The 106,331-nt window shown below is 40.3% G+C and overlaps 3 protein-coding genes across 20 annotated transcripts; 2 read left to right on the top strand and 1 right to left on the bottom strand.

The window, feature by feature from the left end:
• The first annotated feature begins 3,669 nt into the window (after positions 1-3,669).
• LOC307264931 (sesquipedalian-1-like) lies at positions 3,670-8,614 on the top strand. The gene is made up of 3 exons (XM_080046484.1): positions 3,670-3,782; positions 4,290-4,406; positions 5,704-8,614. Exon 3 carries the CDS (start codon positions 5,728-5,730, stop codon positions 6,580-6,582), a length of 855 nt encoding a protein of 284 aa, XP_079902610.1. The 5' UTR covers positions 3,670-3,782; positions 4,290-4,406; positions 5,704-5,727; the 3' UTR covers positions 6,583-8,614.
• Positions 8,615-10,156: 1,542 nt separating this feature from the next.
• sh2b3 (SH2B adaptor protein 3) lies at positions 10,157-73,800 on the top strand. 3 transcript variants are annotated; one of them, XM_080044689.1, is made up of 8 exons: positions 10,157-10,444; positions 24,140-25,309; positions 61,088-61,189; positions 62,737-62,825; positions 66,133-66,224; positions 67,006-67,220; positions 68,908-69,085; positions 70,117-73,800. In XM_080044689.1, the coding sequence occupies exons 2-8, from the start codon at positions 24,167-24,169 to the stop codon at positions 70,458-70,460; spliced, it is 2,163 nt and encodes a 720-aa protein (XP_079900815.1). In that variant the 5' UTR covers positions 10,157-10,444; positions 24,140-24,166; the 3' UTR covers positions 70,461-73,800. The 3 variants fall into 3 exon arrangements, with proteins under 3 accessions (XP_079900815.1, XP_079900816.1, XP_079900817.1); XM_080044690.1 differs by having other exon boundaries at positions 24,137-25,309; XM_080044691.1 differs by having other exon boundaries at positions 10,157-10,448.
• Positions 73,801-74,782: 982 nt separating this feature from the next.
• Positions 74,783-105,684, bottom strand: atxn2 (ataxin 2). Of its 16 annotated transcripts, none has more exons than XM_080038458.1 (26): positions 105,214-105,684; positions 103,697-103,727; positions 101,078-101,137; positions 100,602-100,673; positions 97,594-97,735; positions 94,381-94,395; positions 90,837-90,964; positions 90,503-90,594; positions 90,066-90,254; positions 89,189-89,361; positions 88,069-88,332; positions 86,843-87,028; positions 86,377-86,556; positions 86,089-86,196; positions 85,819-85,889; positions 85,358-85,710; positions 84,809-84,872; positions 84,549-84,695; positions 83,809-83,826; positions 83,103-83,175; positions 80,793-80,986; positions 78,506-78,629; positions 78,181-78,378; positions 77,641-77,852; positions 76,238-76,415; positions 74,783-75,584 (listed from the first exon to the last, which is right to left on the bottom strand). In XM_080038458.1, the coding sequence occupies exons 1-26, from the start codon at positions 105,321-105,323 to the stop codon at positions 75,556-75,558; spliced, it is 3,411 nt and encodes a 1,136-aa protein (XP_079894584.1). In that variant the 5' UTR covers positions 105,324-105,684; the 3' UTR covers positions 74,783-75,555. The 16 variants fall into 16 exon arrangements, with proteins under 16 accessions (XP_079894584.1, XP_079894586.1, XP_079894576.1 ...); XM_080038460.1 differs by having other exon boundaries at positions 90,837-90,961; XM_080038450.1 differs by lacking the exon at positions 94,381-94,395 and having other exon boundaries at positions 97,579-97,735.
• Positions 105,685-106,331: the final 647 nt, after the last annotated feature.

Below are 106,331 nucleotides of genomic sequence, written 5' to 3'. Positions count from 1 at the left end.
AGCGAGGAAAGTACAACTAATACTTCACACACCTCCTTGTGAGTGAAAGCTGAAGTCCACCTGAGAGCAATTGTTCAATTTAGGAGACATTACCAGGAAAAAATTAAAAGAAATTTTACAGAATTTGATAACTAGTTCAACAATTTTGTATGTAATGACTCAAGCAATGAAATGAAGACTATTAGTTTTATTGGGAACGGCTATTCAGCATCCATAAGTATAGTTCATTTTGACTGACATGACATAAGCAAATAACAATGTTATAAAACAGCAGAGAATTGTATGAAAGCAACTGATACATGTCCAAAAGCATTTGCAATTTGTTCAGAGGAAGGAGAAATTGCTACTATGATGTGCTCAAATGACTAAATGTTGCGGAGGTTGAACTAATAGTTATGAGAATTTCCATTCTGATCTGAGAAAAGCACCAAAGCAACTGAGAAAAACTGTAATACACAACTTAGGCCCTGTAAACTCGTATGTAAACAAATGGAATGTTAATAAAGGGGGCCCAGCATATCTAGCACAGACCCTAGGCTGTGTATAAACCCTGGATATTTTTTTAACGCAGAGACAGGACAGACAGGTACGGGAACTTGAGTAAATGTACACTGGTTTTGACAAAAAGTTATTTGACAACAAGCATTCTCCAGAATAACTGACCTCAACTTTAAGCAAGGCACCCAAAATCAGAACAGATTGTAGTGAAAAAAAAACACTTTACCACTGGTGGCATTATCATTAGAACTACTGTGAAAAACAGTATAAACTGACACTTAAGCCTTTATTTGTATTATGTTTTAGTCACACAGCATTAATATTCTGAAAGAAACACCACTGATAAAATAAAGACCACATACACACATACAAACACATCACTTGAATGCAATGCAAAGGTCTTACCTTACAGTAACTCAAAAGTTCTGTTGCTGATTGGAACTATTTTATTCATGCTGGACATAAAGAAGAAAGAAAGGGCATGTACTGTCATGGTCTGTCTTTGTCCTGTCTTGTTTTGGTGTTTCCTGTTTTATTTTGGTATGTCTGTCTTGTTCCTCCCCATGTCCTGTCAAGTTTCCCTCCTGTTTGATTACTGCTCCCTTCCCTAATGTGTTTCACCTGTCCCTCGTTGTCTACCCGGTCTTGTGTGTGTGTTTATATAACTCCCAGTGTTTCTTTGTTCCCTGTCTGAGCATTGTACCTGTTGGTGAGTCTGTCCCTGTATGTTCCCTGTGTTCCTTGTGTTCCTTGTGCTCCCTGTGCTCCCTGTGCCATGCCTTTTTGTGCCTTTTTGGACTTACATGTTTGGACAATACATTTCCCTCACTTGTAACTGTCTGCATCTGGGTCCTACTTGCCTGCCTGTCTGCCACTTACTGTAACATGTACATCATCCTCTTTAAGCTTCCTGGCAGACTAACAATACACTCCTAAGATATTTACCACTGCATATCACAAATGATAAAAAGCAGGAGTTAAAGAGCTATAGTATTCTGTTATCAAACATCCAAATTGATTTAGTAAGCACAGATAGATAGATAAGATGGATGGATGGATAGATAAGATAGATGGATGGATGTTCTGGAAGACCTGACGAACCCGCTGTGGGTTTTTAGTAAATAGTCATCTTGTAGGCCGCTCTAGCTTTCTTGATGCCTCTCTTCAGGTTGGCTCTAGCACCATTGCATATGGGGCTCTTGTCACTGGACATGAAGGCAGTGATATGGTCCTTGAGGAGGGATTTGACCTTCTTGTCTACACAGTTCTGTGCGTAGTAGAACTGTGAGCGGAGTAGTCCTCTAGATCCTCAAAAGTGTCCCATTTGGTTCTTTCAAAGCAGTCCTGCAGCTGCGAGGAAGCTCCTTCAGGCCATGTCTAAACAATCTTTATGGTGGGTTGAGCTTTAGTCCTGAGGTGGGTGATGAGAGGAAGGAGGTGATCTAACTCGCCTTAGGGTGCAAGTGGTGTGGACCTAAAGTGTTCTTGATGTTTGAATAAACCTTATCTGGTATATTCCAGGACATGCTTCATTACAACATCTACGATTTCAAACAATACATTTGTGTGATTCTATATTTGCCCAAGGCCTCATTTTTGTTAATTTGGGGAATTTGGACTGTAACTCAAGTAGGCCCACCGTTTTGAAGTAATTTCCACTAATATCTTCATTTTCTAAAAAGAAATTAAAATAGCTAGTATCATGAATATGAAAATTGTGATCAATAAATAAAATATGATCCATTGTTACAGATTAAACTACTCAGCAGTATTAAATAGTTTTCACTTGCTTTCTGTCGACCAGCTATTGAAATGCTGCGTGCTTGCATCATAAATCAATAATAATACAACGGCTACAGTGGTATAGTCTAACTGCACTTGTTTTATGAATTTCATGATACATTTCACCTGGCTGCAAGACAAATTCTCCCTTGGGGAAAATAAAGTTGATTTTGAAAGTTGCAGTACTATACTGTTACACTGAGAGGGGAAATGCTGCTGTCTCATAGTAAGGCAAGGCAATTTATTTGTATGGCACAATTCATACACAGATGCAAGTCTAAGCGCTTCACAGAGTAAAAACGGAACGGTCATTGCAAAAACATACAGACACCAAATACAATTTTAATACAAGTAAAAATATATTAAAGTAAGACAATACATATTGCTGCTATAATTTCTGTAAGGTGAGTACAATTATGAAAGCAGGACTTGTTGAGTATTTGTACATTGAGGTATTGTTAGTTTTCAGGGCTGCAACCAATGTAAATGTTCATCTCATCTCATAGTCTACCGCTTGTCAGGTAGCAGGGGCAGCAGTTCCAGCAGATGACCTCTCCCGGTATATTGCATTTATTTTGACTTGTGCATTTGTGTTGATCATTTTCCATTCAATAATTTTAGGGCTACTACTAAAATGGAATTTACACCATGAAAGGTGGTTTTTAGCACATTTCCTATCAAGAATATTAGTGTGGTGGTGGCGGCCAATATATTTTCATGGGGCCCAAAATCCCACACGGTGCCCCTAACTGTGGCATGTAGTTTACCATCCTCATGTACATAAAGTAATCCATGACATGACCCATTTAATATCTATTTATTTGCACAATTAATTGGTAACAATTTACAGAAACACTTGACTTGTAAAGGCTATAGACATTGAATATTGTAGGTCATTGTTGCTACATTGCTATACATAATAGTTCTATAGCCTATACTTCTGTAGATGTATTGTACAATGAGAGCAACTCAAAACTGGAGTCAAATATCTTTATATCTTTCCAATACTTACTTAATTAATAAATTAATTGTATCATTCCAATGGTTGTTTTTCTATGGACAAAATCATTTTCACATTATCAATAATATTATATTAAAACTGTTATTAATAACAAATATATTGTCCGCATAGACTTTGTCAGAGGAAGCATCATCCACGGTGCAGACGTGCAGATGTAGTGCGCAGCAGCTGGACCGACTGCCACCTTTCCAAGGGCAAAGACGGGGTGCGCATGTTTTATGTTTTCGCTTACCCCTGTTATTGACGAGCGTTTCACCGAGGCAACGACGGGAGAGTCATAACGGTGACCCCGCCCACGGAAACTGGTCGCGTACTACACTACACGCGCACTCCCTTCTGGTCACGTGATAGGAGAAGGGAAAAAATAAGAAAAAATAAAAGAAAGAAAGGAAGGAAGGAAGGAAAATAAATTAAGGAATAGATCAATAAACAGAGGGGTGATTATCTGGCCGATAGAAGGAAGAGGCGTCTTTATCTACAGGTAATAAAGATAAACACTTCACACAACACTGTCATGAATAATGACTTTAATTTACTGATAGAGAACAACTGTAGCTAACTAGCGCACAGCCTTACTGTTAGGTGAAGCAAAACGTTTCTATTTCTATACACCAAAGTGACAAATGCATGAAGAAGACGGTTGCTGCAGAGATACTTCCATTTTGATTTTAATAATGTGTGGTTGTGTCTCTGTCTTAAAACTGGACCTGTTAGCACGGGATGAATTTTCCGTAAACTGCTGATGTGTCAAAAGCTTGTGACAAACCTCGCCAACCCGAAATACAGACAGTCAGACAGGGAGCACCGCAAGAGACTGAATCATTCTTCCACACACTATTTAAAAAAAAAAAAAAAAAAAAAAAGTTTAACATGTAGCCTAAGCATCTCGTGTCTGACCAAACAATTGGACGTCTGACTTGACTTCAAACTAGCTGCACTACAGTCTCGTTATGGATGTAACTGTTTTTTGTTTTGTTTTGTTTTTCAGGCTTCATTTAGAGAGAGAAAGAAAGGACCAAAAGAAGATGGAAGACATGTTAAGTTCATAGCTCCAGATGTGGTGGAGTGGACAGCGGCGGGAGTCAGCTAGATATGAGATAAACAGGTGAGTAAAAAAAAAAAAAAAAGTAGGCCTACTTTAAATGTGTAGTAGGCTATATTGGTAGCAGGTAAAGGCTGCAACACGAACACAAACGCAAACAAATGAGTTACAAGCTGAATAAGGTAATCAAGCCCCACTTTAACTTAAATGTTCCCTTTTTAACAGATTAAAAATGGATTAATTGTTGTTGACAAAGAGGGACGGTCGAGGTTTACAGTTGAACATGTGATTACAGTAGGCACACAGTGTTGAACAAAACAATTAGGCCTACTCCCTTTTGTTGGCTCGTAAGCTTTGACGTTGGCCTACATTTGCAGTGGGGAAAATCTAGGCAGTGTTTCCTCTTATGTTTTTGGTTTTACCTAGTTTGGCTCCATTCTGTCTGAGTGTGTGGCTGCACACCTGTAGTGTGATGGATAACATACAATTGATAGAACAGTGTTTGCACAGCCATGACGACTGGCAGGTTGGCTCAGTGGGGGGAAGGGGACGAGACGGTGTAAAGCTGATGTCCCTCTAAATGGCCAAGTCAATAAAAGTAGACAGTCATGTGGCACTGTGACAGCAAAGAGTCTGCAACCTTTTTTCTTTCAGCAAACAGAAATTGGCAACGCTTAAAGCAGAGGGACAGGGACAGGGTTCCCACGGCCATGAAATTCCTTGAAAAGTTATGAAATTAAGAAAACGGAAACAAAACGTTTTCCAAGCTTGGAAATTAATTGGAGTTAACTGAATGTTTTTGAAAAGTTTTGAATTAATACTTTATTTCGCTAGTGTTTAAAACATGTTCATAGAAATCATAAAATGTCTAACGTTATGCAAAATATTTCCTTAAATTGCTATTGTTTAAAATGTAGTGCTGCACCTTTTGTGATTGTATAAACTTCACTTGTATCACGTGATTCACATTGGAATGCAGCTAGTTGGCAGTTTTTCTGAAACCGTGAGTAAAGTTAGCAAAATAACAGTCAGCAGTTTCCTTATACCCAAGAGTGCCTATGAGGTGCGTGTTCAGTATTTTATGGCTTAGGAATGACAAATATAACACAAGGCTCAAGAGAGAATCTCATTATTGAGCCATATGAAACGGGCTTACCTACTTTAAGCTTCTTATATAAGGTTATGGAAATTGGATAAAACGTCATGGAAAAGTTTGGAATATTCATTGGTAAAAATGTGTGGGAACCCTGGAGAGAGCAAGTTATAATAAAAAAATACTGTGGTTTACTGGAAGGAAGAGCTGTAGACTCTAATACTATATCCTTGGAATATCTATGGACTAATCCACAATGTTCTTTAGGTAAATAAAAAGCCTACTGCAGAGATGAAGCTGAACGAACGCAGCGTGGCGCACTACGCCACCTGCGACACACCGCCGGACAAGACGGGCTTCCTGTTTAAAAAGGGCGAGCGCAACACGGCCTATCACCGGCGCTGGTTCGTCCTGAAGGGCAACATGCTCTTCTACTTCGAGGAGCGCGACAGCCGCGAGCCCATCGGCGTCATCGTGCTGGAGGGGTGCACCGTGGAGCTGTGCGAGTCGGCCGAGGAGTTCGCCTTCGCCGTCAAGTTTGACTGTGCCAAAGCCCGGACGTACAAGATGGCCTCCGAGAACCAGGCCGCCATGGAGTCGTGGGTGAAGGCTTTGTCCAGGGCCAGCTTCGACTACATGAGGCTGGTGGTGAGGGAGCTGGAGAGGCAGCTGGAGGAGATCCAGGAGGCTGCGGGAGGTGTCGGGGCTGGGGTCGGAGGTCTGCAGGTCAGGCCCAGGTCCTCCAAGCGAAACCAGGTAGCACGCTCAAGAGCCGGAGCATCCTCTTCTTCATCATCTTCAGTATCATCTACCTCCTCATCAGGTGGTGGCCCTCCAGTGCCCTTCTCTGCCCAGAGGAGCCTGCAGGATGAGGCGCAGGAGAACGGAGTGGCGTGGAGTAAACCTGCAGGTGGCTTGGCTAACGGCTGTGTGGAGTCAGCCTCTTCCTGCGTGGCCTGGGAAGGCTGCGTAGACTCTGGGGCTAACACTCTGATGGGTTCAGGAGCTCCCCCAGTACCACCCAGGAGAAGAGGAGCTTCTCTGGAAAGCCCCGTCTCCCCCGGCACAGGCTGCTTCTCTAAGCTCCATGACTGGTACGGCAGCGAGGTGGAGGAACTTAGAGTGCAGTGGCTAGAGAGCCAGTAGTCTCATAGAATGGGGATAATTTATTTTCTTTTTTTCACAGTTTTAGCATTCCTCCATTCACCTTTCTGAACCAGAACTTATTTGCAACAAAATGCAGTCTTAATCGGCAATCAGAAGACACCAATACCAATTTAGGATTGAAGCCAAATCTTGTCTGGCACAGGGGAATCAATCTGTCATAAACACTCACACTATCACTTTGTACAATCCAATACATTTTAATACAGTTTTGCAGAATGTCATTTGCCAAGGACAAATGTATTTAAAATAGGTATAATTTATTTAACAGCCTCAGATTTTAAGATGAGCCTAGATTGGCTGAATAGAAGATGGAATTATTCTATTATTTTTCCAATGTTCAAGGTTGTTTCTTCTCTTTTTAGCTTCTGGAAAAATTGTGTAATTGTCTTGCAATCAGTTTTCTTTGAAGCTGTAGTAACCTTGATCTAAAATCCAGATTGTATTATACGTATACATGCAAACAACTGTGTTGTTAAGCATGTGAGAAATGTAAAAAAAAAAAAAAAGAATATGCTAAAATCCCCACAGTTTAGTCCTATTCCTGGTTTTCTTTTTAAAAGATGTTCATAAATAATCTAAAGATATTGCACAAAACAAATCCACATGGATCAGGTTGCTATAGTGACACTTGCACTGTGCATAGTATTGATTGATGTCCAATCTTTCATCTCTTCGGGGCAGAGCGTTTTAGGCAGAAATATAAAGGTGATAAATTAAAGAGGGAAGACACTTTTTTTTTATTTTAACCACTTTAAAGTTTTAAAAAGAAAATCAACTTGTTACATTTTCCGGGGCACATCTCTCTCCCCAGAGGCATTGTAGTTGCTAAGGTCACAGCATCCTGTCGACAGTCACTGGGGAGCGTAGTGGGAGCTGGATGTCTCTCTCTGAGCAACACCACGGTATTTTTAGCCCTTGATAGCCATCGGCCAGATGATGCTGTGTCATAACAATGCTTGTCACTTAGTTCTCTCTTTTTTTTTTTTTTTTTAATTAGACTTTTTGCTTATCTTGACCTTACAGAATGTAACACTTGTTGTAATTCTCTCTGATCATTTCATATACTACAATGGGATCATCTTCGTTTGGATCATACTGTTGTTATTTTTTGTTACGGCTGATGAATATTAATGTTACTGAGTGCAACTGTTTAATACCTATACAGTATGTGAACATCTAACCTCATGATTTCTATATAGAAATGTACTATTCCATTTGGGAAATGAACACCAGCAGTCTGCAAAGCTTGACGAAATGATTGCTTATGCTGTATTTCTTATATTTCTTAATCCAATCACTTTGCCTTTTAAATATTTGTTTAATGTGCCTTGTTTTATCTTTATAACTCCGCTATTTCTCTTGGCACCAATATTATGGGACCACAGTGATGGGAGGGTTTGACTGTTCCCTCTCTTTTTTTCTCTTCTTGACCGGCCTGCTGTTATTCTTTCTTGCAAACGCTCATCTAGGTGCAATCTCTTTTTGACAACGGCTCAATTCCTTCAGTCCATGCACAGCACTATCATTACTTTGATACTTTTGGCTCGTACAAAAACGACAGCTTGAGAAGGAGGGGTAACGTGTTGATTGTGTTTCCAGACAGAATGCTTTTGACACGTTTCATCTCAAATTATTATTGAAGTGCCAATTATATTAACTCCAGAAGAGCATTACTCTAATGACACTTTTTTTTTGTAGATTTCTTTTGTTTTACAATGAATTAAAGTAATTTGTGAATGTGTCAAATTAACCACATAAATGATACTGATATCTATCTTTATCCAGGAGTGCCATATGAAAACTGAAACCTAAATGCACAATAATCCAATTTGTTTTAGAATTTACCTCCACAATTGTAGTTAAAAATGTTTTCAATGTTATAATGCACAATATGAGCATTATTTTAAACATCAAATGATATTTTACACATTGTCCTGATATGGTACTCTTAATTATGATTGTAAACTAATCATTGCTGTAAACCACTCTGCAATAAACTGTTAATATCGTATGTTGGTCTGAGTATTTGAAGTAAAGTTTTCTTTATAATTTGACTTTTCTTCTAACTATGGCCTCTCTAGGCATGACATGTTTTCACATTTCATAAGTTCTTTAGGAACAAGTACAGTATGATGGATCCACTGAATTCCTGGATTGGCCTTGTGAAACCACACACACATTCCTTGTGCTATTCACCCTCTCTCTCAGCAGGTGTCGCTGTGCAACAACTTTACATTCAGTAATATCACCCCTTCACTGCTGGGGGACTACTTTATACCTGGCGGGTCAGTTGAACGAAGTGTTAGGAATCAGCAGGACTTTTGAAACTCCGGGGAATCATAATAATACATAGACCTACATTTCCTTATATCTAAGAAGATTAAAGTGAGACTCTAGGGCCTAGGCTTTAAATTAGGCTACACCGGGCAAACAATGTAGCATATGAAACTGTAGAATTAACTGTTAAACTGCGACCATAAAGACAAAATATATGAAATGTGCTGTATCTGATCGAGTTTGGACTGTTTCTGCAGCGTGTAGCCTACACACCGTACTTGACCATGGACCTGCTAGCTGCAGTGCAGACATAAATTAAGATTATAATGGAGGCTTCTTCCTGTCTAATTTCAACATAAAAGTTTATAATTAATGGGCGAAAATAGAGTGAAAAGTACTCAGTATTTTAATAAGTAGCCTAGTAGGCCTAAATTGTTTGGAACATACCTGCAAGGAACACCTGACAGTAGCGTAGCCTACTATGCAACACATCTGTCTTAAACAGTTTCAACACAAACTGAGCATTCAAGGTGTTTTTTAAAATTGTATTTCAGGATTGTTGTATTAGACTGCATTTGTGATATGTGAAATCAAAGACATCATGTTCTGCGCAGACTTATCAGCCTATAGGGCAGGCCCTACAGTAATAGGCTAAATAAAGTTAAAGAAGTTGTGGAATAAGTACTCAGACAGATCTTCTACTTGAAAAGGAGTGTAGCAGTACCACATTGTATCTTTGTAACAAGTAAAAGTATTGCATTTGAAATCTTAGAGTAAAAGAACATGACTGTTGAAAACAAACAAAAAAACAAGTGTCTTTGAGTCTGTTTACAGAAATGAGTAAATTAGTATTCTTAAAACAGTACAATGAGTCAAATGACTTAAGTGTCAGTGCACAGGGCAGCTGGCGTACAATATGCAGACTGACAAAGATAACCGGATTATATGTAGTGTTTGTTTCCATTCTTGGCATGAACAACCTGTTCTGGCCTTGATGTGATGAACAGGGGAGCAGAGAGATTCATCTGTCTGCAACCGTGTACTATCCAAGGAATTAGAAGTTAGCTATACAACAACTACAGCTCAACAAGTGTCAGTGTGCTTTTTGCCAATGGCTCCCCCTAGCGGGTAAATCCAAAATTGATTACTGCTTGGTGCCATTTCGCGCGAGCAGATATGCGTCTTTTATTTTGAAAAACTACACACGGAAGCAATGTTTTGAGTTTCCGCGGGCTTGACGCTGCTGGACCGCGGCACATTTTTTTGACAGCGGAAATGAGGAGTCGCCACTTTTTTTCCGCGTCAAGTTCGTGGCTGAAAGTTTTTCTTTTCCTCTTTTTTTTCTCTCTCTCGCGGAGGAACCGCCGCGGAGAATCACAATGAGAGAGAAAGCGACGGGCTTTTCATCACGCGGCTCTCCATCTGAAGTCCACTTTGTGTTGCTCCTCGCCGACCTCCTTTTGAGTTACTTTAGATGCTTCTCGACACATTTCCGTTATGCGAAGTCCAACTTGTTGGTTAGTCGTCGTGCTGCGGTGGGTGCCCATCCGAGATAACGGAGAACGTGAGTATGTTGTGAGCTCCTCTCAGCTTTTATAACCTTCTTTTCTTAAAGTGCCTCAAACATCCCTAAACTATTAATTTGGTCACGTGACGGGATAATCCCAAAATGACGAACTGCAGCAGCAATGGGGACACAACTTCCCTCCGAAAATTACATTTTCTTCACTACAAATCGTCGAAAATGTGCTCGTGTGAGGTTTAAAGGGCTCTGCCTCTCTCCGGCTCTTGGCTGGTGTCTTTCGCGCAGACTTTTTTCTTCAACAATTTTCCTTTTTGAAAAAGGAGTTGTTTGTATTTTAGCTGCTTGGCGCCACATCAACAACCATAGCGGGCACAAAGGATGAACATTACACGTGCGTTGAGTAACTAAGTGATATATCAAGTGTGCATTTCTGTGGCCCTTTTAAGTCTGCTATTGTTTGGCTCAAATCTGTGACCATGGTGATTTTGAAATATGAAACAAATTTTGACAAGTACATGATTATAACCCAAACCTGCAGCCTGACTTTTTAAAAGTCACTTAGCTTTGCAGCATCTTCCCCAATTGTGTTCTGGAAATACGATCATCGTGTTGTTGTTTGTGGCAGGCAGATGATGTTGTGAGTGTGCGCGTGCTCACGTCAGTGGTCACCCCTCATGACTTTCTGGATGGAGAACAGGAACAAGTGGGGAGCAGCCACTTAGTTTCACAAAGATTCAGGCGTGTGTGTGTGTGTGCACGCGCGCCCTCATCAACAGAAATATAAGGACTCTATGAACAGTTAGTAGGAGTGGTTGATATACTGTAGATATAATCCTGTAAACTGTGAAAAGTAACTAAATGCATAATTTTTGTTGTTAATTTCACTATGAAATATTGTACTTTTTACTTCACTACGTTTATTTAACTGTAGACAATTGCACATAGCTGGTATCACAGTATTCATACACAAAGTCTTCCAAAGGCCAAACAATTGAAAAGGATTCCTACAATCCTACAAGAGCGTTGGCAATTTATGAGCCAACTGGGTAAAATTGCCTTTAATAAATACAATGTTAGTTGATTGACTAAGATGGCTGACTGATTGATGACAAGCCAGCTTAGTGCAACAACTATTGGCTGGCGTAAACATAATGTTATATTGTTTATTGGACTATCACACCTGGCTGCCTTATGTTTGAATTAGAAAGAGTGGATGTTAAATGTGCACACGTGTACATGTGCGTCTCCTTTATGGAAGGTTTGAGAATTTTGGAGCCAACTGAATGTGTGAACCGCTGCTATTTTTTATCAATAGACAAACTGGTAATAATTAGTGAAACACCTGTATTGGGGCTGATTCAGCAAGTTAAAAATCTGAGGAATCATAATAGAACCATAAAGGAGTTGTGCAATGTTCACTTCCTAAAAGGGCTTAAACACCTAGAGATAATACAGGAACAGCTGCTACTGTATACATTGTATGGCAGAATGTGTGATGGTTGACAGATATTTTCCCTTTGCAGATAGCAGCTGTGTGGTATTGCCAGGCCTTCTTTAAAAGTTCTTTAATGTTCACCCCCTGTGGTAATCCCAGCAAAAGGCTTGGGTTGGCATTCTTTGTTGGCTCAGTCATTTTAGATCCGACAGTTGTAACACCTTGACTCATGGTGATGCCTCCGGGGTGGGGAAGTAACGCTGGCTAAACAGTAGACAACATTTTCCATTACAGACAGACATGTTAAATTCCAGACAAAAGGTTGACTATGGTATATTGAAGGTTCAGTGCAGTACCAGCTCCTTAATTGGCCTGTATGGTCGCAAAATGTTAATGATGGATTTTAGTAAGTGTTTACTCCCCTACAGACTTCCTTGGTTTCTGAGGGTTTGGAAACTGTGTTACTGTCTTCACTTCTCTTTTGCTGAGTGTGATGTGATATGGACAAGAAAATGTGTGTTCTGCCTTTATAAATGCCCCATTCACAGTCACAGTAAACAAGAGCAAATACAAATAAAAGATAATCATATACAAATGAAACACACTTATACATTAAGTCAATACACACGTATCCGTATATCAGTGATTCTTGAGAAGTGGGACAAAACATTTTGCAATGTTGAAAAAATACAAACCCTATGTTTAGGCATATTAAATTACATGTGTATCCAACATATACTAAGCTACTGAGCTAAGCTTTGACACAACCTCCCAGCTTTTGTCCTTTTTATCAAAATGGGCTTTTTACATTGCCATTCCTTATCAAAATGGGCTTTTTAGCTTGCCATTCCTTATTTTGTGTCAGCACCGCCAGACACCAAAAACACAAATTAATTTTCCCTCAATTTATGCTAGAGCCATGATGAGATGTACTGATCACAAATATTCACCAAGACTGACAGAAAATATTTTCAAAATGTATATGAATATACATTTTGTTGACATCTGACGGTGTTGACATATTTACCGTTTCTTAAACAGAACAAATTTAGTTTTTCTTGTAGCCATTTGGTTTTTCTGTTGATGATAGGTGCTAGTATGAACTACTTCAGGAAAATAAAATGATCAAAAGATTTCTAATAACTTCTTCAGAAATTGTAAGTCGGTGTTGACATATCATGGTTGTGACGCAGGACTTTCAAGATTTGGAATGTAAAATATTCTAAAACTACAACACTTATCAGAGCCTGTCTGACTCTAATGTACTCTGCAGAGGTAGAATGTGACAAGAGGTCCAGAAAAAAATGGAAGAAAAAAAGGAAAGCTAATTTCCCACATCAGTAGTAGGGACCTTATACAACTTAATAGACGTAATGTGACTCACACAGCATTTGGCCACCCAAACAGCTAAGCCCGAAAATCTCAGACTTAACTGTCGATTCTCACCAACAACAAACAAACAAACACACACACACACACACACACAGTAGGGTTATATTGTTGCATTCGTGTGCACACGCCTGTGCAGGCTTTTGGGGGCTACAGACATGCGTGCCTGTATGTTTGTTCCAAAGCAGCAATAATTAGAGACTGTGTGTGTGTGTGTGTGTGTGTGTGTGTGTGTGTGTGTGTGTGTGTGTGTGTGTGTGTGTGTGTGTGTGTGTGTGTGTGTGTGTGTGTGTGTGTGTGTGTGTGTGTGTGTGTGTGTGTGTGTGTGTGTGTGTGTGTGTGTGTGTGTGTGTGTGTGTGTGTGTGTGTGTGTGTGTGTGTGTGTGTGTGTGTGTGTACCCACAAGCACCCCTGCTCTTGTTGTTGAAAGAATGTTGATTATAGGCCCAATTTGGCTGCAGCAGTATGAGGATGTTGCTTGAAACGTGTGCTTGAAGGGTCTGCAGTTTACATTACATTTATTTAGTTGAAACTCGTATCCAAAAAGACTTGCAATGAGAGAGTGCATTGTACCATGAATACATAAGCATAAGAATGCAATACATTCATGGATTTGTGTGTGTTTGTACTCTGTGAGGATGTAGGATGGGGTCAAGAAGAGTTTAGTTTTTTTTTTCTCCAGTTTGCCAAGTCAACCTACAAAACGACCTCACAGTTTCTCCAGGTTTTCACGAGTGTGCACACATATTGAACTGTGATGATTATCACTTATTGGATTAGTATTTTAATAGTATATTGTTTGTGACAAACAATAAAATAATTTCATATCTATGTGTTTTTCTTCAATAGTTTATATGGCTTGTTTCTCCAAATTATTCCATAAAATTGTTTTAGGCAGGACATATGACAGCTGTTTACAGAGCAAAAAAAATAAAATCAGATTTAGCTTCTCAAAGTGCACCAGTTTGATGCATTTAGCTTAAAAAAGGTAAAGGTTTTCTTCCGCAGGGGCATGCCCCAAGACCCCACTAGAAGGTCCATTCTCCCCCAGCAGTCTCAAAAAATCCTGAGGGAAACACAAAATGTACAAACGTACCGAATGTGAAGGCATAACCCTATGCCCTGATTTGTAGCGGGCTGTCAAAAGAGGCTCATCCATAATACAGTTAGTTTTGGTCAATTTCTACTACAAATTTGGTACGCACGCCGCGCGCATACTCTTTATCAGCTTTTACCACCGGGCCTAAGAACAATTCTAGGGGAAACACTGGTTTGTCAATTCGTTTTAAAGCAGAAGTGCCAAATTTTCTCTGGTTTTTCAGCTTCTCAATTGCAACGATTTGTTGCTACTCTTCGTCACCTGTGACAGTCAATCACACATCTTAAATAATTAGCGGATGAATCGATAATAATCTTTAAATACAGCCCTAAATACACACATTATTATCAAAGTGTTTCTGTTTGTTCCGCTTTGCATTTGCAGAAATGGGAGTCATGTCTAAGTTCAAGTGAAAATAGGAACACATTGATTCTCATGCAAAAACATACAAACTGCATCTCAGCAAGTACAAAGCAAGTGTTACGTTTTTTTCTACACACACATTCACAGCCAATCGGAGCGACCAACGGAGTCAATTGCCACCCACCCAACAACGCCCCTCTGAACATACCCCATTCACACACATTACATTATATAATATCTTTCATCTTAAATACTATCATGCGTCTTCACTATTTGCAATGATTCAGAAAGACATCACGAGTAGGGGGTGACTCATTCATGAAGTCCTTTGTGGATTTCAGACAGCGATCTCTGTCGTGCTCTCCCTGGCTGGAACATTTGAGTCTGGAAAGCTTGAATTGGCTGAATTGTACTGATTTGACTGAACAGAGTTTGTGAATGATGGATTGTTGTTTTCAGCTTTCCAGAAACTGAGCCTGTGTTTAAGGGTTCCAGTAATACAGTTGAGATCAGCTTTTGGTGGCTTTGCAGCTAAGAGACCTACTTTAACTGTTAGTTATTCAGTGTATACATATTTAATGTCCTGTAATATGCACAGTCAGTCAGTATTTATTTTGCCAGGGCTAAAAGTGTGTGTGTGCCCCGGGAAAATGTTAGGGTTCATGCATGTGTTAATTTATTCTTCATTTTAACAGTTTACATAATACATTGAAGAATACTATTTGTGCAAATGTCCACACAATGTCAGCTCTTTGTTACTATCTAATATTGCGTTAACTATTCTAGTTAACGTATGTGAAGTATGAATACATTTGTTTAAGAAAGCATGGGCTACTTTACTTAAGAATAAAATACCAATTGTATATGTAAAGGCAGAAAAGCGAACACATAAAATGAGTGTGTTTGGAGTTAAAAATATACTTGAACTGATCACTAGAAAAATGAATCAGCAATGATTTTGATGGTCCATTAATCCCTTTCCAAACAAAAATACTGAACAATCTCTGGTGCCAGCTTCTGTAATGTGAGGATTTGCCTCTTTTCTCTCTTTATTGTAGAATATCTTTGGTGGTTTGCACTGTTGGTCTTTATGTAATTGTGTTATGAAAACATTTTGAGATATTTGTGGTTTATATTTTCATAGCTGTTTTTCATAGATGAATAATACGTTTGGTTACTGATCTTGAAAAAACATATTCATTTTAAGTTAAAACACAAGCAAACTATTTCATCAAATGAAAGCATTAGTTTGACTTTTTACAATGTAATTCTGAATACTTCCATATGATTATTGTATGCTAATAACTATAGCAATGGATTTTGTCCAAAATCGCCTCTTCGAAATGGCATTTGGCGTAATGAATGGAGAAAACCAAGTAAGGAAAAAAGGAAATAAATGACCGTTTCTTTGTGATGCCTGACTGTCTTCTTTCTCTTAGTTTCAGACACACATCATATCTATCCCTACAGCCAAAGCCAAAACATTCTATTTTGCCTGTTATTATGTCTGTAGGAGCCCTGTATTTTAGTATTTCCTTGACATGCCAGGGTCTGTCTTTGAGGGATAATGATAGACTGCAGGCTGTGTAGATACTTTTCTATTAGTCATTGGTTTGATGCCGGACAGCTGGAAGGATGCTTATTGGTGAGAATTTTACTCCGTTAAGTATTCATCATATGTTTACTGTTTTTCTTTTAAGGTTCAGCGTAAGATTTGTTTTCCACAGCAGTATTGATGGGGAAAGTGGTATTCATACTCCAGCAATACAGTTGGCTTCCGACTCCTAGTCCTTGCTCGTGCTGTGCGATTTCCTTCCTAGCATACAGTAGATGCATCGCTCCGTTCCCAAACCTGCCTCCCTCTCTCCGTTCCCAGACCACAGGAAATGACCAGAGAGCGGCCAGGCTTTATTTCTGTGTGTCTTAAGAATAGCAGCATTGTGTTATGTTGGAGCCTGCATTGTTGTGGGAATGTAGGACCGAGCTAAAGACTACTCTAACCAAAACAAAAAAGCTATGTGCCCAATCGTATTTTGTCTACTCTTCAGAATAAAAAAAATGGCATATGCAAAGATAAGTCTTCACTAGTTCACAGCTGTTACTGCCTTATCAAACATTTTAGTTTTTCACTGTGTATAAGAGCATCAGTAAACAGCAAAAGCCTAATGTTGGAGAGTAAAGGTCCTTCTCACCCCAGATATAGAATTGTATAATGTAGTGGTGTATTGAGAATATCAGAAACACGTTTACATACAATGTAACACAAAACATATTTCTACTGATTGTTCTCATGCATTCTGCAACATGTTCTCTACACGAATAAACGCATCCACCAATCAAATATTTCCTCCTTTACCGGTGGTTATTATTTAATAGACTCCAGATCTGCTCAAGTCGCTCTTGTTTCACCCCGGATCAGCTGATGCTTTCCTCAGACTATGGGAAGTTACGGCCGAGGGTTATCTCATGTTTCAGTGTACTTCCTCCTTTACAATTTGTTCTTCAATTATGTAAGCTCCGCTCTGTTCATTATCAAAGCTCTCTCACATCTCATTTCAACCAAACAGGAACACTGAGCCTCAGCCAATCGCGGCCGACCCTTTTCATGTAGGCGGCTTCTTTTATGTAGTGGATCAATCAGATCTTTTAAATGCATGTAGCTGTTGTCAGGTTATTTGCCAGTTTTGCTTGATGCATAGCAACTTGTTGGTCTCCAGAAAAAAAGTTTGCATGGTGTCAGCTTGTGTTAACTGGTGTATAGGCTTTCAGTGAAACAGGCTGTTTCATAACAATATGGAATGGTAAGTGTAATGGTTGGAATTAGAGGCCTTTTTCTTCTGCTAACAGGTGGCTTGCGGCTTTGCGCTCATGGATGTTATTTTGTATTAAGCTGACATTTAGTTTGTATCCATGTTGGTTGTGCTTTAGGGAATTGTGGAACTATATGGAACAAATGATTGATTGTGAAAGTAAACTGCTTTAGTTGCGGCGCCACTATATACAGCTAGTCTTGCTTTTCCACACAGTTTTTAGTCTTTATGCTAACCTAACCTGCAAAGAGAGGGTTTCTGTTGCGTGAAATGCGCAAGTAAAAGACGTGTCTGAGACACGTCTTTTCATGTCTGAGAAGTTGGGTGGTAAGCTAGCAGGTGACCACGCAAATTTGTCGTTGTTGAAAAGTGCGACAGCTGCCTTTTTACAAAGTTAGCAAACTGTCTTACCTCTGTTTGTGACTTTGCCGTCCAAACTTCTACACACTGCTTCTCAAATATTTTGGTTTTGTGACTGAAACTCAGGACGACACTGCTAGCTGTTGTCAATTTTCCTAGAAAAGCAACAGATTAAGATCAGCTTAGTTTACTGAAATATGAATAAGTCAATGTTTTGGAAACATTTTAGAGCACCCTCTGTTGGCTTTTAAAGAAAAGACTGTGGCCAAAAATTCAAGCAGGTCATTACAGCTCGAGTCAAATATGACCCCCCCCCACCCCAAATGTTTCGAAAGAATATTTTAATTTGGAATGTAAAGTGACAGCCCTCACTTATACAGTTATATCCCAGATGACACCTTTTAATATCATTCCATAGCACCGCTTGTCTCCTCCCTGTGTGCACTCTCACCCACCTCCATAAGTTGCATTATTTAAGGTAACAGCTATTGTAATTTGATTTTAAAGTAATGTTTCCACACCTGATTTAAGAGTGCATTTTGGTATTCTGTGTGTGTGTGTGTGTGTGTTCACATTGTCTTTGCATGTGTGCACTGCTCGCTACTTGCCATGGCTGGGCAGGGCTTCCTGTTGCTGTGATAGCTGCCCAGGCAGAGCAGAACATAGATCCTTTGGTCTTTGTTCCTCTTTGGCTTTGCCACCTGGACCTTCATCCACATACCTGGCGTCATCTCCTCCCACTTCGCCTTTCTTGTGCTCTGTTTTTCTCACTTCCTGCCCGCCTTCTCATTATCCCGTCATCTCTCTCTCTGTCTATCCCTGGGACTCTTCTCTGTCTCCCACTCTTTTCTCATGTATAATTCTCCTCTGTCTGTCTGTCTGTCTGTCTCTCTCTCTATCTCTCTCTCTCTTTCTGTCTCTCTCTCTTTCTCTCCCTGTTGTAAATGTGTCCGTAGCTCTGTGATTGGTTCAGTGATTCAGTTAATGAAAATTCAAAGGTGGTAACAAAATCTGTTTTTCATCCCAGACCTTGTGATGCACATGTTGCCGTGTATTTTTTTCAGACTTATTTATTTTTTCCACTCCAGATTTAACAGGAAGAGCTGGAGTGTTTGATGTCTCAGAGCCTTGATGCCACGCAGACTAATTGAGTCGTAAGTAATAGATTGGATCCGGCTGATTTCGGTAATAAGGCCAGGGCTATATACAGGTCAGGAGGATGTGGCTCGCTGTAAATTGCATTTTATGAAATGAGAAAGACGATGAGGAGCACATGCTATTTCTGTAGTAATGAGCAACCAAACGGCACACGGAGGTGTTCATGTGAACACATTCTCGGGTTGCTTATATACACACCTGTCATGTGTTTGTGAATTTTAATACACAAGCGAAATCTATGACTTAGGGTAAAATTAGTGTTTCAGTAATGGACTTGACTTATATGGTAAAATGGACTTCACTTATATAGCGCTTTTTAGCCGATTGTCTCAGCCCCAAAGCGCTTTACATTTCTTACCACATTCACCCATTCATACACACACTCATACACTGATGGCAGTAGCTGCCATGCAAGGCGCCTTCTAGCAAAGCAAAGTAAAGTCTGTCCGGTCGCATAGAAGACTTGAGGTGGATTAACCCAGTGTTTCCCACGCATAGACTACTTGGGCGATCCGCCCAGGTAGATTGAGTACCCGCCCAGTTAGATTAAACCTGGATCCCCCCCACCCCCACAAAAAAATCAACGTATACTAAATGTGAAAGAGAAAATAGCAGCTACGTCTCATTTATGAATTTAACCAATGCTTTTAGCTGAAAAGATTACTTAAACAATGAATTAATTACAGAAAAAGTTGTTCATTGTGAGATCATTTCAGCTATAGACAGTCGTGGCTAACACTCACACTCGCAGGACTTGTGGTAAACGTAAATTAATACTTTTCAAAATTAAAAGGAGGGACATTACCAAAAATTTTGATATAAGTACATTTCGTAAAATGGTCTTTTAATGTATTTTCTGTTGATTTCTTTTGTGAGTCTTTCTATACAATTAGTTGACGCACAGTGTCTTTTATGCACTGATCTTAGAATGCAACCATGGCAGCTGCCTGCCGCTATGAATACATGACCTGAAAGATCAGAGACCTCTTTTGCGTGTGTGGGTGTGTGTGGGTGGGTGTGTCCATTGCATCAAACAAGAGCAGCTCCCAACTGGGGACAACAGGGAGCACACAGTGGTGTGTGAGAGCTGATACCAAGCTCTTGTGATATAAATAGAACCTCCCTGCAACAGGGCTTCCACCAGCCGCACTGATAACTCTCTGCATGTTGTATAAGCCTCTGCTTGGGATGTATACGTTTTTGGGTTTGCACAAAAATGAATGTCATCTCTCTTTAAATGTAAAAGTTTTTGTGGTAATTTTTTTTGTTAGCATTTCATTTTTGGATTTGGCTGTGCAGTGTGTGTATTTCAAAGACAAAGCTGATTTAAAGGAAATAGTTTTTTGGCTCCTCTCCCAATAGGCCTTAACCAGGACACTTCTTACTGGCCACTATATAGCATATACTGGCATATACTGCTTGCACTTCCATTTTCGCTTCTGTGCATTTAGCGGTAATTACATACCACAGCATCACACGTTCATCCCACAGTTAACGACTTCAAATTGCTTGTTTCAGACAAACATGATGAAGATATATAACTAATAATAAGAGTTGACATGGAAAAGAAAGAAGCATAGAATGTTTGTAATTTGCTTGATTTTAACTATTAATTGATTATCCGAATAGTCACTGATTTAATTATCTATTTATTGACTGCTCAACTATTTTTTAATGTTCACTTCTGTTAGACCTCATGTCAGAGGTTCAGATAAAGGGATGGTATTACATTTCTCTCAATGTGTGTCGGGCACAAGATTCTTTCCGGGAAAGCCATTTTTATTTTGAGTATCTGTGTATGTATGTGTCTCACACTGAAGAATGTAGGCTTTGACAAGGAGGAGGACGAAAAGGAGGGAGTGATGAGTTAAGGAGAGGAAGACAGAAAGGAAGGGAATGCAGGACTTTTGACTCTATTGTGCAGGAATGTTTTCCATTTGCAGCTCAGTGTGTTTGAATTGGCCTATTTCTTCTGTCATCCCCTGCTGAATGCTGTCTAGCAAAACAATAATAAGATAACAAGGCACCAAGTTAAGGTTGAAGGTCTTGGATAAGAACAGAGAAGGGAGCCAACATATTGTTTTAGCCTTTTATTGTTTTTCTACAGAACCTGAATGTGGCCCTGTTAGGCCCTCAGTCAAGGTGAAAGTAAAGGAAGCATAAATCCAAACACATCTGGAGATCCTCATTCCAGAGGACAGAGAGGATGAAAAGAAAGGGAAAACCATGGGAACAGAGACGTCCAAGAACCCCAGAGAGAATTGGTGGCAGGAAATGTGTCTGCATAGTGAATTCAGAAATTATGAAATCCCTTTACTCTTTGCACACTTTATTTTGTTGTAGATGTTATTTTAATAAATACATGTGCCATCTGTTAAATCACGAAGCAAAAGATTCTCTGGACTCTAATGTGAGAAAAAGTATTTTTGCCTTGAGTGGCCCAGATTTAAACCCCATGGGAGATCTGTGGAGAGACCTGAAGATTGCAGGTCAAAGATGCTTCCCATCCAATTGGATAGAGCTTGCCAGGATCTGCCAGGTATTACTTATGTAAACAAGAGATTTCAGTTTTTGATTTGTTTAATTTGCAAACATTTCTAAATACATGTTTTCACTTTGTTACTATGGGTTATTGAGTGTGGAATTGATGAGCAAAATGGAATATTTATCCATCTAAAATTACATCTACTACAACACAATAAAGTGTGCAAAAAGGGAAGGGGTCTGAATATTTTTTTGAAGCCTGTGTGTGTGTGTGTGTGTGTGTGTGTGTGTGTGTGTGTGTGTGTGTGTGTGTGTGTGTGTGTGTGTGTGTGTGTGTGTGTGTGTGTGTGTGTGTGTGTGTGTGTGTGTGTGTGTGTGTGTGTGTGTGTGTGTGTGTGTGTGTGTGTGTGTGTGTGTGTGTGTGTGTGTGTGTGTGTGTGTGTGTGTGTGTGTGTGTGTGTGTGTGTGTGTGTGTGTGTGTATATGTTCTGCAGTCAGTCATTGCTGAGTCATCTCTGGGCTGGCCAAGAAGATAGAAACAACCTTCAGGGGGGGCCAGCTGGAGGGGCGTAAGGGGGCGTGCTCTGAGCATGCTCCGAAATGTACAGGAAGTGAATTAGTTGTTGTGACCGGTCCTATCCAGGAGTCTTAGTGACGCAGTATTTCTAGATGCCAATTTTTGACTCCCTCATTGACGTACGTGTCCCATGGTACGTTTGATGATACTAATGAGTGAATTGCAGACTTGTTGCATGACAGGTTCTCAAGGATTCACATTTTTGTGCACCAAAAGTCGTGGTTCGGGATACAGACAGAGCGGGAGGTAAATGTTACCCCAGAGATAACGAGACATGTTGCTCCATGTTTGGCCCAACCACAACGACCCCCACCCCCTTTCTATTTCTTGTGGTTTTCTGTGATCTGTTGGACCACAATATAGGACTCCTCCCCCCCCCCACGCCACCCCACACACACTCAAACTTCCTGTATTTAGAAAGGACCCCTCTCTGCTTCACTGGAAGAAGATGGTATGTACTGTACGCACATGCAATTTGAGAATGAAAAAACCCTTGTTAATACTGCTGATATCTCTCTCTTCAATAGTTCATTTAGAGGTAGTTGTATTGAAATGAGTTAGTTTTATATAATGCATGTTGGAATCTTTTAAGACCTATTCAGTATTTTCCTGTCATTAAGTGTCTCATGGTGAGATATTCTACCTAAAAAGTTATTTCCCGAAACCTCTTGATACAGCTTAATTCATGTAAATAAAAAAGACATTGTTTTGCTACATCAGTGTGAGTCTAGCAAGTCTGCGGCTGATGATACAACATTGTATCATCCATGGGCTGTCTCCATAAACCAAGAAGCGCCACTCTTGCATCAGCTCAGGCCCGTTGTGGTTCGTTGAAAACGCGTCCTTCCTCATACTTATCATATATAACTATGGGTTAGAGTTCCTGGTGTCGACATTGCTATACACACATGAGGACCCAGCAAGAGGGTGTTTTATTAGATGAGGGACATGTGTAGGGCTCTCATTACGTACTTAGGAATGCATCCTGTTTCTGTGGAACTAAATGGTTCACTCTGAAATGACGCTGTAATTTCTTTATAATTAGAAAGGCAGTTACACAGTAAAGGAACTTGACTGATTTTTTTTTATATGCAGAATGATGACAGCAAAGTAAACACTGCTGATGATTATGAGTTTTAGTGACCAATGAATGAATGAAGGACAATCCTCCAACAAAACCCTAGAAGTGTACTTGGTTTAACACCTTCAGTATACCATCCCATCAGCCCTATTCTATGTCCAAGATGCTGGGAACTTTGTTGCATGTCATCCCCATTCCTCTCGCTTCATTTTCTGTCACTTCTTTACCATCCCTTTTCTGATTAAGGCCAAAACATTGGTTCCATGTAAAGGCTCTGACATAATGAAGGCTTCATATTGGGGAAAGAAAACAAAAAGCAGAAGGAATATTGAAACAAGTCACATGTAAACATGCAGATGGCCAAGCAGGCAGTGCGGTTGATTGAGAAATTTTCGAACCGTACTTCCTCAGTCAGAGGCTCATTCAGTGTCTGTCCCAATGACTTATTGCTGTTTTCATTCATTTTAAATACCTCGGTGTCAATCGACTGTTTTTCCACAAATGTAATGGTTGCCCATTATCCTTTGAGTGAACGGTGACGGCCCTTATCTATTAAGATACTCTGTGACTGGTTGATTGCCAGAGATTCTTTGCAGGCCCATATAATCCAATAAGGGCTGTTTATGATTGAATACAGATTCAGACTTACAGACTTCTGGTGGTCCTTTCTCAAAGTTTGCACTGTTTCAGTGTAATTCAAATATATGCTTTGACTGTTTTGCCAGTTCCATGTTTAGTGCTCCAGTTTTTGTACAATACTACACATTGTCTTGATCTGCCTCTAATTACATTTCCATATCTCTCCTTTGTTTGTCCCCCAATCATCTTTTTTTTAAATTTCTTTTCCTAACTGTTTCCCCCTCCTGGTTTGTGTCCAAATCAACCTCTTCACCCCCCACCTCCTCTCCAACCATCTATTTCTCTTTTCCTTTTTCTCTTTCTTTCTATTTTTCAACCTGATTTTTGTTGTCTCAGCAGTGATTCTCAGCCGGTCTGGTTACTGCAATGAATGGTAACACTATCCATCCAGCCAACACCACCACAACAGCAGGAGGAGGCCCAGGTGTGGCAGCGCCCCCGAGAGGCTGGAGGGAATTCTGCGAGCTGCACGCCATCGCCACAGCCCGGCAGCTGGCCGGACACTACCGGAGCTTTGCCAGAGAGCGGTCGCAGCATGACGTGCTCCCCCCAGAGACCTTCTCCAAGCAGTTCACTGACCTCTTCCAGCAGCACTTCAGTTGCGAAGTCGACAAAGATGGCACTCCTACAAGCAGTGCTATCTCCACCACTCCAGTGGCCATTCCCATTCCTTCACAGGCTGTGATTGGTCGCTTGAGGATAACAACTTTGTCTGGGGTGCAGGACTATCGGGAGGCAGGCCGGCCGAGTGGAGGAGCTGGTCAATTTACTGTTACACCAAAAGTAGAGCCGGTGGTGGTGAGTCGAGAACAGGAGCAGCCGCTGCGATGTCCTGCTGGAAACTCTTTATCAGGAACCCCGGTGGTGCTCAGGGGGTCTACCCGTAGTATCGGCAGCGGGTCACTGGTGATTCGTAGCCGTAGCAATGAGGAGATAACCGGCACCGATCGTCGTCAGGTATCCCAACGGTACTCCTCCGACTCCTCAACCTCCAACACTGGACATGCTGACGTCACGCATTTCTCGGTCAGTCAAATCCAGCAGACCGTTAAACGGCTTTTCAGGAAACGGCCGGTCCCCATCCCCCCCTCATCCCAGGACCTGTCTCCTAGCAACCCCTCCACCAACATCAACAATTCCCCGAGTAATGGTGACAGGGCGGGCGGGATTTCCTCCATAAATGAGGAAGTGTCATCCTCCTCCTCATCTTCCCACTCGTCCTCTGAAGCCACGCCCCCAGCCTCTTCGCATATGTCCGTGGCCAGTTTAGCCTTGCACTTCCGGGATAATTTCCGTTGGTTACGCGGTGGAAGCATGAGGCAGAGGAGGTCAGAGGTGAGCGGTTGCTGTAAAGAGGGCCAACTGAGGTACTTGCTGGTGGACGACACTATGTCAGACTCTCTGCCCCGCTGGCAACGCTGCCGCCTGCTGGTCAGGAGGATCAGGGACGCGCAAGGTGGAGGAGGAAGAGGGGAGAGGTACCAGTTGGAGCTCTATGATCCTCCAAAGGTAGATACATTTGCTCATGCTTACATTTATACACACATTTTTATCAACCAAGCAATTATTGGATATATGTACATACTGTGGACTTAATTGTGTCATGCATTATATGTCCATTATATCTATAATTTACCACACTCTTAAATATACACTACACACCATTCATTGCCAAGCTGGATTTCCATAGTGTCATCTAGCTAGTCCTATATGATAACTTATCAATATGTGGGGGTATCCCTGTGGCTAACCGGGTTCGACTTCAGGCGGGCAATTAACTGCACGTCTTCCCTAGGGCTGCAACAACGAATCGATAAAATCGATTAAAATCGATTACTAAAAGCGTTGGCAACGAATTTGGTCATCGATTCGTTGAGTCGCGCGATTAATAAGTCACTTGCAGGCGCGGCACTGTTTACATCCAGCTGCCGACAGGTTCATGCACGCCCACAGTGAGCCTTCCGCACGTGAAGGCTCGCTTCACGTGCGGGAAAGCTATAGTGTGAGCGGCCACAGTTTGTATTTTGGTCATATCTAACACTGGACTGCAGGCCTATAAAAGTGTTGTACCTTTGCTTTCTTTGGGTAAAAAAAAAACTCCTTCAACTCAGTATCCGTCTAGTCCAAAAAAAACTCTGTCAGCTGCTGCTGCTGCAGACGGTGTGCAGACGTGCTCGGAGAGTCGGCATCGGCGCATCAACAGTCATTCAAAGCAGCGGCAGTAATCGCACAACCGAACGGTGTAGAAAGTCCCGTCAGTTAAAAATAGTGATCCAGATTTTAAATCCATGTTAAAATCGGAAGGATAAAGAGCTAGTTAGCTTAAAAAAAGTAGCAAACATAGCCTATCAACTGTGATGTGTTCAGGCCGGCTCAGTAATATGATTGATGTGTTCAAATGCAACACAAAAAAAAAGAAATTTGAGATTTTGGCGAAACTTGTTTTCCCAGCAATATAAAATAGATGGTAAAGATGGAATTATGACCTGTTTAATGTCCTATCTTGAGCTATGATCATATCAGCAATTAAAGCAATAATACAAGTTCTATTTCAACAAAATAATAGAAAATTATCAATTGTGATATCAATAAAGACTTGGATCGTTAAGGAGTCTTGAAAATTGTATCAATATCAATACAAATTAACGATCTCCTGTCATCTGAGAGAAATTAAGATGATTTAATTTTTTTAACCGTTGGTATTTACCGGTTAAAATATTATCGGTTGACTGGTTTACCATGGACATCCCTTATACTGTATAAATGTATATCATACATTGTATGTTTTTTTTTGTGTTATCCCAGTTAAGTTTATTATTAATTTTTTATCATTTAATATTACTTTTAATAGTTCCGGGACGTTGGAGTAATAACCTGGTGTTTTGACACTTCAGTCTGCACTGTGAATTTGAAGTAATGTTCAGTTTTTGAATAAAGATGCGGCATTTACAAATGTTTCTTTTTTTTTATCCGATTCATCGAAAAAATAATCGACCGATTAATCGATTATTGAAATAATCGTTAGTTGCAGCCCTAGTCTTCCCCCACTCTTCCAACATTGTTCTTAACTGTCAATAAAAGGTGAAAAACACAACAACAAAAATATCTTCAAAAAACAACAACTTATCAATAGTGTATTATAGGGCTTGACAGGATATTGTTACCCCTGAAAGAGAGAGGAAGTATGTATTAGAAGTTCATATTATATTTACAACATTTAAAGATTTTTATCTTATCATTGGCATTTATTTTAGCTGTCACAAACATTCTACAACATTTCACGTATCAATCAATCAATCAATCAACCAATCAACCAATCTTTAAGCTGTAACAAACATTCTACAACATTTCACATATGTAACATATTCTCAATGGCTGACACTTTCCCCGTTACCGTTTTCTTTAGTACAGTAGATGCATGCTTTCATAGGATGTTGTCCTGTGTTTCAGAGAGTTCTGTGTCTGCATTTCTTGAAAATGTTTGTTTAGCTTCTTCTTAGAACTCTGCACAGCACTGAAGCATTTAACAGCTGGCAGCTCCCTTAGCTTGTTTCATATCTCTGCAAGATAGACGATTCTGTAGTTTGTGTTCACCAATAAGATGGAAACCCGCAGAAGCCTTTTAAGAGTACCTAATGTCAGTTTGCCAGGCTGTATCACAAAACGTCTTGAAATTTTAAATAAACACACACACACACACACACAAAGTCATTTCCTGTTTCCAGATGTTTTAGTCGCAGGGGTTTTCCCCCCCTCCTTTTTCAAATAATCCCTTTTCTCTGTGTTTGTTTTGTTTTCATAAATGAGGCTACAGTATGTCGCATCTAAGAGGCTCCTTTTGGTGAACAGTTTGCCACATGACAAAACAAGACCCAAGCTGTGATGACATGTAGCTTCATCTCAGAACTGTGCGTTGCATTGTTTGTTTTTATCACATCTTTACTTCCAGTGATTGATTTGTTTTATTAAACTGCAGTGCGCTCTATTGTTAAGCAGGCATTGGTTTGATGTGATCCGTCAAATTGAGTGACGTTGATTCTACCTACAGCTTTGGTAGTAAGATGTAATTTCAGGAGCGTGCCTTGGACCTCATCTATTGTCTATTTCCAAACCGAACAGGGTTGACTGTATGACTTTGTGCTCGTAGTCGCTTTTTTACCAAGTTTCTGTTTCTCAGGACCTGTAGTTTAACTGTCTTCTTATTTCATTGTGTGTTAAAAACCTAACAACTTCCCATGTTTAGCTAAAAAGACAAAGCGTGATAGTATTAGTACTGTAGTTTAGTCAGAGAGCTTATACTAATGAAAACTAATCGCAGCATGTAAGGAATAGTGTCACTGTTAAAATTCCATAATTTGTTTCACACTTATAACCTTTTTCAGATTGGGTAACAGATGGTTTGTTTTTTAACCTAGTTAAAGAAGGTTAAGGAAATGGAGTTACTGTTTAAGTAAAGATTTATTTGCTTGTGCCTTACTGATTACTGTCACACATTAGTTTATAATACAGTCATTTTCATGCATTAATGTAGCACAACATTTACCCAGCGAGACATTTTCTGTGCTCAACTGCCTCAAAGAATCTGCAACATTCATGTCTTCTTTTACTCTTTGGTGAGTTTTGCCTCCTACACTATTTCCTGTTTGTTTAGTGTTTGCTTCAGCCAGTCATAACTTTTCTAGGTACAACCACATTTTTAATACATTAACTCTACTATCTGAAAATATGAAATTGTCAAATTTTAACAATACTATTTGAGTAACTTGCATTTAAAAGTTAAAAGAAAGGTAACAAGAAAGATCAGTGTGCCGTACGTTGACCTTGCTTGTGCTAACAGCACAGTAGGATGTATTTTTTCCCCCTTTCTGTAATATGTATGCTTGCCATGAAACCCATGGCATAAAAGCCTGCAATATGTCCAGATGGGGCCAGCTGCTTGCACACCCAGTCCCCGAAGATCCCCAAACCAGCAATCAGAGTGGCTAAGTTGACTGCTGTCCTAGGCGACGCCATCTATAAGGTCACTAGAAGTAATGTTCAGCCTCCTCAGGGTGTGTGCAAGTGTGTATTCTGGCCATAACAGCTCAAGGAAAAAGACGATGCATGCATGCGTGTGTATGTGTGCTTTTAGTGTTTTATATTTAGCAACCCTCAACTCTTCAGCCAGCTGCAGTCCTAACCATGTGCGTGAGTTAATTTAGTTGATGATAGAGCCAGAGAGAGTGTGTGTGTGTGTGTGTGTGTGTGTGTGTGTGTGTGTGTGTGTGTGTGTGTGTGTGTGTGTGTGTGTGTGTGTGTGTGTGTGTGTGTGTGTGTGTGTGTGTGTGTGTGTGTGTGTGTGTGTGTGTGTGTGTGTGTGTGTGTGTGTGTGTGTGTTTCTGCGCGCGCGAATCGCATATATCAGAATGGGAAGGCATTGGCAAGATTTTCCTATCTGATTGCAAGGCTGCTTTAGTTAGCCAACTGCATTGCTGCTCCGAGTGCTCCCCTCTTGTGTGTGTCCATGTGTGTAATCTTGGCATGGCAGAGAGTTAAGGCCCTGAGAATTGCCTTAAAAGGAAGGAGAGCTCTGGACTTGCAGGCACACACATAACATACAGAAGAAGAAAAAACATCATTCACACCTTCAAAGCAAGTAATTGAAACACACAAATTAATATGTTGTAGTTACCATGTTATAAATTGGGTTGGTACACTTCACATGCACCCTTGATGCATACTACATATCTTGGGTGCACATAAAATAATAAACCATGGTCTCTTTCTGTGAGAAACAGCGGTAATATCAGTGAGCTGATTTAGCACAAAATAGGAAGCTGCATGGAAACTGATAATGTTCGCGTGAGAAAGCTGCAGCCAAGGCTCAGGGGCTGCTGTCAGGGCAGAAGTTCAGCCAGAGATTATGTTGGTCTGAACGAAGCTGAACATATGCAAGGGGCCTTTTCAGAATGCACCACAGAAGAATTGAATTGAAAATACACATTCTACACATGATTACACAACGAAAAGCTGAATTCATCACATCCGAGTAATGTGGTTTGTTTGTATGACTAGTAGAATCGGTACCATACAACTGCAAAGCTGCACAACAGTAGTGGTTCGAACTGAAAACGGACTGTAGTACAAAATCAAATGTTGTTGAAAGCTAGGGATCTCATTTTTTTCGAGGACACTATCACTTTCATTGCTTCAATATAAGCTGTGTAAATATTAGTTTACAGCTACCTGTGATACTTTATAGTGTTGATAATGGCAATAGCAAAAAAGGCCCAAGTTATAAAATAGTAGATTGGAGAATTCCAGCGTTCATGTCAAACATGTTTTTCAATTAGAAATAAATTCTTCACCAACAATAATTTGAATATTATAGTCATCCCAACTGAATTTGTTACTAATCGGACGATTAATGATAATAATTAATTGATTTCTTATTGTTCATAAATGCTTCCTAAACTGGCTATATAAACTGTTATATAAGCACGCTTCAGGTCTGTGTTTTCTTATTCTGCTTTGTGGATGGAATGACACAATAGCCAAGCCAAGGCCATGTAACACTTGTTCTATTGCAGAAGTGAATCTTGTTCTGTCAGCTGAAAAGAGAAGATGTCTCCATAGTGTCCTCTGTGTTATTCGAGACTTTAACCTTAAACTCTTAATCTTGTATCGGTCTCAAGTAACTCATTGAGGACAAAATTACATTTACAAGTAACATTCCCGTCTTGTTGAATTTTAGATCATTTTGTCTACACCACTATAAAGCTGAGTAGAAAGCATTGTGTGACACTGGTTCAGGTATATCGTTTTCTTTTCAGGAACACAATGTGCACTTTTCCCCAAGTTATCTAATAACCTTCCTCAGCTTTGACTTCTTCTTAAGCCGAGGTATTTGCTTCTATCACATCAAGCCCCATTTTTCCTTTGATCCGACAAATGGTAGTCAAGGTTACAGACAAGGTTAGCGTCTTGCCAGGAAAATCGTGGTATTCTGTCTTCCAGAGTCAGTTCCCACCGACTTCAGCAGTCTGATATGTTTCCTCGGACCTCCTGTAGACTTCATCTTAATCACACCCCTCTCATCTCATCTCTTGTGTGTGTGTGTGTGTGTGTGTGTGTGTGTGTGTGTGTGTGTGTGTGTGTGTGTGTGTGTGTGTGTGTGTGTGTGTGTGTGTGTGTGTGTGTGTGTGTGTGTGTGTGTGTGTGTGTGTGTGTGTGTGTGTGTGTGTGTGTGTGTGTGTGTGTGTGTGTGTGTGTGTGTGTGTGTGTGTGTGTGTGTGTGTGCCTGTGCTTGTTCCAGCTCCTTTAGCCTTAATCTTTCCCACATGGTTTCATTTCATGCTATGTACGTGTGCCTACACTGTGTATCATGTTGTTCTCAGAGTTTATCCTTTCCTATCTGAATGCATTTGTGCTCTCGCTCACATATTTTTATGTATGTTGGCTTTTGTGGTTTAGGCTTTGTCTTTGACTGCCCATCCCATTACGGTCCTTTGATATCCTATCTGAAGCCTTCATTAGGAAGATATGTTAAAGATTTCCAGTAATATGCCTCATTAGAAAGCCAAATGTTGAGTTATACTTCAGAACACAATTGTCACAAAGTCCTAATTCCTTGACCTATATGTGCTTAGGCATTTTTGTTTTGCTATATCTTTTTTCTCTGCATTTATCCTGTGTTTTTCTTTCTCTTCACGTTTTTGTCCCTCTCTCTCTCTCTCTCTCTCTCTCTCTCTCTCACTCACTTGATAGTAAGAGAGGAGTTTGCAACATCAGTGGAAAATACTTTTCCAACAACCATACTCTGGTGTCCATCTGTTCTGTGTTACTTGTTGTACTTCGGTCTCTCATATGGCAACATGCAGCGTTAATTTGGCTCTCGTTGCATACCACAACTGAAGCTCTGCACACATGGGCCCCAGTCAGCTGAACCAGAAACGGAATGAAACCAACCAAGAGAGACACAGGAAACACAACAGCAGGAGACTTTAGAAAGACAGACTGAATTGTTAGATACACAAGCAAGCAAAGAGGATGAACAGACCTAAATCAAGTGTTCGATACTATTCGTTTTTTAATTTGAGGCCTGCAGAGAGTTCTGATAAGTAATTTATCCTTGTGAGAAGACCTGACTGTGTATCAAGTGCCCAAAACACTTTTGACATTTAAGAAAGTACAGTGGTGGTGATCTCTTCCTAAAACTTAGCTAGTTTTTTATAATCATTCATCAAGAAGAACAAAAAAGTTTCGTCTCGATCAAGTATTTTTTCTTCACAAAGACCAGTAAGCTTTTTTGGTTGTTTTTTTGGAAAGTTGGTCTGAACTTTAGGGTCAGCTAACAAAAATCAATTGTTGCTGTTAATACAAAGTGATCTTGGTGAATCAAATTTCCTCTGTGCTGCTTAATAGCCGAACTAATAACTAATATTTTACAAAATAATATTTTGGTCTATAACAATGCGTATTTGGCTAAAACTAGGTGGATAACTACTAGTCATCCTAGAATTAGGGACCCATTGTGGAATTGTGCAGAAAAGGCCATTCCGCCTCTGCCAATTCAAGTTTTTAGAGCAGAGATTATCTATTCAGAGAGAGACCAAACTTGAGTTTCATCTTGTATCATAACAGTCTTGTATCTCACCCACAAAGTCAAAACCTTTACTCTTTCCAGGGATTGGGTTTCATGAAATTATACCTTGAAGTGAGTGACTGAGTCATGTAATGGATATGTGCATGAGTGCACAATCATGCATGCTTGCATGTGTGTTCACCACATGTACATCAGCTGTGAATATCATGTTACAAATCAATTGGCTCTAACCAGAGAGGCTGTGAAATGTTGTGATAAATAGTATAGTGTCAGAGTATATGTTCTTATGTTTGTCCTCTTTGGTTCATTAAACTAGATTTCTTAAACTTGTGTGGCTTTTGTTCCCACAAAGGTTCTGCTTTTTAGTTTCTTACAGCTGACCTGCCTGAACTTGTCCCCCTTTCCTTCTTAGTTTGCATCACTAGATCTTTATCTTGCACAGCCCACAGAGATCTAAGGGTAATCAGGAAAACAAAACCTCTTTTAAATCCCCAGGCAGTCATCCAGTTGGCTCGCATAGCTTAAGCAACAACATCTTTGGTTGGTTGGCATAATCTTGTTGGTTTGAAATTAATTGTGACTCGATCCTTTGCTAAAATGTGTCCTTTTGGACTTAAAGAAACACTCTTTATTTCCTAATAGCCATGTTTGGCAACACCACGAAGGTCATTGGGAGGTTAGTTTTGCTATGCAAGGATTAGAGCACCAACTAACAGCTACTTTGATTATTGATTTATTTTTAAGAAAAAAAGAGACTATGATGCTCGCCATAATTTTGCAAAACCCAAGGTGGCATCTTTATTTTGCTTGATTTATCCGGCCTGTTGTCCAAATCCCACATATGTTAATTTTAAAGAATTGTTCAACAGAAAAGCAAATTTCAATTTGAAAACATACATTGTGGAAGGTACACTGAGGAGTCCCAAATTTTACTTATACAAGTGTGTGCAAAGGAAACTTTAATGAAGTGAAACACTTTTAAGTCCTGAACATCTGACATGGCAAGAGTGATAAGTCAATGGGTTGAATCTTTCTTGATCAATAAAACCTAAAAGATATAAGTGGTTTTGGTGGTCAAAAATGTGGATCATGTCACAGCATCCCACTCCTATCTCAATAAGTGCTGTAAGGTTTCGAAAAACCAGGGTAAATGTTAGGATCGAAACTGAAAAATGTTCAACTGTACTGGAAAATATGAGCGCTCTTCATGGATGATTAATCTTTTGTTGGTGGTGGATTGGCTACTGGCCATAGAGTTTCAGGCTACATTCAGTCTTTTTTTCTTCTTTTTGGTATATTATATAGCATTTTGCCTCTTAATTAAAAGACCTCACTCACCACACTTGCGTGAAAGTGGGCTTGAGGGATTAAGACTGAGTAGAAAACCAGCATTTATTCAGAGTCAGCAGTAATGACTCTTGTCAGAAATATAGTGACTCATGAAGAGATCCTACCAAGTTAAAACCCACAAATTTCCAAGGAAAGCACTCAATGTAAATATTTAGGTTTCACAGAAATACAACCTCTCAGATGTTGTAGACTACATTTAGCAGATCACTAGACAATATCCTTATCTCCAACTCCAGTGGCGGGCCGTGCCTTTTACACCTAGGCCTTCAGAGCCATCATCCCGAAAATCAAACCGCTTAATAAATAAATAAATAAATTCATGATGACGTCACGGCTATTGTCATTGGATTAACCATTACACTAATGACACTAAAATTGTTGACTAAACCATCAAGAGCATAGGCCAACTAATATTACACACTACACATCTTGACAAGATGCTGCATCACGAAAAGACCCCACGTAGTCTAAATTATGACATGACCAAATAATCAAGAACAAATTCAAAACATCCACAAGTCACTAGCAACTACCGGTCAAGGCAAATGTCAAACACACATACACAGCGGCGGCTCGCCCATAGAGGGCGATAGGGCGACGCCCTCCTTGCCCTCTATGTGTTGCAAAAAACAAAAATATAATAAGGATAATAATAATGATGAAACATTTTATCTATTTTTGTATTTATAATCATAATCTATTATTCCAATACAGTTTTTACCTGCATCTAAGTCTGAATATCATTGTACAATCAGCGTCTGTGCTCTGTACCGTCACTCTGGGGCGATTTCGGGCTGGTTGAAAATCGCCCTGAGCGCTCTCATAGATTCAATGTAAAACTTTTTTTTTTCAAACTGCAATCTCTATGGGTTCCGAGGGTGCTCGCCCTAACGTGTTGTCGTCATACGTACAGTAAACAATGAACCAATTACAGTGATTGATACAGTCACATGTTCGGTCTGCTGCCCAAAGCGATCATATTCAAGAGTCAAGACCAACATAACTAATATCAACTCAGGCTAGGCTGGCAAGCTACTTGATCATGTCATTAAAAGGACTAAGTCCTTTCCAGACAAAATGTAACCATCAAGAAAGTATCTACCAAGATGGATTGGGGGATCGTATAAACGCGGATTTTCACGGGGCTCGTTTGAACGGCTAACGAGGCTAGCAGGATGCTAAAACGCTATGTCCTGCTGCCGCTGCATATGGACTGTATAATGGCTTTTAATCCATCCTGATGGCAGCACAGACACCGCATGGATAACTTCGGGTGTCACCCCTATGCATCATCTCTCAGAAAAGGTAAAACAAACATTAAACATCAATCTGCATATGGACGAGCCTGCACCGTTCAACAGCTGTTTGTTTACTCTGACAGCTGCTGTCCGTCCGCGGCATAAAACCCTCCTACCAAGTAACGTCGCTGTAGACAGCATGGACATATAAAGAAAGGTAGACAGTAGTAACGCAAACCAATGTGATGATTGCACATATGCTATGCCAGCATCCATTTTTGTTTAATCAGAACACATCTGTCAAGTCAATCAGATTATTGTGATTAATTGTAGAGCAGGTCTCTTAACTTTTAAAGGAAGCCTATCTGAGGAGCACACTGGTAGATGAAAAGTTATCTGTGATGGCCACAGCCGGATAATTAAATAATTTTAGAGCTAAAATAATTGTATTCAAGAAATAAAGACTTAATGTCCAAAAATACTGTACAGTACAATGCTTGTCTAATGTTGCCAGAGTGGTTATGCCGGATGAACAGGAAAAACAAACTGATAAATGCAATATGACATTGTCATATTAGCTATCTGATTTAGGTTCATTTTGGGTCATTTTACCCATCATGGCAACAATTGCCCCCCCTGAGATTATTGTCAGGAGCCGCCACTGCACACACACAGATCCCAGCTTAATCACAGACCCTGCACCAGGATGAAAACTACCTGTCAGATCTTCTGTCTATCAATTTAGTTTAAATTTTTAGAGCACTGGACAGCGCAGCAGCTTAGAAAAACAAACATTATTTGCATGTTCTAATACGTTTTAAGCTGGGAAATTATGCTGGGAAGCAGCACACTACTAGCGGGTCATACCATGGAGAATGAATAGCAGAACGGCACTGGCGGCACACGTATCGCATCCTGTGGTCACCGCTCCTAGTAAACACCGGTTTGAAAACCCAGCGTAGCACCACACACGGCAGCGATCGGTTGCAAGTAGGCTAGCAGACATATCCAGCAATACAATTAGCAATGAGCCAACTATAGGCCTACCTTTCATAAGTTGCTGCCTGATTGGAAGTGTCGTACAGATTGTTTATCCAGCTGGGTCAGAGCGGCTAGCTGCGCTGTTGTTCCACGCTGCTTCACAATGTCCAGCATTTCTTAAAAGGTCTTTTTCTCAATAAAAAACTTCCCCAGTAAATTGGCCATTAAATCCACTCCTTCTCCTCTGTAATCCACTGTGTGTTTCGACAAAGTCTCATCTAATAGATTTAATCAAAAATAGAAGAGATCTAATGCCTCGTTTCCACCGAGTAGAGCGGGTCGGGTCGGAGCGACTCAGAGCGGGACAGCTCACTTTTAAGAATCTCGGGTGTTGTTTCCACCGCCGACCCTACCCTTACTGGTAGGGCGGGGTTTAGGCTGGACTGCGATAGCCGCCGCCAGAATGTGGGTCAAACTATCGGGCTGTGGAACAACTGTGGTCAAGCCAGCGGTCTCTTGTTTTTGCATGGTCAAACCAGCCGCTTCTTTATTTATTCCCCCCGTGTTGTTGAGAGCACAGAGACGGCTCGGTGCAACTGATAGAGACAGTGAACAAACAGCGCTGGCTGCGGCAGCTTCGTGACATCGTAGCAGTGGGACACAGTGTAGCCAACTGATTCATTTAATGACGAGGAAAAACACCACACAATAAACAGTGCCGCGCTCACATTTTCGCCAAAACACACTGACTATCTTCACTCTAGCCGAGGTGACTACACAAGGCGGAAATGATTCTTTCGACCAACTGTGGTCAAGCCAGCGGTTTCTCGTTTTTGCTCGGTCAAACCAGCCGCTTTTTTATTTATTCCCCCCATGTTGTTGTGAGCGTGTATTTACTACTATCTAGGCTATGGCGTAAACACACAGAGACGGCTCGGTGTAACTCATAGAAACAGTGAGCGAACAGTGCTGGCTGCGGCAGCTACGCAGTGGGACACAGTGTAACCAACTGATAAATTTATTGACGAGGAAAAACACCACACAATAAACAGTGCTGTGCTCACATTTTCGCCAAAACACAAGACTCTTGCCGAGGTGACTACACATGGCGGAAATTATTCTTTCGGCCAATCAAATGACGGCAGTGTGTAGCTCCGCATTTTCGGCACCCTTTCAGGCGGCTAGTACCCCTATGGAGGAGTACTGAGATTTGGAGCGGCTCAGAGCGGTTAGGTGCGCTTAAACCGTACCTTACCCAACTTTTGGCAAATGAAAAGCCAAACTACCCGGACCGAACCGCTCCGATCCGACCCGCTCTACTGCCTTCTATCCATGGAAAGTAGTGTCAGCTAGATGGCGGTAGTTCAAGCAGGCTACTTTCTCTCCTGACTGCGACAAGGCCAGCTAGAAGGCCTAGCCGTGTAAAATGATACGCCCAACTCGGAAAACTCAAAATCTGATTGGTTAAAGAACATGTCAATCACAACATCGTCCCTGTTAGCGTCAACAGAGAGGGGATTCTCTCGGAATTCTGAAGGCCTCAGCCAGATATTTTTTTACCCGGAGACAGCGCAGGGAAATAATCTGATTGGATAAGAGCTCTAATATATATTAGCACACTGGAGGCGGTGCAGCCGAAGGAAAAACAATTAAATTACGTATTTAGATTTATGTGAACAAACTCTTTAAAAAAGATATAATTAATGAAAAAATTTTATATATTAAAATGTATAAATTATATATTTAATAACATTTTTAATAATGTATTAATAATAGGGGAGAGTGGCCTAAATTGTGCCACTTTTTACTCAAAGTGATTTTAAAGTGAGGCCTTGACAGTTATGTCTCCAACTCAAATATGTACATATAATTCAGGATGTTGTGCATCCCTGGCAATAAAGTTTTTGGATCTGGAATAAACTGTTCAAGAAATATAACTTTCGTGAAAAAAAGTTGTCTTGTGGCACAACTTGCCCCTGGTGTGGTGTAAGTTGTGCCACAAGAGAGAATACCATGGGGTAAATTGTGCCATTGATATATATATCTCATAAACTGTAATGCAAGACAAATCCATAAGACGATTACTTATTTAAGGTTTATTTAAAGTAAATATTTTACAAAGATTGAAGGTCAATTTTCTTAAACAAGGCCTAGCAGATCTAGGTGGTTTGCCTGCAAAGCTCACAATGACAAAGTCACCATCATCGTCTTTCTGGCCATCTGAACTCTTGTCAGTGGTGTCGTGAAGTGGAATGTAGATGTCAGTCTCTTCTGAGCTACTGTAGACAATCACTTTCTTTTTGGTGACCAGCGTATACAGCCATGCCACTGGCACAACTCTCAGAAATGTACTTCGCACTAGTTGCTCCGTGCTTGTGACTGCCACCTGACAAATGTGATTCCCCCTCCATTTCTGCCTTTAAATCAAGGCTCAAAACCCATCTGTACACCCTGGTTTTTCCTCCCCATTAACTATCTTACCTCTGCACAACTATCTTTGTTTATATTTGTGGATGTATGGGCTTTAGGTCTTCTATTTTTGTTATTGTTATTTTACCTTCATTGTTTACCTACTGAATGCACTATATACAGCACTTTGGACAGTGCAAATTGTCATAAATGTGCTTTTATAAATACATTTTACTTACTAATAACTCACCTAGGCCCTTTGGCACAAATCACCCCAACCCCAGAATTTTGGATAATAGGCATGATGCAGCAGTTTAGGGCTGACATCGTGCTAAATGTATAGACTCAAAGTGTAGCATACTAAAGCACTAAAACGTGTCAAATGTTTTCAAACTAATAATAATAATAATGTAACTAGACACAATAATCAAAAAACCTTGATCATGGAAATTTTACTTTGAAAGGCAAAAAACAGTTTTTTTTAGCTTAAATGTGCTTTTAGAAGATAAAATATGATAGGATTCATGTAGAAATGTGTTATTGAGAAGCTCATGTTTTGTGGGCAAGTTTATCGACTAGCTCCATGTCAGTGAATATGTGTACATTAACCAGTGGGTTGCCCATGCTGTTCTCAGCAAGAGATAACTTCTGAGCTTTACTGGAGGTACAGGAACATTTTGAAGAACTGGTCTGAACCCAACTGACATGTCGTCTGTGACTGAGTTTGGTCAGAAGACTTTTTGGTCATATCTTGAGTTAGTCATAACGCTCTGTTGTTTTCAGGCCCTTGGGTTTGAAGAGCTAAAAGGTCTAGATATTGTTTGGCTGTCTACATCGACAGGCCTCTTTAATTGTCTCTGTGGTTGGGGGCAGGGCATTTGGACTTGCAGATGTGAGTGTTGGTTCCCCCAGTTCTTTAGAAAAAGGGGATGATTTATCCGGGTATGACACACACAGTTAAGCCTTTCAAAGAGAGTTGTTTCCAGCAGGGATGCCTGAGAGGCTCTGGCTTGTGGTTAAACCTAAAGCAAGCAGTGCTGATATCATTCTTGTTGTGGAGCAATGGAGTTCTGGGTGTTTGATCGTTCATTTTACATATGTTTATGAACTCACTTAGGTTAGTTTACTTCCTTGAATAACTTCAGTGAGAGCTGTGTCTGTATTCGCAGCAATAAATCAAGTGTGTTCTTGGTTGTCCTATGACTACACCAAGGTCTTGACAAAAAATAAATACATATGATATCAAGATATTATTGGGAAAGTTTCGCTAAAGACAAGACTCTCTTCACTCTTGCCGAAGTGATTACACATGGTGGTCTAACGTGGAAGTGATTATTTCGACCAATCAACGGATGTAGTGTGTAGATCTACATTTTCTGCACCCTTTCAGATGGCTTAGTAGCTCAAGGGGTACCGAAAATAGGAGCGTCTCAGAGCGGCTCAGCTCGCTTATTTTGGGACCCTACCCAACTTTTGGTAATGGAAACACCAAAACCGAGCTGCCTTGTCCCGACCTGCTCTGCTCGGTGGAAACGAGGCATTAAATTTCTTCGGCCTCGTAATGAATAAGGGTCAGATCTGTGCAGCAGTTGCAGGCTGTTGTCACTGTTGTGCGTTTCTGGAAAGAGCTCCGATGGAGATTTCTGCCCTTTGCCTGCAATGCCAGTTAATGTGGTCCAGGCATCTGATTTGGATGCCTCCCTGTGGTGATAATCCATGCAGGCCCACTGTACGAAATCCCCGGGGGCCGATCCAGACACGCTGGAGGGGAAAACGCATCCAACTTGGCGTTTGAGCCCCTCAAGATCCCCTAGGAAGAGCTGGAGGACTGAAATGGCAATCAGGGCTACTTTGCACAGCTTGCTGCCCCTGCAAAATTAGGATACCATGGATGAAAGAGGCCATGTTGTTTTTTGTCTGCACCATTACAAAAACTTTAAATTTTTTATGTATATCATTATCATATCTTCAAAACATGGGGGGTAAACACTTTAATATCAAAAAAAGAAAATTGACTGAGAAGCAGAGGAAATGAAGCTAAGATGTGGCGAGCAACAAAGTTCACAGAGGCTACAGTTTACAACAAGAGCTAGCTTTTGAAGTAATTTGTCAGTTTGTTTATATATTTGTTTGGATTAAGTTTAAAGGAGGCAGTAAAGCGTTTTGCTCATACAAAGTGGAAAACTTATCTCTCTCTCCGAGTGTGGGAGGAGTGTTGTGTGTGTGTATGTTCCAGTGTGACAAAAATCTATAGAAACATCTAAAGGAAGTAGAGTGGTTAGAGTCATGTGGTCAAGATGTTTGTCAGATCTCTCGCACTCGTCTCTTTCTAGTTCTGTGTCTTTTTCTGCAGAAGAGGTTGTCATGTTGTCATAGCGTGCATCTTTTCCTGCATTTAAGAATACATTTTATGTGTAGATCAATACATGGTTCCCCTTTTTATGTTTTTATTTTGTGTGTGTGTGTGTGTGTGTGTGTGTGTGTGTGTCTGTGTGCGTGTTTGTGTGTCTGTGTGTGTGTGTGTATAACCTACAACCACAGTGCCAGTGCACATGACCTTGCTTAGTTGCATGTGGAAAGCCCCTAGAGCAAAGCTGTGCAACACCCTCACCCATCAGTTTTTTCTTGGTCTCTTATTCATCAGTGCCCTTGTAAACCTACACACACACACACACACACACACACACGCACACACACACACCTACAAATAGTGTAAACACCTGGTGCAGGTTTAATAACATTAAGATGCGGTAGGAAAAGTATTCCCTTTTAGTTCATCAAAGGGTGTTTTTCACACCTGGAGCACACTTAGACAAAACGTTATACACTCAGTTTCCAGTGTACATTACTTAGTTACACCTAGTTAATACTTTTGCTGTCTAATACAACAATCCTGCAGTAAATACTCCCTTGAGAAGATTTTAATATTCCGTTTTTGTTGGAACTGTTTGAGAGGGGTATTTGTTCAAATGTATGATCATTCTGGAGAATGCAGTATGTGTTGCTATTGAACTCTATTGCATTATACAGAGAGGTTTTATTGTAAAAAACAAAACAAAAACTGGAAATATACTTATGCTAATATAATACAAATCAAACGCAATGCAAGTTTACATCTGCTTAAATTGTCCTACAATTGGATCAAGCCACAAATTGTATTTTGTTTATATGTTTCACTCTACTTTATTTCGGGGGCCTTAAACAGAAACAAATAAAAAACAATGAGATGTAGATGACATAAAAATGAACAAATAAGTTTTTTGATCTGTTGTCTCTGGTTGCCCTGTGGTGTTTGTGGGCTCTACATATTGCTTCAGGTCGTCAATGCACTAAAATAGTCTCTCATTTAAGAAAAGTCTGGCTACAAGCAAACTTCCTGTACTTAGACGTGGCCACTGTTTGCTTGTTGAGTCCGTGTGAAAGTATCTTTGCACATGCTCTTCTGTCGGTGCTCCAGTAAAAGGAACAACTTTCAGTACATTACTGTTGTCAGTATTTTCATAATTATAAACACAAGAGAAAACCATAGCAGCATCATGACATGAATAGCTGGAGTAGATAATCTATCCATCAATTATTAATATATTTAAATTTTATATATTTTTTAATGTTTTTTTCTGTTTAATTGGACAAAAGCTGATATTTGAGGTTTAACAGGTTTTTTTCCATCATACACGCAAACACGTACAACTTTGTTTTCATGAATGCATTAGATCTAAATCAATGCTTTTCCACTAAATTCAACTCCGCTTTATTCTGAGTTGCAGCTCCAGCCCTGCAACAAGGCTAACGTTTAGTCCTTAATTGTGCTTCTCACTTTCCCCTCAAAGAAAACTTTTTTTTGTGTGGGCGGAGATGATTTGTCAATTTGGCTATAGCTACTTGTTACTTACAAACAATCTCTGCCGTTTGATCCTGTGTTATGGACATTTAGAGTTTGCTCTGGCCCTGGCAAGTCCCACTTGGCTTCCAGTCCTGAGTGGAACATTTTATCATGGCTAAATCTCCTTCCCTGTATAAACCTGGTTCTGGCTCACTGGTACCAGGAACTCTCGTCATAAAGAGGCAAAACTGCTCAGTAAGGTTTACATAGAGACAATGGTGTGGCACAGGGGCAAAGGGAAAGGAAGGACAAGAGGGTTTTTCTTTCCCAACCCGTACAACAGTTATTGTACGTTTTTAAAAATCAAACAGAGCAGGGGTAGGTATTTTTCAGATCATTGTTTATTCAAGGTGTAGATTGCCAAAACTAATTACTCACACTTGCGAAATTGAAGGCGTTATCTCAAGATCACGGTCATTTTAACAGAAATGGACATTCCGCTTACAGCTGTTTTGTGGTTTAGTCAAGATACGTGGAAAGTCCGCTGCGCACGTGTCGTGCAAATAGTATTTGTGTGAGTTATCCGATGCTTGCTCACCACAACACTGTTTCTCAGTAAGCCCAGATGCTTGAATGGTTGTTTTCCAGGATACTTCCGCATTTTTGGGTTTATAGTAAGTTGCTGTAATATATACCGTATATATAGGCAACAAATTCTGATAATTTATCATTTATGACCTGGAAACATCTTGTTGTTCATGTCAGCAGATATGTCTCCACAAAGATGTGCTCTGCCTGAGTGAGTTTGGAAAATGATATATCTTTTTTTTAAGTATTATGAAAAAAAAACTTTATTTATTAGCGACAGTGGAGTCACAGGAATCCTTGATAAACTAACATATATTTTCTTGACAAGATATTACTGTTCAGGTTTTCAAACGTCAATTTGTAGTGCTGTGAGCAGGCCTTAAATTAATAATACATTTCTCCCTGTTGTATTAGAGCAGTGACCCAAGTCTCATTGGTGAATATGTGAAATCCTCTATGAAAACATCCAAAATGATCTTGTGGTAGTTGTAGGTGGATGTAGGATGCAGAACAGAGAGGGTTTGTTGTTATTAAAGCTACTATTATATCATTGATGCAAAGGGTGATGAGGAAAAATAGATAAATAGAAACATCAGTCAGTAGTACTAAACAGGACCACAAACTGCATCCTTCCAAAAATGACCATGAAGTTTAATCAACACTTTCCAAGCTGTTAAAACTAAATTGAACATAATAACTAGGGATGGGACGATCCACTTTTTTTAGTTCCGATCCGATTCCGATACCTGGGGTTTGGATATCGGCCGATACCGATACTGACCGATACGATATCATAATTGTTATACATTTTTTCGTTGGTGGTGATGTTATGTATAGGAAGGCTTAAGCAATTCTAATTTAAAAGAGCAATAAATATACACAAATGCATATAGGTTTATCTTAAAGGCAGAAATCCTTCTCAATGATCACTTCTGCCCCACTAGAATATGTGGTGGTCTGTTTGTCTAAACAGTCTTTCTCTCTTTGGCTGTATTTTACATAGTAGAATTTGTCACAAGCCTCTCCTTGACTTGGATTAGCTTTGGTTAGCTCACTGGCTAACAAACTCATATGTACTGTATGTCAAATTATAAAGTGATGTCCTCTCTCCCTCCACCGAACGTCGGCGCATGTTACATAGAAAAAAAAAAAAAAAAAAAAAAAAAATTATAAAAAAAAAAAAAAAAAAAAAAAAATCGGATTTTAATATCGGAGCTGTCAGTCCGATATCCGATACGCAGATTTCGGCCATATCGGACCCGATACCGATACTGGATCGGATCGGCCCCATCCCTAATAATAACCTTCATGAAAAGAGGATTGAGTGCAGGTCTGCAGGACTGTTGTATTTGACTAGCTTGGCGTACTTAATAAACTGGCTGTGTGTCATTGTTTATATAATCAGTGTGACAGTGTCTTAGGGTTTACTGTCCTCTAAACAAGTTCTTATGCTGGGCCTCATGCACTTTCCTGACTTAATACAATGATTGTATTGGTGTTGGTAAATGTAACAATTATTCTTACCCCTTAAAACCCTTCACATTTTCTCCTGGGGAATTAAGATAAAATAGGTTTTACTTATTTGCTATTTAGAGTTCACAACTTAGGGGGCGCCCTTAGCTCAGTTGGTAGGGCGTCCCCCCCTGGGCCGGGCCCAGCAGCAGACCCTGGTTCGATTCTGGCCCGCGGTCGTTCTCTGCACGTCACTCCCCTCTCTGCCCCATTTTACCACTGTCTCTCATCAAATAAAGCATAAAAATGCCCAAAAAAATATCTTTAAAAAAAAGAGTTCACAACTTAGTTCTAGTCAACTGCGGAAATAAACTAACTGTTGTCTTAAGCAAACTAGCATTCTCCCTTCTCTTTTTTCTGCTCTTTAAGGCTTGCTTATTGTTCTTTTTACATTTGCAAAGGTAAAGCTTCTTAATTTACAAGGAACTGCATTCAGTTCTGTGAATCTTGAGTGTGCCGTCTTCTGCACGTTTGGCTCATATATCAGTATTTCTGAGAAGTGTGCAAGGAGGGCAGCTCAATGAACTGACACATTTATTCATTACTGAAGGTTACGTCTCTGACAGGTTTCCTAGAACACGCTCATCTCTATCAGAGTTGTGTGTGTGTGTGTGTGTGTGTGTGTGTGTGTGTGTGTGTGTGTGTGTGTGTGTGTGTGTGTGTGTGTGTGTGTGTGTGTGTGTGTGTGTGTGTGTGTGTGTGTGTGTGTGTGTGTGTGTGTGTGTGTGTGTGTGTGTGTGTGTGTGTGTGTGTGTGTGTTCCCACATCCTCCACGATGCCACAGATAGAGCTGACTGTGAATGTGATCAGTATTAGTTATCTCAAGGCTGCACGTATTCCACCTATCTACGCATCAGTGGAGGCTTGTTATTTTTAAAATATTTTATTTGATTGTGAAAGACCTGATCTGAAAGTAAAACACTCCATGCATAGTTAAAAGTATTAAAGCTCACATATTATGCACTTTGCTGTCAATTTTATATGGTCTAAGTAGTCCCTAATACTTATTTTTTTAGATGTTTGCTGAAAAACCCGTTCAGATAATTTATTGTAGCAAGCCTCTATACCCTGATTGTCCTCTGGTCTCAGGATGACCTATATTTGTGCGATCTGGCTGGCCCCTCCCACCTCTCTGCCGGGCTTTCTTTATATGTCCATGGCATGGGGCTCTCCCACCGTCTCTGCCGTGCTCTCGCGATACTAGAGAGACACTGCGTGACTGCGAACACGCCCAGACACTGCGGAGAATAAAGTAAGATGTCTTCCTACCTTCATGCTTATTTTCCATAGAGCCCTCGGCCCCACCCTTTCCTCTGCTTCTCTCTCCCTTTCACCCGTGCGGGCTGTAAGCTACAGGTGCAGCTCACCGAGCTGCACACCACTTTTGCACCGGGTCAAAGGGCATTATAGAAGTGCGATTAATCTGCGTTAATTTTTTTAATCGCGTTAATTTTTCTGTGATTAATTAATCGAAATGAACGCGTTAATTTGACAGCCCTAGTTAGAACACATTTAAAAAGTGCATTTAGCATAATATGTGACCTTTAAGTAAACCACAAAAAACCTAAATTCAACATTTTTATGAAAGAGTCACAAAATTTATTTTGAAAATACTGGCCAAGCAACAAATGAAATTAATGTTTCATGGGTGTTGCCTATTTTCATGCATTTTTATTGAGGTATTTTGTGATCACAGCTGTGCTCCATGGATGTAACCTTGAGCCAACAATAACTTGAAAATGAAGGCCAGAGAAAATATGTAAAATATCCCTGAGTGGGGCCTTTAACTTTGTTTTAGGTGATCACTTTTTGGAGTGAAATTCTGCTCAAGAACTCTGATCTAGCCCAAACTTTTCGGAGACAAACTGAACGATTCATACAAAATTTTAATGCAGAATTATCGTTGACGTTCTTGTTACTCTAGACGGATTTCCGTGCATGATGATTTGGTCCACTTTTTTTTTTAAACATTGAGCAATCTTTACAGCTCCACGTTGTAAGTCTGATTTTTGTTTTACTGCCTAACCTTGGCTTTAGATCTTATTAACTGCTGCATACGGAAATAAAACCTATCATGGAGGAAGGCAGGGAGGGATCACAGAATCTATTTGTGTGTCACACCAAGTATGAACGAAGACCTCTTGAGTGTTTATCTATGTGACAAAAGCAACAGGTGGTGGAGACAGTGAGTGCCAGCTGCTACAGATCACACAGATTCTGTTAGTTGTAGCTATAGCTATTGTTAAAAGAAAAACATTTTTTTCTTTAGAATTATACCAAAGATGTGTGCACAGAAGCTCTAGGTTAGCCTGCCAGGCCTACTGAAGGTCTAAATATAAAAAAAAAATATTCCTTCCTATAAAATTTTTATTTTTACCGAATATTACTCAAATTGGAATCAAACATTAAACTGACGAGGGAATTATCTGCTTTGGATCTGGTCTGAAGCAGCAGCAGGAGGATGGTGTTTATGGGATGGAGCGTGTCCATCAACTAATTGTTCAGCTCTGTGCGCTTTAAATGCTGATATAAGGTTAGTTGATATTTGCTTAGTTGGAAAAGTTGGTGTGTCAATTAAAGCAAAATGCAATGTAGTGCAATGCAAACCCGCATGACCTATAGTACAAAGCATGGGACTTATTTGTCAATGAAGAGACAAAACTATATCTGTGTGGAGCGATGAGGATGCTGTAGCCAGCGTCAAATTCATTCATTAAACAACATGAATGCCCAATCTTCATCATATTTTCCACTTCTATGGAGGTATTGGTATTACACACCCATGTACTTTGGTGAAATCTCGAAAAACGTATGTGAAATCATGCAATACTTTCAAAAAACCTTACATTTTTTGTTTATTTTCCGGTCAGCACTATTTAATAAATCTGTCCAATTTCAAAAGACAAGTCTTGGAACCTCTCCCACAGGTTTATGTGATCTTTTTTTGTGTGTGTTTTTTAATATTTTTTTTTATTTCCGTCAATGTATCGTCAGGTCACAACCACCGAACCCTTCTTTTTCCATCTTTCCCCCGTTCCTTTCCATGCTCGTAAATATTCTCATAACCATAGTGGATGGAAATGTTCTTTAATTAAAATTTTACTTTTGAAGATTTTCTAGATATTGATTGGAAATGTGTTCTCAATTGATTGAAACTCTACTAATAGATGTGCTTAATAGTTTTTGTACAACAATGGAGCGCTACGGAACTGCAGAATATGACGAAACAAACAATATTTAGTTAAAAGTATCCGTTTGGCTTTTTTACTGTTGATTTGGGTCTTTTCATGGGGATTTGTTGACAATATGAGAAATATGGAATATCAGCAGCCTGAAAGCAGGGGAAGCACGGACAGATGGTGTTGGTCAAGGTCTCCCCTGCCTGATGAGGCCCTGATGGGAGGTGCTGTGAGTCTTTTTAAAATGTCTTTGTGTGTGTGTACATGACTGCACCCCGGACAGTGGGTTGGCTACTCCGACCCTCGGAGGAGTAGTGGAATGTTGAGTGTGTCGGTCAGTTACCGTGGCGACGGCCTTGCAAGACGGACCCTGGGAAGCTAGTTTTTAAGACTCCAAACATCCTGTGTGTCACCCCTTGTGTGTGGGTGTGCGCGCTCCAACTCTTGATGTGTTTGTGACTGTGTGGGTGAGAGGTCGCTGTTTGCATCTGTTGCTGCCTTGTCTCGATTGTTGCCGAGCGACTTTCATCAACTGTTTATTCTCTGCTTCAGCGTGTCTCGTGTGTACAGTAAAGCCTGTGGGAAGAAAGTTGTTTGGTCTTTTATTTTGTTAGTTTATTTGACCTAGATGATGCTCATTCATCTTACGTTGAGAACAAAAGTTAGTGAATCAATATCACAGAGGGGGTTTAATGTCATTTAGTCTGCACTTTTTACAAAATATTTTCAATATCTTAGATAGAGCTTTGATTGGAAAATTACTTGATGGGGGCACCCTTAGCTCAGTTGGTTGGGCGTCCCCCCCATGGGCCTCGGCCAGCAGCGGACCCAGGTTCGATTCCAGCCTGCGGTCGTTCTCTGCATGTCACTCCCCTCTCTGCCCCATTTCAACTCTGTCTCTACACTATCAATAAAGCATAAAAATGCCCAAAAAAAAAATCTTAAAAAAAAAAAAAAAAAAATTACTTTATAGTAATCTTATTTTCATTATCATAAGTGTAACTTATTCATTAATTGATTTGTTCCATAAGTTGTTAAAATATTGTGATTTAAAAAAATCTAAAGATCTTCAGTTTATAGTGATTTATAAAATGGACAAATGCAGAAAATATTTACATTGGAGATCGAATGTTGTTCAACCCACAACACTTGTATTTTAAATTGTACTACAGATCCCAAATTTTGGAACGATAACAATTTTGGGTAAATGTGTTTAAAATATAACAGTAGTTCTATAATATATATTACCATTTCATCAAACTATTAAAAAAAACACACACTATCAAAATCAATGTAATATTAAATCCGACAGAAGAGATTACATGTCTTGTAACATTTTGTATGCACAACATAATACACATGGAATATGTATGTACACATCCGCCATTAAAAATGTGATAGTACATGGTAGTAAACTAAAATGTCAGGAATGACAGAAAATATGTTCAAGTGATAATACCATTTGAAAGAGGCGATTCACATTTCTATATTTAGGTCGTATTGCATATCTGTGTCTCGTAGTCATAATATCAGTCCTCTCTGTGTGTGTTTGTGTTTGAAGTTGAAACATAGTAGTGAAAGTTGAGTCAATGTGAGAAGGACCAGGAGTGAAAACTGAAGTGACAATACAGGGTCATAGCATTACTCAGATTGATCACCATCAGTTTAATATTTCAAATGGATATGATCTTTTGGGAGATGTCTTCAAATTTCTTCAGATAGTCAAACACTCAAACATGTTCAAATAAAGTAATTTAAAACAAAAAAAAGGCAGCATGTAAGATGCTAACTCAGATTAATATTTTGTCTTGATATTTACTTTACTTTAAATGAGGCAACCATTTAAAATGTTGCATTTGAATGTTTTTTTTATGGTTCAATGAAGAGCTTGAACAATCTGATTAGGAAAAAATATGATACTGTCAGACATTGTGAAATAAAGAGGATTTCCAACCTCAAAGTTATTCAAAGGGGAAATCAAAGGGGATTTTGCCATTGTTTGTATGTCGTGTTGGAACTAGGTCAACATGTAGTTACTGTGGTAGGTGAAAACGGAAATAATAATTACATGTTAACTGACCATAGTTGTCATGAAACGAGCTGTAAAACACAGGGCGGTATTTTGGACTTTTACTTGACGTACATCAGATCACATTGTTAAATAATGGGAATTATCCTGTTCTGCTTCTGCTGCTGATACGGTTTGTGTTTCTGAATGATAAAACTCCCGTCTCTCTTTCTCAGGAGTGGCAAATCCATCTTAAAGTTTCACTCACAGCTTTAATTCATCAATAATGTACCAAGGTCAGCGTTTGGACATGATGTCCTTGCTTTGCTTCCCCTGAAGGAGACATTAAATGTTAAAATGGTGTCTGGACTACATTAATATTTAAACAATAAAGCTGTAAGAAATGTAGGACATCAATGGAAATCTTCCCTAAGGAGTTTTCTGTATATTTACAGACTCAGTCATGCTGATCACTCTCTATGACTGTGTTACATCAGTTTTTGTTTTTGGCAGTCACTACTCTTTACAGTGAAGGAGAAAGTCTCCAGTGCTGTCTAACCCTCCAAAAACCTGTCCTGGGTTCTTGGCAATTATCGAGTTTACATTATTTATTCCATTATTTATTCAGTGCAATAAGTGAATGCCAACTGAACAACTTTAGGTGTTTTATTATGAAATAAAATACCAATAAATAGCTGCTATCTGTAACTCCAAACAGAAAGGGCCCCTAGACACAAACATGTGAAAAGAACCCCTGACATACTCAAAACATTTTGTCTCTTTGTGGTCGTTTTCTGTCTTTTCATAGTCATTTTGCGGCTCTTTATGGTACATTTTACTTCTTGTTTTGTGTAACATTTTAGTGTCTTTGTTGTTTTTTTCCCTGTTTTTTAAAATTGCTTTATGTGTTGTGTGGCATCTCTTTATGGGTGGCTTGCTCATCTTTATAGTAATGTTCTGCTCAATTGCGGTTATGTTGCGTCTCTGTGGACGTTTTGTCACTCTGTGGTTATATTGCGTCTCTTTTTGTTGATTTGTCCTATTTCCGGTTGTTTTGTGCCTCTTAAGCAGCCTCGTTTTTGTTTCTCTATTAAGTCACGCCTCCGGCCCCAGCTTTTGATACACACACAGTTTTTCCCACATTTTTCGGTGATGGTGTTTAACCCATTGATGACGGCTGCTGTGCGATGCCACATTTTATCTCCTGCCTGATGCTGCGCAGCGCAGCATTGTTACTTTATCTAATTTTCATGGCGTGCGCAGCATAGAATGCAATGTCATTGGTTCAAATACACATGAGGTAGATTTTGTTTATTTTTTAAGACCACGTGACCACCCAAAAGTTATGTGGTTTGCCGAAAATCACTTCAATAAAAAAAAAAAATATATATATATAATAATAATAAAAATACGCCGGCTGTGTCGGCGATAGTGTATTACAGAACAGCTAGTGGCGTTCGGAGCGCAGAATCTAGGTCTACTATAGGCTACTGAAGAAAATCACTCAACACATTGCATCTATTTATTAACAATATTTATGAATTTAGGCTATATTTTGCTGCTCCAACTCAAATTCAGCCCAGCTAGGCGATAGTTAAGTTTCAGTTTTGTTTTCATCTCCGTGGTATACAGCCGTTTGGACCAGCTGATCGGCTCCCGACAGCGGGAGTCAGTCTGCGTTCCAGTTGTACTGGGAAGTCGGATTTATGGTGCCAGTGATAACTAGCCTGGCATTCCCAGACCTGCCACTAGGCGCTGGCAAATTAAATTTGCTGCGCGTGTTGGTCTGGACACGCTCCGTTGAAGCTTTATCAAGAAAACCAGAAATCTGGCTATGGTTTCAATTGGTTCTTTCTAATATGGGCGCGCCAGAGCCCTTTATATGGTACTCTGGGGAGGACGTAACCGGATGACGACAGTGACGTGCATGCAACGTCGAAGCCGTGATAGTAAACATCAAAGATGGCTGCGGATATGTTGTGTGAGTTTGAGACTGCTTTGGCCTCCACCCTTAACGATTTGGAAGACGGCACTCAAATCTTTCATTAGCAAGTAAGTGGAATGTTCTGTTTTGCCGACCGACAACGGCAAACGTTTAATTTAACAGTTTAACAGCTGTTCGCTAAACGAAAGGGGCTTACGTCACCTTGTGCATCGCTCTGATTGGTTGTAGTGCTATCCAACTGCGTGCAGTGGCATTTGAAATGCACGACTAGGAGCCGCCCCTTGAGTTGGAAATTACTATTGATCGTGGCCAGACCCTCTATCGTTAAAGATATCAGGGTCTGGATTTCCAGGCTAAGTGATAACTGAACTAAATTATAAAATAAAGCTATCTCCTCCTTCCTATATACAGTCATATGAAAAAGTTTGGGAACCCCTCTCAGCCGGCATTATAATTGACTCTGCTTTCACAAAAAAAGATAAAAGTGGTATGTCTTTAATTTACCAGGAACAGCTAAGTACTGGGATGTTTTCCAAACAAAGATTTTTTGAAAAGCAGTATTTAGTTTTATGAAATTAAATAAAATGTGAAAAACTGGCTGTGCAAAAATATGGGAACCCTTGTGGTCTTGCTGATTTTAATGCATGTAACAGCATGTAAAACTGAGGACTTTAAACACAAAATTGGTTGGATTATGTTGTTAAGCCTTGAACCTCATATAAAGGTCTGTTTAATCATGATAAAAGGTATTTTAGGTGCCTAAATGCAAGTTCTACTTCTCTTTGACTCTCTGCAGAAGTGAGACAGAATGCGATCATCAAAACAGCTCCCAAATCTTAAAAACAAAGATTATTCATTGTCATGGTTTAGGGGAAGGCTACAAGAAGCTTTCCCAAAGGATTCAATTGTCAATTTCTACTGTAAGGAACGTTGTCAGGGAATGGAAGGACACAGGCACAGTTGCAGTTAAACCCAGGTCTAGCAGACCAAGAAAAGTACAAGAGCGGCATATGCGGCGGATTGTGAGAATGGTTGCACACAACCCAAAGATCACCTCCAAAGACCTGCAAGAACATCTGGCTGCAGATTGTGTATCTGTACATGGTTCTACAATTCAGTGCAATTTGCACCAAAACATCTGTATGGCCGGGTGATGAGAAGGAAGCCCTTTCTGCGCCCACGCCACAGATACAGTTGCATGGAGTATGCAAAAGCTCATTTAGACAAGCCAGCTTCATATTGGAAGAAAATGCTTTGGACTGATGAGACAAAAAATAAGTTATTTGGTCTTTATAAAAAGCAGATGTTTTGGTGCAAATTGCGCTGAATTGTTGAACGATGTACAGATACACAATCTGCAGCCAGATGTTCTTGCAGGTCTTTGGAGGTGATCTGTGGGTTGTGTGCAACCATTCTCACAATCCTCCACCTATGCCGCTCCTGTTTTTTTCTTGGTCTGCCATGCCTGGGTTTAACTGCCACTATGCCTGTGTCCTTCCATTTCCTGACAACGTTCCCTGCAGTCGAAATTGACAATTGAAACCTTTGGGAAAGCTTCTTGCAGCCTTCCCCTAAACCATGACAATGAACAATCTTTGTTTTTCAGATCTTTTGGGAGCTGTTTTGATGATCCCATTCTGTCTCACTTCAGCAGAGAGTCAAAGAGAAGTGCAACTTGCATTTAGGCACCTAAAATACATTTTCTCATGATTAAACAGACATTTCTATGAGGTTCAAGGCTTAACAACATAATCCAACCAACTTTGTGTTTAAAGTCATCAGTTTTACATGCTGTTACAGGCATTAAAATCAACAAAACCACAAGGGTTCCTATATTTTTGCACAGCCAGTTTTTCACATTTTATTTTATTTCATACAACCAAATACTGCTTTTCAAAAAATCTTTGTTTGGAAAACATCCCAGTACTTAGCTGTTCCTGGTAAATTAAAGACATACCACTTTTATCTTTTTTTTGTAAAAGCAGAGTCAATTATAATGCCGGCTGAGAGGGGTTCCCAAACTTTTTCATATGACTGTATGTCTATCTTTATCCCTCCACTGCACACTCAGTCACTACTATCCATGCTAAAAGGAAGCAGGATTATAACCTCATTTAGCACATTATTTTGAAATATTTAATATTATTTATTATTTTTCTTTTTTTTCTCCCACATCTAATTTTGACGATTTTTTGAAAAATGTGTTGGTTTGTAAGCGCTAACGGAGCATGTTCAAATAAAACCTGTGAACCTTACCTTTTAAATGTATTTTATTTCATGTTTCTATGTGCTACACAGGCTTAGATATTGAGGTTTTGGTAGACTTGACAATTCGTACTATTTTTTCAGAAAACCCTCTGGCATTCACATGCATTCTAGATTGACATAGTCATCAATGGGTTAAGAAAATATTGTTGAAAGAGTTATATACAGATCAGAAAACAAAGGATGAAAATGGACATACTGGTTCATGTGTGTGTGTCTTTGTCTTTGTCTTTGTCTTGAGGGAGTATTGCAGAATATAGTTTGCAGTAATCGGAAATGTGCTGCTAGCTTGAACTTGCTCCCCTGATGAAGTTGATTCACAGAATTCAGACCTGTTATGATGTTGCTCAACCAGTCAGACATCTGTTGTGTGTTTTTTTTCTTCTTTTTTTCTCCCTCCACAGACACATATGGTTCCTCAAAGATGCTCTTAGTCAGAAACTCATTCACATTCTCACAATAAATTCCTCTCAATGAGTCACTCCCTGCCCGTATGCTCACCAACACACACACACACACACACACACACACACGAGCACGCACACAAACACAGTATCAGATCTCATTAGCTGGTGTTGCACATTATGTGTATTGATGAAGGTGATGGTGAGACCAAGACAAGACAGTTAAAGTACGGTTGATTCCAAAATAAGAATGCTAAATGTGTTCTCAAGAGTGTGTACTACAACACCACTAGTAACAATACAAATTAAAATGATTTAGAACAGATTTTTTTTTAATAAATTCACATTTAAACATGAACAGTGTCTATAATCGATATTTTTCACATTACATGTCATTTTATCCAAATCGACTTACAACTGAAGGCAGGCAGTTAGCATTAAGGGTCTGGACTTGACCCGCCCTCAGCGGAAATCGAACACTGGTTTACGAAAGTCAGTGGTGTTACAGATATGATAACAATGCACCATATAATTCTGAAGCAAGTTGCAGCCAATTGGTTAAATCGTCTGGCAAACTTAACTGTTTGAATCACTGCTCTTAGTGCCATTTTCAGATGCAGTTTCCAGGATATTCTTTTAAAACCACTGTACACTACCTGTTGATCCCCAAACAGCAGACGGATACAGTAAAAAGACAAGCACAAACGTTTCATTTAGGACTTGATGGAGACCATAACAAACGAGCAAAAATCGCGCGAATATTAGACTTGAATTCAGTTTGTCAGAAATACAACTCCAAATGAATAATGATGCTCCATAGTTTGATATCAACTTATCACAATATTTTGTTCAGCCAAGGAAACTAGCCCATCTACATGGAGTTATCAAATGTTTAATATTTTATTTAAAGTGCTTTGGTGGCTTAGTAGTTGAAGTTCAAAGTTAATTTTTGATTCTTGGAAACCAACAACCACTCAAAAACACTCTATAGATTCTTGATTTAAGTGGCATAAGTTGTTTTTTATTTATTCTTTCACACTACTTGTCTGTAACTACTTAACAACTGTTTCACTTTCCTATACAAAAAAACAATAAAAAGATCTTGATTTAAAAAAAAAACACACACTCTGTAAATGAAGACCATTTCATGTAATCGAAAGCTCCAGAACGTCCCTTAAAAATAAATAGTTTTATATATGAGAATATGCTATAACCCTCCACAATAACCTGTTGTTTGTGACTTAATTTGGTTTTATTTTTTAAATAATTTGGGAGCCTTTGTAGTGTGACTGAATGTTGTAAGTAAAACAAAATGTTAAAGTACCTACCTTGTGCAATATCAGTTCCTTTTTTCTATATGTGCCTCAGGTCTTTCCTGTGAGTGTACAACCTTTCCTGTGAAAATACACTGATTGCATCTTTGTCGCCCAGTTATGAGAAAAACCTAAAAGTTTTAACCTGTTTCCGAAGAATTTCCTGGAACACCAATAACGAGAGTTCAGCCGCAGCAGCAAGTTGACTTTAAACTAGTTCCTCTGTCACTGACTCAGATCTGGCCTAATTTAGATTTATTCATTTAATAGGGACAGCGCACATTAATAGACATGAGCACCAAAGTTCAACATGTAAATGTGCCAGATTTAGCCATGCAGGCTAATTTTCAACTGTAGTCCCTGGCAGGTAGAAAGAAAAAAAGAAACATTAAAAGAACAAAAATACAACACATGAGCACAAAAACAAAATGACACAGCACAGACAAACAAAACGACACAATGATTTCTCCAGCACATAACAGGTTGGCGATGTGTGAAAAACATGAAGCATACAGAAACAGATAAAAGTGCATGAACATATAGCATGATTAAAACACATAAGTATTTAAAGAAAGACAAAAAGCACAGACAAGGAGCATACAAGTGGCATGAATGCAGACAAAACACATAAGCAAGCACAAACAAGGATATACAGACAAGGAGCACAAAACTCAGACACTAGTAAACACAAAGACAAACACACTATCCCAGATGATTATGGATGCATATTTGATTTGTCAGTAACCAGTTTTTTATAGATTTTGAGAGGGATTTGAGTGATGTAATGTTCCTTAGTTCTGTGGGTATGGTATTCCAAGTATGTGCTGCTCGATAGGAAAAGGCTGACTGCCCAAAATAACTTTTTCTATATGGTATTTTACAATCCCCTCTTGTGGATGCTCTGGTGGAAGAGTTTATATTTTGTTTAACAAATTCCTTTAGCGGAGGGGGAGCCATACCATGAAATATTTTATATACAAGTAGAATGTCTGCCAACTTAATCATGTTTTCCCAGTTTAACAAATCATATTTTATCAAGATTTGACAATGGTGATATGAATTTGATTTTTTATCTAGCGTTTCAAGGCCTGTTTAAAACGTGTTTCAACTGAGCGTAATGTGGTCCGTCCTGCCTGTGACCAGCTGGTAAGACAGTAATTAATATATGAGAAAATCATAGCACGAAGGTACAACCTTGAGGCCTCTGTAGTTAAATTATTCCTGATGTGTCTGAAATTTGATAAGTTGAATTTGATTTTGTTTAGGACTTTTTTAACTTGTGTTTTGAAAGTGATCTTAGAATCTATCATTATTCCAAGGTACTTGATTTCTTAGACCACTGAGAGTCTTCTCCCTTCTACTGTCACATCTGGATCTGGATCGCTGTTTGCAGAATTTGAAAGGAACATACATACAGTTTTTTCAACATTTAGATGCAGACAGGAGTTTGCTAACCAATTTGAAATATTGACCATTGCAGCTGATAGTTCTTCTGCAGCTTGCTTCTTGTTTTTAGCATGTAGATATATGACTGAATCATCAGCCTACATCTGACAGGTGACAATAGGTGGACAGACTTCAGGTAGGTCATTAATAAATAGACTGAATAACAAGGGACCCAAAATGGAACCTTGGGGTACACCCACACAAACTTCAGCTATTTGTGAAATGTTATGATCCACTTGAACACATTGTTTCCTCTCTGTAAGGTATGATTTTATCCATTTGATGACATCAGGTGAAACATTAAACTTTGATAACTTCGTAATTAAGACCTCATGATTAACTAAATCAAACGCTTTCTTTAAAGCTACTACGAGTAAGTCGGCACGTTGGCGACACCTTTGAACAAAAGCGGTTGTATTATTACGACGCCAGCTGTCGTGAAGCTGTTTTCTAGCTCGTGCAGGGAGTGCAGATTCAAATAATCAGGAAGCAATATGGTGCGTGTCCGTGTGTTGAAAGTGTGAGGGCACCGGACTCTTTTCGGCTCCGTGAGTCTATGGGTGACACAGCATCAACTAATGCCAGTAAGTGCTAAACACACCTGATTGCAATGAGTTGATGCATTGTCACCTCTCACGGAGCTGAACGAGTCCCCGTGTCCTCACACAAAGCGAATGAACGAGAGACGGCAGTTAGTTAGTATGGATCACGATGAGGTAATGTGTTTATGTTGTAAATAATGACTATTTCAGATGAATAATGGTCATCTGATGATGCTGGTGAGGCAAAGTAAACTTTGTTTTAGTAGGCTACCGCTCATTCATTTAGGAGTAAACACTGCAGTCTAGGTTCGCTGCGTGAAATTGTGTATACGTTGCTTGGCAACGCCCTCCCGCCCGACTATCACTCTCCCTTTTAGCTTTTCTTCATTGCATTCTCTTTTTTTTCTTTGATGGTTCAGCTCCGTTATCAGTCATTATGACGACAAACAACTGTCTCAAACAAGGCTCCCGCTCCCCTTCCCTCACCTGGAGTGATAGGCTTCTCAAATCGCGTCCCTGCGCCACACTGAAATCTGTGACCAATACGGATATGTGAACATAGAGCATGCACGCGTGAACCGAAAATCGGACTGGGTGTACGACCAGATCAAATGCAGTAATAAAAACTATTTAAAAACGTCTTTCTTTGCACTGATGGTCTCGTTTGCTGTTAAAGGTCATTTATGATTATTAGAGGAAACATGAGGCTGTTTAAAAGATATTTAAAAGTTACTCGTTGCCGCTTTAAATCAAGAAAAACAGCCCCCACAACTCCACCCTTATCCAATTTAGCCCTAATATTTTCCAAAAGAAAACAATTTGCTGTTTCTGTAGAATGATGTTTTCTAAACCCAAATTGCATAGGATGTAATGGGAAGGAACCTGTATTTAAATGCACTGTGATCTGTTCAGAAATCCATTTTTCTGCAATTTTTGATATGGCTGGAAGACTGCTTATGGGTCTGTAGTTGCTAATGACAGTGTGATCCCCTGATTTGAATACTGGTGTAATTATAGCAGTCTTCCAGGAGCTGGGAAATACTCCTTCATTTATGGAACAATTTACAATATTTGAGATGGAAGGGATGAGTGCCTCCTTATGAGCTTTAATAAATACTGTGTCCATCCCATATACATCCTTTGCCCTTGATCCATTAAGAGAGGATATAATCATATTCACTTTGGAGTTGGTAACTCCTCTAAAACTCAGAATGGGAGCATCTGCATCTAGAGGGGTGACAGATTGATTTGATCCAGAACATTTCTGAGACAGAGTTGTTGTTGAGTTTATAAAATAATAATTAAATGCTGCTGCCACTTGACTTGAATCCTTTGTTACATTTCCCCCTATGTTTAGTTCTATTGGTTTACTGATGGCATTTGATTTCCTTGTTAATTTTTTTAAATTCTTCCAGATTTCTTTGGTATTCCCCCTAGCTTCACGAATAGCATTAATGAAAAATGTTGCCTTTGCCTGCCTGAGTTCTTTTAAAACCTTGTTTCTTAGTGTGGTATAAAACCGCCTTTCATGAGCCAGTTTATTTTTGAGAGCCACCTTAAGGGCATGATCCCTCTGTTTCATTAGTGACCGTATAGTGTCATTTATCCAAGGTAGATGGTTTCTTTTGCCTGGTTTACATTTCATTTTCCTCATAAAACTGTGTATAGTTGTTTCAAGTTTCACCATAAAAGAAGTACAATTATCATCAACACTTTCATGTGCAAGCTGTTCATTCCAGTTGATTTGTTTAATTGCATTTTCCAGACTAGGTAACTGATTTTTCGGGATTTTAAACTGATCTAACTTTGGGTAGGTTACTAGATTTGATCTATTTTTAGCGAGTTTTCTTACGATCAGAATCATATTGTGGTCGGATAGCCCTGTGACCAAATTGTAAGATTTCTTTATTCTTTCTGGTCTGTTTGTGAAAGCCAAGTCACATCCCTCTCATCTGTGCGTCAGTGTTGTTTTATTGATAATATTAAACACTGTGGTTGAAACAAAAATCCTTTTGAGAAAGGCTGAGGAAATTAGGTGATTCGGGGGGGGGGCTAGTCGGGGGAGCGGGGGGTATTCTTCCCTTTTTTGATGTGTGTGCGTGTGTGTGTGTAGGATTAACATGGGCATTCCTCAGGCTCGCATAGTGTCACATAGACTCAAACTCATCCGGTGCACAAAGCCCTGGAATCCGTCCTCCTGTCTTTTTCTTCTGCTTTTCATCCCTTCCTCTCTCTCTCCCTCCCAACGCCGTGTCTTTCACTGTCTCGTCCGTTTCCTTTTGCTGCTCCTGCTCTCACACGCTACTCTTTTTTTCCTTTCTTCCCTTCTGCTCTCTTGCATATGTTTGTCCCATGGGGGTTTGATGTTGATCCAACTATAGCTTGTTAGCTTCCACTGTGTGCTGTCTTCGTTAATGAATTAATAGTAGTAGTATTTATCATCTCTCCATATAATTATATTGTGATAAAGTAAAAAATATTATGCTTAAAAATTATTGTGTAAAAGTTTGTTTTCTTTAGAACCTGCTGAAGTATAGGATTTTCTTTTACTTTAATAGAAAAAAGACAGTTTTGACTGTCATTTTGAACGATTAGTGGATTCATCATCTAGTCAGTCTATATACATAGCTTACAAATGACAAACACACTTTTCTTAATAAGAGTTTCTGACTCTCTTGTCTCACCATGTTTCTCTCAGCTGTCACCCAGAATTCATGTCAGTGGTGACCTCTGACCCAACATGCCTTAGGCCTGTATATACATGGCTGACCGAATCAATTGTGTGTGTGTGTGTGTGCTTGTGAGTGTGTCCAGGAGCTTGAAGGCTCTGCATCACGTTTATTAGTGACGTATGATTTAGTTTTGAGTGCATTCGTCTGTATTCCTGCACACACCATCCTCCCTTAACAAGAGGAAGTACTATCTCTTTACCTCTGATACGGATGGATTTTGTTGTTGGTCGACATGCAGTCACAATATCATGTGTTAATGCTGAGTTTGTCAGTTTAAAGTGCAACCAAGAAGCCTCCCTTATATCTCATTTAACAATCTCCATACAGTTTGTCCTGGTGGGGTCGACCCTGGAGCTCTGCCATGAGAGCTCCCATAATGCTCTTCTTCCTGCCATTTACTGTATTTTATCTTTACCAATGGAGGCTTCGGTTTCAGCAGTGTGGGGATTCACACACACACATTTTCACACTCAACATTTACATTTTTAAATAATGAGTTCATCATTATCTTATGACTTATATACGACTTCTGAATGAACATTATTATAAAGACATTTAAAGGTTTTTAGAGAATATTCATGAAGCTTAGCACTTGTGACACCCGTTGTCTTTCTTTGTCTCAGTTCTACTTTGGTCTCTCTGCTTGTGTGGCCCTTTGCACACTTCGCACCTATAAGGAGCGGAGTGTGAGAGTAGCATTTTTTTTAACCTGTCTTTCCCTGATGTTCTCTTTATCCTTCCTACTTTAAGGGGCGCAGCGCACGCTAGACGACTCTTCAGTGTACCCCTCCTGTCTCCCATGTTTAGTTATTGTCACTCTATGTCTCTTGGCGGGGTATAACTGTAAACAGATTATCGTTGTTTTGGTACAATGACAAAATAAACCATCTTGAATCTTGAATCTTGAATCTTGTGTGTCCTCCTGACATGAGAGTAACGTCATTATGTGTCTCTATTGTGTTTTTCAGGCCTCCAGTCCCAAGCTGACAACTAACTGCTCAGATATCCAAGAAGTCCGTCGTTGCAACCGGCTGGAGATGCCTGACAACTTAAACACATTTGTTCTAAAGGTAAGTTCAGGTGTTTATTTATTTTTTGATCAGGGGAGGTTTTAAAAAAATAAATGAAAAAGGACTTAAGTTGGATTTTCCATACTGCCCACCGCGCTAATGGTTAAGTTTAATACTTAAAGGATATCCCAGCCATGCTTTGTCTCTGGCGTATCAAACACTCCTACCACCTGTAGTTTTGAACGATTTTGTGTTTGAAGATGCTTTAAAAGTGATTACAAAACTCCTGTTAATAATGTAGGTCTTATTTGTCAATTTACCTGTCAAAAAAGCACTAAGCTTTTTTCTAGACCCACCACGCTCACACTCGCGCCTCACGTGACAGCTTAAAGCTTAAAATACCTTACAAGTAAATGACATACGTTATTTTACCTCGTTTGGAACATAGATTGTGATGTGTTCAAGTGATGTCAGTAAAAATGTGTATTTGGTGGCGGTAAGGTCCAAGTGATTAGTTCCATATAATCTTGTAAAATGTAGCAATAAAAAGCCTTATACCGGAATGTAATATTGTATACCTGGTAGGGCTGGGTATCGTCAATGACTTTGCGATACGATACATATTGCGATACACTGGTCACGATACGATATATCACGATATATTGCATATCTTGGTATATCATGATATATTGCGATATTCCATATACAAGTTGCCTTGTCAACCATAACAGCACAATATATTGATAATTGCACAAAATAAAATTGTGACAAATGTAGTCAAAACTATTTAATTCACAACTTCCTTAACAATAATTTTTTGGTTTTGGCAAATGATCAAACACTGCTGCAGTTGCCATAACATCAAAATGACAAATGCAATTCACTCTTGCACTAACTGGACAGGAAACACTGAACATAAAAACACATCAGTGTGCTTTTGTGTCACTGAACATATGTAAATAAGGTGCATATGCATGCACAACAAGTACTATGAATTAATGTCAGTAAATACATGGAACAGAAATCATAAAATAAATTCATTAAAAAAAAATTATTTTTAGTTATAAAAATCGATACTGATATCGCCATATCGATTTTTTGACACAGCCCTAATACCTGGGTATAATTTTTGGGAGGTATTAAAAATTGGATACCGCCCAACCAGCATCTTGGACTGTGTTACTATGAATTCCACGTTTTCAAAAGCGTACCAAAACCTTCTCGAATACACATCACCAATCTCTTTTCTGCTGTCCATCCACATGCTGGGTTAACTTTCGTTTCGCCAACATTACGGCCTCTTTGCTGCATTACTGTGCTGAAAAAAGGGCCCTTAGATGTGTTGTTTTACTGAACATGTGGACAGACACCGTAGAAGTGGGTTATGCTGCAAAATTGGTTTAAAAACCTGTTATGGTTCTTGTTTTTACTTTTACTGTGTAAAACACTATTCCAATATTGGAAACCTTTATTCACAGTAAAGAAGCAAACTACAAAGTTTTTACAGCCATAGTAGTAAGTTTTTCAGAGCAGTTGTGGAAAGTAAAATCGAGGAAAGTTCTAAAAGTGTGGATGGTGAATGTGTAAAGCATCTTTTATCTCTGCAGGTTATTCAAGGTAGTCTGATATTTGAGACGGACAACGACCAGCAGGTCAGCTCCTGGACCACAGAGCTAAAAGAATGTATCAGCAACAGGTGAGGAACTCAGACACGGATCTATTTATATCACCTGAAACCTCATTATTTCAACCCATTGTGTTTCAAAATATATAAAAGCTTTTTCAAATTTGATTCAACTTCTGAGAATTTTCGGAGCTTTTGTAAGCCCAAACTAAACTGAATATGAAGCTGCGAATCATCTTCAAACCATAAATCAGGAGCTTCTTTCAGCATCATACCTTTGAATCCAAGTCGGATCCAGAACTTAGTCACGAGATCAACCAGAAACACACACACACACACACACACACACACACACACACACACACACACACACACACACACACACACCGTATGTTAGTAAGTAGAGCTTGCATGGTTTTCATCAGTCTCCCTAAACTCAGTTTTTTTTCCTTGAGATTCTGAGTGGAAATATTTAACACTTGGACTTTGGCCGTGTTCAGTGTTTGTGGGCGTGGATGTTTACTTGTGCCGAGGTATGTGTATGTGTTTGCAAATGCAAACATACCTGCTTGAGGGGCTCTACGGACTAGGCCAGGTCTGAGCCTTGATATATTTGGAAAATTCCTGGAAATAATCATCCATCAAACTCATCAGTCAACTTAATATTTACTCTAAACCTTTGAGAGCTAACACATCTGGTGTGGAGGCTTGGGCTTGAAGACTCTGCCATTAATGTAGATCTCAAAGGGAACTGAAGCTTTTTTAGCAAATACCTTTTAAAGTTTAACTTAATAAAGTTGTAGAGCTGTGTTGGAACAAGGGTGGACAATATAGCCTCAAAGCTACAAGACGATATGTCAAGTTTGCGATAATGATATTTATGAAGTGGAGGGAAAAAAGAGCAGAACATTTTATTGGTGCTTGCAGCTTGCAGGCAGCAGTATTTACTAGTGAAAAACAAATGAAGTGCATTTTCCATGCTTCTTTTCCCACTAGCTAACTCATTGATGACAGACTACGTATGTCAAAGCGTCTATTGCCACAAAGTGGGAGCAGCAGCAATAGAAGTGACAAAGTATTATATACAGGGACACAGCTTAAGTCAAACATGAACACAAAAGTAACCTAGGTACCAGGTTTTCCCCTTTGCGTCGGCCAAATATTCAGACATTAAAGCATTCCCAGCCGACTACTCTTCCCCCCCTGATTACCTGTGTATGTCGGAGAATCGCTGATTTTTAACATGAAACTTTGTGTTTTATCGTTTTAATCAAGTCTACTATTTTCACCAATTTGGACATTGTATGCACTAGTTGAAAACACTGTAGTCTTGCTGCCTGGGCTGACACTCTTCTCTCGCTCGCAGACATCTAATGTCGTTGTGTGTGTCGTTGTTGAGCATCATGCGCGTTAGGTAATGTAAATATGTCATATGTCATTGTGTCGCTACATCCTGGATATCACGATATGGCATTTTTTATCACCGGTATTATCGTAGACTGTATGATTTGCGAAGCCCTTAGAGACTTGCCATATAACTCCTGTCACCTTTCTACTGTCCACCTTGGAATAAAAACAAACATTCCCAGAAATATTAGAGATTTATAAAACAGAAAAAGTATCTTGATCAGCAGCTTTTATAAGTTTGACCTTATGGTTCAGAGCATACATATCTGTGTGTGTGTGTGTGTATGCGCCTGCGCACGCGTGTGTGTGTCTTTGCGCAAGTGTGTATTTCCCTGTGAAAGGAAGTGTGGGGGAGGTCTGACACTTGGGAGAATCTCAGGACCTTTCTCATTTTTGCAGATGTCTGGAATGCAAACACACACACACACACACACACACACACACACACACACACACACACACACACACACACACACACAGTAGTCAGCAGTACATTGAATATTCTTTCAGTGTGGAAGTAAGGTCAGAGTTCTCTCTTGAATTCAGTGTTTATTCAGATGTTTCACAAAGCACTGGCTCGTCTAAGTGCTCATGTAAATCCATTTTTCTAATCTTCTTTTTTATTAAAACATTTCAAAACTTGTGCGGCCATTTATTAAAAGACACATGCTTATATTTTCAGCAAGAAAGTGTGTGCGCGTGTGTGGACCCTATATTGCCAGACCCACACGGCATTTCTTAGGCCAATGGCAGTAACAGAAGGTTGTATGTGAAAAGAAAAACATGACAGAGAGAATTATACTGCAGTGTATCAGACCCACAGTGAAACATGAAGGTGGGAATATTTAGTGGGGATGCGTTCGACAAACAATCATCTTGACTATTAGTCTCCGGTCTTTGGACCTGTATATCTCTGGTTTATATTTTGGGATTAAGCTATAAATCTGCCATCTGCCAATAATATAATTCATTTTTTACTGTCTTGTTACTTATCAGCCCAGCAATATTTACAATAGCTTAAGTGCACGCACAGTCACACTGATTGCGACACTCGAGTAATATAGAGCTATTATTATTATTATTATTATTATTATTATTATTATTATTATTATTATTATTATTATTATTATTATTATTATTATTATTATTATTATTATTATTATTATTATTATTATGCGTTATCAGTAACACCTGTGTTTTAACTCTTTTTAATGTCAAAAGCATGGCCCATTATCCCCTTGTGCATGATTTGCATGCTGAGACGACTAAAGAGAGATCAGGGAGACAGTGTGAGGATGCTATGATGAGTGGGGCCATTAAACATGGGTATAAACACTTTCCCCTTATGTTGTGGTCGGATGTGGTAGGTGTAGTTTGTTTCAAGCATACTGAACTGTAACTCTGATCTTTGAAGCATTGCTGAATCGCTAAAAATGTCCTCAAAAAGATGGAAGAATAAGAACACACACAGAGTGAGGAGAAAGGAGACCCGTCTTCCTGTTATTTAGAGTAATGCAAACTCAAAGTCAGCATTTTAGTAGGACCTGCTCCGACTTCCCTTTTTAACCTTCCCGTTCTCATCTGTATACACACACACACACACACACACACACACACACACACACACACACACACACACACACACACACACACACACACTGTCTGTATGCCTTGTGTGTATGTGCGCATGTGAGCAGTGAAAGCGAAGAACAGTGAGTCTTAGTTCAGATCTGAACTGGTGAACTGGACTCACTTCCTGTCTGTGCTCTGTCTTTGTGTTCGTTCAGCCTGCTGTTTCCTCCATGTTCACTAGACTCAGCCTACCAATAAAAGACACACACACCCACCCACCCATCCACCCACCTACCTCTTTTTTATTTTAGGATTGTTTTCGATGTGTCTTCAATGAGCACATACAGGTGAAGTAGAGGATACAGTGTGTGGAACCTGAATCTGTTTATTTTTGCTTCAGATCAGGCAGTGTGGACCTGGAGCCCTTCCCCTCCCCGGCTGACAGCTCGTCTCCAGCCAATCCCAGAGGGAGCTCAGAGTTAGGAAGCCAAAGTGAGTGGTGAATTGACAGGACATTGCTCCTGTGTAAAAGACCTATTAGACACATCCTTTTAATAATCAGGGTGTAGTTGTGCTATTCATTGCAAAGCAAACGCGTCCTCCTTAAACCTATAACCCATAACGTTAAACCCAGTCACAGTTCTGGTTCCAATATCCATACTTCCCTGCTAATTAGTATGGTAGAAAAAGACCCAATACATGTAGTCAAATGCAGCATGCTGAAAAACACCCAGATGCCCTTCTACATACGGTCGTAACTTTTAAACTGGACATCAGCATGATTTTTTGGCTTTTCTGACCCACAATCCTCTGCACAGCAGAAATTGTGTCACATCGACTGAGCCTCCGAGTGAAACTAACTAGCAATGTGACTGATATACGAGCAAGAGGCAAGTTCAAGGCGTGATGTTATAACGACATAAATAAGTAAAAGTATGTCCCATTTGTGTGCTAACTGCATGCAAACTACGTACTTTTTCAGCTGTAGTATGTTTAATAGTAAAAAGAAAGAGTATGAGATTTGGAATGCAGGTTATGTGTCCCCTCGTTTAGAGACTGAAACAAAAAAAAAGATGTAGGCCATAAAACAAAGCAAAAACTAAAAAGCATGATAATGCGCCTTAAATGGGTGACTTATTATGAGTTCATCACTACGAGCAGCACCTTTCACATTAGCCTACACATTATTTGATCAGTATTGAATCTTAAATGAATGATGAGTCCAGCTTCAGGATTCAGAACAAAAGAGTTTTTTCTCTGCTCCTCCCTCCAGGCCCCGTCACCTTTGCCCTGCCGGAGCAGGTTGTCCAGAAGACGGATCACTACCTGTTCTCCTACCCATGGTTCCATGGGCCCATCTCCCGCGTCAAGGCTGCCTACCTGGTCCAGAGCTCTGGACAGGAGGGACATGGAGTCTTTCTGGTCCGACAGAGTGAGACACGCAGAGGAGACTACGTCCTCACCTTTAACTACCAGGGCAAAGCAAAGGTTTGTCTCACGTTTGACCAGGGGTGGGCAATTAATTTCCCCAAAGGGCCACATCAGAATCAGGGACTGTTGTGGAGGGCCGGACCAAAAGGCTCAACTCAATTCTGGTCAATATTAGACGTATCTCTTCATAAAAAGAAGTAAAGTGTATGGTTTTGATAAACTGCAGTAAATGTTATGGCAAAGAAAAAGTGGAAATGCCAACATTATACCACTTAATCAACATTTACCATACCAATTGTGAACAAAACATGCAAGCAGCAGGGGAACCTTGGCCATACTTCCCAACCTATATCCTAAACCAAAGTGAAGGGTTTGGGTGGTTCACCCCCAGACAATTTGAGCTTCAAAGCCACTGTTTCCTGCATTATGGTGACTTTAAAATAATGAAAATAACAACAAATACAAATAAGTATCCTACACTGCAACACAATTTGTGTTCATTATTATCTATTACTTGTATTGTCCTCTGTACAGGATAAAACAATCCATCAAACAGATCCTGCCCCCCCCCCCCCATTACATTTTTATTATTATTATTGGGTTATTATTTACATTATAAGGTTAAATGTCTCAATCTGGTAAACTTTGAGAGGAAGTTTAAATCTGATGATTTTTGTGCTCTGTAAACAACTATCTCCTGTGTGGCTGACATCATTTAGCCTTCTGGGAGCTGGATTTCCTACAGAAATATGAATATAAATTAGATGGGCACTAAAATATAAAGGGGTATGTCCTGCGTGACCTGTTTGTTCGCCCGTTACAATCTCGCACCCCTCTCGTACATCCACACCGCCACACACACGTAGGCGAGGGGCGAGCCACACACACAGCCAACCTCTGCACTCGTTGGGAATCGGCGCTCGGGGAGTGGGAAGGGGGGGCGATAATATCAGACAAGTGAACGTACAAGCAGGTTGTCCGTCTGATATTATCGCCCCACCCACCCCTTCCCCGAGCGCCAATCCCCGAGTGCGGAGGTTGACTGTGTAGCTTGCTCTGAGTCACTTTTTTTCAGCACGCAGCTCACGGCAGCGCACTTAAACAGCGCACATACAAGCTTCTTCTCCTTTTTTTGAATTGCGACTTACAACCAGTGAAGAGTAAAGCTGCATACGCTCACGCAAAATATAAACTCGCCTTCAAAATAAAAGCAATGCCATTGTATTCCATGCATGATTTAAACTTATTTACGTTTGTCTCTGGCCCACGTGAGGTCAATGGAAAATTAAGAATCAGTCAGTGGGCCGGATGTGGCCCGCGGGCCACAAAATGCCCAGGTCTGCGTTTGACAAAGCAGGACATGCCAAACTGAGGGCCTGATCACACTATTTTGCAAAATAGGTGATAAGAGGAGAAACCACGCCCCCATTACCAAGCTAACTTACATTATCACCACCTGTGATAAGCACACCCTTGGATCCCCCTTAAATCTAATGGGCAGTTAGATTAAATGGGCGGTTGGATTCAGGGCCAAGCAGAGCAGACTGGGCTTTTTGGAAGGCGGAGCTTAAAGAGACAAAGCTCTGAAACTAAGCATATCAGACAGGTTGAAAAGAGGAGATTCAGCAATGGCACTTGCTGACCACAGGGTTAAAGAAAAGGGGGAGGGGCAGTTCAGTCCATGATGCAAACAGTATGAAAGCCTTCCCTCTTCATGACATTTTTCTCCCCTCTTTCTGTGCAGCACCTGCGCCTCTCTCTGACAGAATGGGGTCAGTGTAGGGTGCAGCACCTGCGCTTCCCCTCTGTCATGGACATGCTCAGTCACTTCCGCCTCTTCCCCATCCCACTGGAGTGTGGAGCCGCCGGGGCTGTCACGCTGTCCAGCTTCGTAGTGGCAGGCTCCAGCCCTCCATCACAGGGTGAGACTTCACCATTCACCTTATATCACCAAAAAAAGGATTGATGGGAGAGTGTTTTTAGCACTGATTGTGTGTTCATTTTTACGGTAACATAGCAGTTGAATATTTACTGAAATCTGGGAACACAGCAGATTTGAGTGCAATATGGCAAGAAACACAAGCATCAGACCATCAGACTTGGGTATACAATTACAATTTATCCAAGCCACTACCGAGCAACATGTTTTTAATTTCCATTTGTACCTTTTGGGAGGATCAATTCAGTATTGATACATTGGAAACAGTTTTACAAAACAATTTTCAACACTTAATCCTTAAATTCCAGAATCTTTCTATTGAAGATATTTTACAAAATTACTGCCACAAAAACGACTTAAAACATTGAATGTTGAACAATTGAACAATCATCAATGTCTTTTATTATTATTTTTTTATTTTTTAAATATATTTTTTGGGCATTTTCAAGCTTTATTAGACAGCACAGAGTTGAAATTGGGAGACAGAGAGAGAGAGGGGGGATGACCTGCGGTAAAGGTCCACGGGTCGGATTTGAACCCGCGACCACTGCAACGAAGGCCGGAGCCAACATGGTACGCGCTCTATCCACTACACCACCGGAGTGCCCCCATGTCTTTTATTTTTGATTAGGCTGTTCAGTTTTTGATCTTGTAAAGCACTTTGTTACTTTGTTTTGAAGAGTGTTGTATAAATAAAGTTTATTATTTTTATTATTGGTTACACTTAACTAATCATTAGTTAACTAGGCATAGGTAATGCTTAACCAAACATCAAAAATATTATACATTTTTATTTATTTTTTGTATAACTGCTAACTACTTTTTTTTTTAACTATAATTCAAGTATTTGTGTGTATTTTCTTTTTAATTTCATGCATTGTTTTTTTTTGTCTTGTCATCAAAATGGGCTCATATATAAAATATGTTTAAATGAATTTAAAATTGGACAGTGCATTGAAAACTAACAAGAAGCCACCAAAACTCCAATGTCCTCTTCTCGTTATGTTTCTTCAGGTCAGCTCTCCGGCGCTCTCCTGGTCCCTTTCTCCCTCCACCGGTGGAGCTCAGAGCCCAGCTTGGCTCACTGCAGCCTGGCCCGCAGCTCCAGTCAGCCTCCCTCCTCCTGCTCCAGCAGCAGCAGCAGGCCCAGGCCCAGCTCTGTGTCCCAGCCTCACAGTAGCCCCACCCCTGCCCCTCCTCCATCAGCCCCGCCTCCTCTGCGTCGCAGCGAATCGGTGGGCAGGAGACCGTTGCTTCGCCACCCCAACCCACACATCCCTCAGAGGGACTCAGACTATGAGCTGGAGCCCGAGCGAGGGCGCAAGCGTGCCATAGACAACCAGTACATGTTGCTGTGACCGGCCCAGTCACATACACCTCCATCACCTCTGACAGACGGCAGTCACACACGGTCATAAAGACACATTTTGTTACCCAGCCTCATGTGGCCGTGTGACACTGTCAGCTAATGTGACTATAGCGAACAATTCTACATCCGATGCAGCACACACTCACTTTGTCTGTGCTGAGAGTGTGTTTACCAGTGTCAGACGTTCACAACCTCCACCCCCCGAGTGTCCACAGTGAATGTATTTTTGGGAGTTTTGTAACAGTGTTGACCATGATGATTATTCTCGACTAAATAAAATGTTGAGGTTCTGTGTGTGAGAGAGAGAGGGAGAGCCACGTGTAGCTGTCCTTGAGCCCAGGCAACAAAAAAAAAATTGGTTTAACTTCTTTGGCACTAAACCTGAACTGATGGGAAGGCACAGCCTGTGAAATTGGTTAAATCACGTGCCCCTGTTAAAATATTTAAAAGACATTAACTCTTCACACACAGGATTTTGTGTGGAGCACACTCCCACCTTTTTATACAAACCCCAACGAAAAAGCACTCTATTTTAGAGTGTCCATACACTCTATAAGATATTCCTACTTTTGCGCATTATTATATATTGAAGTGCACAGTGCTTTCAGTTCACTTTGGAAACAATGTGTATTCTTTCTATACACAGATTATTTTGTAGAAAAATTTAAAATTCAAGTAAAAAGGGGTAAACTTGGTTAAAGTCAGTTGGGAAGCAGTTACTGATCTATCTTCTGATCTGCTTCCGCCTCCTTCAAACCTTTGCTGCAGCAAACACAAAGATCCACAAAAATGATTCTCCATCAGCTTTCATCAGCTCTGTTTTCACCAAAGGCAGCGGGCACTTGTCGCTGCTTGTGGCATGCGTGTGTGTTTGGATGTTTCTGTTACGATGACATACACAGGATGTTTTAAGAGCACATCTCTGTGTGGCACAATATTCACCCAAGAGTCTGTGTGTAAAGATCTGTCCCGTTACTCACTACCACCCAAATTATCCCAAAGTATCACGTTACATTTCAAGCACCAAAGGCGGTTGGTTCCCCATAATAACTTTATGAGTGAGGGCTTGTGTTGCATGATCCCGCAGAACTCATTTCTGCCACGCAATCAAAGAAAGGGGGATGATATATATTTTTTTTTCATCCTGCAACCCTGAGCAATGGTTTGGAAAATGGATGGATGGATTTTATTTCCATGTTCATTTCTAACACTTAATACAAAGTTACATTTCCTGACAATTTTCCAAGTCAGAAGGTATTTCTTTGCCACTAAATTTATTTCAAAATAGTTTTTTGTGGCAAAATATTCTTTCCATTACTAGTGCTCAACATTAGTGGTGACGTGTGAATGATGCTAAAATTAAATAAGACTCCAATGAATTGACTTTGTGGCATAAAAAGTATTCTTTGTTACCAAAATAAGACTTCTTGAGCGCATGATGCACAACTATAGACTGCCAATAGAAAACAGAAACTTGAAAGGCTTTACTTCAAAGAGCGCATGAGGGGGAAATCCTCCTTAGAGACCAAAATAAAGTAGGAATTGAATCCAAGTCGGTATTTTAGCCTCAAGGAAATAATTTGTCCCTATTTATTTATTTTGAGAAACCCTTTTTCAAACTCAGATGATCAAACCATGACAAAGCCATCACACAAGTGCCTCCGTAAATATTTACATCTATCTATTTTCTTACAACTTCTTCAAAACTTTATTCTAGGAGATGCGTCGTGTCTCCCTCAATTTCCTTTACACATATAGCATTAATTTATTTTTCTTGGTATTTTCTTTACACCACCACCAAGAAAGTCAATTACAAAAACCTATTAGGGACTGTCGAAGAAAATACATTTTTACGCTTACGTCATCTCATCCACCTCATGGTCTTGCATTCCTCAAAAGCCTCCAAAGAGCTGATTGTAACCCAAAGTTGATCCAAACTTTATTGTGTTTCGGCCTTGAAATCAGCCTAGTTTCTCGTCACTGATAACACAGAATATCCCATAAACAGTGAGCAGTCGCAAACAGAAGATGAAATGTCCAAATTCCTGTAATCTTTCTTTCTCAACACCTGAAGCTTCACTTCCCTTAGCAGCTGGGTGCCTTTGGTAAAATCGTGTGCTAGGACTTGTCTGTCTGTCTTCTAACCTTGCTTTAACACTAACTTTAGCAGTTGATTAAGATTTCCCTTCAGTAAACCTGTGCTTCAATGTATGGCTTGACCTGATTCTGTCCGTCTTTATCGTTGTAGTTCCCTGTTTTTATTAAGAGAAATGCAACTTTATTTCCTCACAAACTCGACCAGAGTAAGTCTGCTGTGATTACTCCTCGTTACGCAATAAGTCAGCTTTGTCTGCCAAAGGAAAACTTTTTTTCTTACAATGGTTGTGTTCTCGTTAATATATCATCATGATCAAGACTGACATCTTTAAAGTGTTTATAAGGGGAACAAAAACAAGGATGTTTTTGGCAAAAGTACGGTTGGTCTTCCTGCCTTTATGTCCCCAAGTCTAAACAAATCCCTCATCACCTCTGTGTCTCATTTCTGCTAGAGGCAGAAAGCAACGGTAACAATAACTATTTTGACTATCAGTCCCCTCTCTTTGTTGATATGTTTTTTTCTTTGGGAGAATGACTGTGCCTTTGCCAGAAAGCTGCTGTTGCTTTTCCTCTTTTTGCGAAGGTCAGGGTGTGATGTAAGTAGTTGCGCCGTGCAATATCTGAGAGATGCCCAGGGATCCACACCGTTTTTAAAGTTTTTTTCTTGTAATATGTATGTAGGAAGTAAGCAGAGGCTTCTAGGTGAATTAATTAAGTGAGTGAGAATTTTATGTTTGCACCTGCTCATAAAACTGAAGAAAAATTACATTTGACGAATGCCAAAGTTCCCATAAAATAATACTATATTTAAAAACCAGGACTACCAAATTTTCGTACTGTGTTGTCTTCTGATTTTGTTACATGGTTTCGCCCAGATTTGTCTTCAAGAAACCGCTTACTGTTAACGCTTAAGAAAATCCCAGTGTACCTCATTTGTCTTTTAAATCCTAAGCAACCGCACCAGCAATACCTTTAGCACCCCCCCCCTGTATGTTTATTTTCAAATGTCCAGTTGATGAATGTAATGTGTTCTCAATACTGTTCATCCTGTTTTTAACTTAGCACTGTAAACATTCCAGTTGAATCCAACTTCCCCTCAACAGCCAATGAAAAAATCACAACAGCTTTTACAAAATATGTCATTGTGTTTGCATCTTTTTCAGTACTAAGCATCTAAATTATATTAAATATATATCAACTGTATATTTGACTTTTTGTAAAATAAACGTAACCACAAAAAAGAACCACCAGCTTATGCTTTGTGTGTGTTCGTGAAGTGTCTTGTGTTTCTAGTACCAGGGTTCCTACAGATCCTTAAAAAGAGGCTTCAATTGGTGTTAAAAAGTCCTGAATCAATTTCTCAAATGTTTTAAAAATGCTAAGACAACATGGGAGAATAGGTTTTTATGAATCATGTTTTCTAATATTGCAATTGAAAAAACTCAATTGGTATAAAAACATTTTTTAATATGAATTCCTCTCACAGTAACGTCACACAGATTAGCATGGTAACATCTGTTATCATGTGACATTTAATGGAAACATAATTGGTTTGATAGTTGTGTCTGTTATAATTGACATAAATACAATTTAAAATTAATTTGTGTACATTTTTACTTTTTCACTGGACAAATTGTCCATATCCCAAAGTAATAATGAATGTCGTTTTTCACACTTTTGAATTTTGTAAAATAGGTCTTGAATTTAATTCCAAGTGGAATATTAAGTCTTCAACAATCTTAAATCTATGTTGCCGTAAATTGTAGCAACCCTGAGTAAGTTACAGGTTTTGCAAAATATTGAGAATGTGATGAACTAGTAAAACATTTTCACTGTTTCATGATGGATGAAGTTCAGAAAGGTTGCAAAAATATGGTACTTACTGCTCTTATCCTGTCTTTCAGGGAGGCATTTTGGTCAACCACTTTCTCACTTTAAGAGAGCTAGCTCAAGAAGAAAAACATGTTTTCAGATCATTGTTAATAGGATTCTTCTTGACAACGACGGTTGTACGAATTTTGAAAGGTAAGTGACTTGGCAGGAAACACCAGTGAAGAAACGTGTCCAAATTACTAAGAGTATTTCCAGGGACATGTATGTGGAAAAACTACATTACCCATGTGCAACAGATGAGGAACCCACAATGCAATGCAACAACAGGAAGCCATTCAGTTTTTAAAACTTTTTTATTGTTTTTTATTTTTTTTGCTCATTTTTTAAATTATTTATATTATCTACAAAGTAAAAGTTTTAACTTAAAAGTTACATAAGGGTCGGGTGAGACGTGGGATCTGATCACCTCAGCCATTATAATTTCTTAAATAACGTTTCTCCTGTCCTTTTGGCTGCCAACACGAGTTTATTTCACAGGAAGCTTCTTGTCATGTTTCGTTTTAAGTTTGGTTAGAAACCTTTCGTGTATTCTGGAAACAAACGCAGCACATAGCAGCAGCAATAAACAGTAAGATTAATACTGTCTAAAGGTTGGAAGATTTTTTTTTTCATAACAAGGTGCAGACAAAATACAAGTTCCAGTTGAATTATCTTCTCCACTCTCACTGATTAGTTACTCATTCTCTCTTTCACATCTTACTTGGCAAGCTGACTCGAATTGCAATTTGGGACCCCTGAAAGTAAGTATGTGTGTGTGTTTTGTTTATGTGTGTGTGTGTGTGTGTGTGTCTGCAGATATGTGGGTGTGAACAGGGGCTGGATTGAAGCAGTCTTGTCCGTTAGGCCTGTCTAGCTTGTTAATACATGTCACTGCATCAACCTGTTAACATTCTGTTATTGCCTAGTCTGGGAGGGAGAGAGGGAGGGAGGGAGGGGAGAGAAAAGCTGATGTGAAGCATGTCTGGTGAGGATGAGGAGAGAGAAGAGGAGAGGAGAGGGCAGGCTCTCGTTTATCTTGATGGCCTGGTTATGAAGGCTCTGGGTGAGAAGCGCCGTGGCAGAGCGGGTCCCTCGGCTCGTTGGCGCCCTCTATCTTACAGCTGCTGCTGATGATGTTGTTGCACTGCACGGAACAGACAAAATGGGGGAAATGAAAAAGTTCAGAGATTGTCCACAATTAACAGGTTCACATTGTTGTATTCATGTGTCCTAAAAAACTAAAGTCAGCTGCTGCTGAATTATAGACAAATCAAGACAGAATGTTCCAAAGTTTGTTGTTAGTCGTAATGAAACACTTTCTGGAGAACAAAATAGGGAATTTCGCATTGAAAAGACAAACTTTGGCCATGCGATTTGTGTTTTTTAGAGACTATGATAATGTGAACTCTTATAATCTATTTTTAATCCTAAAACATGTCCAATATAAATCAGATAAATAGACCGCATTAAGTTTTTTTTCTGGCACAAGGCACAAAGTGTGCTCATTAATATATCCGCACCCATTGCTTCCTAAAAAGACAGCTTTATATGACAATACGGCTGGCTAGCTAGCATTAGCTACCTGACTATGTGTAGGGACAGACAATCATAAAAGAAGAGAACTACTGCCAGGACATACGAGTGCGCAGAGCATTGATTTTTCAGTATGTTCTTCTGGTAGATGTGATCGTTAGATGTAAATAAGGAGGACATAAATTAGGAAAGCATAAATTAGCAATGTATTACATTTTTGACTCCACCCTGCAGTGACTCCAGTTATGATTAAAACAAACATACCTTGTGGATGTGTCAGATAGGAGAAATGTGTAGTGGAGGAGACAGGTATGGGGTTGAGGGCGGTCTGGGGCATTTGTTGCTGTGGCCCCCCTGGAGGTCCCTGGGTGGCCATCAGCATCATGGTGGGGTGGGTCTGCCCCGGGTGGTGAGACGGCACCATGCCAGACTGCATGTGGGCCTGTGGGTGAGAGAAAGTGTGTTAGCGTGTGTGTGTGTGTGTGTGTGTGTGACACGGCCAGAGTAAAAGTGTGAGACAAACAGAAGGACGAGAGACAAGTTCATTGAAAAGCTCAAACAGACGGGCATCAGAGAAACAACATTCACACCATCTGTGTTTATGACTGGGGGGCCGTGTTTAAAGAAGACTCTTAAGTATTGCATTCTCTGGAAAACACAAATGATGGATAATCCCTAACCACAGAGACAACAAAAGTCCACTTTCATGCAGCAACCAATGATATAAATACAATGTCTGGGATGTTTCCTGTCAACAAGCGTGTATTTGTTCAAAGAAAAGATCAACATCTTGAGAAATACACTCTTTTGCTTTCTTTTGGAGAGTTAGATTTAAATCCATGGTACTCTCCATGGCAACATTAATTGATTTTATAGAATATTTTAGAAGAGGACTGCTGTGATTGGTTCAAAATTAGAACCAGAGGATAGCCCACATCATCTTAATTACATGAGGATTTTGTTGATTTGGGTTAACAGGGGCTTTAAATATGAAGACTAGCTTAGCTAGTTAAAAACCACACCTACCAAACATCTCAAACTAATAAAAATGTTAACACTAACGTTCACACTGCTGCGATTTATCCCCCGCGACGTTCTAAAACCGTCTCGTCGCAAGCAGTTGCAAGGCGAATCTTTGGTCTGAACTGGGCACATACCCGACTCAATCTCAATCTCTATTCTTTACAAACATAGGGATCGATAGGGAACTTTCTGATCTATTTCTCTAAATGAAGCAAATAAGAGTGTGTTCGTGAATAGCGAACTTTTCTTTTAAAAGACAGAAAAGGCCTAAACCTCCATGCCATGGTTATCCTATTCTATTCAGGCTACAGGGAAATAACATTGCTGGGAGTGTTTTTCTGGATCCATGAAAACTGTTATTTCCTTCGTATCCCGTTCGTGCGCCACTTTCATCCACAACTAGAGAAAGTGAGATACACAGCCCGAGCTCGATCCCTTTTGTCAGCCTGCCAAAAAAAATATCCACTGCACCTATCAACACATTATCAACACCCAGACATGACCCAATCATAAACTTAAACACCTGCTGGAACTGATCCCAGGTTTCCTCACTGCCACATTTTAAAACCGTGGCACAGGAAAAACACTGGCCATCTGATTACTATGTGGGACCCTTGCTGTGGTTGTTAAGTGTTAGGACCTACCTGCTGCACGTGGGCCATGTGGTTGTGGTTGTAGCCATGCTGCACCTGCTGTGGGTGGATGTAGACGGTCTGCTGCGCGGAGGGGAAGGAGGCCTGGGGAGACTGAGGGTTGGGCCCCGGGGTCATGGAGGGGGGAGTGGGGGCCAAGGCCGAGTACATCTGCTGCTGCTGGCCCTGGTTGGCCATGTGCAGGGCCTGGGCTGCTGCTGCCGCTGTGTTTGGAAGGACACACAAATGAAAGAGACAAAATGCAAAAGCACTCAATTTGAAAAGTATCCAAAATAGCTCCAAAAGTGACGTCTTAGCAGGGCTGGGCGATATGGTAAAAAAAATGTTTTTGTGTGTACTTAAAAGGTAAGAACTGCAGTCTGATTGGCTGTTGTGTTTATTTCTGCTGTGAAGGTAGGCTACATCCATATGGAAAATGATTGTCCAAAGTGTATCATCGTTATCAACGTCAATTTTAAATGTGAGCCACTATGGAGCTCTTTTGATCGCCCAGCCCCTACGTCTTAGGATAAGTGTAGCTTCCAAACTGACCGTACTGACCTGCCGCTGCCTGCTGGTGCTGTTGGTGCTGGACTGGGCTGGCAGCTGGGTGGTTAGGAGGACCTCCATGCTGCGGGGGCCCACCCTGCTGACCCTGGCCTGTAGGCGTGGCAGAGGGCTGGGGGTGCTGTTGGTGAGGGTGCAAGGTGGCGTTGGGATGGGGGTACTGCTGCATTGGCCCTTGAGACACTGTGGGACAGGAGTCAGTGTTAGCAAGGATTTAAACATGTTGAAACAACATACCCATACCATAGCTTCCCCTGCACTTCGTAGCCCGAAACTCATGTGAAGACACACGAGTGGTGGTCTGACCTACCATACATGGTGTGTGTCTGCTCTGGGTACTGTGTAGTCGAGGAGGAGACCAGGCCGGGCTGGCCGTGCTGAGGCGCCATCATCCGGGCGCCGCCCTGCATCACCGGACTGAACACATGCTGCGCCTGGGGGACAGACGAGGACAGACAACAGAAGCATCAGAGCGTGTGCGTGTGTTCCATTAAAACACAGTTTTGTCCTCATCTAGGGCTGGATGTCCAACGTGAATACCGTTTTTGATAGATAAAGCCAGCAGGCACTAACTGATGCTACCACAGTATACAGTCATATGAAAAAGTTTGGGAACCCCTCTCAGCCGGCATTATAATTGACTCTGCTTTCACAAAAAAAATATAAAAGTGGTATGCCTTTAATTTACCAGGAACAGGTAAGTACTGGGATGTTTTCCAAACAAAGATTTTTTGAAAAGCAGTATTTGGTTGTATGAAATAAAATAAAATATGAAAAACTGGCTGTGCAAAAATATAGGAACCCTTGTGGTTTTGTTGATGTTAATGCCTGTAACAGCATGTAAAACTGATGACTTTAAACACAAAGTTGGTTGGATTATGTTGTTAAGCCTTGAACCTCATAGAAATGTCTGTTTAATCATGAGAAAATTTATTTTAGGTGCCTAAATGCAAGTTGCACTTCTCTTTGACTCTCTGCTGAAGTGAGACAGAATGGGATCATCAAAACAGCTCCCAAAAGATCTGAAAAACAAAGATTGTTCATTGTCATGGTTTAGGGGAAGGCTACAAGAAGCTTTCCCAAAGGTTTCAATTGTCAATTTCGACTGTAGGGAACGTTGTCAGGAAATGGAAGGACACAGGCATAGTGGCAGTTAAACCCAGGCATGGCAGACCAAGAAAAAAACAGGAGCGGCATAGGTGGAGGATTGTGAGAATGGTTGCACACAACCCACAGATCACCTCCAAAGACCTACAAGAACATCTGGCTGCAGATTGTGTATCTGTATATCGTTCAACAATTCAGCGCAATTTGCACCAAAACATCTGCTTTTTATAAAGACCAAATAACTTAATTTTTGTCTCATCAGTCCAAAGCATTTTCTTCCAATATGAAGCTGGCTTGTCTAAATGAGCTTTTGCCTACTCCATGCAACTGTATCTGTGGCGTGAGCGCAGAAAGGGCTTCCTTCTCATCACCCGGCCATACAGATGTTTTGGTGCAAATTGCACTGAATTGTAGAACCATGTACAGATACACAATCTGCAGCCAGATGTTCTTGTAGGTCTTTGGAGGTGATCTTTGGGTTGTGTGCAACCATTCTCACAATCCGCCGCATATGCCGCTCTTGTACTTTTCTTGGTCTGCTAGACCTGGGTTTAACTGCAACTGTGCCTGTGTCCTTCCATTCCCTGACAACGTTCCTTACAGTAGAAATTGACAATTGAAACCTTTGGGAAAGCTTCTTGTAGCCTTCCGCTAAACCATGACAATGAATAATCTTTGTTTTTAAGATCTTTTGGGAGCTGTTTTGATGATCGTATTCTGTCTCACTTCTGCAGAGAGTCAAAGAGAAGTGGAACTTGCATTTAGGCACCTAAAATACCTTTTATCATGATTAAACAGACCTTTATATGAGGTTCAAGGTTTAACAACATAATCCAACCAATTTTGCGTTTAAAGTCCTCAGTTTTACATGCTGTTACATGCATTAAAATCAGCAAGACCACAAGGGTTCCCATATTTTTGCACAGCCAGTTTTTCACATTTTATTTAATTTCATAAAACTAAATACTGCTTTTCAAAAAATCTTTGTTTGGAAAACATCCCAGTACTTAGCTGTTCCTGGTAAATGAAAGACATACCACTTTTATCTTTTTTGTGTGAAAGCAGAGTCAATTATAATGCCGGCTGAGAGGGGTTCCCAAACTTTTTCATATGACTGTATAGTATTAAGTTTTTTTATTAGTCAATTTACACAAGGCACATTGAAATTTGTCTTTTCGCATATCCCCTCTCAAAAACACTTCGGAGGGGGTCAGAGTGCAGGGTCAGCCAAAGTACAGCACCACCGGAGCAGTTTGGGGTTAAGTGCCTTGCTCAAGGACACAATGGTAGAGATGGTGGGAAGCGTAGATGTAATACCAGCCACCACTAGTTTTACAAGTAACACCCTCCTGTCCTGTGCCGGGGATCGAAGTCGAACCAGCAACTTCATGGTTACCGGCAGCCCATCCTACCATTCCAGTATTACAATGCTTCCATGTGGTTCTTAACAAGAGGAACCGGCAGAAGGTTGTATGTAGAGTAGATCCTACCTGTGATTGGTAATGTGTCATCTGCTGGACCAGCGGCTGGCTGGTGAACTGCTGCGGGCTGCAGGTGAAGTACTGGGCAGAGTAGGCGGGGCTCTGTGCTACGATAGGTGGTCCTGCTGCGGTGGCCGGGTGCATCATGGTGGGCTGGCCTTGTGGGTGGTGCTGGTCTGACCTCTGCTGGGGCATGTTGGGTACTGGAGGGTTCACGGAAAGAGATTACATGGGGAAGGTTTCTTTTTAAGTGGCTTAAACTATGAACTTAAAAGTACCACGGATGACTGAGAAAAGGGTATTGCTGTTTAAGAAGAAAATTATTTACAGAAATGACTCTATAGAATATATATATTAGATCAGTGGTTCTCAATTATTTTCTGTCATGCCCCCCTAGGGGACAGAAATTTTTTCGCGCCCCCCCTAAATTGAAATACTGTTGAGAACCTGCTAATATTTATTTATTTATCTGTACAAAAACACTGTATGAGTTTCTGGCACGAGCATTCTGCATACAATCACCTTATTATCAAATTAGATGTTGGATTATAAAATTAGCTGAGATAACTTCTGCAGCAACTTAAAAAAAATTCAAAGTTCAGTTTATTAGCTCAATTTGTAACATTTAAACAAGACTACTCAGTCTTTGTGAATATCAGGATAGAGAAACAAGAGCAAATGATTAACTGAGGGTTGCATTTCATTCAAAATATTTTTTAACTGTAAACATAGTTAAGGTGGTGTTTTTTTATTATTATAGGCCAATATGCCTTCTGTGATGCGATAACCTATAATTCATTATACAGAGACACGTGGACATTTATTTACTACAAATCGCGGCCTTTCGCGCGGTTATGCCCATACAAAGCACACTCGCTAGCAAAAAGTCAGTTGGAAATCAAGGCCACCCCCCCCGACAACTCACGGCCGCCCCACCATTTGAGAAGCACTGTACTAGATGATGATCGAGAGATTATTGAGAACTTTTCTCTTGTAAAAGTGAACGACTGCACACTCTTGCAGTAATAAATCCCACATTTATGTAGTTCATCCAAGTTCCGTGCAAATATTTCCTCATTCCTCAAAGTTTTTTTGCACTTGTGCCAACATCAGTTTTGAATCATTCTTGTACTGCAGTTTGGTGCTCTGTTGGTGCAGTATTGTGTACCCTTTGTTGTTGCATTATTTTCTTCTCTGGTATTTGTTGTCAGTGTGTGTCTATGTGTGTGCTGTTTTTAATTTGTTGTGTAATTGTGTGTGTGTGTGTGAGCCTTGCTCACAGGGTGCTGTGATGCGTCTAGCGCAGCATGCTAGGAAGCCGTTGCATGTAGGGATGCATGTGACCTCCCTCCCTTAAGGCTCATTTATGCTCTACGTTACATACGCATACGGATACGGATGGAGCCTTCTGTCCGTACTCTGCGTTCATTACGTCCGTATTTCTGCACGTATCCTGCAAGCTTGCGGATGCGTACCAAATGGACAGAACGGAGCAGTATCACCGAAGATCACGGGGGGCGCATCGCCAACAGTTCACTTTCACTTACTGTACATTTGTACTGCGTGCAGTGGCATTTGAAATGCACAAGTAGGAGCCGCCCCTTGAGTTGGAAATTACTATTGATCGTGGCCAGACCCTCTATCGTTCAAGATATCAGGGTCTGGATTTCCAGGCTATGAATCTGGTGCACTTTGAGAGGATAATTAAGACGCTAAATATGAGGAATTTTGTGTGAACAAATCATTTGGAGACACTGGGTCTGATGAATTAGAAGCTATTGAAGAAAGACACATGGATTTTCAATAAAAATATTAATTTAAAATAAAATGTATGTAGGGACCTCTGGGTTGGGCTTGGGGCTCTTTTTCTTTAACAATACCTATTTCTCTGTAATATAATGAATGCATTTAAATGCAGTGAGAGGAACGAAGCAGAAGGACTCTTGATCTTAATATAAAAAACACAAACAATAAAAAAAATAAAAAACACAGTTTGAAAACCACTGGTCTAAATGACTCATTCTAAAATAGAGGCAAAATGGACTTGAAGAAACTTGCTAGCCTGGCAAAAGTACAGCTAGAAAAAAAACACCTTTTTAAATGTGATGTAACGCACGCACCATTACCCCGTTAAAACACACAATCAGTTATCTAGAACACAGAAAAGGTCATCAAATATAATAAGACTTCCAGAAAAATGTTTCTTACATTCAAGTTCAATACAGTAATTCTCGTAACCAGATGTATTTAATAAGCTTTAAAGAAAAAGAAAGAGAGAGGAAGAAAAGTGAGAGGGAAAAGAGCAGTAGTTGTTCTCACCTTTACCTGGTCTGTAGGGTTTAGACTGGCTGACTGTCATATGAGGCATCTGAACCTGGTACATAGCCGGAGACTGCAGTAAGGAGGGAAATGAGGATGGCAGATGAAGAATACAAGTTAATACTTGGGTCTTTTCAGGGCACTTTTTCTACAAGAATGAAAAAAGAACAGCCCTCTTTCTATTCGTCTGTGGGGGTGGACACCAACTATATATGCTTTAAAATGTTGCTTTAGTAGCATAGAAACATGTTTAAAAACACATATGTGCATGTTAGATTGTGGGAATATCTCTTACCTGGGGGGGCCACATGCATTTTCTATGCCCGTCTATCATTTGGCAGAAAAGGATGTTTTTACACTGTGTTACAACTACGACTGTAACCCAACCTCAGCCCGTCATCTTCCAAAACTTAACTCCTTAACATAATACAACATGCATTCCTAATGTAAACAGTACTGCAGTGAAAACAAAGAGGCTCAAACTCCTATTAGCTTACAGCCATTTGTTCTGTAAACAGATGAAGCCGATAGAAATAAGATGAGGTTACAGGTCCATCTGTGATGAAAGTTTCAAATGAATTGCAATAAGAAGTTGGCAAACCAACATCTGATAGCATTAATTCAACAAGCAAGCAAAACATCTCAGTACTGATTGGGCTTTAAGAAAAAAAAGGAGAAAAAAAAAAGATTAAAAAAATTCACAAACCTTCCATATTATGCTTTTCTAATGGAGCGAGAGATAGAGAGAGAGGAGGAGGAGGGGGAGAAAAGGAAAAGAGAACCACTCTTTAGTCGGTCGCCAACGTATATTATTGTCTACAGGTGTCTGATGTTGGATCACCAAGTTTTTCTTAAAGCAACACAGGACAAAAATATAGATTTATGATGGCAAATGTTAAATGAGCTCAATGTTAGATTTCATCAAATATAGACTAAAAACTTCTATTAAGTACTTTGAGAGTGATGAAATATATTTTGACATCATACCGCATACAAATTTCATTTATACCTCCTTTCTTTTGAACATGTCTACGCTTGTTATCCCAAATATTTATATTTTTCAAATAATTCAGCAAAAATAATTCAAACAAATAACCGTGTATGGAAGATGACTGAAGGAAAGGAAAGTGCTGACGAAGGATGTCCGTACAAGGAGGCGTACACAGACGACAATAGAACAAAAAGATGTGAGATTTAGTCTATTAAAAAAAGTTAAGGAAACGTGGAGAAAGTAATGATGGCATGCATGAAATGAATTCAAGACCGAAACGGAAACCATAAAAAAACTTAAGCAGATGAGTTGGGAGAGCTCAATGCGATGATTGTTAGGGGTTAGTTTGAATGAACTAGTTGATGCTTCTCAGGATGATCGGCACTAAATGAAAAATGAAAAAACACATATGTCTTCATAGTGCACATTTCAGCATAGAGGTGTGTGTATCTCACCTGCACTCCAGGGCTGACTGGTGTGAGCGGATACATCTGGGGGAAGCAGACTGTCTGGCCGTACACAGTCGGGGGCTGCTGCACCATGATGGAGGGGCTGGGCTGGCCCTGAGGCCGGGGAGGCGTCGGGGTGTTGGCTGGTTTAGGCTGATGAGGGGAGAATAGAATGCAAAGCCAAAGACATTCAAATAAAATAAAAAGATTGACTGATAATCTCAGTTTAAGGTATGTGAATAATGCAGTCTGGCCTGCATACTGACCTGTGCATTGAACCTGGGTTTGAACTCATTGGCATTTGGGTTCAGGGTTGATTTTCTCACTTGACTGCAGGAGGAAAACGGAGAGTTAAGAAGTTTTATAGGATCAACCTGGATTGAACACTGAACACTGTAGCGTTTAGCACTCATAGAGGAGTGAATATTGCATTTCCTGGGAACAATTTTTCAGCTGCGGACTAAATAAAATCTGACCTGCATACTGGATTGAATAAACTACTCCATATTAATAGTGATGAAGGATCACATTGCACAGTGCAACAATGAGGCAGCACTGATGTGTTTTTAATAATTTTTGGACTAAAGTGGAGCTCTATGGCACAGAAGAATAAAAAACCTTCAGGATTTTACCAAACAGTTAAGTTAAGTTGTTTAGTGCTCGATGGTGTTTTGTGCCCCCAGGGGTGCCTTCCAGGCAGATCCGTTGGGGGCACAAAACACCAAACACCTTGTTAAATCTTGATAAGAAAATTATCCCCAGCCTTACAGTCTCATCCCTTAAACATATCCATCCTGCCCTTCTGTCCCACTCACTCTGGCATGGCCTCCTTTTTCTCCTCCTTCTCTTCGTGCTTGGGTCCACCGAATGTGGAGGTTGCCGTGGTCTGAACCCCCTGTGATGTCACATCCAGCGCCGCCCTCTTCTGGTCCGGGGCAGAGGGAGACGGGGACAGTGCTGCGGGGCTGCCAGGCTTACTGCTGTTAGTGGTGGCTGTAGACTGAGCCTGGGCCCCGGCATTAATCACTACAACACCCTCCTCAGAGCCCTCCCGTCCCACTGTGGAGGCTTTGTCCAATGGAAGGTCTTTAGGCTTGTCTGCCGGATCTCTGGGAGGCTTGGTCATCATCTGGTCAAAGGCAGGCTCGGAGTTTGAACTAGACTGCAACTGGAAGAAGGGGGAATAAATAAAAAATTGTAGCTAAAATTACACAAGCTCTGGTTATGTTAGTTATGTTCAGCATTTCAACATTGTACAAATTGAACAGATACTTACCCTAAAATCTACACTAAATTTCTTTAAATTATCTATTTGTTTTCTGTGGTCTGGTGCCATAGAAGGGGGTCCTGTAAGGCGAGAAGAGAGGGAAAGACATAATGGAGGGTTTCAGTCATGAGCGAATGAGTTACAACTCTGAAATGATCAATGTTTGTAAAGACAGCATAAAAAGCTCAATTATAGACAAAAAAAAGCATTACAGCCCTCTAAAAAGTCTAAAGCGCTGGTTTCTGAAGCAAATACTGCTGTCCAGTATATACACTGTACCTTTGCAGACTGGTCTGGTGATACTAGGTGAGCTGTCCAAGGGCTTAATGTTCTCCTTGTTTGCCGTGGGGGATGTTTGTCTTGTCTCCTGGACACGACACTCTTTTGCTATACAGAAGAGAAAAAGAGGTCAGTCACGGCACAAAAGCAGGGCCAAGATTTATGACTGGAACCTACACTAAAAAACGACAAATCCAAGAACGCAAGAAATCAGGAATTTTATATCACACTTAGAATTTGTTATTCCTTCAAATCAACCTGAAAGTGTGGGGCAAACTCTGAGCATACCATCTCCTGATGAAGAGGCGACCATGTTGGGGGCGGGACTAGCAGCAGTAGGAGAGGAAGCTGTAGTTGGCGTAGCAGCAGTTTCCACAGCAACAGTTCCTGTCTGGGGTGACTGGAGGGAGGCGGCGCCGGGAGAGGATCCGCCCATACTGTTCTGTCGGGGGGAGCGAGGTCTGTGAGCTGAGGAAAAGGGTGGAGGAATGAGATTTTGCTGTAGATGGCGTGAGTTACTACCCCAACCAAATTCACTCATCTTTATGTACCGGCCAACATTTAACAACAACAATTTGTAAGTATAGGTTAGGGTTTCTGAACAATATGTCCCCCTCCCACCTCCTTTGCAGATATGTTACATTGCTGTATTTTCTCTCGTCATCAAAAGGTTGTATGTGGTAAGTCTATCTCTTGCCTGTATTAATAATTATAAAAAAAGTATAGAAGAAAAAAAAATAAACAATTATTCTACCTCCGCTGACCACTGATGACCATGTCCCACCAGAGGAGCTGCTCCTGGTTGGTGGAGTCACTAGGATCTCTCCAGGGGCATTGTGGGAAATGAGGTCCACTCCTGGAGGGACTCCAGTGGTTCGGCAGGGCGGCACTCTGTGAGCCCGGGGCGTCCGCTGGGATTTTGGAGACATCCTGGGTGGACCTGTAGATGGAGAAAGGCGGATGAAGATGGACCAAATTTCCAGCAGTACACCATACCACTGTGAAGGTTTCTCTCCCAAACTCTTGTGTCTCACCAAAGCTTTCGAAAACCCAAAACCTCTCGGCCGATTACATCTTTATCTTAGATTCAAACATCATTAATAGTATGCTAATGTTACTTGGTGACATGCATGTTAGTGGAGAAACTGCAGACACACCACACTTTTCAAACCACAACTGTGTGAAGTGAGAGTTTGAGAAACGGTGAAACGGAGTGAGGAAAGTGAGGTGGGAGCCCGTACTTTAAAGAATTCACTGTTTAGCAGAGTTTGTGCAGTTACAAAATGTCTTCCAGCGCAAATCTGATCTTTGACAGAACATTATTTTTACCATTTCCCTCTAAAAACATTTAACTAAAAAACACGTTCACTAAGAATTTGGATAGCAGGCAGCTGGATTGGATTTAACATGAAACAAGGTCTAAGACGTTAAAGGGCTTGCTTACAGTTGTGTTTGAGGCTGAATATAGTGGGAACTCTTTACCTTCCATTACAATGAACAAAAGTGAGATGTTATCATCCTGCTACAATAATGTTAGGTTGTCATTTTAAGTACAACCAATCAAACTTCTGGCCAGCAGTGATGCAACTGACTCAGAAATATTGGAGCAGAATAGGTCAAGGCTAAGTGTTAAGATACTCTTGCTCTATCAGAAAACATCTTGAAAAGCTGGCACGGTGACGTCCCTGGCCACAACTCTTGCTAAACAGACAGTACAGCATGCAAAGTGCTGCACCCACATGCCAAGGTGAAACTGCCTGATGGCACTGAAAAAGGATCAGCTTTGTGGATGTCTGCAAATATGACACCAGATCAGTTTTGAGAAGCAGCTTAACCTATTTGGTTTTGTTCCACACTAGACCTTGGCAAATGTATTTTCTGAAAGTTTGTTTTGCTCGTTTAACTTTTCAATATGATTTGGGAATTTCATTTTTCAACTCATGCCTTTGCCCAGGTCTAACTCCACACTGATGTGGGTACCTTCTGAAGACATGCGTTTGGGTAGAGTGGAGGCCTGCGACGTGGGCCCGTGGTGGGAAAAGGAGGAGGAGGAGGAGGAGGGGGAGGAGGGATAGGAGGGGTGGGATGAATGAGAAGGAGGTCTGGAGGGTCGAGAGGGGGGTCTGGAGGGCGGCCTGGTGGGCGTGGTGGCCCGGGGAGGCAGAGAGGAGGAGGGGCCAGACTGGTAACGAGAGGGGGGGCGGGAGGAAGGAGACGGACAGGGTGAGGGCCAATGGGATGAACCTAAAAAAGGGGGAAGGACAAATGATCAAAGGATGACAACCAGGTTAAGTGGAGAAAAGAGCAAATTATAGCAGAAACAGAAAGAGGGGGAAAGAATGGCAAGGCAGAAATAAAATGATAAAATGATAAGTAAAAGTACGATAAATGCATAAAGTGTATTCCAAGCAGCAACATAATATTACCACCCCAAGAGACACTCAAACTAAGTCAACACCTGCTTTATATCAATAGCCATGTTTCCATCTAAATGTGAGGGGAGTCTTTTGAAAGTTTGCCAAAAAAAATAAAAAAAAATAAAAAATTTGAAATTATTTCCATCAAGTGGTTAGAGTAGATAAACCACACTAGTTTTGTATAGGTAACCTACTGTACCATGATAAAAAAGAAGAATAGGTAGATAGGAATTGGTCACAATTGGGCAAGTTGTTATTGTCCTTTCATTGAAGTTAGTATTCGCCATGTTTACTGCTTTCCGGAGACAAAGCCATTATGGTGCATACTGCACACAGCAGCAATAAGAGCAATACAGCGGCGCAGGAACAGCTGTCTCTAAGCGCATTAACTATTTTGCGCACAAGTCAATAACAAACTTTTTTGTGAATTACAGCATAATTTTTCTTTCTTCAATTGTTTTGCATTTCCATCACTCTTTTCTGATGCAATACTTCTAAATGTGCATTAAAAGCAGGGTGATGGTAACCCAGCCAGTGAAACAGTAAGAAGATAGCAGTCACAGTCGGGTCACCATACTGGCCAAATTTACTCACCAACCATTGCATCTCTGTGTGTCGGTTTTAGAAGTACTTTGTATACATGTTGCAGCATACCACCATAGGTGTCTGTGTAATAAGCGTACCTCCGTTGACCACCCTCTGGTCGGCCCCGGAGCTGGGACTGTAGTCGTGAGGTCCTGGTCGAGGGTTTGAGGCTCCGGCTGAGCTCTGAGCCAGACGAGGAGAGTTCTGACGGCCCGGTCCCCATGACATCCCCTCCCTGTTCCTCTGACCTGGAGGAATGTACTTGTTTTCTCTGTGTACACACACAAACACACACACACACAAGGAATTAATTCTACACTTTATTACATTCAACCAAGTATTTCTCATCCGCCAAAATGAGCATTCCCTATAATAACCAAGAAAATATTTGTTTTTGGAAACGTTGCCGTCTAATTAGGGAATTTGTCTCCGTTTAAGGCTGGAATATGGTCCTCAAGCCTGTGCCTGCAAGCATTATGCAGATAAAATACATTTGCACTTGTGCTCTCATCCTTGCATTTTGATGGTAAGTCCTTCTAAAAGGATAGTGATATTCGGTTTATGACATGCTCGTTTAAAAGCAATCTAAAGAAACATGAAATATACCAGGCTGCTACATGCAGGAGATCCTCATATTGCCTTTGTTCAAGACCATGCACTGGATATTAAGCATGGTTAAGGTTCCTTTCCTTATAAACACATCACCAGTGACAGACATCAGGACTCCCAAAAGATAAATCACCTCTGAATATTTATAGTTTGTTAAAAAAGGGGGTAAGGAATATTTCAGTTAATCATTTATAACAATAAATGCTTGAAAAATGTCCAAACGAGGAAAGGAAATTAAATTAATAAAGCTGCTCCACCAGCTTGTGAATTTACAGTATGAACACACACTCACACACACACACACACACTCATTTGCAACAAGAAGTATGCACTGACACTAGGTTTGTATACTTGTCCGGGTCTCACCTGCTGAGTGTGTGACTCTCCCTTTCCCCGCGCACCACAGCAGTATATTTGTCCTCCTCAGTGCGCTCATCGTTCTCCAGGGCCACGCGGGCCTTATAGGTGGCACTGGCCTCTATCTCCTCGGCCAGCTGGGCAGCGCGCGCTTCCCTCTTGAGGAACTCTTCTGAGTTGTCCCGCTCCAGTGGAACCCTGGGAAACAAACTCAGGTCAGACAAAGTGATGATGGAGTGACTAGGGTTTTTACTCTTGACATGTGAGGGCAAACTGAAGAAAAATATAGTTTCTATTTATTCATTGAAATACATACACACAAATACACAGTATATACACACTCTCTAGGAGTATGACATAAATACCTAAATTACTTGTGCAACAAGAGAAAACATTCTAACAGAATAAACACTTGATGCATACAGAAAGAGCAAAGAGAAGCTTACGTATATGTAGACAGGCTGCTGTCATATGTAGACAAGACTCCATACTTTTCCTCATTGTACTTGAACATGTCATTGGGGTCCCAACCGTTAGACTGAGAGAGAGAGAGAGAGAGAGAGAGAGAGAGAGAGAGAGACAGAGAGACAGAGAGAGAGAGAGAGAGAGAGAGAGAGAGAGAGAGAGAGAGAGAATCAGATGACACAACCTGTGTTTACTTGTTGTTCCACTGTCAAATTTCAGAGGCATCATATGAAGGCTTGTACAGATTCCATTCAACGCACACACACAACAAGTGAAGCATCAACCAGTGTGTTGTGTTTGCGTCTGTTTTCCTACCACGTCTGTGTCCAGAGACTCTAGGCTGTCAGAGTTGTGAGTCTCTCCTCCATCCCAGGGCTCCAGATCTTTCTCTTTATGCTCGCCATTGATCTTACCGCTCACGGCTGCATCTGTGAAGTTATCTGCTGCACACACAAAGAAAAACACATTTATGTGCAACAGACAGCCACTCACAAACTTGCACACAAACACACACATGATGGTATATAGTCACTTTGCTGCACTATTACTGTTTATGCAGGGATTTGGTCAATCCTCAACAGCTCTTGTCACAGCAAAGGTCTATATAGCGGTATTGGTAGGTCACCCATTCACAAACAGACATGGGTCCAACTGTATTAGGAAAAATCCTTTAAAAAATCCAAAATTTGAGCTACTGCTTGCCCTGGGCTTGATATATCGAACAGGGATAACAGGTTTGTGGCAGTGTGAGCAAGAGCAGCATTGTAAAGAAAGGGGAAAAGCAAGTTCACTCTCTCAGCCCATACGTCTATTCATTTCATTATACAGGGTTCGTACAGATGCTTGAAAGTCTGGAAAATGCTTGATTTTCAATCGAGTGTTTTCAAGGTTTGAAATGTGCTTGAAATCTGAACACTGTGCTGGAAAATGCTGGATTTTCTCTTTATTGACCAGTGTCGTAATTCAACTAATTTTTTTATTATGTAAATTTAAAAAAAATATGTCGCAATGTTTTCTTCGCCACCGTCTTGTATGCACGAGTGCAGTTGCTCCCCTTATTTTCTTTCCTGGCGCACGCGCCACACACCTGGCGATCGCTCCAGGAATTATCCAGAACCACGAGTCGCTGCTCATGGACCTATTGCTCCCGATACTTCCATATCAAATATCCGTTTCCATTTGGTTATGACGAGGCCCTAATAACCGGCAGGCATAGGCTACTGTACGGCTGCAAAAAGTACCTCCAGCTGTAGCAGGCTACACAATGGGGGAATCGGCACTTAGAAGTCATGCAAAATTTGGTTTTGATATATTGTTGTACAGTTTTGGCTGGATTATTTTACCTGAGTCGTCCTGCTACTTGTGTCTGGGTGTTATTCTATGAATTGTGAAAAGTATTTGGACCCCTCAGGTAAATCAGAAAACATTCTTATAAAGTTGACAAGGTAATTGCTCTGTTGTTTTCCTGAGTCTACTAACAGGTTTAAATGTCTTAACGTACATTTTTGTGTTAAAGAATTTCCCTTTGGGGACAATAAGGTCCAAAGTCTTTGATCTATGTCTTCAGGTTGACGCCAGCAGCCAGGTACAATTTGAAAAATGTTCCATGAGTTTCATGTCACATACTGAACATACTGCATAGACCAGACCCAGGTGTCACACCATAAGGATGTCTGACTAGTTCTTTACTGCACCTCAGGGGCGGCCTGCAGCATAGGCAATGTCTGTAATAGTGTCCTTTGTTGTTGCCTGCTCCTGTGAGAAACCTAGTGAATACTCAAGAAAACCAATGTTATTTTGTAAAAATCTGTTGAATATTAAGCAATTGCGTGAGTTTTAGGGTATTACAATAAATTGGTAAGTAAGTCAGAAATGTGCTACTATTTTTAAAAACATATACAGTATAATAATCACAAAAGAAAGAGTCCTTTTTCTCACTTGAGCTACTGTTCCCCAAACTCTCTCTGCATGTCCCTAGTTGATGAGATAGTTAGTCTATCTACAAATACATGTATGTGTTTATGAGGGATGAGCGCACACACACATACACATTGATACAAGTGAAGTATGAGTAAGGGGGGCCCATTGACAGGAGGTTTTCAGGGGCCCAGCCATTTGTGGGCCTGTGTGTGTGTGTGTGTGTGAAATAAGTTATTAATTAGTAACCATTTCCTACATCTAGACCTATTGATTATCATTATGGCATTTTCAACTGAATCACAGCAGCACTGATATAGTGACAATATGCTCCATCTCATGTGATATTGCTCAAGTAGGCCTACAGGTGAAACTCGAAAAATTAGAATATCGTGCAAAAGTTCATTTATTTCAGTAATTCAACTTAAAAGGTGAAACTAAAATATTATATACTCATTACATGTAAAGTGAGATATTTCAAGCCTCCATTTGTTATTCTTGTATTTATTATGGTTTACAGCTTATGAAAACCCCAAGTTCAAAATCTCTGAACATTTTAATATTACATAAAAATCAATAAAAAAGGGATTTTAAATACAGAAATGTCGGCCCTATATAAAGTATTATCATCGATATGTACTCAGTACGTGGTTTGGGCCCCTTTTGAAAGAATTCTGGCCTCAATTCCAATTCATTTTCCATGATATTCTAATAATATGAGTATCACCTGTATAGTCATGTTGTTATTAACCTGATTGATGGTCATTTTGGGCATATGAACTAAACTGATAAAGGTCTCCTTAGGGCCATACTGCAAATTGGTGATTGTCCATATACATTATATGAACACTCCCATTTTACAGATAAGGCAATGTATGAAATCATAAGCATTTATTTATATACTGTATATTTAAAGCTTTGTCTTCCTTGAAAAAGTTGACATGTTATCTTGATAGTGCTGGAAAAGTGCTTGAATTTTACTCTTAAAAAGCTGTACGAACCCTGATTATACTTAAGTAAACTGGCAGAATGCATTAGTTAACACAGGCATGTTACACAGGCCTGTGTTAACTAAAGCAATATAAAACAGCTATATTTCGGAAATCCAATCTTATGTTAGCCCAGATCTATCCACACATTCTCGGAAATGGCACCAATGGACCATGTGCATGAAGCATATCAGCCTCCGGGAGCTACATTACAGAATACAAAGTGCAGTCAGGAATTTCTGGAGCTGAGCAAGATCAGAAATATTAGATACATACAGTCGGGTTAGCACAGGCCTGAATTATATTAGAAGAGGTGGTTGGTATGGTTCTATGCACACCGTCCATCAAGGGAATCGTACACGAAATAAGGAACATTTAAAAATAAACAGTGGGCCTAATGAGGGGTAAGCAAACATGCATTTAGATTGAGTCAGTAAAATTACCCAGAAGCACTTCAGAACCAAACCAGATTACAACATTCGGACAGAACTAGCCATTTCTTTGAGCCATTGAAGCCTTTTTTTAAAGGCTTCAATTTGCTTTGGTCTACTCTAAACCATAACAAAATTAGATAAAAAGATTAATTATTTGAAAGCTTCTCACTTATACTAATGCTAAAAAGTATAAGTATTATAGTACCAAGTATTAGTGCTAGTTTACTAAATTATACTTTTTACACCATTAACAATATATCTCAGACACGTCCTTAGATTCCTCATGAGTAAGCATAGGGCCACACGTTTAATGTCATACCAGGATAGGTTTCCATGTTGAACCTCTGCTGACCTCTAAAGCAAAAGCTCAATTAAAGTTCATATGATAGGTAAAGTTGCTGCCCTTCGACTGAAAGCAACATTGGTGAAATAGGTGACAACAGATCAGGCTCAAGCATATATTTACACATTTGTTTGAGTGCATACAATGTGCGAGATGAGAAAACAGCCATATCTTACCTGTGTCAGAAGCAACTAGAACATGGAAGAGGAGAGACAGACAGACAGACAGACAGACAGACAGACAGACAGACAGATGACAGAGAGAGAGTCAGAAGGTTGACTGACAGAATAACAGTTGACTTAATATCAAACAGCGTTATAGGCTTACACTATGGATCATCTAGGTGTAGATCTTAAACGCGAAATTCAGTTTTTTTTGTTTAGTTTTTTTTAAATTTGGTTTTCATTTAGTATAGTCAAGGCACATCCAATGTCACCTCATAAAAAAAAAGATCTAAAGAAAAAGAAAATTTCTGACCAGTACACTACCGTAGTTTTCGGACTATAAGCCGCGACTTTTTCCCCATTTTTCGACCCTGTTATTACACAGCACAGTATATGTTCTGTAGCTACTAGGGATGGGCGTTAGTATTTGAGTACTCCTCGTTTCAAATGAACTCGATTGGTGGATGAGGAAAATCGTTTTTTTTTTTTTAGTGTCTGTAGCCTTTAGGCCGGCGGGACGCGGCCGCCCCTATTTTAAAATGTTATATAGTGTACAAAACGGCACAAAACGGATAAAATAAAGTTTAACAAAATGAAATATTTTGATGCAAGTGCAATAAACTGAGCGTTGTGTCAAACATCAACTGCAAATAACTGCCACCTCCGTGCCACCGCAGCGCAGCCTGTGTTCTTTACGGCACCGCGGAGCTGAACACGGTCTCTCCTTCCTCCAGAATATTTTCAGGAATATAACTGTCCAATTATTTCAAAGCAGATGATAAAGTTACGTTTAAAAAAGGGGAGATGACACCTGTCACTCTCAGTTAGTAATGAGTAGACTCCAGGTGAGCATGCAAGGTGCTCTCCACTTGGAAAGAAAAGAAGAAGCAAGGCTTACTTCAGGCACATTCGCCCCGAGCCAACAACAGTTAAGAAGCCTTCAATAGGGAATATGGGGATAAGTTGCGGTAATTATTCACGGACACGGAGTGAGCATTACGCGGTTCGATATAGGCCTACAACTATCTGCTTTGGTGAGTTATTTATATGTATTTAAATTGTAGGACAATCATTTTATATTATCTGCTGCCCTTCTTATTTTAAATGGTGACTTAGGCAATTTTTTTTTGTTACAACTACAGCCCATGCTTTTTTTCTCTTTTTTCTCCCCATCGCAGACCTACTCGATCGGTTTAAATTGTGGCCCGTCTATTTAATTACTTTCAGTGAGGAAAAGTAATTAAATAATTTTAAAAAATCCTTAAAGCGGATACGAGTAACATTTAAATATCTTTTAAACAACCTCATGTTTCCTCTGATAATCATAAATTACCTTTAACAGCAAACGAGACCATCAGTGCAAAGAAAGACGTTTTTATATAGTTTTTATTACTGCTTTTGGTCTGGTCGCACACCCAGTCCGATTTTCGGTTCGCTCGTGCAGGCTCTATGGTCACATATCCGTATTGGTTGCAGATTTCAGTGTGGCGCTGCAACGCGATTTGAGAAGCCTATCCCTCCAGGTGAGGGAAGGGGAGCGGGAGCCTTGTTTGAGACAGTTATTTGTCGTCATAAATGACTGATAACGGGGCTGAACCATCAAAGAAAAAAAAGAGAATGCAATGAAGAAAAGCGAAAAGGGAGAGTGAGTGATAGGCGGGCGGGAGGACGTTGCCAAGCAACGTGTATACAATTTCACGAGAGCGAAACTAGACTGCTAAATGAATGAGCGGTTGGTACTAACACAAAGTTTGCTTTGCTTCACCATCATCAGATAACCATTATCTGAAATAGTCATTATTTACATCAACAACACAAACACATTACCTCATCGTGATCCATAGTCTACTAACTGCCGTCTCTCATTCATTCGCTTTCTGTGAGGACACAGCTCCGTGAGAGAGAGAGTAGTTAGATGACGCTGCTGAATCAACTCATTGCAAGCAGGTGTGTGTACTGACTGGCATTAGTTGATGCAGTGTCAAAACCACTCTCACGGAGCCGAAAAGAGTCCTCACACTTTCAACACACGAACATGCACTATATTGCGCCCTTCTCAGTCCACGCTCACGCGCCTGGCACGAGCATTTGCGACAGCGGGCGTCGTAAAAATACTACCGCTTTTGTCCAAAGGGGACGCCAACGTGCCATCTTACTCGTAGTGCCTTTAATATCATATGGCAACTGTGACTGTTTGACATAAGCACTGAGCGCTTTATTGCGGTCAACCGTTGTTCTGTAGACAGATGCGTTGCGTTCTAAAAATAGAAAAAAGTTTAACGAGGAATCGATTGATCCTTGAGGAAAGCAAGCGATCACACGAGTAGCGAAAACACTCGTGCCCATCCCTAGTAGCTACAATTTCACACTTACGTAGGCTACGTTATGCAAATATGCAACTTGTTTGTTGAAATGTTAATAAATGGGAGCTTCCTCAAGCAGCCATCTCTTTCCCGACAATCCCCTCTGTGCACGAACTCTTACATATGGTAATTAAACATTATAACACCTGCGGCTTATAGTCCAGTGCGGCTTATAGTGCGGAAAATACGGTATATGCAGACTAGCTAACTGCCTTGTTGACTTAGTATCACTAACATTAGCTATGGTGCTGTAGATGTTTTAGTTTTCTGCAAAACACTGAAATTTCCATTCAGTCAACAACTCTTCAATCTAACTGGATAACAATTTCAGTGGCACCAGTGCTGTAGAATAATTTTAAAATCATGTGGTGATAAATTTGTCACCTGGTCATTTACAGACAATAAAACCCTCCCACACAGTCCATTTTGTCGTTCAAAGGAGATTTGTATGGGTCAAAATTAATTAGATGAAGAGAACCCATTCAGCCTTTATTGAGTGTCCTTGCTGCGCCGGGGCAACCTTCGGACCAATCAATAGATCACATTAGTCTTCAATGACTGAGACACTCAGAGCAGAGACATGAGGTGTATGTAACTAGTGGCAAAACCTTTGTGACATGAAGGTAGCGAATACAGACTGAAAAAGATCAATATGTTGTGTGTATGCACCCATGTGCAGTCACGTGTTTATTTGTGTGTGCGTGTGCTTGTGTGCGTGCGTGCGTGTGTGTGTGTGTGTGTGTGCAATGACTGCAAGTGACAAACTAACATTACATTGTGCATGCTTCTCATGTTTTTATTATGTTCAAGACTAGGTGATTTGCCTAAATGAAATGATTGTCAACACAAATGCCCTCAGTACCTTTCCTGGCAAAATTCAGGTCCACATCTTTGAAGGTCACCACCACAACGTCTGAGGCCTTGAAAATGATGCTCTCCACAATATCCTCCTTTCTGGGCTCCTCTGGGCTCTTTCTGTGGGCTGCATCCAACACCAGGTCGCACTGAGAGAGGAGGTTACGTTACATTTGAATAAAGTGGAATCTGAAATGCAGAAAAAGCCTAAACTATCTACAGAAGGAATAAGGAACCATGGTCAATGGAGGGGATATAGACCATGTGTTGTTAAATCCGTATCACAAACCACAGTAGCTAGACGGGCAGAAGATGAATTTTAAAAACTAATCGATCTTTGTTTAGGTAAATGTATTGTGCAAAAATGCCAAACATTCTCTCTTCCAGATTCTGAAGGAGGATTAGCTTTTTTTCTATAGATTTTATTATTCTGAATTAAATGTATTATTATTTTCTGTTAGACAAAACAACGATTGAATAGGTCCCCTTGAAGTTTGCATGTTTCTATCATTATTTCAGATTATTAGCAAAACAATGAATCAAATAACCCAAAAATAAATTTAAAAAAGCTGATGGATGGAAGAAAATAAAATACAGATGAGCGCAACCTGATAAAAGAGGACCCAAAAATTGGCTTTCAGCATTTAAAAAACAAGTTTTTTACTGACAGAAAGGAATTGAGGTCTGCCAATGTAATGGCATTTTGTGCCAGATGGTGCAAGTGCATGCCATTACGCTTGTGAGTTGCGGTTGAAGCACACAACAAACATTTATCTAAAAAAAAATATTTATAGTACAACTCTACAATACAACAGAAGAAAATTGAAAACACGAGTCCTGATACCAAACATTACATTGTTTCACTGAGAGACTGAGGACTTATGGGTGGTGAATATTTGAGAATGTTAGAAAGCTGGGTTTGCAAACAGTGTGGACGCTTTGTTTTGGTCTCAAAGCAAACTGGTCTTTGCCTGCGAGCACACCAATTAAAATATACAGTATCTCACAAAAGTGAGTACACCCCTCACATTTCTTCAAATATTTCATTATATCTTTCCATGGGACAACACTGAAGAAATGACACTTTGATACAATGTAAAGTAGTCAGTGTACAGCTTGTATTACAGTGTAAATTTACTGTCGCCTCAAAATAACTCGACACACAGCCATTAATGTCTAAACTGCCGGTTACAAAAGTGAGTACACCCCTAAGAAAAAATGTCCAAATTGGGCCCAAAGTGTCAATATTTTGTGTGGCCACCATTATTTTCCAGCACTACCTTAACCCTCATGGGCATGGAGTTCACCAGAGCTTCACAGGTTGCCACTGGAATCCTCTTCCCCTCATTCATGACAACATCACGGAGCTGGTGGATACTGGAGACCTTGCGCTCCTCCATCTCCTGTTTTAAGAAGCCCCAAAGATGCTCAATAGGGTTTAGGTCTGGGGACATGCTTGGCCAGTCCATAACCTTTACCCTCAGCTTCTTTAGCAAGGCAGTAGTCGTCTTGGAGGTGTGTTTGGGGTCGTTATCATGCTGCAATACTGCCCTGCGGCCCAGTTTAAGAAGGTTGAGTGCACGTTTTCAGCGTCATACCAAGAGGTTGGCTTTGGAAAATTGACGTATGAGTGCTGCCAGCATTACTGCAGGGCTTGAAGGGGTGGGGGGTCAACCTGTCAGTGCTCAGACCATACGCCACACACTGCATCATACTGGTCTGCATGGCTGTCGTCCGAGAAGGAAGCCTATTCTAAAGATGATGCAAAATAAAGCCCACAAACAGTTTGCTGAAGACAAACAGACTACGGACATGGATGACTGCAACCATGTCCTGTGGTCTGATGAGACCAAGATACATTTATTTGGTTCAGATGGTGTTAAGAGTGTGGAGCGGCAACCAGGTGAGGAGTACAAAGAAAAGTGTGTATTGCCTATAGTCAAGCATGGTGGTTGGAGTGTCATGGTCTGGGGCTGCATGAGTGCTGCCAGTACTGGGGATCTACAGTTCATTGAATTCTAACATGTACTGTGACATACTGAAGCAGAGCATGATCCCCTCCCTTCATAAACTGGGCCGCAGGGCAGTATTGCAGCATGATAACGACCCCAAACACACCTCCAAGACGACCACTGCCTTGCTAAAGAAGCTGAGGGTAAAGGTTATGGACTGGCCAAGCATGTCCCCAGACCTAAACCCTATTGAGCATCTTTGGGGCTTCTTAAAACAGGAGATGGAGGAGCGCAAGGTCTCCAGTATCCACCAGCTCCGTGATGTTGTCATGAATGAGGGGAAGAGGGTTCCAGTGGCAACCTGTGAAGCTCTGGTGAACTACATGCCCATGAGGGTTAAGGTAGTGCTGGAAAATAATGGTGGCCACACAAAATATTGACACTTTGGGCCCAATTTGGACATTTTAACTCAGGGGTGTACTCACTTTTGTAACCGGCAGTTTAGACATTAATGGCTGTGTGTCGAGTTATTTTGAGGGGACAGTAAATTTACACTGTTATATAAGCTGTACACACGCTACTTTACATTGTATCAAAGTGTCATTTATTCAGTGTTGTCCCATGAAAAGATATAATGAAATATTTGAAGAAATGTGAGGGGTGTACTCACTTTTGTGAGATACTGTATCTGGCAGTATCCCGCCAGCCTTAGTCATATTTCAGTCACACACAATCTTAGAAAAAGAGGAAGGGGATATAAGATACAGAAAATTAAATCAAAGCTACTGTTTGGTGTGAAAACAGGGGATAAATGTTTGGGGAATGGGGGAATACTTCAAACTAAAAAGGGAGGATGAAGGGCCACATGCCCCTCCTCCATAAACGGAAAGATGGAAAGGGCGATCTTTGTCTGAGCCACCTCAGGGGTTTAGCTGCTATTGAGTGCTGCCTGGGCACTATATATCTACCGGCAGAGTTAGCCCTAATCATTAGTGCTTCTGCTGAGGAAATCAAAGATCTAGCTCCTTGTTAGCACCTGCATCAAATGATGTGGGAACCTTACCTCTGGACCGTATGTCTTAAATACTCCTTCATAGACAGCTCCGTTTTTCACTTTCAGCTCACACTTGGCACCCTATAAATAAATAGGACTATCATTATTCACTGAATGAATCACTCATTCATCTAATAAAGTGTCAATGTGCACATTCAAAAAGCAAATAAAAAAAAAACATCTGCTGTGTAACAGATACATGATTGATCAATCTCTGCTTTGTTTATGCAACCAGCTGTCTCTACAAATCTCACATGCTTTGTTTATAGCAGCATGGAGATTTTGAAGTTACACTATGCAGTCTAAGACAGACTGCAGTATGTGCTGCTGTTACAAATTCATTTACAATAAGCATGATTCATATTGTTGTTTCAGACAAGATTTAGTTTTTTTTATCTTGCAACTGTGATTATTTCGAAAGGACAGGCTAGACATTTCTGGAACATCACTCCAAGAACTTAACAAGACAGACACAGAAAACGTACCACCACTGAAGTCAAGACATGGACCATCCTCATATTTGCATAAACACCATTGAAAATGACCTAAAGAAAAAAACACAGTTAAATTCTGATGTTCCCCATACACAAAGAAAAATTATGTGACCCCTATTCAAAATGTGTTCCATTCCTGTAGGCTTAGGTATGAGTATATAGTAGGGGTGTGAACGTTTACAAAAATGCCTAACCGTGTACACGACAATTTTTTTTTCGTGTACACGGTTAACCGTGACGTCATTGTCCTCGTGCCCCCGCCGTCTTGTAGGCACACACACACACACACACACACACACACACACACGTACGCGTTCGTTCGCCTGTAAACACACAATTGACATGAACTACGCTTGTTTACACACCTCTTATAATAGGGCCATGGTACACACACACACACACACACACACGTTCGCCATCATAATCGCGCTTCATTCATTTCCTGATTAATATAGCCTATCGCTTTCTACATGTCCACGTTAAATGCATGTTGAACAGGTGTTATAAAGTTCGGGCTACTTACGAGCGTAGTTCACGTCAACCGGGTAACTTTAATCTTTAGGTTATCTTTCATCACTCTTCCGTTGCTGTGAGTCGAGCCCCAGCACGGCGACTCCCCGTGTGTGTGTGTGCGCCGATACACACACTCACTCACTCACACACACTCGCCGAGGGACAGACATATTCTCGGCAGACTAGCTTTTATCCTCCCCAATTAGTTTATTAGTGATGTAAAATCAATAAACGCGTGTCTCCAGAACATATTTAAAAACTTTGAAATTTGAAGAAAAAAAAAAAAAAAAAAAAAACGGTTTTCGTTTATTGATTTTTCCTAAACGGTTATGATTTACTAAACGGTTACACGTGTACACGTGCACTCCCCTAGTATATAGAGTAAAAGATTTCTAACCACTGGATTAAGGCTGTCTCAGGTTCATTCTGTGCAAATGTTAAACCATATTGCATGCCTCTGCACAGTCTAATCAAAAAGAAACATTAATTTAATGTGTGGGTTTCAAAAAGAAGCTGCTCTTCTTTGAATTAATATTATGTATACCAAAACTTCTGATGATGCATAAAAGACATCTTCCATTGACATATACAGTCCCCTCCATAAGTATCGGAACAGTGAGGCCAATTCCTTTATTTTTGCTGTAGACTGGAAACATTTGGGTTTGACCCCAATATATGAATATGAGACAATAGATCAACATTTAAGCTTTCATTTCCAGGTATTTACATCTGGATCTGATACACAACTGAGAAGATAGCAGTTTTTGTAAAGGAACACCACATTTTTAGGTGAGCAAAAGTATTGGAACAGATAGACTTAAAGTAAATTGAAGTGAATAAGACTTAATATTTTGTTGCAAATCCTTTGCTTGCAATAACTGCATCAAGCCTGTGACCCATTGACATAACAAAACTTTTGCATTCTTCTTTTGTGATGCTTTTCCAGGCCTTTACCGCAGCCTCATTCAGTTGCTGTTTGTTTTGGGGGGTTACACCCTTCGGTCTCCTCTTTAGCAGGTAAAATGCATGCTCTATAGAGTTTAGTCTGGAGATTGACTTGGCCAGTCTAAAACTTTCCATTTCTTGCCCCTAATGAACTCCTTTGTTGTTTTTGAAGTTGTTTAGGGTCATTACCTTGCTGCATGATGAAGGATCTTCCAATCAGTTTGGTTGCATCTTTCTTTAAATTGGCAGACCGAATGTTTCTGTAGACTTTTAAGTTAATTTAGCTGTTGCCATCATGTGTTACTGTGTTGTAGTCAAGATGAACCTTTACCAAAGTGATGGAAAGGCTAAAGTTTGGAGAAAGAAAGGAACTGCTCATGACCCCAAGCATACAAGCTCATCTGTGAAACACGGTGGAGGCAATGTCATGGCTTGGGCTTGCATGGCTTCTTCTCGGATGGGCTCATTAATCTTCATTGATGATGTAACACATGATGGCAACAGCTAAATGAACTCAGAAGTTTACACAAACATTTTGTCTGCCAATTGAATTTAAAGAAAGATGCAACCAAACTGATTGGAAGATCCTTCATAATGCAGCAAGATAAAACACACTGCAAAAACAACAAAGGAGTTAATCAGGGTCAAGAAATGGAAGGTTTTAGACTGGTCAAGTCAATCTCCAGACTTAAACCCTATAGAGCAAATATTTTACCTGCTAAAGAGGAGACTGAAGAGATTAAACAAACAGCAACTGAATAAGGCTGCAGTGAAAGCCAGGAAAAGCATCAAAAAGGAGGATTCAAAAGTTTTGTGATTTCAATGGGTCACAGGCTTGATGCAGTTGTTGTAAGCGAAGGCTTTGCAACAAAATATTAAGTCTTATTCACTTTAATTTATTTTTAGTCTATCTGTTCCAATACTTTTGCTCACCTAAAAATGTGGTGTTCCTTCACAAATAATGCTATCTTCTCAGTTGTGTATCAGATCCAGATGTGAATACCTGGAAATAAAAGCTGAAATGTTGATCTATTGTCTCATATTCATATTTTGGTGTCAAACCCAAATGTTTCCAGTCTACAGCAAAAATAAAGGAATTGGCCTCACTGTTCCGATACTTATGGAGGGGACTGTAGTTAACCTGTTACTTACTGCTGCGGGGCCTTTACCACTGTGTCTTCCCCTAAAAGAAAGAAAATGCATTGTTATCAAACTAGCCATCATAATTGGAATTAGCATACTGAAACAAAGCACTCTCTGCGCAACTGTATGAGAAAAGGATAAAAATCTCAGGAGGGAGGTGGTGAAAATGTCCAAGATGGTACAGAGCTGCTTTTGCACATGTTTAAGGGAAACCCTCAAATCTCAAACAGGGATTATTCAATTTAATCTTGCCCATTTAAATGCAGTACATATCTGAATGCAATGTAACATTGAAATTTCCCTGATTAGAATATTGTACAAGAGGATACCTGCTAAACACTCAGTAGTAGCCAACATTTTTTTTTTCAAACATGTCCTAAAACGCCCCTTGTTCAGTAGCTGGCAGAAAGCCAAGCATTTAAACATGATTCAATGTAGGTTATGGTCCCTTGCCATACACCATATCCGTTGTAATTAATGAGTAATAGGCTTATTTGAACACACTCATTCCCCTAAAATGAAAGCATTACCAATCAAAATGGATTGCGAATGAAGATGTGGGTGCATTAGTCGAAATGGTACAATTTTATTTGTAGAATACAATATCTTCGCATGGCCCTGACAGATTAAAAACCTACGCAATGAATGGGACATGCTGTCCTAGTGACCGGTGAATAGCAAGAAGAAACCTGAGCAAATTAACGCCACCAAAAATTCACCATACGCATACGGCTCCTGCACTGACAGCATGTGTGAGGAGGACATGTACAGAAATGTCATGCTTCAAGGACACTATTTCACACGAGCAGCAACGGGAACGTCAAGGTTGAAAGCCCGTCGGTCTATGATTCCCCTTCTCCTTCTCCTCATCTCCACACCCGCCCCTTTCTTTCGTTCGTTCGTCCACACGCTTTATAACAATTTATTTGCAAACCCGTTGCAGCAATATTGCGGTAACGTACCAGGCTACATGACAGTAGAATTCATTTTAAACACAGCTGCCTTTATCGCAGTCTCCTTGATTGAAAAGTCACCAGACTGTCCCGTTAGCTAGCCGTAATGACACTGGATGAGGCAAGTGCGCTGAATAACAAGCATGGGCTGTCAAACGGCTAATTATCGCCAGCTAAATCGACTACCAGCTGATAGTAAACTGATATCAGCAATTTGGCGAACAGCTTCACTGCTGCACGCATGTGGGGAAATACGATTGCCCACCTAAACATGTCTTTATACACAGTCAATATATCAGATGATACGTTTTATCTAACGTGCAATAGGAGGTAACGTTACGTCGAAGTTGCAACATTATTGGAGCAAGCGGACAGGCCTCGCGAGCTGCACAGCGTCGCGAGGCCCACGCACCGTCCAAAAACACGTAGTAGTTTTGGACCGCTTAACAGGCATGTCATCTCTCAAAAATACCACTGTAGGAAGCGACTGTGGTCAAGAAGTGAAAACTTGACTGCAGTAACCCCCGCGGCTGTGTTTTTATTTCGCTAAATTACCGGTTAAATCTCACAGACCTGCCCAGACTCGGTCTCCCCCCGCCGCTTCCTCCAGCACCGGAGGCGGCGGCTCCAGCGGTGTTGCCACCGCCGGGCTTGCTGCGATTTCCACCGGCCTTCATTGACATGGTGATCCCATAAAAGACAGCGTCTTAAAACGACCAGCTTCGCACCGCAATTTCTTGCCGATGAAACGGTGTGTGGTTGTGTGACAGCTCTTGCGGGCTAATGTCAACGTGCCTTTCGAGGAAGATGCTATGCCAAGCAGCTAGCAGGCTAACAGTTAGCTAGCTAAATTAGCAATCTGTACAATTCCTTTTAAAACAGAAAAAAATATGTATTTAAAAAAGACAACACACGCCTATCACTGTTCCAAAATAAACGTGGGTGTTACGCCTCTTGTCAATTTGTTACTTAATCCTAACAAAATGTTTCGATTATCTCAAAATAGGGTTTACAGCTATCTCAGCTTGCTTCCGTTGCTAACAGCGAAAAGACCAAAACAGTCTGAAAGGGGACAAAAAAAACGGCGGAGGGATATATGAAATGCGCAACTGCTCATAACATAAAAACAAATACTCCCACACTGTGTACTTTGGCACACGTCAATCTGCTGTAAAATACACAAGTGGTCGAATAGAATGTAGAAGGCAAAAATAAAAATTTGGAATTTAAAGAAAATAAAGCTACAACATGGTACTATTTTCAGGAAGTCCACGAATCCTCTATGCCTGTTTTGTACATGGTTTTGTAGGCATCCACGTGAGCCGGCAAACACACAACATACATAAACGCACACGCACAGAAGGTATTTACGACTTGCTTGTGCGTGCTTCTTTATAGAAGATACATTCAGATCAGGGCTGTACGCTTATTTTTTAAAGTGGTAGCACTGGTGCTAGCAAGCAAAAAAAATCAGTAGCACAAAAATAAATTTGGTAGCACACAAAGTATGATCGAAAACTTGCATAACCTTAACCCTTGCATTTCGCTCTAATTACCTTTGAGCATGTCATCTTGGTCTCATTTGAGATTCTCAATTAATATTATTTCCTAGTGTGTGCAGTAATAATTGTAGAAAAATTAATAGGGGTGCACTGATTGCAATTTAGACAAAATAATCTAACCTGCCAATT

Source organism: Ammodytes marinus (assembly GCF_949987685.1).
Source record: "Ammodytes marinus genome assembly, chromosome: 2".
Taxonomy (NCBI): Eukaryota; Metazoa; Chordata; class Actinopteri; order Uranoscopiformes; family Ammodytidae; genus Ammodytes; species Ammodytes marinus.
The sequence above is the reverse complement of the archived record's forward strand: the minus strand, read 5'-3'. Positions and strand labels throughout refer to the sequence as shown.

Excerpts from the sequence above, each read along its gene's own strand:
- LOC307264931 (XM_080046484.1), top strand. The coding sequence starts at position 5,728 with ATGAAGCTGAACGAACGCAGCGTGGCGCACTACGCCACCTGCGACACA.
- sh2b3 (XM_080044689.1), top strand. The coding sequence starts at position 24,167 with ATGAATGGTAACACTATCCATCCAGCCAACACCACCACAACAGCAGGA. Across the intron at positions 62,826-66,132 it reads AAAGAATGTATCAGCAACAG|ATCAGGCAGTGTGGACCTGG; the intron begins GTGAGGAACTCA and ends TTTTTGCTTCAG. Across the intron at positions 69,086-70,116 it reads CTCCAGCCCTCCATCACAGG|GTCAGCTCTCCGGCGCTCTC; the intron begins GTGAGACTTCAC and ends ATGTTTCTTCAG.
- atxn2 (XM_080038450.1), bottom strand. The coding sequence starts at position 105,323 with ATGTCAATGAAGGCCGGTGGAAATCGCAGCAAGCCCGGCGGTGGCAAC. Across the intron at positions 101,138-103,696 it reads GTGGTAAAGGCCCCGCAGCA|GTCATTTTCAATGGTGTTTA; the intron begins GTAAGTAACAGG and ends TTTTTTCTTTAG. Across the intron at positions 86,557-86,842 it reads GTCATCAGTGGTCAGCGGAG|CTCACAGACCTCGCTCCCCC; the intron begins GTAGAATAATTG and ends CCTTTTCCTCAG.